General features: G+C 39.1%; 2 protein-coding genes and 2 long non-coding RNA genes across 9 annotated transcripts; 2 read left to right on the top strand and 2 right to left on the bottom strand.

The window, feature by feature from the left end:
• Positions 1-10,531: 10,531 nt before the first annotated feature.
• On the bottom strand, positions 10,532-27,383 carry KCNMB4 (potassium calcium-activated channel subfamily M regulatory beta subunit 4). The gene is made up of 3 exons (XM_068190202.1): positions 26,947-27,383; positions 18,433-18,560; positions 10,532-10,772 (listed from the first exon to the last, which is right to left on the bottom strand). The coding sequence occupies exons 1-3, from the start codon at positions 27,283-27,285 to the stop codon at positions 10,604-10,606; spliced, it is 636 nt and encodes a 211-aa protein (XP_068046303.1). The 5' UTR covers positions 27,286-27,383; the 3' UTR covers positions 10,532-10,603.
• Positions 27,384-33,465: 6,082 nt separating this feature from the next.
• On the bottom strand, positions 33,466-118,153 carry CNOT2 (CCR4-NOT transcription complex subunit 2). 6 transcript variants are annotated; one of them, XM_068190196.1, is made up of 17 exons: positions 117,749-117,878; positions 67,587-67,709; positions 56,954-57,020; positions 53,484-53,631; positions 52,699-52,881; positions 50,237-50,316; positions 50,082-50,141; positions 48,960-49,085; positions 46,377-46,501; positions 44,753-44,873; positions 44,485-44,641; positions 42,631-42,692; positions 42,485-42,534; positions 41,584-41,684; positions 40,846-40,990; positions 34,499-34,604; positions 33,466-33,745 (listed from the first exon to the last, which is right to left on the bottom strand). In XM_068190196.1, exons 2-16 carry the CDS (start codon positions 67,695-67,697, stop codon positions 34,518-34,520), a joined length of 1,623 nt encoding a protein of 540 aa, XP_068046297.1. In that variant the 5' UTR covers positions 67,698-67,709; positions 117,749-117,878; the 3' UTR covers positions 33,466-33,745; positions 34,499-34,517. The 6 variants fall into 6 exon arrangements, with proteins under 6 accessions (XP_068046297.1, XP_068046300.1, XP_068046298.1 ...); XM_068190199.1 differs by having other exon boundaries at positions 33,466-34,604; positions 117,749-118,153; XM_068190197.1 differs by lacking the exon at positions 117,749-117,878 and adding an exon at positions 117,163-117,184 and having other exon boundaries at positions 33,466-34,604.
• Positions 95,350-98,076, top strand: LOC137473999 (uncharacterized). Its single transcript, XR_010999097.1, has 3 exons — positions 95,350-96,286; positions 96,647-96,758; positions 96,997-98,076. It is a non-coding gene; the product is annotated as an uncharacterized lncRNA (long non-coding RNA).
• Positions 118,154-139,004: 20,851 nt separating the features above from the next.
• LOC137474989 (uncharacterized) lies at positions 139,005-142,051 on the top strand. The gene is made up of 3 exons (XR_010999610.1): positions 139,005-139,033; positions 139,288-139,368; positions 141,788-142,051. It is a non-coding gene; the product is annotated as an uncharacterized lncRNA (long non-coding RNA).
• Positions 142,052-144,179: the final 2,128 nt, after the last annotated feature.

Raw genomic sequence — 144,179 nt, 5'->3', positions numbered from 1 at the left:
GATGGTGAGTGATTTTTTTTCTGTTCTTGTCTAGGGAAGATCCATCCATTTCAGTGGGGAAAAACACACATATATCCATGCTGGGATAGGAAGGCAGCTAAGAAGAAGGGTAAAGCCACCAAAGACCTCCAGCAGTATTGTGGTGACATCTTTTATTTATTTCCCCTTCTCTGAAAAAAAGAGCCTGTGAAGGACCATATGGTGTGATCACAGGGGACAGTCTCTGTTGTGCTCTGAGCAGGGGGCTGAGCTGACGAGCTCACACAGTGCAGGAGCACACTCACCTCTCCCATGAGGTCCTTGCACCAAGGGGAGGCCCACTTCTTCCTCACCAGGGAAAGCCATACTGCAATTCTCTGTGTGGGATGCTGCTGTCCCCAAGGAAGTGGCTCTCTCCCACCTCTTCCTTTCCACCCCTTGTGCTGCCCACTTGTTGCCACATCTCTCTGCATGTTGCCACTCAGTGCAGCAGACTGGGTAAGTGACCTGTGTTAAAATTACCTTGTCGTCAACAAAAACAAATCGCTATTTTTAATCTCCCCAGTTTGTTCCAGGGGAGAGACTCAGAGGTTTTTATGCAGCCATGGGCTCACAGGACATGAGTTGTCAGACATCACTCTCTTCATTTCTGAGACCATTTCCTACTCCCTTAGTCCAGCTGCTCTGGCTAAACATGATCTGCCATTCACAAGTCCCTCCAGGCTGACCCCAGAAAATGAGACTCCAGCCCACCTCAGCCTCCAGACTGTCACCTATCCCCATGAGAAATAGGAAGAATGGGTTTGAAAAAGGCTAGTCTAACACTGACTTTCCCATTGGTCATAGTATGACCAGCCTCGAAGAAGGGACCAGAGAAAGTGAAGGAAAAGCTCTGGATAGCAGGAGGAGGATGGATACTGGTTCATGCCCTGTGTTATGCCAAGCACACGAAAGCCCAGCATGGTGAGACTTTGTTCCCTGCATCAACCTTCTGGGGAAGCTGAGAGCCTTGTTAGTGTGACCAGGTCCCCTTTGCTCCTGAAGTGCCACTTTACATCTTCTAGTACCCACACACTGAAAGGGAGAATTGAATGCAGAGGCTTCACAAACAAATTTCCCATTTTTCTCCATATCCTCCCCCCTCTAGTTCTTATCTTCAGTAATTAAATTATGCAGCTGAGGAAAGTGATTTGGAAAACAGATGGCATGCAAGATGCTAGAGAAAACAGTGGTGTATTTTAAACCTTACAGCAGAGACACAGACAGATTTGGGTGGTATATGGGCCCTGAAGTAATTGAACTTCAAAGGTTGCTCGTGCAATGACCTTTAAGCAGAAGGAATGAGTGGCCCTCCAGCCTTCAACTTGATAGTCACAATTAAGTATCCAAATCAAGTTTTTCCATGACCATTGTGGCTGGTCTAATCTGTCACAGTAGTGTGACCTAACCTGGTCCTTGGTAACTGACAATGGTAGGAAATATGGGATCTGTGCAAGATGGAGCCCTGAAGCAAGCTTTTCAGCCTGGCACATGTCTGAAATGTAAGGGGAAAAGACACCAAAAAGAAGAGATCATTAGTCTGTGCTAGGCTCTAAGCCCCTTCTCCCCCTGTCTCCCTTACATTTAAGACCACGGCGGGCAGGGCTGGGTGAGGACAAGCTGCCACAGCTGCTGGCAGCACAAATGCCATGTCCCCAGACATGGAGAAGGAGCGCTGGGCAGTGGGAGCATGCTGCACTGCAGCATGTCCAGCAGGACAGAACAGGAGCTCTTTTGCCAGCATAACTGAGGAAAGGTGTTCACCAATGATATTTGCCTCTGGATCTGCATTAAGAGCATCTTTACTCAACATGTAGTTGGTAAAAGACATTGCTCTAGCTTGTGTTGGATGGGGCTATGGCCTCTGTCCAGGAAAATGGCACAGTCATCAAATCCCACCCTCTGAATGGTGGAGGTCGCCTTGTAATGGAATCCCTCACAAGAGGAGCTGGGGAGCGCTGCAGCTGTTTCCACTGCTGAACATATTTCCACACAAAGCTGGAGGTAATTCTCAGAGAGATTAATAAATTGAACATAAAGAGTTTAAACCATCCAGATAAATAATGGCAGATGTTTAGGGATGGAATAACAGGCAGAAGCATGAGTTATATAGTGCCTGCAGTTCAAAGAAAATTAGTTCAAACTGCAAGGGCATTGTTCAGAGGAACAGTAAGGGATACAGCAACGGGGGGAGGGAGGAAAAGGGAGGAAAAGCTGTCTCCCTTCCCTCAGATATGTGAGTACCAACCCCTGCCAACATGGAGAACCACATCTTCATTGTCAAGCTGGCATCCAGTGGAAGTAGCAGCAAGCACTGCCACTCACAGCCTCACACCCTGGCCAGCACAGCCGATTTCCCCAGAGCACTTTAGGCACTTAACTGGGCTGCTGATGTGCAGAAACACTGAATTGCTCCACAAAACCTGCATCTTCCCACAGATATTTCCAGCAAGGGACAGGAACTGGGCTAATACCTGAAGCAGGGGTTGAGGAATCAGGATCCCTGCTGTTCATATCTGTCTCTGTTTCACTGTCCAGACTTGCATATAGAATCTAACCTCTGCATGTAGCAATTCAACTTCCTGTAAAAAATTCTGGTTTCCTGGGGTTGTGAGGAGACCCAACTCTAATTAATAACTCTACTACCAGCACTCTTCCTCATCCAAGGACAGAGCATATTTTAATATAATACATTTGCCAGAAATTTACTCTTGTGAAAGAGGAAGCAAATGCTTCACTGTCAACAAGACTGCAGCTCTTATGTAGTTTTTTCCTCAAAAACATATACATGCAAATTTTCAGAACACTTTTGAACTACATAATAGGTATTGCTAATAGCCATTCTTGACTTGGCAGCACAGTCTTCAAGGTTATTTAACAAAGCACAGAACATACATCAAAAAAAAAGTTCATTTTAATATGTCTTTGCAAAATAAATATAAAGGTAATCAATCTGGCTTTTCATTTTTAATTTTGCCATTTTGTTTTGGCTATCAATAAAAGCAACCTTGAAAATGTAACATAAGAAGAGTTAGAGAGGAGTGATGGAGGAACAGTAGAACAAGGAGGAATGCTAGCCAGTACAGAATGTCTTTGATCATTACAAAGCTAATTATTGAGAAAGACAGCTCAGTGTGCATGAATGCAGAATAATGATGAGCTTGGTAAACACTTACTGCACAATACATATGTATTTGTGTGCCTGGAGAGAGAGTGCTTAACAAGGAAGCAATAGAGGGAAATCAAAGCATGTGTGTACCATCACTCCAAAAGCAGGATGCAGGGAAGGAAGAACTTCCAATCCATCTTACTTTGAGACACAGTTAGTGCTGCAATGAGCTTCCACTGTGCATTAGTTGTTCTATTCCTACAAAATGGGCTGTAAATCTGTATAGGTACTATAAACAAAAACAAGTAATTCCCACAAAGTTTCAATATAGGTCAAAGCATAATTTAAAAACTGACTTGAAACATGGAGTATTGCCTAAGCCTAAACCATTTCTAATTTTGCTCTGCTTGGCATAGCAAGAATGCTGTGCGTGCACATGCATGTCCTGTCAGTGAGGAAGACAGGTTACTGTCGAGTAGCCTGTGTGCATGAATATATGGCTTATGCCCAAAATAAGTTGGGAGGAAAACCCCACCTAGCCCCAAACCTGTTGACATTGACACCAGTGAACATTGAGATGTTCACCCCCAGCAAGGTCCTGCTTGCTGCATCCAGCTGTGCAAACTTCCTTACCCTGGCAAGAGTTCAGGCAGGGGTCCTCTGGCCGTGCATGGGTTTGCAGCAGAATTGTGTTGCTTTTTGGAAACAAAAATCAGTGTGATGGTTCTGACGCTGCATTGGCAGAGCATGAAGCTGGCAGTAGAAGTTGCTACTCTGCTTTACCTGGACCCAGACAGGATGGGGCTATTTCCATTGGGTTCTGCCTGCTTCAGATCCTTCCTCGGGCACCAAAAATCATCCAAATTGCTGTAAACAATGCAACACTGCTCTCAACTTCCAAGAAATTTCAACACAAAAAAGATTGGGAAATACATTTCTCTAAGCAAAACAGATGAAAAAAACCAGGTTGAAACAGGTTAAAAAAATGGCACCCATATGTCCCCAAAATGTCACCTAGTGACAGCTACTGGAGAAAAGGCTACAGTTTCAGCCCCAAACATTAGCTAAATACCATCAAACCCCAGGGTTAGCTAGCAGCAGTGTGGTTTTTAGCAGATATCTGAAGGCTTTACAGTCACAGTTTTGCTTGCTGAGATGTTTCCTCCCACCAAAATATTTGGTCTGTACCTTTTATCTTTATTTATTAACTTATATTTTCCAAGAATAGACAAGACATTTTATTATTCTGCTAGCATTCTTAGTTCTTTATATTTGTTATTGAATCACTTGCCCATCAAACTGAAGCTCATAAATCTTCTGATCTGACATATTTTTTAAAATGCAAGTAATTTGCCCTTTATCTTGCCATTTAATATCATGAAAAAAAAATGTTACTGAGACACCTCATCCCACACCTGTGCTTGGAAGCTCACTCTTCATTATTGCTTTGTGTTGACAACTCTGCAGCCCATTTTCAGTCTGCGCTCTGTTGATGCCAGCCTGAAGTAAATTAACTTTATCAATAAGATCTTGAGATAATATTTTAAATGCTCCTCATGATGTATTGCTTCTCGTACATGTCTCCATTAGCAAAAAAGCAGGGAAGTTCAGAGGACACTATTTATGTTTAATAGAGTAGAATCATTTACTGTCTGTGATTCACTTATCCAGATTCATAACATATGCTCTGTATTTTTATAAGGATTTAAAATTATTCCATCAAAAGGAAGAGACACTAGCTAACTCCATAATTTCCATATATTTTTTCCTTTTGTATCAGACCCATTTTTCATGATTTTTCAGAAAAAAATAGTAAGCCTCTAGGCTTCCTGCTGTTTAGCTGTGCTGACTCTTGTATACTTGGTCCTTCCAAACTACTTTCCCCCTACCTAAGAACAGATTTTCCGAAAATTTCACAGCAATTTTTTAGTCTCCAACATTATTCTTCAGCGGAACAGTGCAGGAAAATATAGTCCAGCCCTTTGGATTCCACGGAAGATTTCATTCTTTGCCAAACCCATGCCCCTTCCAACATTTCCCATTTGCCTTAGGCGGGAGCTTTCTCCCTGATGCCCCTGGGTCATGCTCCCTCCCCGCTGCCCCGCACCCTGGAAGTGCTCCTGGTATCCAGGCCCCTAGCAAATGCCAGATATTAGAGATGCTAGATCCTAGAGATGCAGTTGGATGGACTCAGCAGTAGAGAGAGGGTGGCTGCCCTGCTCCCTCCCCTGTGGGTACCACGAGACAAACCAGCCTGCTGCAAGAGGGGAAAGGAATTGATTCTGCTGTATGGGGTCCAAATATTTGAAGTATTTTGTCCAGAAACTCTCAGTTGCTGAGCAAGCAATTATGTGAAAGAGCTTACAGATTGATTTTTTTTCCAACTGCTTTTAGTGAATGGCAATTGGCATGCAAATAAAAACAAGGATAGAATTTATGGTAGCTGAAACATTATGAAGAAGTTATATTATTAAAAGTAAGGTTTGAGTTCCATTAGCTCATTAAATTAAATTACAGAGTTTACTTTGTTTTACTTTAATGCAGTGTCAGAAGTATTACTGAATTTCTGCAAGAGTTATTTTTGATTGATTGCTGTATGTGCTGTTTGGAGACTGTGTACTGTAGGTGTGTATGCAATTTTACAGCCATGCCAACACATTTTATAATATAATTTTACATGCAAATTACAGCTATATAGTGTAATAAGTGTAATTCTCTTTTCTTTTTATAGCATCTCCAGCCATGCATCCAGTGCACACAGAGCGATTTTTTGGCTTACCAGACTTCAAACCATTAGACCACCAAAGAGCTGTGAATTAAGCAGAGTGCAAGCAATGGCAGCATTCAGGCTCGCCTATCAAACCAGAAGGGGAATTGTGCAGCCTCTCAAATACCAAACTTTGGGGCTGACTCATTCAGCGGGTCTGTGACCTGACAAGGCAGTATGATTAATTGCACACATATTCCCTCAGAGGTTTTCCTGCTCGTGCTTTCTGCAGCAAAGATTGTTAGCTTGACAGATCAACATAGCAGCCTCTTAAGATGCCAGAAAGGGAAGCGGTTGGTTTCTGATTGAAAGTTAATGGAGGAACAGCAGCTGTTCCACGCTGAGGGGGAAAAAAACCCAAACCAAACAGGCTTTGATTCTCAGAGAAAACCACACATGGGAATAAGCTGATTTTTCGATAACTCTGGCTATGGGACTTCTGTCAGGGGTTGAAAGACCATATTTGCATGATACAATAGGCGTCAGAAATTCAGCTCTGATTTCTCTCATCTGATTATTGAAATATAAGTCATGGTATGAGTGTTTTTCTTTTCTGATTAAACACTGTTTTAGGTGTCTCCTCTTCCACGTGTTTGTTCTTGGTACTTTGGCCATTTAGACTAAAGTTTGCAGAAGCCCTGATTTGACAGGCAGCTCCCATATTTGAAGTGCTGAGCAAAGATGCTTGCACAGCACTTCTCTTCTGCTCCCAGGCAATCCACACTGTCCCTCTGCTGGACCAGCCCCACTGCCAATTTTAAATAGTTTGCATTTTTCAATTAAGCCTTAGCAAACTGCATTAGACACTTCCTTAAGAATACTGAAGCTCTACCACTTTATCTATTAAAAAGTTTTAAACATTGACCAGTGATTCCCCTTCCACATTTCCCAGCTGGAATCTGACAGGTAACACATGCTTGATGGATGCTTTTGCATTGTGTGTGAAATGAGCTGAGCTGTGTGGCAGCCCTCTGTAGACATACCTGCTCCTATGGGCATGACACCACAGCCTGGCTCAGCGAGGAGCGTTCCCAAGAAGCAAACTGCAGACAGGGAAACACCAGACAGCATCAGCAGGGCTGGGTGGGCACAGCAGGCTGTGGCACAGCAGCAGATGCATGGAGAGCTCTGCACTCTCACACCTCGCAGATGTCTTTGTTCTGTTCTAGGACAAATCCCTCAAAACACACTTGGAAGTGCAAGTCTGGAAATTGAGACCTGTGCTACCTCCCCACTGCACTTCCCAACCTGCATGCTGCCGTGCCTACTGAAGAGCTGAGTTGAAAACAGTCCTTCAAATCCAGCAGTCTGTGTTGGACCCCAATCTGTGTTGGACCCCAAGCAGAGATTATGGGTAAAGATCTTCTATAATGCCCCTGGATTCTCCCATGACATCCCTCATCTGCTCTGAGTTTGAATTAAGCTGTTCATCCAACAGCTATATTTTCTAACTTTGTGAATCTTGTCTGTTACTGGCAACACAGAAACACAAAAACAGGAAAAAAGGCACCAAAAATGCTTCTATTGCTACAACTTTTAAAATGAGGGCAAGAAACTAACAGAGAGCAATACTGTATAAACAAATTGATTTAATTGTAGTACATGAAAGAGAAGGCAGGTCTTACTGAAGTGGAGCAGTAGACAGCATGCCAGAACAAAATTCCTCAAAGCAATGGCATATAAATATTGAATAAAATGCAAAAGCCAACTCTGCAGATGGCTTTGGGAAAAGAAGCCGCTCTGGCTGCAAATATGTTTCAGAGAACACTACAAAACCTGGAAATCTGCAAAGCCAAGGAAGAAATCAGTGAATAATCTGCAAGAGGGAAATTCCCAGCTTCCACAATCAAGTACAGGGATTACAAAGACATTTCTAAATTAGTGAGGGATGGGATGAGACAGAAGACAAAATATTAGGAGTTTGAGTTTTCCCCTTAGAATCACATACTGCCATGCCAGGCATATACCTACTGCCGGTCTATGGATACCAGTTTTGATATTTAACTTGGGGAGTTAATCTCTCAACAAAATATCATCTCTGTAGCCATTACTTTCTTCCAGGGGCCTTTGCAAAAGGCATTTCCAACAGATTTAAATATATGATTGCCAATCAAGTGAGCTGCATCCATTCAATTTTCTTCTTGCCTTTTGCTCAGAGAACCAGCTGTAGGATTCACTCACAAAACATTCTGAAGCAAAGAAAGAGAGGATTTTGTTAATCTGGATTTGTGAACCTCAAGCTACTGGTTTAAAATTTCATGATGAATCTGTGTCACTGTGTATTTCCTTCTCCCTTGGGAAAACAAAGGACAAATGTATGTAGAAAATCAGGCTTATTCCTCTTAACTGTAAGAAGCTAGCAAAGAGAAACAAATGAAGATAATTTGGCATCACCTTACTCAGATAACCAAACCACCCCACACCTGCAGCTTTACATGATTTGAAGAGTGGGAGTAAGTAATATATATTTAAAAATAGCAACCAAACTCCCAAATCAGACACACAATGCAGTGTTCCTGTGGGTTGCTGAGGCAAGAGAATCGTAGTGGAATGCAAACAAGACCACAGCAGTGAGACACGAGTGAAACAAAACACAGTGTGCTTTGCAGGACAGCTCTTTCAGAAGTTTGCAGGCTTTCCTCTGGAAGGCTGAGCGCCCACAACCTCTCTGCACCCAGTATATCCAGCACTATTATTTTCAGTAGGCTGAGACAGAAGGTACCAGTGTAAACTGGACAGCAGGCACCTTCAAAATGGTGCTGTTTAACACAAATAATTGGAAATTTTTCTTACGAGAGAATTGGAAATTTTTCTTGCAAGAGATATTTTTCATCTACAGGACTGGAGGTGCTTGAACATATGCAACTGATGCCAACTGGATCTTGCATACAGAGTAATGTGCCAAGAAGCATCAAGTTCCTACCCCTACAAATATATCTCCTTAACTCGCTTTGAAGGAACAGCTATCCCAGTGTGGACTGGGACCAGAGGACAGTCCAAAAGTCACATAGCAAGTAAGAAGAGAAGCAGCAAATGACCTCCAGTCACTCTGCTGCCCTTGCCCTGCATCAGCCTCATCACTGGGCACCATAGTGTCTACAAGAGGTCTTATGGAAATCAATTCTAAAACACACAATACAATTAATCTGAAAAGGACCCTGGGCAATACAAGCAGGTTTGTCATCGTGCCTTGTGCCAACTAAGCTTTCAGGCTTTCAAATGTAGCACTTTTCTCATCCTCAGGAAATATTTCTGCTATGTGTTAAAATCACAACGAACCCCAAAGTACTTACACATAATACTAAGAATATCAGAGATTAGTACAATGCACAGTATGTTTAGAATTGCAGAATTGTTAATGTAGATTAAAGTGCTTTGCCAGTAATCACTCACTTTCCTGACCTAGCCACATGGCTTTTCCGTTTTGCTGCACTCCAGCACTGCCAAGCTGCACAGCTGGTCCCGGGGGGGCCAGCCCTGTGGGGGCAATGACAAGTGCCATGAAACTGCTCTGGCCCCAGCCCCTGACTATGGCACACAAAAATGTGCTCTGGGAGGCTGCCAGAAATATGGAGCTCTCTGTGCTGAGCAAGTGGGCTAGAGCTGGTACACACACAGCAAGGAGCTGGGGCCAGCAGAGAAAGCAGACCCAGCAAGATTGCATGGCCACATTGCTGTGTGTTTTCTGGAGCATCCCCTCAGAGGTGGCCTTCGTGGAGCTGGTGTGACTGGGATAGGCAGTTCAGCAGCAAACACCCACAGCCCTACAAGGAGCTGATGTCCTTCTCTGGTGGTGTGAGTCACACCAATGGCACACAGGCTCTCCTCAGCAAGCGCTCAGGCACTCCACTACTTGGGCGAGATGCTGGTAAAACCACTCCTGTAAAATCCCTGCTCCTTACAGCCTGGAGCATTCGTGAAGAGGGTATCTGAGAGGGGACAAGAAAAACTATAGGGACTGAATACCACTGAGGCAATAAAGTTAGAGCCAGTATTTAATCATCTATTCCAATAACTGTTTCATTTTTTGAGAAGCATTTATGAGAGAGTTCTACATTTCATCACAGTGAATGGGTGACGATGAAAGATTTTGTCTAGACAGAAGGTAAAATTTGAACTTTAAAATTAAATTCTACACAGTGGGAAAAAAGCCCTAACCAGCACAATGTTACATTTGCCTTAAAGCTTAAAAAAAAAAAAAAAAAAAAGAAAAAGAAAAAGAAAAAAAAAAAAAAGAAAAAAAGAGAAAATGTCCAGAAGTTAAAACCCCCAAAACAATCAAATTTTATTATTTTGGAAATATGTTCTATCTAAAGTAAATATTCTAAATATTTAGTATTAAACATTAGCAAATATCACTTTGTGGAGATGAAAGTAACATCATCAGGGAGTTTCATAAACTGTCTCAATTTCTGGGTAGCTGCTCTTCAGCACTAACAGCACACAGCATATTTGGTGCAGTGTAGATTTTCTTTTTCTTTCTTTTTTTTTTGGTAGAATATACTTATTTAGTGCCATAGCAGAAGAAGCAATTAGCAGGCATTTCATGGGGCAATCTTCCAAGAACAGTCCTGAGACAAGGGCTACTCAACCACAGATCAGACCCTGGGAGGAGATGCAGCTGGGTGCCCCACAGACCTGCAGGTGTGTCAGGTGCCCTCCCTGAGACCCTCTTGCAGGTTTTTCTTTCCCACGAGCAGCCTTGCCACTCACAAATGCTTCTTCTTTTTTATTGCCTCTGCTCTGATAGCCAAGCTCTTGGCACAGATGGTCAGGACCACGATGAGGACTCCAACCAGGAAAGTCACCACGGGCCAGAGGAAGCAGTGCAAGAGAACAGTCTCATCATGGGTGCGCTTCAGCATCACATCATCCGGCCTGTGACAGGAGGAACAGAATATGGAAAAAATATAAATCGACATAATATCGTCAATTCATAAGTGGAAGTCATCTAACATGGTAAGAGTAAAGGTGATTTATTTGCCAAAGGGTTAGGAAATAATTAAGTGGACTATTTCATTCAATGCTTGCATTTGCCTTTTTATCACCATCACTCATGGCAGACGACGAGAGCTTTCCATTTGCAGTGTTTACAGGCTAACAACTTCATTTGGATTAAAAAAGAAAAAAAAAAAAGAAAGAAAAAAGAGTGTTGGTGCTCTACATCTTTCAGGGAATGTGATCATTGCAAACAGCCATGAAAGATACAGTATCATACTGACTGTGGATTGCAAAACCACTCTGGTAAAAACATATTACCAGGCAGCATTTAAACATATCTACCTCAAATGTTATCAAGCCCTGTGAAATATATTTAAACAGTAATTAAAGCTTTGCTTTGAGCACTGATGTGTCCATGGGGCTACATGGAGGCTCCTGATGAAGCAAGCCCTGGCTGTGGTTTGGATGTGGGCAGGGAGCTGGTCCCTGTGCTCAGCACTGGACTGCTGGTGGCCCAGGCTAGCCCGGCTGCAGTGGCAGGCAGCAGCCTGCAAGAAATCTGTCCCCATGAAGACTACAGCCTGCCCTGGGGTGGCCAAGGCTCCCAAGTCAGCTCCTTCCCAGCAGTGTCTGTTTCAGCAATACGCTGTGATTTGGGGCTGCAGACAGCAGTGCCTCAGCAGACTTGAGTAGACTCCTACAGGGACAATTTGGCGAGACTCCCATGAAGGTCTGAAGCTCCTTGCCTCCAGCAGCAACATCTAATACACAGTCATGGTGGGGTCTGTGACAGGTTTGTGCATTTCCAAAGGGAAACAGAGAGAGGAGGAGAACTGAGGTGGAAGCATCTTGAGACATTTGGAAATTTAGCTGTGCCACGTGTCTGAAAGATCTCCTGTCTATCTGCCTCATCCACGTCCGGGATGTTGTTAGGGAAATGTGATGGCAGGTTTTCCTCAGCTCTGGTTCTTTCTGCTCTCCCTTGCAATTTAATAGCTATTAAATCAGTCTTGTAGCATTTGCACTTTGCTCTTGCTTTCCCATCTACAGCCAAAGACATGCAGTCTGCTGGGAAACTATCTGCAAAGGAGAGAAAGAGAACTTTCTCCAACTAGAAAAATATCTATAGTCTTGACTCCTGTTGGTCCTCGCTTGCATCGCACACTCCCATTGCATGTCGCTTCACCAATGCCACCTGACACTTCCTGGAGCAACAAACCTCACAGCCTAAAATCCTGGAGAAGCAGGCTTATCCAGTGACATCCTGGGAATCAAGGTCTCCTAACATGGTGGCACATGGGAGCAGAGACCTGTTCAATGACTGTGCTGTCTCTCCCATGGCAGCTTTGTCCTGATCAGAAAGGAGCCCTAAGAAAGAATTCTCTGTCAGGGGAAAAAGAAGGAACTCTTTTTCCTTCACTGAGAAATTGAATGGCTTGCAAGTCTTCAGGGTTTTATCCATCCTTAAGGAGTTACTGGAGCCAGACTGCCAATTAAATCTGATGCCAGATTTAATTACACCTGCATTTGCATTTGGGGGTCTCTCACCCAAAATTGCTGTGGGGAGCATTCTCTGCACTGTGCCAGCCTGAAAGTCCCCAAGGCCAGCACCATACATCTCTTTGTTTCTGTAGTACGGATCAGAATAAAACTCTGATTATGAGCAGCTCAGCTATATAAAATTTGAAATTCAGCAGCATACAAAGATATCAAAAGAATCCCAGGTGTATTCAGTAGTGGAATGTATGAATTCTGTACAACCAAAAACCTCTAGCTACATAAGCAGGCACATGTGGAGACTATAAATTGAATAAAGCAGTATTAACTTCATGGGTGCAAACTCACCAATCTGTGCACCTGAGGAGAGAAATCCTTTCACAAGAGGTATAAGCCTGCTCCCTCACAGTTACTGTATCATCACCTGTGAATTACAGAGTGCTACTTGACTAGGAGGCCATAAGTAGGCAACACTCAATCTTCACAGCTCTGAAGTTATTAGTGACATTGAATTTTAAGTATTTTTTTAAGCAAATGTTAGTTCAAAAATAAGGGACAAGGAAAAACCTAGAAAATTGGATCCAATTAGAGTAAAGAAAGTGTGATTAGGGAAAGTAAGATATCCTTTAGACTGAATCTTAAATGTTTTGAAAAACATAGATACCAAAGGTAGCAGCAATGGATGTCAAACAGTCATTATAGATGTGACTGTGACTTAGTAATTTGAAAGAGCTTCCCTTTTGGAAAAGAGTCAAAGACAAAGCCTTTAAGTAAGTTTTGAGCTGAGGTTTGGGTTCAGATGGGCATTACTGCTACTTTTAAGTACAGTAAGAGTCCCTGTGCACTGGAGTGGCCTCACCATGATTCCTGTGTGCAGTTTTGGGTGCCACAATGTAAGAAAGATGTTAAGCTGTTGGAGAGCATCCAAAGGAGGGACATGAGGATGGTGAAGGGCCTTGAGGGGAAGCCATATGAGTAGTGGCTGAGGTCACCTTGTTCAGTGTGGAGAAGATTGAGGGGAGACCTCATTTCAGTCACTTCCTCACAAGGGGAAGAGCAGGGGCAGACACTGATCTCTTCTCTGTGGTGCCCAGTGACAGAACCCAAGGGAATGGCGTGAAGTTTTGTCAGGGGAGGTTCAGGTTGGATATTAGAAAAATGTTCTTCATCCACAGGGTGGTTGGGCCCTGGAACAGGCTTCCCAGAGTAGTGATCACAGCACCAAACTTGTCTGAGTTCAAGAAGCATTTGGAAAGTGTTCTCAGGCACATGGTGTGACTCTTGGGAACAGTGCTGTGCAGGGTCCTTATCTGGATTCCATGATATTGGTGAGTGCCTTTCAGTTCAGAGTGTTCTGTGATTCTGTAGCACTTGAAACACAGTAATGTAACTGCTTTAGGTTTGCTTGGCAAAGCTAGCAATTTTGACTTTTCATGCTATGTTTTTAAAGGTGACCCGCCTGCTCCCATGGTCTGAAGGCTTGTTGTTTTACTTGGAAACAGGAACGGAAAGGTGTTCTGTCCCCAAGGGAAGACTTCTTATGGTAAAGACCTGTCTTTGCTGGAAAGCCTAAGAGCATCACTCCCCTGGTGCTGAAGCAGTAATGTTGAACTCAAAGGAAGTACATCCTAGAAATGCCTAGAAACACGTTTTTTTCCCTATGAAAATCAGCCAATATAATTAAATTTGTTGCTTTGCTCCTGTAAGTACAGTGTCTTTAATAAACACATCTTTGCTCTGTGACTTTATATAGTACTTCAGTGCAAAGATGCTGGCAGAGGGGTTGGGCATCTTTACCCTAAGCTTGATTATTGGCAGTCTCTTCTTTCTACCAATGCTGCCATTCAGGTTTCCAGTAAATGTAAAGCCTCTTGAGGCGATGCACCCAAAATCTTAACACCAGTTATCCATGCGCAAAACAGCGGCAGAGGCAAGAAAGAGACCTAGTGGGGCAAAAGGGGGAAACTCTGCAGTGATTGCAAGCCATGCTCAGGCATTCAGAGCTGGTTTTTGCTGCGAACAGTGATGGCCTCTGTGCAGCACCACCACTGTCCAGCAGCAGTCCCAGGATGAAACAACAAACAAACTGAAAAAAAAATCCCTGAAGAAGCCTTTGCCTTAACCCTGAAAACACAGCTTTCTCTTTCACTGAACAGACAAGGAGGAAGGAATTTTGTTTTCATTGATAAAAGGTGAGACCAGGACTTATTTTTAGCAGGACTTTGAGCTCAGGGCTAGACATTTGTGGAGCTTTGAGCTCCAGGGCTAACTGGATTAGTTGCATTATACAACACATCCCTGTTAGGTTCTGCCAGGTAGTTCAGAGACCAGATAAAACAGGCTCCATCAGAGCCTTCCGAGCAATTACTGAACATTGTGGGGAGAATTGCAGTGCGGGGATTACCAAAATGTCATGTAGGACCAAAAGGTTACAGGCACATAAACATTTCCATCATCACTTACAAACCAAACTGTGGACCTAACATCGCACAACAATAGCTGGCAGAGGTGGAGGCGCAGGATAGGGAAACCTTACAAATGCTTTTGTATTCAAACAATCCAGATTTAAAGATGTTTGCAATACACTGGCTTTTCCCCACAGATATTCACATCCCTTCACTCTGACAAGCAGTCTTTTTTTCCCTTATTGTTGCAAGATGCAGAGATCCTCAGCTGGATGGCTGCTTGCAGAGGCAGCACAGTGTCTTACTGACAGCCAAGTGCTTTCCACCTCGGGCCCAAGCACTGCTCCACAGGTGGATGGAATTAATTTAGAAAACTGTGAAGTAACAGAGCAAACCAAGATTTATGTTCCAACATTTTATGGATGTGCAGTCTTACTACCTGAGCACCCTTGACTTACACACATAATTATTCTGAGATAAGTGGGAACCCTGCAGGGCACCCCAACAACGTACAGGTTGTCACTAATCACTTGATGGGGTTTTCTCTTCAAATCTCTGATGAATTTGTGTACAGCACCCTGCAGCAAACACAGAGGAGGTTAAAGCATGGCTGGCTCATCTGCTGTGCCACAGCAAAGGAAACACAGGGTGTTCTTGTGTATGGGACAAACCCAGAGTTAACAAGCAATAATGCCATATAAATCAGCCACTACAAAGAAATGACTTGACACAAGTTGCTCTGCCTGTCTCTGCATGGCATGAGACAATGAGGTCTCAACTCATGGCAATCTCAGTTTCTCTTTTTTGTTCTTGTCATGGATGTCAATGACACCTGGAATATGAAGAAATGAAGTGACAGGATCTTCCCATCCTGCCTGTTCCCACAGGCCTCCCACTTTAGGGCATGCATTTGTGGCCTTTGTTTGCATGAGGTCATGATTGCAGACTGCTGGGATGCTGGGTGTGAGATCCAGAACACCAAAGCCCTAGAGCTCAGTACCTTCTCAAACTTTTGGCAATAGCCTGAGAACTTCATCTGAATTTTTCCTGTATTTTAGAGTCTGAAACACTGAAGATTGGTTTCTGCTGTGCTGGGCTTCCTTCAGGCTGGGATATCATCATGCCAACAGACAGACACCTTCACCAGAGATCCAGAAAAGCAACTTCCCCATGCAGCTTGAACCCCTGGTCCCAAAGCTTGTCAGAGAAGAGTGTGACACTAAAGTCCAGTGCCTACGGTGGCAAAGCAAAACCTTGCTCTTCAGTAAAGCCTGAGCCTTAAGATAAGCTGTACTTTGGTTCCCTAAGAGAAATGTCAGGCAGCTAATTCTGCTAGGCAGTTTGATTTACAGTAACTAAGAATGGTTGAAATTGCCAAGTCTGCTTCTCATCCCTTTTGTATAACTTTGAACTGTAAGAATCCCTTTTTTAATCTTTTCAAAATAACCTATTGAACCCACCAAACTGAAAGGAAGTTGTTCCTAACAGTACACTCTGCATGCAGCAACAGTTTTGACAATGAAGATTGAGTAAATTTGATGAAGAGGAGATGATGTTCATTCATTGCCTGTATATTTATCTAGAATTTTATTCTGCTGTTTCAAAAGAGAGAGTATTAATATTACAAATATTACATTCTCTAAGGAGCTATTTACTATACATTTTATACAGACTAACAGAGAACAGTTAGCTTAAACACACAGTGAAAAAATACTGTCAGAAAACATGCACACTTCTATTTTGAAGGGAACAGATTTCTCCCTCAGTTTGTTATGGTTTCTTTTTACTGCTTTGCAGGCTGCTTAGTCATCATTGCTCTAAATGTATACCCAAGCAAGCACATTCCCAGTCAGCAGAACTTATCTCCCAAAGCTCATTGCTATCTCCAGAAGAAAATAGATGGTGTACACATTTCAGCTTAGGCTATCTTCTAGTATCCCTGGCAGCGAGCCTCTCTTAACCTGTGTATGAATTGTTGTATGATCAGCAAAAGGCAGTGTTTCAAGGCAGCCACTGTGCTGGCAAGAACCTTTAGCAGTGTAGGATTCAGCATCTTTAGGGAAAAAAGCCCTTCCTAAGTGCTGCACAATTTCTCAGTGCCAGCTTACATAAATGTCAGATGCTAGGCAGCATGCAGCCTATGCAGAAAAGCTTTGTCTTTGCTCCACCAAAATGTAATGTGAGAATCAGCTCCCATAGCTCTGGACACCTACCACCCTACACTCCTCTACAGGAGAGAAATAAACACCTCTGGGCATCTCACCTGTATCAGGCATTTACTCTGGGGTAAGATAAAAGGCCCATTTCTCTCCACCGGCTAAAAAAGTTACCTTTCACATCATCTTTTCCACACCAGTTTTAGATGTATCCTAGCCATGACTTCTCCTGCAGACAATCCCATGGTTCTGACTCTCCTGCTCACTTGGGCAGTGGGTGCTGCAAGTCCCAGTTCTCAGGAGTACAAGGAACAGGCAACACCTGCCTGCCCAGGAAAACCAGAATCATAACTTGGCTCCTGGTTACCAGATCCAAGCTTTGGCTCCATGTGGACCAGAGGACTCCCAAGAAGGTCCCTGACAGGTCTGATGCCATCACTCAGAGCACCCTTTTAATCTCTGCATGCTGTAAGCAATGTTTCTTTACTCTCTAAAGGAAAAAAAAATTGCTACAAAGTTTTGGTGGTGTCCCTCTGCAAAGAGTTAACCAGGGACAACAAACTCATCCTGGGCATGCTGGCTGGGTCTGCAGTCTCTTCAGGGAGAAAACTATTACAGGCAGCCTAAGACAAACCTGAAGGCCCCAAGGCACTCAGCAGGATGCCCACAGGAGAGTCAGGCATTTCTCCACCTGCCATCCATTCTCCTCCTGATTGTCTTCCTGAGCTTAAGTATCTCGTGCCAACGCTCCCAACACTGAGCCCTGAATTGCACCTGCAAGTCATGAGCTATTCCCTCATCTATTTAACTTTCAAGTGTGTGTGGGATAGGCCTAACCTCCTCCTGCAGCCACATTACCTTTTATTTCCTGGCATATCACCGTCAGAAAGAGACAGGAAAAAGGACTCCCTCCCCTTTCTGTTTACTGAAGGAAGGAAACCACACGTCACTCTCATATGCATGAAGTCACATCAACACTGGCAGTAAAAGTAAGAACTGAAACAGAAGGGGAGATGCTTTAGGTTACAACTTTCTACTCTGCAAGCATGTATGAAACCTGGCAGTTCTGTTGCTGTTTATTACACACATCTGATCCATTAATCCTCTATGAACACAATTACTGAGTTAGTTTGTCCTATTTACTGTTCTCCCCTTTTCTTCCATGAGCACAGTAGAGTTTCTTTTCTATGGAGGAAAGGAATGTTAATATCCACACCAGAAATCTGCCATCTGAGTGGTAAAAGCCAAGATACTTTTTGCTAAAGAAATTCCATATTTTAAGGAAAACTTTTCTCAGAGTCTTATATTTTTACTTCAAGTGGTAAAAATACTCCTTTCCTTTCCATATAGCTTTTCATCAATAGAGTTGCCTTGCAAAGTTCTGCACTGAGGACTGTGTGATAAACCACATTGCCCTGGAGGGGGTCTCTGTGTGTATATACATATGCATGCATTTATGTTCATTTTCAAACAGAACCAATGGACAGCTGTTAAGCAGATGCATAAGCACTCCTGCCTAGCCAAATGGAGATTACTCACCTCAAGTGCTGGTTAAAATAGCACGTAAATGGTTGAGAACCCACTTTCTCTTTCCAGTATTTCTGCTTGTACGTGACATTCTCAGAGTTCTCCTGATCGTCTCTTGCACAGGGAGGGATGTATGAGCACTGCCAAGACACATTGCAAAACAGAGTTACTGCTGCGCTCAAGAACACAGGGCATCACTTCTCTGTGTTTTCCTCATGATACCAGCGTGACCGAAATGGACTGAGAATAATAAACAATAGCTCCAAAGAAACAGAAAAGAAATATTAGCTGAACTTCACTTCAGTTGCTAATCATTCTGTGTGGGTACTGGAAAATATAGCAGCATTCAGAAAGAATTTAAGGATTTGGCACGATGAATGTGAAAATGACCATTTCATTTTGATAGATTCCTAGCCAGCTGCATGGATTGGATTTTAATAACTTCCTATTTTCAGTGAGGCACGTAATCACAAGTTTTGTTAAGTATCATGCTAATAAATAATCCAAAGAGTCCAGCAAGCTTTCCCAGGTGATGGGATATCTGGCTGATATCCACTGATATAAGAAGGTATTCTTCCACTGTCACAACACAAGGAAAGAAGACAAAGTTTCACAGCACTGCTTCGGTAGAAAGTTTCAGCATCTGCTTCTGCTGTACAGAAGTCAAGGAGAGTTGAGCATGCAGCGGAGCTACCTGCAGATCTCACCTTCAGACATCTGCTTCAAAGCCTAGAGATCAAGGGAAATTCTTCCCCCAGCTTGGTGCCCTTGGGACTGGGCTTTCAGGGGCTCCCCTTTGGGTCTCTCTCTCTCTCTCTCTCACACACACACACACACACACACACAGATTGTTTCCAAGTCTTTGACACACCACCCTTAAGTCCTAGCCACAGGGAGTTAAACAACAAACAGTGCACTGAATCAAGTGTCAGCACTATCAGAGTTCAGTGTCCAAGCACAATCCCTCTCATTTTTACCAGGCATCCATACAGGAGATCATGACAGGAACTGTTGAACCACACTGAGTAACACAGCTTAGCTGATCCTCCCGTAACACAGAGGCTTTTCACCCTGCAGGACATACAGACACCAAGTGCACTCACTGAATTTTCATTCCTTTAAAATTGGGAGCTGCAAATAGAAAAAAGTGTGACTGGGAAGGTAGCTAAAAAGCCGCCTACTTAGGAAGGATGAAGGAGCAGGAGGTGAAGGATGTGGGAAGCCCCTAAAGGGGGCTCACATATGATCACAACATTAATTTCTCCACAGTGTCCTGAAGGCAGTAACAGCAAGGAGAGCGATACTCTATCTGACATGAGAATAAAGATCACCATGACTCACTGTGCCTAGAAAGTGCTTCCTCTCCTTCTGCTGAGGTGTCACAGGGGCTTACCTTGTCCCCAGCTGCACACTATACCTAAGATGTACAGACCTACAAGACCATGTTCACCATACAACAGCTTGAAGATTTGCCATTCCAAGGGCAAGGGAGAAATCTCAGGATTTTATTCCCCTGATCATGTAAAATCTGACCACTTCTGTCAGCACCTGCAATTGCTGCCAGTGTTTTGCATGCTTCAGAATGAAAGTATCTGCAAGATCTTCCTTGCTGCTTCCAAACTGATACCTACCTTTTTCACATGCAAGGATCTTCATTTTCACATGGACTTCTGGCTGGTGTTGCCATGGCACAGAGCTCCCTTTAGCTCCCTGTTCACAGGACCCTACACAAGGATTGTCCCACTGCTGATGATGGAGAACAGAAATGAGTGGCAACACCACTCTACTTCGGAAACCAGAATGCAGGATTTATCACATACTGTTGTTGCCATCTTAGATAATATTCCTTGGTCAGCAGAATTTTTGGTTTGGTTGTCCACTTTGGAAGCATCAAACACCCCCTGTTTTCCTCCACACTCACAGTGCATAAACACATTTGTGCAGCAGCTGGGCAGAGTCAGCAAATTTGGCATGAAGACACCTGAGAGCACTGCTGGCTCTGCTCTGACCCCCTGATAGCACCAATGTGCTGCACCTTCCCAGCTGGTCCCCTCCTGCCTGCTTGGCCTGGGGTCCAGCCCTTCCAACATCCTCCACTCTGATGTTTTCCTTTATGGAACATTTCCTGCTTTGGAAATGGCACCATATCCCACGAGCTGTGCACTCACTGCCTACATCTGACTGTAATCACCACACTGCTCTTCCCAAGCCCCCAGCCTGCAGGTAGCCCCCAGCTTTTAGGGGCTCTAGAAAGAGCTCCCAAACCAGCCACTATTTAGCCAACACTCAAAATTAATAACTAGACAGGCCAGCTAAGTACCAATAGACATTATTTTGCCTAAACACACCCAGCTATCTCAAAATTCCTATTCCTGTGTTCCTGGCTCCAGTATACATATTTCCTCTATCCTCTGAAATGTTTCCTCTTCCTGGCTGACCCTGCTGCTGTCCTCTGCTATGAAAGTGCAACTGCCCTACCAGTCCTGGTTAAACTTTCTCTGGATCCTTCAGAGACCTTCCACCCCCACAAAATAGTACTTGAATCCTTCACAAAGTTCATAAGCTGGTGAATTGTCGATTAGCCCCATCCTGAGTTTCAGGCTTAGAAACAACCAGAGAGGTCTCTTTTCCCAAGAGATGTCCATCTGAACAGACAAATATCAAGCTTTAGCAGTCTCCCAGGACATTTCATCACAGAGTGCTTCACATTTTTTCCCATCAGTCCCCATGCTGTTAGCTCAATATGAAGATATTAAAAATTGAGTTTTTCAGGACAGGGATTTTTCTTGGTTTGGAAGATGTAAAGGGGCCCACAGACAGTTTCTCTGGGCAGCACTTCTGTATTTTCCTGTGCCAAAGCAAGAGTACATGGGACTATTGCCAGTATCTATAGGAGGGACCTCTGAAAGCTGGGCACAACAGCAAATGCTTTCCATAACTCAAACTTCACACCATTCTCTGCACACATTTTCCCAGCTGACAGAAAGCATGCTGGATACATTTCTACCTCTTTATCTTCATGTGGAAAACACAAAGAAGACACCTGGGGTCTTGCCATAAATTGATGTGGCCTCACTGCTTCTGCCTGTTGAGGATGAACAGTCTTGGAGAGAGGAATGGTCCCTGTCCCAATATGAATCCCAAGGGCCACCCTGAAACATCAACTCCATGTGACAAAGGCCTTGAGCCACAGAAAACACCCAAGATGCCACCCCAGTGTGAGCATTATCAGCTGCTGCACAAACACCGGAGCTTGTTTGCCAGCCCAGGATGCCAGCACAGTCCCCACCAACCCAAGGTGCTTTTTGTCCCTTTCTGACCCACGTAGGGGGTGGATCTCTCTTTACTCAGCCTCCCAAGAACACTTCTAGGGCAGTCTGCTTGATCAGCTCTATCACCCTCCTAAACAGATTCAGCAGGCAGATAAAAGGGAATCATATCCTCACAAACTTTGCTGCTGTGAGCTGATGGATGCATGTGAAATAACTTCCACTTTGGCAATAGGCAGTTCCTGAAACATTAAATCTGTAGTCCTCCCTTACAAGACATGGCATAAAATACTGGCATCAAAACATAAACAAATGCCAACTGAAAGCAAACTAGGACACCAGTAAAAATGTGAGTTAATGTAATAATCTTTACACCAAGGTTTTATAGGATTTGTATCTGTGTTTGCTGCTGGATGCTCCCACTTTAGTGTCCCTGCAGATGCCTGGGAAGATTCCTGGTGCTTCTGAACACTTCATGAGGGCAGATATTCTTCCATATCACAGAGAAAGAACAGATGCATGAGCTCTTGACAGTGGTTTAAGTTCCAGGTTGAATTTCATGCTTTTCAAAGATCAATGTTTGCCTAATTCAGTCACATTTTTAATAAAAAGACAAACTTGATAGACTACAAGTCCAAGAAATTTTCAAATGTGAAGAGACATCCCAGCCCAAAGTAGAAGCAATTTAGCCCAACAGAAGACAAACCAAAGTAATTCAGGAGCAAGATTTCAAACTCGCTTTCCAAGTGACATGTGGAAGACCATCATTCTGGCTCCTGGTGAGCTATGGGACAGAGCATGTACCATTTGTTTGGTGGGGCAAGCCCTACAACACCTGCTGGAGTAGAGATCCACCTGCAGCCCATGGTGGACCCCAAACCACAGCAAAGGGATGCCCAAAGGAAGTTGTCATTTTGAGGGAAGCCCAAATGGGAGCAGGGTCCTGGCAGAACCTGTGATCCTGTGGAGAGAGGAGCCCATGCTGGAGCAGGTTTTCTGGCAGGACTTGTGACCCTGTGGGGAATCCATGCTGGAGCACTTCATAAAGAAATACTGCCTGTGGGACCCACACTGGAGAAGGTAATGGAGGACTGTCTCCTGTGGGAGAGACCTCACACTAGAGCAGGGAAAGAGTGTGAAGAGGAAGGAGTGCAAATGTGTGATGAACTGACCACAGCCCACATTACCTGTGCCTCTGTGCTGGTGGGAAGGAGGAGGTGAAGAAAATTAGGAGTGAAGCTCAGGAAAAAAAGATGAGTAGGGGAAAGGCATTTTTAGATTTTATTTTATTTATGCAGTACCCTTCTCTGATTTAATTGGCAATAAAACAGATTAATTTCCCCGAGTCAAGTCCATTTTTGCCACGATGATAAAGGGTAAGTGGTGCCTCCCTGTCCTTATCTCAACCCACAAGCCTTTCATTATATTTTCTCTCTCCTGTCCACCTGAAGAGTGATACACAGCTTGGGTGGGGACCTGAAATCCAACCAGGGTCAACCCACTGCACCAAGCAATAGATGAGCTTCTCCTAACTTTGTGTGTGTGTCTCCATACACTACTGGGTTACCTTCTTCTTCTTCTTCTTGTCTTACCAGTCACTCCCCTAAAAGTTTCTTTGGCAGAGCAGGGGGCAACTTCTTCCAACCTTACACTTAACTGCAGATATAGAAAGGGAAATGTCTAAAAAACCAGAAAGCAGATGTTTTTAGCAGCTGACATACTCCCTTGCCATTTTCCCAGGCAGAGCTGTGGCCTGGCCCCTGCATACTCGATGGCCAGAGAGTAATAGTGACAAATTGACTTTGGAATTAATCTTGCTTAAGCCTTATCTCAGAGATTATTATTGCTATCAAGGCAGCTGAAGAAAGGCTACAGTCACTCAGTCACTCCAATAAATTTCTTCCTCTGAGACAGCAATCAAAAAAAAAAAAAAAAAAAAAAAAAAAAAAGAAATCCACAGATCACTCAGACTGAACACAAATGTAATCGTGTTTCGTGCTTTATATATACATGCCTGGATTATCTCTGACCCAGCTATATAATCTTTTAAGAGCTAAAATGAATCCTGGGCTGTACAACGATGTGATTATCTTAGAAAGCAAGAGAAGAAAAAGAAATTATTTTTCCAGCATCTAGAAAAATATTTTTCCTCACTGGAACAGACATTCATATCTGTGATACGTTTATGTGTCAGCCTGCTCTACTACAGAAAGTAGAAGATTTTTAATCAAATACACTTGGGATTTTTGGGTGGAGTGAAGCTGCCAACTGATTTATTATTGTTGTGTGTTGTAAGAAGCCTGAACTATGCTTTTCTACACTATTGATTTACAGGGAAAAATTGCTACCCTACAAAGAGAAGCACCTAAGCAGAAAGTAAAGTTTTAAAAATGTTCAAAACAAAATTGGTCTTCTTTTTCCCTTCTAGGTAGTTGGAACTGATTAACATGTTGTATGTATGTCTATGTGCATGAACACAAGCAAGCATAGTGCAAAAATGTGATGGGAACAGGAGGGGTTAAACAGCTCTCTGTTTGTTCATAAATATAGACGGGATCCCGAGCATTAAATCCAGCAGATTCTTACTCTGTGCTCTATCTAATGTACCTCAGCATAAAATCCTGAAAGCTTTCAAAGACAGCGAGACTTTAAATCAAAAATTAAAGGAGAGTATAACTGTTTGTCTCTACAGACATTGAACTAGGGAAAAAAGGGAAAACCAAATAAGCAGATTCAGACTTCAGTCCCTTACAAAGGTATGTTTTCCTGATGAGACCTGACTTTTCTTCTTATTTTGTATTTGTTTTACATAAGCTTCTTAAAGTAGGGAAAATAATTAGAGCACATTTTTTCTACACAGTTTTCCACTGCGATAAATTCAATTACTACCAAAGACTACAGTTACATCAAAAAATGCATCCTTTCTGCTTGGTCACATCTGGTAAATCAGATTTAATCCTCAGCAATCAATATTCCAGGGTAAACAGCCCACACCTAGAGACACAAGGTGGAAGATAAAGAAAACAGATTGTATTTGTAAAAGCAGGAAAGTACCACACACTGTTTCTGTTCAGCCCTGTTTTCTTATTAAGAGTTAACATGAAATTAATTGTTAAATAAAAATAGTTTTCTGAGTGACATTTACAGGCATTACTTCTGAAGCTCAGAGAGCCTCCCTGCAATTCAATTCAGCCCCCGGGCAGGTGCAATCCTTCTCTTCCCAACACACTTCCAGAAAGGCAGTAGAAAATAAGATCAAGAAGTAAAAACAAAACAAAACATTTGGACTACTCAGAAAGGTATTGCGGTCACGGTCCAATTTGAAAGCTGCTGCTGAACCTGAGGATGCTGCCAGAGCTGCTGAGCTCAGGCATTCTGGTGGCAATCAGCGCTCACCTCCCATCTCCCACTTTCCATCTCCCAGCTCCCATCCTTGCTGGAGGTGGCCACAACAGAGCCATAGGGCCGTGCTCAGGGAGAGCTACGCTGCACCCTCTGCAGAGCCACGTCATCTTTACCCCACATCAAAAGGGTGACTTTTCTCCTGCATTTTACCAACTCCCCCCTGCCCACCTGAAAATGGAGAGATGTTTAGAGAAGTCCTGCAGCTCAGACAGCTAGGGCACTCCCAGCACACCTCTGCCACCACAGACCTCTGCACAGGGAGCGTGGCAGCAGCACTCACAGGAAAAGATTTGCAAAGCTCCCTCACAGGCCAACATTTCATCTGCTTACGATCAGGCTCCATCCAGCCCTGCAGCTTCAACCACTCATCACTTCTGAGCAGTGCCAAGAATTTAATCTAAATCCTGTCAGATTTACCATCCTGCTACTTACTCTGCTGATTTTTACCCCGACCACACTTCCAAGCTGCCAAGGGGGGAAAAGCAACCCTCAAACCCTGAGTGTGAAACTCAATCTGCCTTCCAAGGGACGGAGCACACCAGTGCAAGTATGACTGAGGAGATGTGAGGCTGCACATCCCAGCTGGACACCAAAGCATGCTTCCCAGCCCTGCAAACAGACCCCTGCATCATGCTGAGCGTGGCCCTTAGCACTATGTTGCATCCACATCACTGTCAAAGAGCTGAAATGTCCTTGCCACTACACTCCTAATTTCAAGTTCTTTCAGAAGTAGGAAGATTCTGACATATTTTTTTTTCCTTCTTCAAACTACTTAATAAGATCTCCTCCACTCAGGTGCGTGCTGTCAAAGCCATCTTTACCCAGCATAAAAAGAAAAAGGAGAAGGCAGAATAACTGCCTTTAAAGAAAGAGAAAGCACAAGTCAAGCATTGCCTTCAGACTTCCCCAGTTTGCTGGAAGATGCAACTTTCACAAATTCTTCATTTGGCTCTTTTGCATATGGGTGATGGAGGAGTTTAAGAATCAAACCAGCACGGGGAAACTTTTGTTTTGGTGCAGCCCCTTCCCCAGCTCCCCACCAGCAGCTGCTCCACTAACATTTCTCCGTGCGCTTTGGGGAGCGGCACTGCGAAGTCCCCCACCCTCCTGGACGCGCAAGGCAGCGGCACCGGGCGCTGCCCGAGCAGACAGAGCTGCCCGCCGGCAGCAGGAGTTTCTCCCGGGGCTCCGGCGGGGAGGGCCGGGAACGGCAGAGGAGCCTCCGCTGCTGTCCCTGCGCTGCCGCCCGGGGGCTGCGCTCCGGACGCGGGCGGGACGGACGGAGTGGGGCTGGCCGCGAAGTGTGAGAGTGTGTGAGAGAGAGTGCGTGCGTGTGTGTGTATGCACCGTACTAAGTATAGTATATAGCACAGTGTAATCCACTAGAGAGTATGTTATACATTATATACAGTATGGTATACTATGCTGTATAGAATCACAAAATATCCCGAATTGGACGGCACCCACTGGGATCATCAAGACCATCTCCTGGCCCTGCACAGGACAGCCCCAAGAGTCACACCGTGTGTTTGAGAGCGAATGCTTCTTGAACTCTGTCAGGTTTGGTGCTGTGACTACTTCCCTGGGGAGCCTTTTCCTAGTATCGAGACTAAACCTCCCCTGAGATTATATGTATATAAACACTGTAGAGATATACTACTTTTTGCTGAGCAACAAGCAGAGCGGCATTCCGGACGGACGCTCCCCCACTTCACTTACCACCCCCCACCTCCAAATAGAGAAATCCCCGCACCGAACAGAGGGCGGGCGCCAGGAGCGGTGAAAGGGCACCGACGGCCGCGACGGGACCACCGATGGCATTTCGGGAGAGGAGGGCGTTCGCGGGTCTCACCTTGGGGTTGGTGCGCAGCTGCCGCTCGTCCTCGTGGAGCAGGGCGGGTGCGGAGGAGCGGGAGGTGCGGACCAGCACCTGGAGGCAGGGGTAGCGGGCGGTGCCGCGGCAGGCGGCCCCGCAGGAGAAGGTGCAGGCGAAGCGCTCCCCCAGCTGCCGCACCGCCAGCACCGTGCAGTTGGCGGAGCCGCCGCCGCCCCGCTCCTGCAGCGCCGGGCGAAGCCAGCAACAACCCAAACCCAAGAGGGAAAGCAAGCCGGCGGCGATGAGGAGGAAACCCAGCCGCATGCTCTTGTCCTCCGCCTCCGTGTACTCGTAAGCCGCCCGGCTCCTCGCCATCGCCCGGCTGCCGCTGGCATCCGCCGCCGGGCATCAGCCACTGCCATCGGCTAAAGCTACCGCCGCTCCCCGCCTCCCTCCCCGCCTCCTCCGAGGCTGACTGCTGTGCGTGTAACCAGCACGAAACACCCCCCCCCCCCAAAAAAAAAAAAAAACAAAAAACAACAAAACAAAAAAAAACCCAAGCAAATTTAATCCCGTCTGACCTAATTCAGGGCCCTCCGGGGGTGGAAAGGGACAGCTTGCAACCCGATTATTTGACTCTGGAGATTTGCTGTGCGGAGGGCTAGTCCGGATTAATATTGGGTACCGTCATGCAGTGTACAATATCTAGAAGAGGGTGGGTAGGTGGGGTCCTCTGGGTGCATTGTGGCCCCACTCTAAAGCAACATCTCACCACTGGCTTGGTTAAGTCCTGGAGATTTTGTGTAAAGTCCCATTTAGTACCCCCAAGGCATCAAAGTCTGCAAGGTCTCTATGAGTAGAAGAGAAATCTGATATAAAGTTAAAGAAATTAAACATCTACAAGTGACAAAGCAGCTTCTATTTTTACCTTATTAATTAAGAAGGGACATAATGGGAATTGGCCATATGTTAACATTTTTGGGGTGCAGGGCAAATTGTTCTGGCCAGCCCCAAAAACAGCATCTGCACAGCAGGGACAGAGATAACAGACAAGCAAGATGATAGCTATCACACACAGGAATTGCCTTGAACAGGAAGGTATTCACCTTTGAAGGTTCACCCTAAGAAGTGCTCTCTTTCAAGGAGGTTTGTAAGAAAAGCTACCGATTCAAGAAAATATATTTATTTGGCAAATAAATTTGGTTATTAGCCAGCATTTCCCACTGTGGCAACACAACAAGTTCTTCGGTGCCAAAGTACCATATGCAATACTTATAGTTCTATTCTGTGGTCTTTATCACAGGCAATTAGTATAACAAAATGTGAGCCTCAGAGCTGATAGCTGAACTTGATGACACAGTAGACAAGAAGGTACAGAAATACAGAAAAATTTCGGGAAATAGCACTTTCCTTTTTCAATCTCTTTCCCACCACAGAGTGCAACGTCAAACTTTTATAAATGAAGCTGATCCGTAGGTTCTCCAAATGGACTATTAAGCAAGGTTTGGCAGGAAGGCTATTAAGAGTCTATGCTGTGCCATGAATATAGATGGATGTAAATATTGTCCTTGCTTGCACAAGTGCACTACCACACTCCCCTCAAGCCAGCTGCTTTGCAGTAGCCTGCCCTGATTATCAAGGGGTTTCTGAAAAAGTATACCAGCTCTGAGCTGGAATTATGGGTTTTTAACTTAAAACTCCTATAGGTGTTTATACTAGAAACTCAACTCCTCTTGCCTAGTCCTTGGCTCTGTTCATTCATTCCCATCATCGAGTTTTGCTGCCAGAACTTGTGGTGACAGCAGTCTCTAATGGTAGAGGCTTGTTGCATAGAGTTTTCATAATATAAAAAATAAAATTATAATCAGGTTGATTGGTCACTTACCACCTCAAAGGGAAGCTACAGCTCGGCTTTCTCAGTGTAAATGAGCTGCAGCTTCTTTCTGTCTTACCTCCTGAACAGCTGGCCTTCCATATTCCTTCAATTCCCGGCAATCCCTTCTACATAAAGCGCTGTCAGATGGAAATTAAGGCAACAGCTCCCTGGGTGACACAGCAACCTTGAGTTAGTCCTCCTGTGTGCATCCAAGCTCTACATTCTCCACAGCTGGGGAGATGCTGAAGCTGTATTTTAGCTGGGAATGGCCTAAGCATTTACCAGGTGATCTCACAGATTCTGAACTTCTGCACAAATGACTCAATCAAGACTTAAAGTCTATTTGGATCAATTTGAAGTGAAAAATCATCATCCATGCCTGATCATTATAGCAGAGTAAAGGGGGCCTGTTGTAAAGATTTTAGCTCTGTTGTCACCTACTGAGGGCAGGAATGGGGATGGTGGCTCCAGGACCATGGGCTGCACCAGGAGCCACCAGGGCTGAGAAAGCTGGCATATGAAGTCCAGCGCCTGTATGAAAATCTCAACAGCAGAAGAACAGATTGCTGCCTGCTCTTTGGGCCCTTCCTTGCCCCACAACCAAGGGACAGCCTTACCTGTGGCCAATTGCAGCTGAACCACCTGGTATGGCCAGTGCTGAGAACACCTCTGCCTTGGTCAGGCACCTGGATGCCGGGCAGCCACAGTGCAGCTCTGCCACCACACCCACCCAGGCTGCTCATTGGGCCTGGGCTCACACCTCCCTGTTCCCTTGCACGAGTCTAGTGCTGGTCCGTGGGATGCTGACTGCCCCTCTTCCAGGAAATGAACTGCCTTTTCCAAAAGCAAATGTCTAAATAAAACAACTGAGTGCATTTATAAAACAAATACCGTGATGCCCACCAGAAAGTAAACTGGCCTTCCAAGGGAAGAGAGGTCTCTGGAACAACTAAATCCACCCTTTACTCAAGAATAAGAGTTTAGAGAACACTGAAGGGTTTCCACAGAAGTTCATAAATGTCTGCACCAGAGCAGCTTTAGGACAACTGCCTTCCTTTAGCTCCTCATCAGGACTGCTTACAGCTGATGCAGGATGGCCCAATCATGACAACTGGCTACTTCACTGGATTGTTTGCTAAACCAGAGGGAGTTCAAAAGGTGATTTTACAGAAAATTATTTTGGTAGTTCCAGCAGGAAAAGCCTGACATATATTAACTCATTAGCACCAAGAAGACAATATGAAATGCAAATGAGAAACTGAAGCCTAGAAAAGCAATACACAAACTCGGTTTAACACTGCTAATCCAGAAGTGAGCTGAATCAGTAACAGTCAAAACTATCGTTCAATGTACTTTAACATTACTTTCAAAAATATGAAGTTTACCTCTAACAGTAAAGTGGTTTTAAGTGCTAAAGCTACTGAAACTATTAAACCTAAAATTTCAAAGAAGTTATCCAGCTGCATTTGCTCAGGTCTTTTTAATCTACTGGAGGCTTTCAGATTCATGGAAACAAGAGCATGCATGCTTATCACAGAGAAACAAAAACTTAATTCACATACTATATATGAAAATAAAAGCATCAGCTGTCAATCCAGACTAACTGCTTAGTCCAATCTGCATTATCAGAATTCAACTTCTGCTAGCATTAATTTTGGGCAGTGGCAAATTTTGAGGGACACAATGAAAAGATACTTGAAAACTAAGCACACGCTTGAATTTGGCTTGAATAGCAACTGTTATATTTAGGATCTTAAACCAAAAGCACCATCTAGCTATCCCATGCTTAGTATGGCAGCTAGGCATTTAGAGGCTTTTCTTGAGTGTGACAGCAACCAATTTTTCCTTTCTGTTGCAATGTCCAGCCATGGAAGTATTTTCAGTTGGAAGTTACCAGGAATTGGCGGGGGGGAGAGGGAAGTTTCTTTGACTAGTAACTTTAAACAGCATTCTTTAGAAGATGGACAGCCTTCTTCCATAGCCACGGCCACCTAGGAGCCACTCAGGACCAAGATGATGGCCCCACAGACCTCTGTTTCCCAGCACTGCCTAGGTCATGTCTAAGACTGTTTCTGGTCTCTTCATGATCAACAGAAACAGTCCCTCAAGACTGCAAAATCTTGCAGTTTCCATGAAAAAAAGGGAGAATGTACCCAAATAAGAATTTGTGTATTGTAGTCAGATGCAAAACAGAAACAGACAAGTACAAGAAATACTGGCTTGGGGTCAGAGAGGATTTCAGACACGCCATGCAGCCAAGTGATACAATCATACATCTTTGTAGGGTAGAAATGCTACACAGCCATGATGGAGTGGTGTGGTCAGTTGTGAACCCCAACACAGGTGCAGCTGACACTTCATTGAAGGTCACAGTCACATGAAAAATATTTTTACCCACGTGAGTATCTGCAGCCTTCCCTGGATTACTTGGGTCTTCAATTAGATAAATCAAGCCCATGAAGGTTCTCATGTGCTTATGTATTTGTAGCACCAGACCACTAAGGTGGAGGAGACTGAGTGCAGGGTAGTTTTTTGTTTGTTCATTTTTAAAGACCCAGTGGAGCACCCTTAACCCTTTCCTTCATGACGCCCTGGTACCCTTGATTTTTCCACAAGCAGGGTAGTTTGAGTAACAATTGTTGAAATACGAAGTGTCTTCTGCAATACCAGGTGTAATCAAATCAGTGAAACTTGTTAAACCCTGGAAGTTGAAGGTAACAGATCTGCAGAGAAAGTGGAACTAACTATTCAATGAAGATTTGCAACAATATGCCACAAGGACTATGAGAGCATGTTGGACAGGCCAGAAATAGGAATTCTTCTACTTCTTTCAAAGAACACTGGGTTTTCTCCTCAGAACTTACCTTGCACATTGTTGTACAAAACTAGTTATGGGGAAAATCACCCACCTCAAATTTAAAAACAGCATTCTAGTATATCCCTATTTATAGCGTTAGTGGGATGTAAAAACATATTAAATAAGCCTCAGACCTTAATTGTCAGTCTGAAAATCTGCAGGGCAATTCAGTCACCCATCTGCTACCTGAGCATGTAAATGAGGGCTGAGGTCTTCTTCCTTTCAGTAAAAAAAGCAGTATGTTCTTTTTTTCAATTTTTAAAATTAATATGGTATCAGTTAAGAAGTGGTTTCAATCTTACACCTTCTTTCCTGTTTATATCTGTTTCTCTTGCTTTAACCCACAGTGTAAAATGAAATTAAGTCACAGATTTTAAAGTCTCCATACATGCTTACTTAACTGAGGAGAGCCAGACTCTTCATCCACCTGGAAGGAGCAAAGCACCAGTTCCGTACTCATCGGTGAGAAGTTTCCCAAAATCAGGCAGTTCAGATTTTTGAAGGACTGGGCAGCTGAATACAACTGTATCATCATGTATTTTTTTGGGAGAACTTAGGTTCCCAATTTCAGCTTAATTGCTTTTAAAGTGACATAGGTATTTAGTATTTTAATGTAATTGATCCTGCTCCCTTTAGCATATGTTGTTAATTTCCATGAACATGAGAAATAAATGCATTTGATTTGAAGAAGGAAATATCACTTCAGGAATTCCTTACCAAAAAAACCCCAAAGAACCACCCCCCTGCCCCACCAAAAACCCCAAAAAACCCAGGTCATAATGAACCTCTGACAGTAAAAAATGTAACACTAATTGTGGAGGGAACAATATGCTTTTGGAAAATTATAATTCTGAAAATTTATAAATTTATATTTGGATAATCAAATATATGTTTGAATCTACTCTGGTTTGAGAAACAGAATAAGCCACCATCTTTTCCAGCTGTTATATAGATTATAACCATTCTCTTCTTCCAAGCTAGGAAAACTTTGCTTTAATAATAGAAAAAAGAATATAATCAACAGGCTTATATTTTTATGTTTACCATGTTAAAATAGGTATTAAAAAAACTTCAGAATTTAAAATTTGCCATACACCTGATACAGAACCACAGCAAGGCCACTAATGGTCCAATTTCCAAGCATAATTCAATACATGCAAACAAACTGGTTTTGCACTACATAGAAAAATGGGTCAAAATGGAAAAAAAACCCCAAATCCCAGGATTCACTAACATGTCTTGCTTTGGTAATTTCAGGTATTTTTCAATGATTTGCATCACTGGAGGCAACTCAATGAGAAGTAGCAATCATATCTAGATAAAGAAAACCATCCCAAACAGTTCAAGGTTTTCTTTCTCCACTCAGAACAGTTGCAGTTTTCAGAACCAATCTATATTCATGTTTATTTGCATCTGGAAGTTCAAGTAATAGCAATCACCAAATGAAGTGTATTTCTGTTTTAAGTGCAAAAACAGCAACATGGAACTAAGCTGTGATCAGTTCTAACCCAAGCTTCTCCCAGGTGATGAATTCTTGAAGCATCTTTCTATCATTTGACATGGTACCCACCCATCTTTCTAAAAATTATCTGCTATTATAAAGAGGGGATCTGAAACCAAGGTTAACCAAAGTTTTTAGCCGTGGAAACTTTACTGTGGAAAAGAATATGAAATTCTCATAAATTTACTTGTCAGCAGCAAAAAGACTCTTCAAGTGTCTTAACCACTGTACAGCTCGATAGTTTTAATACTTCAATTTTTTTTCCATTTTTCATTGTTGAAGAAATAATTTCACAATCTCAAATCAAAGTCAACACTGCAGTGAGGAGAGCTTTTCTACTTTATTACAAAGAGAAGAAGCCTTTATGTGGTCAGAAAATACAAGATTGATCTTTTTTTTTCTCTTCCTATGAAACGCTGCTGTTCAAACAGCCAGAGTGAATTGTCTCAGTTCACTTCTTTAAGTCCCATCACATTCACTTGGGTATGGATGTCCTTGGCTGCTGAAAATCTGGCCCTTTAGTGCACAGGGCGACAAAGTAGTCCCCTGACCAGCAGTTCCAGAATGTCCCGTTTTCATATATTGCATCCATGCACACCTCCTAAAAATGAGGTACAGCAGGGCAAACATTTTCCAAAATAGATGTCATATATATAATATATACACATTCGTACATACATACCTTTATTCATGTGATGTCCAAAAATTTAAAAAAAATGTACACATTTATTACAAAATCGTAACAAAGACTGGACAGTGTTTTGCTCATTCTGGAAAGATGAAGCTCAGTAATACACAACCCTGGAAACTAACCAGAGACTGTGGCAATATCTTTCTTCTAAACAGTCAGATATTCTTGCATTAAGCTTGGCGAAAACTGCCTTTCAAAGACAGAAGGGGAAGTAAAATGAAGGAAGCAAACCTTGCTCATCTTTCCAAATGAAATACGAGAAGGATCTTCACATAAAAATGCACAAACATTTTTATTACCAATAGTGCTACAATGAACAATGCAAATTTTGTTGTCTAATTTTTTGTCTTTTTTCTTTTTTTTTCGTTTTTACATTTTGGAAAACTAAGTGGTAAACTTTTGTCAGTGTACTCGCTTGTCTTTACAGACCCAAGCTTGTCTGCTGGCAAAAAAGAAAACAAAAACAAAAATTCAGACCCTGCTCAAACTAAAGAAAAACGATTACAAATTTAGTTGTTGGGCAGCACATAATTAGTAAGGCAGGACCTCAAATGGTGACCCTTCGCATGAGCCAATTGCCAGATCCTCAAGGAATTAAAACCAGGATGCCTGAGCCACATCAGTTCTGCAGTTATGTTGAGTATTGTGCTGAGACAGCCATACCCCAAGAAAAGGGAAGTCTTTAGAAGGCTTGCTGAGCAGGGTTGTAGTTGAAGGTTGATGGCAGATGAGGCCTTTCTTCTAATTTGTCGTATTCCAGGTGGAACTCCTACAATTAAAAAAAAAAGAAAAAAAAGAAGACAAAGACAAATAAAACAATGTATCATTTACCTGTCAACACCTGGTCTACCAGCCATACTCGAAAAGCACAAATATAGAGGAGATCAAGTACTAACTTATCCTAAGGCAAAACCACATGACTTTGCTATCTTGAATTCCGTATTTTAAGGAGAAAAAAGTATAAATTACAACAATACTAAGCCTTTACACCCACAACATGCAGGCTCTCCTATTCTTTTGAATGCTACATGACTCTCAGAACCCCTGCTATAATCTCAAACAATTTTATATATGCACATACACAAAACACAAATATACAATCACAGCATGAGCTGAATTATAAACAAAAGCTGTCTTAAAACATGTCAGGAGTACAGAGGCTTATTCTGTATGCACTAAAGTTTGGGAATATTTTCATGTCACACTACCAGGCCAAATTGTTTTGTGATGCACCAGGGGAGGTTCAGGTTAGACATGAGGGAGGTGCTCCAGAAACAAGTGGACTTAGTCTGTTTGACATGGCGGTGATCAGTCAAAGGCTGGATTTGATCTTAGAGGTCTCTTCTAATGTAAATGATTTTGTGAAAATGTCTATGTACAAAGTACTGAGACTCATTTAAGCCAATATTGAAATATTCCTCCACATTTCATACTCATATTTAAGCCCTAGACCCACCAAACCTGAAATCTTATACTCTTCAGACCCTTTTATCAGTTTAACTGTGTATCATCCCACTTAATCTTCATTCAAGAAACAGGGTAAGCAGAAGTTTCAGAACTGTTTTTTAGGGGTACTTGGTGGTAATTCAACAACAACAACTTTGGACATGCACAGTAACTTATTTTATCTAACTTGGTGGAGAACCTGAGCAGAACATCACCTGCATCCGCAAAGAAAACTTAGCCCACTATTTTCACACAAAGATGAAAACACATGAGTAATGAAGAGATTATTTTAGAACACTCTCTAAAGTGATTTAATAGTGTAATACTTCAGTACACGTAAATCTGCATTAAATTAATGCAAGAACAGAAATAAAATCTAGGAAATCCAACTCTTAAACCTCTCTTCTTTCAAGGCAAAACAAGGTCCATTTAGCACAGAAAAAACATTCAGCATGGTAAGGAAACAAAGTAGTGGAAAATGTGAAGCACTGTGCACTCCCCTGAGAATACTGTCCCTAAAACTGGAAAACCCTAGAAAAACCTGTGTGAGGTTGCAGCCATTTGCACTGAAATGTTGCACATCTGCTTCAGTTCTAGTTCCCGACTCTCTACTCCAAAGACTTTTTTGTTGTTTTTGTTTTGGTTGGTTGGTTTTTATTTATTTAGGTGGTGTGTTTGTTTGTTTGGGCTTTTTTAGGTCATACATACAAAAGCAAATCGCTTCTGGCATTCCTAATAAAAACTGCATGCCAGTTGGTATATGTTCTCTTTTTGAGCAGATACACACATGCTGAGACTGAAGAGATGCTGCACTTCTCTCCCCTTGGGTAAGAAGCAAGATCAAGGGGTACAAGTCCATACACGTACTTCGGTGTCAAAGGCTGAATTAGGCTGGGTGGATCTCAGGGGGCCTACAGGAAGGATGGAGAGGGACTTTTTGCAAGGGCATAGGACAAGGGGGAGCGGCTTTAAGCTGAAGAAGGGCAGCATATAGATTGGGTATTAGAAATAAATTCTTCACTATGAGGGTGGCGAGGCACTGGAACAGGCTACCCAGAGAAGCTGTGGCTACCCCATCCCTGGAAGTGTTTAAGACCAGGCTGGATGGGGCTTTGAGCAACCTGGTCAAGTGGAAGGTGCTCTTGTCCATGGTACAGGCTTTAACTAGATGGTCTTTAATGTTTCTTCCAACCCAAACCACTCTATGATTCCATGATCTCCAGTAATTCTGCACTCATTTTATAGTAGAAAAGATATCACTCCAGCTTTCTCTGCCTTTCATGGCTGTCAAAGTTTCCTTCTTTCAGATAACCATGGAAGGGCCTGCAGATACTATCCATCTGTGGTCAGCTTCAATCAGTTAACTGAGCTTCCACAAGCCCACAAGCTCTGAAATGCCTTCAGAATTACCCATGACAAATTGCTAATCAAACCGATAAGATACAGTAAGTACCAGAAACCAGACAGTATCAGCATCCTAAAAAAGGATTTTCCAAACTTAAGGTTGTTGTGAGCCTCTACTGGGAGTGGGAGCTGCTAACAAGGTGCCTGGAATAAATGCTCAGGGAACTGAGCAATCTTTTGTGTCGCACAAAATGAAGTCCCTCCTTCAGAAGGAGTATGTTTCCCTATCAAATTTTCTCTAGAAGTATGTGAGTTCATACTTCAAACTGTTATTGACTGCTAAAATAAACAGGCTTAAAACAGCCTTCTTGATTTGCATCCCAGTGTCAGTAAAGCTCAAATTCAATATTCAGTAGCACATAAGAACACCTGAAGTTCTGTCTGACAATACCTAAAAAAGAATTAATTGACCAGTATTTCTGGAAATGAAAAACCAATTATTTATTACATAGGGGAAAATACATTACAGGTAAACTTCATGTTTTTGTTTTTGTCACTGTGGTTTAGGATGTCAACAGCAGCAGTGGTATTATTTAACATAAACAGATATAAATAAAATGTACAAAGTTCCACTTAACCATTGATAAATCTGTTAAATTGCTTTCTTTTTCAAATGAAGGTAAGAATTAAAACTTAAATACCCTTTATTAACCAGGAATAATGAATACTGAATGTGTGTTAAAACTTACAGCATGTGTGACACTAAATAAATTGTTCTATGCAAAGAAAATAATCACCTCTCATGTCATCCTGAAAACTAGCTTTGATAGTGAAGTTACATCAGTCTGTACATGTACAAACAGTAACAGGCAAGGATACTTAAGGTAGGAGAGGATTGCTTAGGATGATCCATAACAGTTATAGAGTAAAACTAAACAAAGAACTTAGCAGAATAGGCCTGAGGACAAAATATTCTGGATTGTGTAAATCCATGAGAGCAGAGAGTAGAAATCCCACAGCTAGCTTAAAAAATCCAAATGGAACTTAAAAATAGCATCTATACTGACTTACAGATGGATGCAAAGACCCACTTTAGGGGCTGAGCTGAAATACTATGACACATCTTTACTGGAATAATAAATTTAACTTTCTAGTAAATATGAAACTATTTAAATTAAGACTGATCTTGACAGGATATGGAATAATTTCATCTAGACAGCAGCAACCCTGAGAAGCAAACAAACACTTAAAAAATTAATTTTCTCTCCCATAAAGGATTCCATGTTTTAGAACTATAGCATCAATGTAAAAAGGTTTTATAATCTTGTACTTAAATTTATTCTCCTTACTGAAAAGTAAGAAGAAAATTCAAGCAGCTTACTTCAGACAACTTAAATCAGGATTGCAGTAAATGTGCAATTGTAGAAAGCAGTTTTGGTGTCAGAGCTACTTCCCTTCCTCTCTCATGTCTCCTCAACACCAGCAAACTATAGCCAAAAACTCAGTGAAAAAAAATCAATGTCTTTAACCTCAGCATACTTTCCACATGCCCTAGGATGAAAAACCATATAGCAAACATCTGTAATCAGAATTTTTCTGCTTTTTACTTTGCATTTAAGGTGAATTTGAAGTTTATCATTCATATTTTTTTCACTTTTTACTACCATGAGTCAAATCAGAATTAATTTGATTTTATTTCCTAATGGTTTAGGAATTCTCATTAATCTGCTACTTTGCTGAATTTCCTTCTTCAGTCTATTATCTATTAAGAATATAAAAGCAGAGCCTACAGTTTAATAAAAAGGATAAATACATTATTTGATTTTTCTTGGAAGAAGTTATTCAGCCTTCTTTACTTTTGTTAAAACCAATCCAGAACACAAAATCTACTAAATCACAACTGGTTTATGTTTTTAAAAACATAAGTTTTAAGATTTAGTTGTGCTATCTAAAGCAAACTGCTGTATTTCACTGCAGCAATATTTCATACTGCAGTGTAATTTAAAATAGGGACAATAAATACATAAGCTCATAATGCAAACTACACTATGTCTGCAAAGCACAACACATTAGGGTATGTGCTACCCTATATCTGAACATCTACACTAGAACAAGAACCAAATTTATAAAGCACCTTGAAAAATAATTGAATATGCGCATGAGACAGTAATTTATGAGCAAGTATTCCTGTATGCCAGCTTCAATAAAGGACGAGGGAAACTGTTCAGCAGCAATTATTATTGTGGCCTTCTAAGGAACTGATATTCCCAGCATCCACGAATAACAACAGATATAACAAGAGATTGCAATTTATCAGAATTCTTCATTTTCCAGCTCCTTATAGGTCTTATTTCCTGAAATATTTATTAATTACTTCTGCATTTGTTAAACAAAAACTACTTTGCCATACTTTTCTTTGCATCCAAAGCAACACGGTGTTATCAAATACTGCTGTTCTTGTTAGGGTGATTATCTATCAGTCTTCCTCAGAGGACATGTCCACTACAGAAATTAATGTCTCAAACAGAGACAATACTGTTTTAAAGGTAATGCTAAGCATCAAACAGCAGCTGCGTACATTTACCACAGGTAGAAAAAGGGGACACTGAAGAGGTTACTATTATCCTTACACAATGGGCACCACTGCCTCCTAGTAGAAAGAAATGCTGTGTGTCTATACAAGCTCAAACTACAATTCCATTGATATATGCAACTACACAAGGCTCGTTGCTCGTAAATAAACGGAACACATACATTTGACTCCAGAAAAGAAACCTATCCTTTCAAAAGGTAATTACTTCCCCTCTGATGACATTAGGCAATAATAAAATAGCTTTAAACAGCATCTCGGGGAACTTAAGGAAGTATACCATGCAGCAAATGAGTAATTTAAGTAGAAGCAAAAAGTTTCCTTTTGTTTCTGTTTTCTTTTTTACGAGCTGTGCTTTTGTTTAGAAGTTTTGGAATTACCTTGCACTTAGGAAATACTATAAAAGCAGGGCTCACTACTAAAACTGTCAGTTACAGATTCTTGGGTTTTCCTGGAGCAGTAGAAAGTCAGCAGAGGCAAGGAGTCACACGTGCAATTGGACTAGAGAACCTCCCATATCCCTCAGGGCAACTGGAATGTTAATTCCTGAGGGGAGTTTGCACAAACGATGCAAAATTACTGAGTGGAGTGGGGGAGGAAATAAAAATAGCATGTATCTAGTTAATGTCTAGATGGCATATGGCTGTACAGACAGAGGAGGACACTGAACTTTATTTTCTTTAAAATGGATGTTTAAAATCATATCAAGAGACATGTAACTATTCCATGCAATGTTCCATAATCTCCAAATGAAATGCCTTTTCAGCAAACAATTCATAAGTTGGGCTGCTGGTGAAAAGATTTCTTATTCTATGAAATACCTAGGCATGTGGAACCACAAAATATAGTTACAATATGCTGGAATCACATCTATTCAGTTCAAGGCTTCAAGGTTAATCTGATTTGATCTGTTGCTTTTTAGAGAAAAGAAGAGTGTGATATAGTATCTACAGAAGGCCTGACATAGAACATTATTGACAGTATTAATGGACAGAATGGGACCAATAGGTTATGACAGTTGGGAAGGGAAAAAGCTATAGCCTTCTGATTTTTAATGCCTCTTGGTCTACAGTATAGAAAACAAGCATCATATGCCTCCTCCTTAGAAGAAGTTATTTATTATTTCAAAGAACTCTGATTTTCAAACAACAAAGCATGGAATTCCTAAGTATGGTTAAGGAGAGATTGTACCCAAAAACCAAAAAAGCATTCCCTGCACATATCCCACATCTATTTTAAATTTCTAAGTGAGGTGTGGTAGCATCCTATTTAATTTTCTAAAGCAAAGTAATAAAATGTTCACAAGCACAACCTCTAAAACTCCATATAATGCTTTCCATTCTTCAACTCTATGCTGTGGGAAGAGCTTTCAATTTTAACAAAACTCCTAAAAGAAGTCTTACATCCTTCTACCTCCCAAACAAAACTGGAAATAAGAGAGACAGCTCCTTATTTTCCACAAACAAGCCAATGTTTTAAACAACCTTTTTTCTCTCAGATATCAGAAATTAAGGTAATGAATCTAAGTAACAGGAGAATAAAAAGTCAGAGATTTTTGGGTTTTACTCTTGTTGTTGTAAAAATACATGGCTGACAGACCTAAAGTATCTACACAAGGGAAAGGAGATACCTTAGCTACTTTCCTCCAGTTAAGACAGTCAAAGAAGTAATATGTTCCCCTCTCGTACGTATTGGTTTTCATTGTTGGCTCCATGCCGGGTGCCCTGGTGATCCATACTCGTTCTTCTTTGTGGTATCTCCAATCCCGGTTAAATCTTTCATTTGTAACAGAAAGGAAAAATAATTCTTAGTGTTAAGTTATCTGAAATTGACTTAATAAACTAACTTTAAAGGTTTCAATCAGAACTGTACAATGCATTCAAATCTTAAACAAAATTTCTACAACATGGTTAAACCTGTAATTTCATACCTCTTCTGTACAGTTATTACACCTCAAACTAAAACACATGAGAAACTTCAAGTCTGGTAGGTTCTAACAGCAAACTCCTTTTATGAGTATTTACTTGGTTCTTATTTGGTTGATGACAGGCAAGTTACACATTCAATAATGACTGGCACCTGCCATTTTTTCCACAGTGTTTCATAACGCAAAAATACATGAGATGGGCTTCTGATTTCCACTATACAAATGTAAAGAAACTCTGTGCAAAATGACACTAAGGTTGGAGGAGGTATTTTTAAAAAAGCTTTACAGTTCAAGATTGACTAAGCTTCTTTCTTTCAATGTCTAACTTGTTTGGGTGTTCTGGTTTTTTTTGTTTTGTTTTTTTTTTTTTTTTAAACACCTGCCATTTCATTATTGCAACAGATTAACTCATATAAGACTGACAAAATAGTTTGAACATACAGCTCTACTGCTGCTAATAGCTGTAATACATCTCCTCCATTCATGTAATAGAGATAAAACAGGAGATCTTCTCCATATCGGCCAAGTTTTATTGTAGCCAGCTGCAAAAGATTGAAGAAAATGAGGATGAAAAATCACAATAGATAAATGTTTTAAAACACACTACCCCACTTAAATAACACAGGGATACATCCAGAACTTCCATCCTTCTATTCTAAGTGTGTTGAAAATTATATTCTAATACAACAGGAGTAATAATTATTAAAACAATCATTTTTCTTCACTTTTAGTTAACTTTTCCAAGTTAAAGGATACAATAGAAAAATACAGATGTAACAAACCAGCAAGACAGAATTTTCTCCGTTATCTGTGTATTCCCATCTTCCTTTTTTACTTCAAAAAACCCAAAACTACAACTTCTGCATGTATATGCTCCCTTCCCTATTAAGTAACAATACTAAAATTTCTTATGCTATTTTTCAATGATCCCTTCAAACAGTTGAAAGAAAATATATCTCAAAAAATCCCTTTTCATGTAGATATGGAATGCAACAGATAAATGAGAATACAATTCTGAGTTTACCTCAAGAAGAAATAACTCAATTTAATTTGAAATTTGAATTATATCACAAAAAATTTCAACTTCACATGAAGGGCAAACTCTTAAAAACATGCTGTGCTTTTTAGCTATTCTTTTGCACGCCCATTCTTTTTTCGTAGGATATAATGGGTGCTTGATGTGTCCCATCAGCCTGTTAACTCAACACTGCTTCTAGAAAGATTGAGGACATGCACAAAATGGACTTATTTTGAACATCTACCTGAAAGAAAATTTAGAAAATTACTGGTAATAAATTAACAAAAAATGCACATGCGCACACACACACACACACGTACTCACCTTATCCCTAATGTGAATGTTAGTTAAGTATTCAGATGGAACATGGAAGTCTAAAAAAGAATCGGAATTGATGCAACTATTAAGACATGTAAATGAATATAATTTGCAAATATTAATATTAAATTTAATCGTTATTTCTCTCTTACCTATGTCTTGAGGTCGACAAGGTGATGATGCCCATGGGGATGCAAATTTGGGATAAAGATTTCTGAAGAAAATAGAAAAGCATGAATTTATAAAAATTAACCTCCAAACCAACCAACCAAAAAAACCCCTCTGTAATCAATTTTGCAAACCTAACAGCTATATTACACAACCAAATCCCTAGCTGGGGTGAGAAGTAAAAAGGAAGCTTTCCTCGAGCAGTTACATTTATTATTTTTCTTTTAACTATGCAGAGCAAGGTTGCATTTAAACTGACATGGGAAACTACAGGGTCAAGATTTCCTTTTAAATATAGCTTTCCTTCAAGTTAGGTGCCAGAGGTCCCAACCTTTTTCAAGTATTCAGTGTTATTATGCAGGGTTTCAATCTAACTAGGAATAGGCATCACAAGCCTGGTGGGTTCTGATTTATTAGTCTGTGATTTAAAAGGGGAGGAAAAATTTATACTGGTAGGCTGCTTTTTAAAACTAATCAGTAAAGATTTTACTCTTCTTCAAAAGAGGAGTTAGAAGGTATAATTTAAGCCACTAGCAATATATACACTGTTTTAACTTTTTTTTTCCAAAACAACATTTATTGTGCTAAGCTTTTATGTCACATAGGTATTTTTACCAACCAAACTACCACACAGGGCATAAACATTTGCCTTTTCATATGTGACATAGTTTTAGATTTTCAGATAAAAATTCACAGAGCAAGGGAAGAACATTTAACGTAAGGAAAGATGGCAGGCCAGACACAGAGGTCTGCATGGGCTGTTTGCAAAGCTTTTCTGCAGCATGAAGTAAAACCAGCTTTATAGTATAGGAACTGTCTGCATCAAATGTTAACTCCTATCCTCCCCATCCAAGAACCTAAATACACTATATACAGTAATTAAATATAAAAATACAGTTATTTAAAACACAGCTGCTAAAAAAAGCAGAGTAATAAGGAGCCATTTTTCTTGTGCTTAATATCCACATTCATGAAGCTTTTCTGATTACATGCAGCTCTACATAAATTTATGAAAGATGGAAACTATGTGAGTTTGCTGTCTGTTGTTTTTTTTAATATAGTATGTGCAAACCTTAAAATATATATACTACTCTGTCTGTAAGGCTAACACTATATAAATCTGTGATGAAACAAAAAGGTGCGAGATTTTCAGCTGAAAGTCAGAACATCAGAAATTAATTTTTTCTCACAACTGCAGTGACCTGAAAGTCACCAGTTTTGTCAAACTGATCTGAACTCCTTCAGTAATTAGTGTAAAAAGAAAGGCACCCTGGGTTGGCTGGTTATTCATCTCCCCTGTCTAAAGCACTTCTTCTAGCATTTGTGCAGCCACTAACTACTTTTCTCCCCACTGCCTCTATAGCAAACCTAGATGACTATACTAGTTTATTTAGGTGAACTGAGTATTGGAAGTTAACTACCTTCATTTAAACTAATCTTCAGTGCAGCCTAATGCTGCAGGTGTTCTGTTGATCATTACACTATATAAATCTAATTTATTTCCAAACTGCCAAGAGTTAAGTATAAATATCCCTAAGGAAAATTATTATTAGAAAAGGAATGTATATATTATATTTATAAACAATATACTGTCAATTCCTTGAAAAAAGTCCTAAAGAAGTTAAGAGAATAAGCAAAGCCACTAGGTTTATTGAAAGCTTGCCCTGAAGCAAAATTCTCTTTGTTATGAAAGTTTTATCTTATTGTCATTACATTTTCAAATTTTATTTGGCCAACCAGAATGTGGGTTTAATAGTCAAATGAACTAAGTGAACAGACTATGATTGACAGCATAATAAAACCAAAAGTGAAGATGGGATTAAATCCCAGAAACTTACTCAGGAGAGTTGAGATTGAGACCTAGTGTTGTTAAATCACTTCCTAATGCAAGATGTACCATTCCTGGATCTGTCTCTGCTGCCCTGATGAATGTTAACAAGCCAATCATTCCAAACTGGTCCGTCACCATCCCTTGAGGAATGTTGGTAACCCGGCCTGGGAAAGAAGAACAAATTAATTTTCTCCTTTTAAGAAGAAGAGGAAGCAACAAGGTAATCTAAATGACTGTCAAAACTTTTAAAGCAGAAAAAATGGAATGACACATACCATCAGGTAACACCTGGATCCCTTTTTTCTGCTGGTTGTTGTTTTGCGTAGTTGAACTTTTATCTCCAGGAAACTTGGGCCCATCTGTGCTGGATGATGTTTTGCCTGATGTACTCAAATTCTAGTAAAGAGAATTTGCAGAGTTGGTATGATGAAAACAAACTGAAATGGAAATACTTATTGACCATATCTTTTCAGTCAAGCACTCTAAGCCAGTATATCAAGTCACTTCAATAAATGGCGTCAAGCTGAAGCCCCTGAGTTCTGTTGACAAACCTTACATACTACTTACCATTTTTCAAAGTATACCTGTCATACAGGTATTAATAGGCTAGAAGTTTGCAGTCTAAAATAATAAATTATTTTACACTCAAGCTGGAATACACAGTGTATCCCAAGTGCCTGTGACTAGAGGTTCCTTTGGATCACTACATCATTGATTTTCCCCATAGTCCTGCTCCTGAATAACACTCCATGACACAGTAACAGATAATACTCAAGCCAATTTCAGGTGCAAGCAACATACAATTTGCAGCTATCAGGAAAGGCATATAAACACCGTGTCTGATATACACACTATGCCAGACAATGTCTGGCAAGAAAACAGACTATGCTCCAGGAATCTATATACTGACAAAATATATTTGCCATATATGTAATTTCTAACTCTTTCATAATCTTTATAACAAGTCTACAGTTACACAATTAATCCCATTTACTCTCTCCTTACTGTACACAGTACTAATCCTATCAGAACATTTTCCTCATAATAAAACTGCCCACAACACTTGGGGGCCACACTTCCTCATGTCTGTCTTTTTGAACAGTTCATTTTTTAGTTCTTACATTAGTTTGTAGTCATGTCTACTACTTATTCACCAGTATTTATGGCACTGTCATTAACGTATTTTTTGCAATGAGAAATAATAAAACAATCCAAAACTAGAACATTTTGTCAAATCCTGCAGGAAAGTGTCCTCTGCCATCCAAATTTTATTCATCTTTTGCTTGCATAAAATAGCATTTTCTTATTACAAAGTTTTCAGAGTAAACAATGAAGAAAAGCCCATCATCTTATGCTCTAAGCTATATATCTAATGCACAATAATTATGCCAATACTTAAGATATAATGTACCTCAGTAGTCTACAATATAGTCATCAATGCTCTCTATTAAGAGAGCTTGTTCCTCTGATTCCACATCTCCATTAAGCATTTCACCTTAAGGAGATATTGTACCCCTTAACTTTTGAAGGACTGGACAACTTTGAAGAAAAATCTTAGAATGTGTAGGTTACTACTACTGAGGACAGGCATCAGTAGCAAAAAGATGAGCTACAATTGATAGGAAAAAAATTACAAATTGTAAACTTAAAAAATATTATCAATTCTCAAAAATAAGTTTTGACATGTCCAAGCAGGGTGACTGTTTGGACCAAAAACCTTGCTGAGAAATTCCACTTATATATTTACATTTGAAATGCCGCTTATACAAAAGCTCTCATTAATTTAGAGGGGCAAAATTGAAAATATCTTATTACAAATATAATCACTGACCATTTTAAAATATAATCATTAAAAGAAGTATGAACACTAAAATAAGAGAAGATTTAAGGTTTGCTTACAGATTTATTGTCATCATTACTCGATGTTGGATCTTTGTAGCTGGAGCCTGGTAATGCTGGAAAATCTTCATTGTGTATTGAAAAGTCCTGGGACTGCTCACTTGCTGGTTTTGTTACCATTCCAACTATCATCAAAATGAAAGCAAGAATAATATTAAATGACTGCTAAGTAAAAAATTTTTCATCTGTTGATCCTGCTTACTGTCCATTTTCATTACGCACAAGCTGCATAGCGAAGACTTAAGAAACAGGTAAAGCAAAACAAAGCATATTCATTCAAAACATCCACACATATTAGACTAAAGCCTCTTATTTAAGTGTGAGCTGAGAAACACTCCGGGTTAAATTCATAGACACATCCACTGCACCTGTTTCACACATCTAAATAATCAAATAATCTTTACAGGCATTGCTAAAGCTGTATTTAGGTAAATCCAGTGATGAAGGATGTACTGCTTTTAAAAGTATAATACTTTTTTTTCTCCGTTCCCTAAGTGCATGAAGAATTTTTTTGCATTATCTCTTCAGAAGCACATATTCTTAAAGGACAACCAGCTAACTTGCAGCAGAATATGTTAACAATTAAATACTTGCCTATGACATAAAAGTGACTCCAACTTTCAGTACATAAACTGAAAACATTTCGCCTGCAACTCTCAGTGCTCTGATCCTAACTTAAAAAAAACCAGCCCAGTCACACTGGAACATGGATTCTGACAACTGAACAGGAACTTTTTTTTAAAGCCAGTTCAAACCAAACAAGCCACCACACACGCATCCAAGGGTGACTAGACTTTGCTGAGACATAATACATTGATTTGGTTGCAAAGAACACTGCACTAGAAGAACAGAAGACAGAAAGAAGTCTAGGTTGAAGATTCTTAGTATCTGGATAGGACTAAAATGGTTCACTAGATGATAATACATGACTTTCTTCAGTGTTCTGGAATTAGAGATCAAGGTTTCTTTATTTAAGGAAAAACCAACATTGAGTTAATCCTGTTTCTGCTGTTCATCCAGAGTTCTTACAATTTCTTCCACTGGATGAATAAAATTGATAATGAATTAACTTCAATGGATATTCTTATTCCATCTAAAGGTTATTTGAAGTACAATTTTCCTGAATAATTAAGTATGAGGAAAGTAGGTCTCTGCTGTTTTGAACGTGCTCTTTTCTTGTCCACAACCGAAAGTGTTCTCCACATTTTATGCTGGAAGGTAACAGCCATGTATCTCACATTTTCATTTTTTGAGTGTTTCTACCTCCATACACATTTGCTGCACTAAGCAGATGCTCAGAGTAGCTCTTTAGAGAACTTTATTTCCTGGTTTATCATGCAGTCATGCAAACAGCTATGCTAGCAACAAAATGGGGAAATGGTGTAAGCAAAAGAACAATTACAGATATTTTTATGCTGCAGTGCTGTTTAATACTGAATTCAAGCTCCGTGCTGATTCCCACCTATCTTCTATCAATTTTTCACATACTGTCTTCTTTTCCCAGAGCTGGAACTAGATTGTCTTTAGGGTTCCTTCCAACCCAAGCCATTGTGTGTTGAACAAAATCTTACATAAGCCTCAAGTTGTATTAAGTCTCCACTCATGCTTGGCTTTGAGTGTCTTTATCTGGGGAAGTCACGTTTCTCCAGTGTTCAACAATTCAGTTAACTCTTTCCCACAGCTATCTTATGCAGAGGGCCCTGGTTATGCCAAATCCATGAGGCTACTTTCTCTTGATAATGTGGTATCTCTTTTGTCCAATTAAAGTTGGAGCTATCTCTGAAAAACACTAGTGTTTTATAGTTAGAAAACACTAGGTTATTTTTGGTTCAAAATTTGACAAGGGTCACAAAAGTAACTTATGGTTATAAAAGCAATTTTTCACAGGAGCTGATGCAACATGCGTAACAAAATCTACTAAAGCAGTAACAAAAAGAAGTTTTGTGCCTCACACTAAGCTTACCTGAATTTTTTCAAGACCCAAATAGTAAGATTTGTATCCACCTAAAGGTTTTTCCTTTTATTATTTTTTAACCTGTACAGCAAGAATTATGACACATACTTGGAATCTGAGTGATAATAATTGATGCTTACAGGTTATTTTTTGAAATCAGATGTTCATCATAAGGGTCACACTGAACAGTACAACAGCAAATACTATCAAATAAACAGCAAAAGTTTACAGTATGTTTACAGCTTATGACCTTTTACACAGTAACACCTCTACTAATAAAACACTATTCCTGCAATTTGCTACTCGGACATCAACAGCTCTTGTATATATGTCATTTGAATATAATCTATTACCTAAGAAATATCTACAGTGAGCAGCCTCAGAGCAATCATACCATACAAACCAAAATCCCCAACAATACCTATTGACAGTAAAACTAAAACAGACACATTCTAATACCTATGAAAGGGACTCTCCAATCACAAGTATCAATTAATCATTTTTAAAAATGAGTCTTAGCAGCTCACCTGTGGCATTTTTGAAAAGACTGTCTATTGTCTTATGAACAGCAACAGGTGAATTAAGCAAATTTCATTTCATTCAAAGAGCTTTCAAAAGTATGGTCTTACCATAGGGTGCCCTTCCAGCTAAAGGGTTTATTAATGGAGTTGGATTGCCACTTCCTTCCCTTCTGTTTCTGTCTGCTAGTGCTGGAAAATCTGAGAGGTCCAGTCCTGTCACATTTTCACTTCCATCTGTAATAAAAACAGGTATTTTTAACTCCCTTATGTTTTTTTTTCAAAGACTTCATTGTGAGGAAGATAAATGTAGGACATATTTTCTTTCAAGTTGATCTTTTTTCCCATTCTGTAATTATTACATGTAACTACAGCCCTTGTGTTACAAGACTACCCTAAAGAGCATCAGTATGTTTGAAATTTGCCTTCAAACGACAGATAATCAATACCATTTAGTAAAGTCTACTCCTCTTGAATTAAAGTCTGTACATGTAAAATACAGACAAACTATCAACAAAATTTCAGTTCTAGAATAGGTATGTAATTTTGTTTTAAATTTGAAGAACTATCAAGAAAAAATTTAAGAGAATAACCCATATTAGCAGCAGCATCAAAGAGCTCTATTGTCCTTAGATGAGGTAAGATAAAGCTGAAGCAGCTGAAAAGCCAATGCAGTGCAAGTTACATGGGAACACTTTTTGATTTGCAGCTGGAAATGCTACATAGGTGAGGCCAGAGCCGCAGCTCTATAAAAATGTCACAGTGTCCTAGGGAATGCCCAAACCATTCCACTCTTGTGACATCATCAGCACCTCAGGTTGCTTCATATACGCAGCCACATACAGAAATGACAGCACATATGAACCTAAATCATTTACAGACAAAGATAGTTTCCCCTCTCTAGTTCATTAAATTCAGGTGAAGAAGTAATTCCCAGAGAAAAATCACAACTTAAACAACTGACTGAAAGGATTACATGATAAACCAGCTGTTCAAATGGAGTTTGAGATTTAAAAAAAAAATGCTTTCCCACTGCTTTTACATACCTAATGTTTTCATAGAATATGAATAAATCTTCTCTAACACCCTTTTCAAGTTCAAGAGCTGTTTTACATTTCTAACTGATTATGTATAATCTATAAGCACATGATATACAGCAAATATACTACAGAACTACTTTCACTTTGTCTTCAAAAGTGTCAAAATCCACTGCTATAAAGTAGTACCAGTTACCTAGCACTGCTTTTGGAGCAGCATTTCTACGGAACATCTGAAAATTGTTAGAAAGTTGCACTGCAACAGAACAAAGCATTATTAATTTGACTTATTAAAAAAAAAAAAAAAACTCTACTGTAGTTTAAGCTCAACATTAAAGAGAGTAAACTCACCCGTTCCATTAAAAATGTTACTTGATAAGGAGTTATTCATTCCAAATGCCTGATTTCTGTTCATCCCAAATCCAGACATACTGTGAAAAAAATCCAGGAAGTCAGACAAAAGGATACAGATACTTTGTATTTCTAGTGGAAGATATTAAGGGGAGAAAAAAATTGAAATTATTTCAAGCCTAAGCAACCCATATTAGCCTAAACTTGGTTTTAAATTATTTTCTGAAACACTGAGCAGCAGCATCAGAGCATCAGGCACTGCTCAATCAGGTCAACTGGAATGACTTCAAAATAGCTTAGTTTTTTAATAGCCATTGTGTATTAAGACATCTCTCAACAAACAAGTTATGACTAACATGATCATTACTCAGTAATTTCATATACAAAAATGAAGCAGCATTAAATGCAGTAGTTATAAGTCAGGCTGCAATCCATTCATTGGCAGGTGGGAAGTTGGATCATGAAAACAACCAAGTTTGTCATGACTCATTTATAAGCTGAACAGTTATTGTGTGCAATCATGACCATGTATGCATGGTGTTACTGTGAGCAGAGTGATGGTCTCTGTCATACAAGGACACAAGCTAAAGTTTCATATAGTCAAGTAAAAAGGTTTGAAAACATCTAAGTATCATAGAGGACCACTGTGGTTGCACAGACAGCTTCACAAATAATCAGTTTCATCCCGTGGGAGCCAGAGATGTCGAGAAGCCCAAAGGTAGGCCCTCAGCTGAGTAAAATTCTGAATGTTTGCCCTGTGGGAAACCACAACATCCACTTCTCCCTGCAACAGGATAGAAGCTGATGTTTTGGAAGTTTCCATAAATAAAAATACGAGAAGGTTCCGTAGTGGAAATTTTACGTATGCAAACTTTCTACAAATCTGAAGCATTTAATTCTAATTTGAAATACCTTCAAATGCTTCATGTTCAAAAACCTAACCTAAACTATTCAGAAAATGCTTCCTGAAAGTCGCATAATTCATGCACCTGACAAGCAAATGCCATAAATTCTTTTCCCCAAGAGTAATTTCAAAATTTTGTTAAACACCTTAATTAGCCATTGGATATGTACTACTACTATACTTCCACAGGTTAATAAACTGTGGAATAAGAGACATTCATTGTTTCAGAGATATTTCCTTCTCAATTTGTAAAATTTGTAGCTTATTGAAAGTAAGAAATGCAAACAGTAAAAGATGAGCATTTTAATTCAATAGTTCCTACACTTGGGGATTTCATTATCTACCCTACAGCTGAGTAATTAATTACCCTACTTAAACAAGTACTTTGTATACATGTATCAATATCCAGTATTATTGTCCTCCACACACAGATTTTTTAAGTACATTACTATTTCATCTGGTTGTGATCTCAAATTTCAAAAATACTTTAAAATATATTATCTTTTAAAATAATCAGCTCTACTTGCCACTAGACAGGATAGAAAAGGAAAATTCTGTGTAATCAGAGGCAAGATACAAAGTATTTTCATGCTCCAAGACCACAAACAGTTATTAAGGGATCACTATTTGCTGTGCTTGAGAACAGTATATGTATGCGTATATCAACGTGAAACAACAAAACTAAACAATCTGATTAAGTACCAGATAGTTGTGACGCTCGTCTTCACTTTCCTTTATCTATTTTGTACAATACTAGATTGGGTTAAAGGTGGCACCTGACCACCATGAGCTTGTTTATGCTCCGTCTAATAGTCACTCCTCTAAAAAAGGGCCTGAAGGAAGAAAAAGGACTTAACTGGGAGCACAGAGATCAGGAGGTAATGGAACCAAGTATCAAAAGCAGGCAGCCATACTAAGCTGTGACTACACACATTAAATAATTAAAACTAAGACAGTGCTTACTACAAGTTTATCAAAATGAATGAAGCATGAACACAGCACTGTAACACAGTTAAAGCCTAATGATTTGTGATGTTAGTATCCTGCTCAGAGTTAGAAAAAGAGAAGCTACTGAGAAACTTTTGGCAACCAAATGAGCACTAAATCCTTAAACGAATGGCAAGCCACTATTTTCTGTATCATTCCAGAATTTAAAGTAGTTAAATACCAGATCCTTACTGTGTCTGAATCAGTTTACTTCCCTTGCAGAATAACTACCATGTTTTTAAATTTCGCCTTACTTCTTCCCAAAGTCCTAGATGAACAATTTTAAAACAGATGCATATGCTGAAAATTCAAGTTATGTTTCAAAAATAAACTTGGGAATACATGAGAAACATCACATTCTTTAAAGTGGATGCAGCAGAAATTCAATGGAAAGAGAACTTAGCTTAAAGGCCTCAAAGGCCTTACAAGAATATTACACGGAGATTCAAAGTGTATTGCCAGACATGAGTACATGACACAGGTTTCAAGATTTATTCTAATGGATAAAAATTACATTTCCAGAGCAGCATGCCTATGGCTGTACAGGGATGGTCCAATTAAAGAGCCTTACCTGTTCACAGTAAAAGGTTGTCGAGAGGGTTGCTGCTTTGGCATACATATTATGCTTGGAGAGCTTCTGTTAGGGCTGCCTAACCCTGAACTGCTCATGCTGTTTGTCCTGCTGGGAATTCCAATGCCCTGACCAACTTGGGAGTGGTTCATCATATTCCTAGGATTCATAGGCAATATCCCCCTGAAAAAAAAAAAAACATTCACAGAGATGAATCTGTACAACAGTATTTGGCTACTCATTTAGATTACTAACGCAGGATGGACTCCAAGCTGTTGCAACTTAATTTGTGCTTAGCGACCAAACACTGTGTTTAGATTACTCTCTATAATTAATGAAGTTCTGGATTTCTTCAGAAATACCAAATGACCCATTACATGCTAATCAAGTCCTTCATCAGGTTTAGAAAAATACTTAAGTATTATACATATGAAAAGGTGTTACAGCTCTTTCCCAAAGAGCACTTCAGACCTACTATCTTTATATTCTCATGCAGTGTATGACATCACAGCAAAATTTTAACTGTACAATCAAATAACTACCTCTTATATTCTGAAGGAGAACATGCCAGCAATTTGTCCTTTACATACAAAAATAAAATACTGTCTTACAGTAAACCCTTACTTTATGGTATTATTTCCCTAACATAGGAAGTGATCCATAGAAACATCTTTTTTTCTTTTTCAATTTATCAGACTGTAAAGTATGAGGCAAAATATGCAGAACATTTAACAAGAGCTCTGCAGAAAGACACAATGGCAGAAATATCGGCTATTGATAAATACCTGCTCGGAGATGGAGGCGTGTGAAGTGACATTGTTGGTACCCCTGTTGTTGGCGTTACGTGGCTCGGTAACTGAGTGCCTTGTGATAAGCTGCGATTTAACTGAGGGGTATTGTTGCTCATTCCCCTCATTGGAAGGCCTAGTGCACCTATTGAAAAAAGATTCAGAGGGGTGGAGATACAGAGCAATCAGGAACAAGGTCTTCTCCATCAGGTATAGATGGAAACAATTTATGCTGACAACGTACAAAAAAAAAGGTGCAAAGACTGAAGGAAAGTGCAGTGTAAAAACTAAGTCCTTGTTTGGATAGAAGAAACTCAACTATCAAATTTAGCCTCGTATCTCTTTAACTCTGGAAAGTCTCTTTAAGGAAATTTGAATTGAATTTAGAAAATTTTGTTTCCTTTGAGACATACACTGTACAAAAAGGATTGAATTTTAAGATTTTCAGTAAGGACGTGAAAATCTACAATTTATCTCAAAAGAAAGCAGCATTTTAGGAAAATCAATAACTGCACTCAAGAAATACGCTAATTACTTTTGAATAAATATGTATTTGACCAGTATTTAGAACACTGATTTCTCTTGCTAAAAATTAAGCAAATCTCTGATTAAAAAAAAAAAAGTGATGAATCTTTAATTAACAATATCACTGTTTTTAGGACAACAAAAGCAACATTTGAGGCCAATTCTCTCTTTACAGTTCAAGTTGCTTCTTTAAGGCAACAGTACTCCAGTGTCTGTGATCAAGTTTGACCTTACCAGAAAAGAAAGCAAGCAGAATTTTAACAACCCTCTATTAGCATTTAAAAACATACAAAATGGTTTTAACCATGTGATCAAAAGTATTTTCTACAATTGTCACAATTGTGTGACAGAATAAACCAAGCATTTCAGTGAGGTAAAAAAATTAAATTACTTCAACTGAGAACAGCAGAAAATAATCAGTTACTGCCCTTTTCAAAATGTCAAAAATCTTTATTAAGTTTTTCATTATTCTCACATCACTTTTCTGTGTTTAAGAAGTTTCAGAATTATGTTCAAAGACAAAAAAAAAAAGTCATTCAGTGCAACATGGCAATAATAACAAACTTATCATATAAAAAATGATGGCTGTGACAGTTCCTATTGCTTTGGCATAAGGCTGCTGGGGCAGACTGACAGAACTCAAAACCTTATCTTGCAGACCAAACAAAAGAAAATTCTGATGGATCAGCACTCTCCCATGGCAGAATACCCCAGCAGTAGAGCTGAATATGCCAATGTATAACGTGGTTAAATACTAAGAATGCAAAGAACAGACACAGCATATGCTCAAATTATTATCATGGACAAGGTCTGAAGAAATCTCCCAGTCATTCAGCTTTTACACTATAAGAACTGCAGTCTATGTCCTACCCTACAATTTGCAAATCCAGGGAGTTTGCAATAAAATTCAAGTGTGTTACACTCAGATTTATCTCTATACATTCAGATTAAGAGGCAGTGTGACTTGCTATAACAAGCATCCTAACATTTCATTAAAAGTTGATTACATCAAAGTTTTCACTGTAAATATTTTGGCAATTTGCTGCATCAGAATAATTTCAATGAGCATAAATATGTATTATAAATAATATTTCATGTTGATTAACAATTACATGGGATTTTAAAAATAAAACTGTAAAGAAAAAATACATTCACTTCCAAACTAGATACAGCACACCAAGAAACAGAATTAGGATATTCAACCTTATTTTGTGCAAGCATTTGTTTTAGCAAAGCCACTTTTAGACTGATGGTTATTTCTTCTCATTGGCTTTCTTTAAACTAGATTTTTTTACTGATGAGGGCTGTTACAGGGAAGTAGAACCATATTGCTGGCAAGGAGGGGCAGCTGAAATACTCACTATAAGAAATAAAAAAAACACAAAAGCCTTTTTTCTTACACTTTCTTTTCCCAGTTTTCTAACTGAGAGGAGATCTATATGGGCTATGTTGAAGGCAGACCAATGAAATGGCCAATTTCCTTCTTACTGGTCAAATTTAGGTTATATTAATGCAGTAATATGACATCTTGCTTAATGACTGACCAATCATTAAAAGTGCAACATCAGTTTTGTTTTTCCTAAAGAGTATTTTAATCGTAACTATGACTTCAACAAAAAAGTTTCTTGGCCCTTTTTCTCAAGATCTGGTAGAAACTGACATCTGATAATATTTACTTTCAAGGTTGTAGGCATGTATGTCTACATGTTACAGAGATTACATCCTAGGCACAGCAACTAACTGAATGAAAAAACAATTTGATAAAAAAAGATTACCTTAAAAAATAAACAACAAATAACTGTGATAAACGGAATGAATAAACTACTTCAGTATCTATATACAGTAAAGTCTGAAAGGTTCAACAGTGCCAGAATCAGCACCTAAAAGAGCCAAACACAACTCGGACTGGCTAGAAGCTGCTCATATAAATCTCAGTAGCATAATAAAATGGCAGTTTACATTACAGGGTCACTCTTGAACAACCATTGAGATAGGAAAAAAAAAACCTTGTAAAAAACCAACGCCACCAAAAAACAAACAAAAAAAGCCACCCCAAAACGCCACTGTATTTTTCAAACCAAAAGAAGTTGGGAAGGCCATGCATCTAGCAAACAAAGCTTTTAGTTTGTCTAGATAAAAAAGTCCAGACTCTCTAAAAGTATTCTGAAGACACTTTTTCTTGGAATCTGAGTTAGATGCACTTAGTAAGACAGCAGAAAACATTTAGAAGCATACAGTGACACAGGAGAGATGACATTCACAACCAGTTTTACTTGTGGAACTGTATCTCAGATATTCTGAGTCACTGCCTGAGTGCACCTCTCAGTTACCAAAAGGCTCAATTCTCAATGCTGGCTTAAGTTAGGTGGTTCTTAAGTCAGCATTACACTGTGACTGTTGCTCTATAGCTCTTCTATAGCAACGGTGTCCATATGAGTGGCAGACACATGACATTGTCAAGGAAAGAAAAAAAACAGTGATGCAGAAAGCAATAATCTTAATGGCACAACTCTTTGCCAAATGCAAGTTGCCAAGCTTGTACACAAGATGTACTGTGCTCATGTAGAGCATGAAGTACCAGTTATATTTAAGGTATAATTTCCTCCTATTCCTTACATAGTTTTCTGAAATAGGTTCATTTTGGCTCAGCCTTCTTTCTTTATGTTTTCCTTCAGAGAGTCTGTTAAATCACAGAAAATTTTTATAGTGTGATTGTATTTGGATATTTAGCAGTTATGAAGTGATGACATTTTGCACAGTAAACACTGCAAAAATGCATAGTAAGCAAAGCAAAAATGCATCTTAAAATAATTGTACATAAGGAGACATATTGTCATTTTTACATAATCACCAGAAAACAAAGCCATCTGCATGTTCCAGAGTGTGAAACTGTAATATATTTAGCATAAAATAAACATATTACTAATAAAAAGAATTCTTACTTTGTTGCCCGTATAAACTTGCCCCAAACTGAGACAGCTGACCTGATGTTGATGGTGATGCCAGCATCTAAAATGTAAGAACAAGAGGTTATTAAAGACAAAAATACTGTGCTATCTTGCTCTGGAAGTTGTCAACACCATGTTATGCCAAGAAAACCAAAACAACTGAAAACTCATTCAAAGTAATGAAAAATTTATAAACTCCCCAAAATATCTGTACAGTAACACCTGCAGCAGTATATTACGCATCAATAAAAATGTATGAGTTTACCTGTATAAGCACAGATTTCACTTGCAACAAAGAGCACAGAAGATCTAAAGCTTTCAGGTTTTCTACCCTTGCAGCCAGAAGACCCATCGTTACAGAAAAAAACCTACTCATTTACTTAAATCAGAGGTCTTTTTCCTCTGCCTCATACAACCACATCCTTTCCTGCTCAACAAGTGAGAGTTTCATACTATCATTTACAATATGATTGGATAGGCAGCAACAGGTATATACAAACAGATATGAACATCAGGTAAGATTCTAATGTTAAAATTATAATATATTGGTCTAAGAGCTGACTTCATGCTTGTACATAGATATGACCAGGACCTACAAATGTCAGAAGCAGTATTTTCTGCTCTACCATGACCACTTTAGAGAAATCATGTACTATCAAGAAAAAAGGCAACTAATCTAGGCACTTGACACCAGATTTCCAGCCACTGTTCTAAGAGGAAAAGAACAGATTGTTCTCCATGCTTCTGAAGAAATATAAAGTATTAATAACTTTGAGAAACAGGACATAGAACTTAAACACTTGGAAAAAAACCCCTTTGTAATCTTAAGGGAAGTTAAATATTGGAACATCCATCCCTGTTTTTGCTGATCATTACCAACACTAGGTTATAGCTGATTGCCCCTCTGGAGCAAGAAGAGTTTTTAGTTGACCTTGTCCCTCCATCCACAACAGAACATGCTACTTCTACTTAGTAACACATGGGCAAATAGCTGCTTGTTTAGTGAATTAGTCTGGACTTGGACTGAATTTTAGGATGGTTTCAAGGAAAGAAATGTCTGGATTCTTAGACATAAGGCAGTTTCAAGGGTTTTCAGCTTGAGAGTAAAGAATTCAAATCAAAATAACTTTACTGTGATAAATTACAAATTGCTTTGTTGATATCATCTAGGCAGATGTAAAATTCAAACAAACCTTATAAGCTGAATGTGCTAGTTGTCTATACTGGGGCCAAATCCCGATAGCAGAAATGAGAAAGAAGACAAGGTCTTCTTCCTTAGTGAAGAACTCACTGTAAACAAAAATCCACTTTAAGTAACACCCAGTGGCTTCAGCTCAGCATTCATATAACCAGGTTCACAGGCCATATCTGCATCAGCAAGTGATGCAACCAGAGGGAAATACATTTGTAAAAAAAAAAAAAAAGTTGGCTCTGGGGGCCTACCAGCTGCTGTATGCTTTCCTAAACTAAAACACTTGATGCCATAGACTAGATGTCCATTAGTGAGTGGCATATGTCTGATGCAGTGCTGCAGGCTCTCTTCCAACCAGTTTTCATTTGGGAGGATTAAAATTCACTCACACTAATATTACTCTGCAACACGAACCAAAGCATGCTGAAGTAGAGACACTTGGGAGACAAGATTTCAAAACACACTTTCCCCCCACCCCCAGCTAACAAACTGATGGTCATTAAACACGGATAATACAAGCTGACAGTAGTTTTTAAGAAAGGAAAGACAAAGTAAAATGGCGAGGTTAAAAAAATAATATTCAAGTTTGACAAGTTGCAAGGTACACCTAGAACATGTTGCAAGGTGTGAAAAATTGTAATTCTATGGGAAAAATGAGAGGCAGAAAGTCATAAGACACTTTCTGAGACAATGATAAAGGCACACAAGTTCAAAAATAAAAGCCGGCACACCAGACAATGCACTAGAAACATCAGTCAAAAAGTACTACCAGCTTTGGGACAAATAAGCAAAACAGTTAAGCCAAAAAGGAATATCCCATAAGCACAGCTGCTCAGAGAATTAAAAAACTGCTGTGGTGGCATGTGATGTAATAAGCAGGAAAAGACCTCAGCATAAAGTCTTCTATTTATAATGTTAATTTGGAGTAAAAAACCCCAATAATTAGAAAACCCCTAAGAGGCAACAGATTACTTTAAAGAGGGAAAAAAGAATCCTACCTATTGTACAATGAGTACTACTTGATTTTTTAAATTCAATTAAAAGCAGAAGCAAATAATATTTATTGAACACTGCTTATTAGAAAGAAGATTTTCTTTAGAAACATTGCAAAGTAGGTTACATCTATTGTGCCACTTACTTTTACATGAAAAGTTAATTGCAAAATGACTTGTAAAGAAACCTTTATAGAAAATCATAATAAAGGCCAAGTGTTGAATTCAGTAAGTCTGATAATTTAATGTCATAACATACTTAAAACATCAAAGATAACAAGCCTCAAGAAAAAAAAATCAATAAAAAATCCTGTGGATCTGTTCCAGGCAAATTAAATGCAGCATTTCTCAAATCTTAAGGACCAAGAGTATGCTGTATGGATATCTCACTTATTTAATCTCTACTTTATTAAACATCTTTTTCTGTCATATCTAAGCAAGATACAGTTTAAAATTGTCTTTTTTTTTTATTATTTCCATACAATTTAGATCAGCAACAAAAATTAAATTCAGCAAAACCTTAACCTCTATTACCAGAACCTTGACTTGCATTCAGAGCCTCTGAGTCACTATGATAGTCTACTCAAGCTTGGTTCAGCAAAGATAATGAAGATTCAAGATGAATGGTATTAGTAGTACTAAAACCATTTCTTCTGGCATTTTGCAATCATTATTTCATCTGACTGGGCTACTTGCTACACAATACAGAAAATAAAACAACTCTCCAAGAGCATACTTGCAACTGTGACTGGAAGTCACTTGAATTTCTTTTTGTCTACAACAGCCAAATGTCATAACCTTAATAAAAACCAGAGTAGACTAAGCCTTAAGGTGACTAAAGCCACTTCCGGTTGCTAAGATCTATTAAGCTTTACCCAGTTACATTAGAATCTTAGGGAAAACTCACTCAGAATTACAGTTGTAACAACCTAAATCAATTTGCTAGTGGTTAACAGCCACAAAACGCAGCATGGGATTTCTGTTTCTATTCCAAAGTTGTATCACTGAACTAGGTAGATTTTTTTTTTTTTCCAATTAGCTTTCCCTATGTTATTAGGAGACACAGGAGGCCTACAACTTGCCTCTCCCATGGGACATGGGGACTACTGAGCATGAGAGACCTTGTGTAACATGAAGGCTGCACTTTATTTTGCCAGAATACAGGAAAGACCAACACTCACTGCTGGCAGGCTGAAAGACTGAGTTCATGACACTCAAGACATGGACATCATTTTACTCCTGAGTCTCAAACAGTGCAATTTTGATCATGGAAGATTATGTATCTAAACTCAAACCAACTGATGATACAAGCAGATGGCCCCATTTTGCTGGACTGGTCCACACGAAGAATCAATAAGCTGCAAGGGGCTATCAGACAATTTCTTATCCCTACTGCTGAGAGATTTTACTGTAACTGCTTTCATTACTCTTGATCAGTTTACTGCAGTTTGAGAGTGTCAACAAATCTAAAAAAAAAAAAACCAAAAAAAAAAAACAACCAACCAAAAAAAAAAAAAACCAAAAAAAAACCACAAAAAACCCACAGCACCAAGAAATTGTGCATTTGCCAGAACTGTGAAGAAAACCCTGCACTTTACAACCCTCTCGGGAGAGTGCACAACATAAGCTGCAGCCTTCCTGAGAGCAGAGGGGTGGTGGGAGGAAAGCCAGCAGCAGCACTGGCCGAACAGGCTCCTGCCTCCCTGTGCACTGCAGTGTACTGCCTCCTCCAAGCAAAGCCCCAGCTCAGCGTGGGGACAGCTGCCTGCCCCCATCGCTGCCACGGCAGCAGGGTGACACCAAGAAAACACAGTAAAGCAATTCTGTGACGGCTGCTACATTATATAGTTATAGCCCAAAGCTACTTTCTTAAACATGAAGCAAGCTGTAGCTAAAATATATTGATTTAGCACTACAAAGTCAACTCCTAGAAGCAAAATGTGTTAGAATAAGCAAGTTTGTGAGAAGTATCTAGCCTGATAAATTATGGGTTTCTCACAGATGCAAACATCAGCATAATTTTGTATTTACACTACTTTATTTCTGGTATCTGCCATCTGTGCTGCACTATTTAGTAACAACATCTGACCCACAGCCTCAAAAGAAGTGGTGTTATACTGACGTAAAAATCAGTAGTAAAACAAGTCAACAAATAACAGATAAAAATACTAGACTCTGGCAGTTTTTTAGTAGCGTTATTAGTCTTCCTCTTTACACCACCTTTTAATACAGCACTCACAACAGTCCCATGTTACAAGTATTTCCAAATTTCAGTATCAAAGTCAATAAAAAACTTGTATACATATATAAATATAGGGTATTATCTGCCAGTGAAAATTACAACTGATGTAAATAATTTGTGAAATATAAACTCATGTACAATACTGTAAAATAAATGAAATTTTATTCAGTCTTTCATATTTCATAATTTCTTGTTAGTTGTGATCTTCTACCTCCAGCAGCACTTGGAGAGCACAAGGAGGTAGGACCACACTGCTGATAGCAGCAATATCTCAAGATCTTAGAGACAAGATGTTGCTTTTGAATGACAATGACATTATTACTGCGAGGTTAACATGGCTATCCAAGTAAAAACAAATTCTCCCTGTGTAGAGACATTGATAGTACAGTTTATCAATGAGCCAAATGACTACTGAAAGCTCATTGAAAGATGCTATAAAAATGCCAAAGCAATTAAGAACTAGGACAACAAAACAAATATTTTATACCAATTAAATAACCAGCTACATTTAAAAAAAAAAGCAAAAACCAAACAAAATGCCCACCACTGAGCTCATAAACCATCAATATTACAAAACAGCATGTTCAATGAACTGAGTTATTGGGTAAGAAACCATAACCTTTCCTTCTAGAAAATGTACATGATTTTATGCATGGAATTAATCTAGTTAAAGGCACCACTTCAAAAGCTAGAGCTAACATATGAAAATTATTATGCATTGTGAAGTGAAAATAAAGCTTCTAGATGAAGCAAAGATGAAGCACAGCAAAGTACAGAACACCTACCATAGGCATTCAATTATTCTATAAAAAGCCTAAGTACAAAAACAATCAGTGAAAATTATACTACAGTCATCAACAGTAGAATTAATTTCCTTCTGACATAATTCCAAATTGTAAAGGGATGTGAACTAACTTATATTCAGATATATATTTTACAGATACATACTTACATACTGTGTGAAATAGTATAAAAACACACTTTTGTCTCTAAGTAAAATTAGTTTATGATGTGTTGTTTTATTTGATAAATCCATTTATGTGCAAATTTATAGGTGACACAGTAAAGGGTGCATTTTGTATTTGAAACTTTTTGTTCTTTCAGCATACTGGATAACTTTCTTATGAAAATGCACACTATAGGCAGAATGAAGATAGGCTCTGAAAGGGAATTGCATTAAAACACAAAGTTCCTTCAATTGTTACTAATCTCATTCCCTGCAAATCCTTCCAACTATTTTGCCACTTTTACCACTATCAATGGCATTGCAATTTTCATACATTTAAAGTTTGTTTCCATTAGGGTTTTTGTTTTGGTTTTTTGTTTCTTTTGTTGGTTGTTTGGGTTGTTTGTGTACTCAGTAATACATGCAAGGAATGTTTAATCACTCTTTTGGAAGGTGAAAAGTAACTCTGTTGCATTGTAACTCACACTTCAATGAGTGAAGCCTAAGTCATGTGTTTCACAAACCAAGCAGGGCAAATCAACTCACTATTCAGTCAAATCTACAAGCATGTTTACATACAAAGTAATGCATGTGAAAATATTAATTTGCCATTTATAATTAAGACATTAATCTATTTATTTATCAAAATAAATTTTAGGGTTTTTTCTCAGTCCACAAATGGATCAAAACTATTCAGACCATTACAAGTTAGGTTAATGTACAGTATATCTCTATTTAGCCAACCAGCATTAGTGTGAATGCTACAACTGCTCCTGACACAAGGGGGTTTCATGGGAATTCTTAAATACATACAACTCCATATGAAGCATCTGAAGTAAATTATGACTAAGGCAAGAAAGATACCTTATGAAACATGATACCATAGGTTTCCTCAGAATCCTGAAATAATAGCATTAAAAAGACAGCAATTCATCTGGATCAATGAGGTTCAGCAGCCTTAAAGTCAAAGTTGTATCCAGAAAACTGACTAAACTCTTACACACTTAGTTTCCAAAACTTAGCAAGATTCTGGCAAGCTAAACCTTCAGGGTTTTCTCTCTTGTAAAAGTACCACCTCCTTCTAAGGCCAAGTATTTCAAAACACAGGAAAAGTAAAGGTTCTATAAATCAGTTTAATAGAATCACAGTAACAGGCCTTTGACCACCCTTTGTTGTATCAGCACCACTGACATCTGCCTTTGTGCAACTGTCTCATGACAAAGGAACCCCTGAATTTCATCCACCACAGACATGCTTCAGCTCAGGATGGAAGAAACCTCTGGAAAGTAGGCTCCCAGAATCAACAATCAATTTTTCTGTACTCCATATCCAAATCGGAAGACTTCCTACTGCTAGGGAGTTAGACAAACAATTGCAATGAGACAAATCTAATCTTGAAGGTAAATCTCACTTGCCACAACTAAAAACACAAATCAGAAGTATTACTACTACCTCACTGCAAGCATTTTACTATCTGTTGAGCAACTGGAAATGAAAAAGAACAGCAAAGGACTGGGCCAAGATTTGGAAAAATACTAATTGAAAAAAATCTCTAAGTTTTCTGATTGGGTAGACCTTCATTAAAATGCATGCGTGTCTACTGTCAGATTTATGACTACAAAACAACAGAAGATGCCCTTATCTTATACTCTCATGTACACATTTTCAGTGGGTTGGGCTAGATTGGTCAAACCTTGTGGAGCCCTTCTTACATTCTCATACATGAGAAATCTGCATTTTTGTTTTGTTCATTTAACAACGGTAGTTTCAAAAGTACATGAGAGCCTTGAGCTACCAATTTATACCACTGTCACTCTATCCAAATAAAAACACATGTATCCATGTCCTGAAAATTATTTTGCTGAGTGTACAGACAGCTCAATTAAGTTGGTGAAATTAGCTACAAGTAAGCTCTGCAATTGTTTTGTGGGCGCCCAGCGCATCATCTTGTCAATTTATATTAAAAGGATCCCACTTGTTGCCAGTAAAAAGTTACACTATTTTCTTAACCTATTCTTTGTTCTGAAAGTGCTGTAAAACACCTAATTTATTTGCCAAAGGATTATTGACCTGGTTATAATGTACTGACCAAGTGCAAAAATATTCACAGATAGAGCATTCATGCATATACTCTTTTCGTCTTCCCTACTTAGTTCAACAAGCATGTGATGATTCAAGTCAAAGCAACTGACTCAATAAAAAAAAAAGCATAAGATGGCTTGAGCAAGATGTAATCTCATCTAAGAAACTGTAATTGTGGGTCTAAAATAAGTTATCCAGTCAGTATCCACATGATCTTGGAAGCACTTGTGCATGTGAGTAACATGCAACTTTTCCATTTCAATTACCATATTAGCCCTGTTTACCTACAACTGCTTTCTCTAGTGAAAGAACAGGTAAATGAAAAGAAAACTTTTAGCTACACTGTGGCTGAAATAAAAGTAACATATCCAAAATTATTTGCTGCTAGTTCTTTCCCCATGTCAAAAGTCTTTGAAATTCAGGACAGGATTTGGCTTGACTTGACTGTAAAAATAAAGTGAAAAGTAAGTTTTGAAGTTTATACAAGTACACTTGCAGTAATAGCCTTTACTCTAAATTTTAGGAGGATTTCACCATTCCCTATGTTCCCCTATTCCTATACTCCGCAGCTTGGAGTATAGATACACACGAGCAACAACAACTCCTTGGAAAGCAGCAACTTTCAAGATCAGAATCAGTAAAACTTCAACAAAATGAAAACCAGTAACACCTAGCTATATCCAGTATAAGGGTAAATACTACACAAGCTTTAGCCCTTACTGAAAAACAGTATTTAGGGAGGCCATTCACAGAAGCTTCCACCAAAACCATTCTATTTCTGTTGGAAGAACTCTAGAAGATAAATGCAGCATAAATTAAGGACTCTGCATTCATATGTACATCTCATACACTGGAGAGAAAAAAAAATTACATTTCTGTAATTTTTTATAGGTCAGTTGCAAAAGCCTTCAACATTAATTTTATCTGCTTTCAGTAAAGACATAAATGAAGTTGAAAATGAAAAAAGAGGAATCACTTAAATTGTAGTAAAATTACACCTTGTTTAGATAATATACAAGTAATTTGCTTCATTCCCCAATACTACTTCTGCTTTTATTTTATTCCCATAGTAGATGTGAAGACAGAAAGATTCAAAGTGCTTCAAGATCTAGAACGCTGGAATTTTTCCCCCAGGTATTCATAAAACTGGATCTAGATTTTGAACATTAGTCTTTATTAGCTTACTTGGAAAAACTTTGAGCAATTTTATTTTAGCCTGTCAATACTGTTATCTAAAGAACAGTCAATATATTTATTTAACTTTAATATACAACATTTTTAGCTGAATTCTAGTTGAAAGACTATTTGAAAACATGGTTATTTTCAACAGGTAAAGGTTTACAAAGCCGTGAAAGAAGTTGGAAACTAAGAGAATGTAACAACACTTCCAACCCTCCTTTTATCTACTGTGAGCCAAGTGAAACAGCAAATGAAACATGTAATACACAGTATGCATTTAGCTATACCTGAGTGATCAAAGGTGTACAGTCAATATTATCACCATAAATTTATTTTTATAAACTTATTTAAAAAATCAGAGTATCATATAACAGTTTAAAATTTCATAAGCATAAACTCAGACAGTTGTAATGGTCAATAGTGAAGCTACAGGACTTGGGTAACCTTAAAATAATTTGGAAATAAAATTTTTAAAAAGCTTTTTCAAATCCACTCTTCTATTTCCTGTTGAAATGACATCATTCTTCTGCCAACTACAGCAGGCTTCCATGCCCAATTTTGGCCATTTCTCCCACAAGCCTTCAAGATTTCTCATTTGTCATTCCTGGTGTATGGATCACCCACCTTCCTTCTCTTGAAGTGCCATTCTAAGATGCACTTCTGCAATTATACCTACAGAAAAAGTAGGCAACTAAAACATTCATTCACTGTGTTAAAAATGTGCCAAGCTATCAGCTTTCACTGTGTATGCTGTGCAGCGTAGCATTTATCTCACTTTAGCTTTCTTACTACACCGTAATGATTTTACTCTCAGTGCATCAAATCTAAAAGCAAGGATTTAATGTACAAAAATCACTTTGGAGAAATTCTATCTACTGTTTTTGAGTGCTAGCTGCACCTCTTCGTGACCAGAAAAAGGATGTATATTCCACATCATAAATATTCCATTGTGCCTATGTGCATCTGTGGTACATGTATACACGTAATCAACATAAAGAGAAAAGAGCAGCCCATTTAGTTTTGTTTACACTGTACTACATTTTAATCCTTTGCTGGCTCTTATCAATTTATGAAACTCAATTGGAAAGCTGCATTTATGGTTTTTTTTTTTTTTACTTCATTTTGTCTGAAAAAGGCCTTCTACTCTCTAAATTTATTACCTTCTCTTTGAAAATCTATATTAAAATTCTGCTAAGAGTCTGTAGGAAATGCTTCTGTTGATACAGGTCAAGGTCTATCAAGACTATGTTCAAAACTGCTATTAACCATATTTCTGGACAGTCTTGGAGGCAGACTTGAAGCATTTTTACCTTTTTAAAAATTTGAATAGAATTTTTTTTAATTAGGAAGACTATGTTGCCTACACATATTAAATACAAGCCTGCCACGAGATGATATTACTGACCTGCAGGTGACATTAACTTCAAGTCACACTTTCAAGTCCTCCATGTATTTCTTCATGCTGCTCCATAGGAAAGTGAATTACTTTACTGCCTAATCTATTTATCTCTGGTAAGAAGCAACAGAGCTTCAGTAATGTCACTGCAGTTCTAACATACAATTTTTCATTACGGAGGGGAAAATTGTTTAGGAATTACTAGTTTTGTAACTGTGTGGCATTCCAAATAGGAGAAATACCTAACTTAGATTACTTCAGCAAACAAACTGCACAAAGCATTTTCAGAAACTAAAAATGGCTGAAGATGTAAAATGCAAAACCACAACAACAAACCTGTAGACACTGCACAGAAGCACAAGATATAATCAATAATTCAATTTATATTACAATTACAATGCTTCAAGATGAAAAAAACCCCAAACAATACTGGCAAGCATATGGCTGAAGTCGACATGAATACATTCACTAAAAATTGAAGCACTTGCCACTGGAAATGTACAGCTTAAAGCTAAATGAAGCCCTTCCTCACATAAATTTCATATACTTGAAACTATCTCAGTATTGAAAGGAGAAGAAATAAGCTTATTCAACTTACATCTTTTTCTGACCGATGTGGGAACATCGATGATTGGCTGTAGTACATGTTCTCATCATGGTAGTCACCATCAACCCCCTCTACAAACTTCTTCCTTGAAGCACCAAACATGCTGTTTGTCACCTAAATAAGAAGAAAATTTATTATATACCATATATTATTTGGTTTGCTACATATTTGGTATATATTTTATATATCTATGGAAGGATGGTTAAAAACCCATTTCTAAATATCTGAAAATTCCTCTTAAAAATACTTTCTGTATATTGCAAGTGTAATGGTTCTTTCAAGAGGGATTTTCATGTGACATACTCATATTACAGAAATAAGTAAGGTGGGGAAAGGGGACATGTATTCATTTTTTGGAAAGCTGTTGTTATGTTTATTTTTTGAGTTCCATGACCTTACACCCAAGCTTATTTAAAACTACAACATGTCAGAAAACAAAAGAGCAAACTTCTCCAGTTTTCCTCTCCTCAGGTAAACATTTTCTGCCTAAAAGGAAATAATTAAGAATATTTTTTAGAGTTTAGTCACCTTAAAAGAAATAGCAAAAATAAAATTAAAAAATATCTGTGAAATCTTCCATGTCTCATCATCAGAACCTGGAAAACCAGCATTCTACTTGACCCCACTCAGATACATGATTAAGTAAGAGAAGGTTGAGCTTAACCACACTCAACAATCTCATCACAGACTGGCAAAGTTACTGCAGACACCCCACAAAAACCCACTATATTTTATTTTACCCTTACTCTCAGAATTGCACATGCACACAGTGCTGCTAAGTCAGGAAATGGAAACCAGAGAAACAGCAGCCACACAGCTGGTCACAGAACTTTAATTCATTAGAAAATTTAATCCTGCAGCAAGGTCATACAGTGTCACTAAAGCATCTTCTGCATACAGTGTGTACTTCTATACCTGACTTTCATTTGTTCACCTGACTACAAAGCTCTATCCCTGCACAGTGTGAGCTAACCAAACCCTGTTTTAACCACCCAGGTTAATGTTCAAACCAGCAAAGTGGCACATGCAGGTCAGCACAGAGCAACTTGCCCAGTTTCTTGTACCATATGGGGAGACTGGAGAGAGTGCAATCAAACAGGGTGATAATCAACCCTGAGCTACTGCTCCACAATAACTTCTCAGGGATCTTTATCATCTTGAAAGGTAAGGAAGCTAAGGTGCAATTAGCTTATGAAATGCTCTGAACCTTAAGATTTACTATCTTACTACAGCATTAGATAAATTTAAAAACCATAGACTTTAAACTTTTTTTGTAAAAAAACAGTCAGTCTGCACTACCTTAGGCTCATGCTTGGAACTAAAATTTCAAAATATTTATTTTGATTGGTGCAAGAAAAATTACTTTCAGCCAGAAATCTTCTGGACAGAAATCCTCACTGACACAAAATTACTATGTATATTCCTCACAGTATGGCTTATTCAAATTTCACCTTTACTGATGAAGATTTCCAGGCAGTGTTTAAATAACATGGCTGACCCTAGACTGGTAACAATTAAACCCCATGATTTTAAACTCATAGTACTTTTGATTAACAGTAGTCAACACCTGGGATGCATTTAATACAGCTATACTCCACAGAATGATCTCAGAACATTTGGCTAAACAAGAGTCTACTGCACTACTCCTACAAGAGGATTTCAGATATTCAGACTACTGATACTCTAGAACAAATGCAAAATCTGTTACAAATACATGAAGGATGGCATGTAAAGGTACTGCGTGCCTTCCCCAGATGAAACTTGTCTTTTATGTATTTTTACAAAATACATGCAAATGTAAGGTCCCCAAGTGCTAGAATGCAATCAGCTGACTTTCACACTTATAGTGAAGCTTTCATGACACTGTAAGCATATCCCACTGTGTTAATCCCCTTACAATGCAATTATCACCTACCAGATGGGATGGAGCATTTAACAGGCTAAGGGGATTATCTTGTCCTTTGCTCTGCTTCAGTAAAGTGCAGAGAGACGAGCAGTTGCCTTTAACTGCAGTAAAGAGGATAGTGAAATACTTTGATGAACCTATCTTCAGCAATGAAGAGAAGCTGGAGTCTCACCCAACTCCTGCTCTTGAGAAGCAGAAAAGAAGCTTCTCACAAGTCCCAAGGAATTCTTTGGTATTCCTTTAACAATACCTGGGATAAGAAAAGGATTATTTTTTTGCCATATAACCTTCTCTTGTGATACATCATCAGAATAACAACTGAATTGTAGAGAAAGCAAGTCACTTACGCATACATGGTACTGTACTATTGTAATAAGAAACCCTGAGCTACAATACAGGAGCTATATAAGGGGAAAAAACTATTGTCTTTGACCTAGCAGATTTTGATCTTATTTCTGCAAAGGTTTACACATGGCTGGCTACATATGCACCGTAAAGATTTGTAAGTCAGTGGGTCAGAGCTCTGAAAATATATGTCTATAGCTGCTGCAAGAAAGTTAGTATGTCCAAATATAGTCTTTCTACTGAAAAGTTGAGAGATATTTTAAATTCTCCACTAAATTTAAACTTTCTAAAAGATTATTTTCTATACTGAAAATCATAAAATACAGTGGCCCAAAAAACTAATCACGACTATTCCCTGAACACTGATGAAGTACGATGATATTAATATGGAGTCTGACAAGAGCATGGTTATAAAGAAAGAAAATGAAAAAAACTTTTAATAATTGGATAAATATTGATTTTTTAATTGGAAATCCATATTTCTACATGACACCTAACAGAACTGTGCTGATGAACTCCAGAGAAAACAGAGCAGGCTGCAGCTGTAGGGGAAGAGGGGAAGGCTGAGGAGTCCGCAGTGCTCCTGTCTGCTACCCAGCTGCATCACTGCACCAAACTACCCTGAAGACCTTCAAAGACTTTTTGCTGACACTTCCTCACAGCAGCATTTTTGAATGTGATTTTGTGTTGTTCAATGCTGCCAAGTGAAGCAGTCACATGCAGTGTCCAAGCTGTCCAAACTCTCACTGAGGGAAGTGAGACAGGCACTCGAGGGCATTCTGGCAACCGCCAGTGCCCCTAACAGGATTCCACTCCACTAGAAAGAGCTGTCACCTGTTCTTAAGATGAACCACAGCACAGATCACAACAGAGAAATGTGGTGGTACAATTCACACCACTATCCAGCCCTGTCACAAAACTAACAGCACAATAACATGAGGCAAGCTGCTAAAAACCAGTAACAGAAAGAGCAGGAACTGGGATTAGAGACTTAAGATGCTGTAGCCAGGCTGCTTACTTTGTGCTCATTCTGAAGCTAAAACCAGCAGCCAATTTATCTACTTCCCAACAGTCACTGGTGACAGTAAACGGCTGGCAGACTTCTGAATCAGAGCACTTATCTCCATGCAGACTTTTATATTACAGCAGTTTATGCAGCGATGGTGTCATACTGTTGCCATGTTAGCAGCAGGCACCTTCCAATCCATGTTAACTTATTCCAATATTCACTAACACACTCATTAGTCGCTCATGCTACAAGCATATGCACAGATATTGGAAAAACACTGTTGTGGTACTCTTTGTAAGAAGGTGTGAGAATAACTGGGTCTGTGCCAAATGCAGGCAGATCTGCAGATGGAACTTAGTTGCATATTTCCTAGGACAAGAAGCCACTGGGAAACCTCATAGAGAGACTGCAGCTCGCTTTTCACAGACTGACAGATCGCTGCCCAATCAGCTTTGAAAGTAAAATACAGCAAAGTTCATGAAGCCCTTAAAAACAGATCTTAAACCCTTGGAAAGTAACAGTGACCTGCGGTTTTGGACCTTCAGGTACAGAGTCTAGACTGGTGAGGTGAAGAAAGGCAGAAATTGGCTCTTGTATTTCAGTTCTTCTTTCATATATATACATACACACACACCCCCATATGCCAACACAATCTCACAGAAGTGGTATGCCAATTGCATGGCAATTTTAATACACACAGAGTTCTTGTCTCTCAGGCTAATGTCATGCAGATCCTTCTCCTAATCCTCTAATTACTCTTCCTGTTCTACTGTGGGAACTCAGTTCTCTGTTGTACAAGACACACTGGCAGTGTAACCATTCATTAAAAATGTAAAAACGGTGCACTTAGGTCAATTCATTCTTTAGCATAATGTTGCAAAAGTACTTACAACTCCCACTGGTAGTCCCATGCAAAATATTATTAGAAAATATTGATGGTGACAGAGGAAAGAAAGGGAAGGAACTACATATTAGGATGGAGTTAAGAGAACTCACCAAACATGTGGCCACAAACCATGTCCACTTCTGATCAAGTGAACACGTATGCTTCTTTCAAAGCACGAGCTGCACCTGGGTCAGGGCAACCCTTGGTATCAATAGAGGCTGGGGGATGAACAGATCGAGAGCAGCCCTGCCAAGAAGGACTTGGGTTTGTTGATGAATGAGAGGCTGGACATGTGCCAGGAGTGTGCACTCACAGACCAGAACACCAACTGGACCTTGGCTCTCCAAAGCAGTTTGGCCAGCAGGGTGAGGGAGGGGATTCTGCCCCTCTGCTCTGTTCTGGTGAGACCCCCACCTGGAGAGCTGTAACCAGCTCTGGGGTTCCCAGCATGGGAAGGACATCACCCTAATGGAATGAATCCACAGAAGGGCCATCAAGATGATTACAGGGATGGAGCACACCTCTCCTATGAGGAAAGGCTGAGAGAAATGAGATTATTCAGCCGGGAAAAGAGAAGTTTTGAGGGTATTTTAATTGTGGCCTTCCAGTACCTGAAGGGAGCCTACGTAAAATACGGATCATGTAACTGACAGGACAAGAGGGAAAGGGTTTTAAACTGACATTGAGTATGTTTAGATTAATGTTACCAAGAAATTCCTTACTGTGAGGGTAATGAGGCACTGGCACAGGCTGCCCAGAGAAGTTGCAGATGCCCCATCCCCAGAGTTTTCAGGCTGGATGGGGCTGTGAGCAACCTGGTCTAAGTGGAAAGTATCTCTGCCATGGCAGGGGTCTGGAAATAGATAATCTTTAAGGCCCCTTCCAGTCTAGGCCATTCTGTGAGTCTATGTTTAAAACCCAAAATTTCAAGATAATGTTCATCAAGCAAAATGCAGTCAGAAACCTGATAAGACTCTTATATTCTTCTGTGGAACATTTCCTAACAACAGGAGAACTAGAAGCACTGTACAAATGTTATGAACTTGAAGGATCCAATGACCAGTTTGCTGTGGTCATTGACCTTTATCCTTCAGGTGAGAAAACAACCCAGAACAACAATCAATACATAATTTAAAAAAATATAAAGAGAAATATTTTTAATTGGGAGGAATGCTGTGGTATAGCATAATTCAGCACACAAAAATGTCTCACCAATAACTGAAAATACCTTATTGAAACTGAATTTGTATGAAAAATTATTAAAAATTTTGTCTTAAGCTGCAAGAAAATCTTCAAAATTTACTTATAAAGAAGTTCAATGATTGTATATCAATGTTAATTTAACATCCTGAAGCAAATTATACTATTAAAAAATGAAAACTAATTTCATTTTTTGTTTCACCATCTTACTATAGGCAGTACCTAAGAAGTGCTAACGCACACCATTAACATAGCCAAATCTAAACTAAGATGATACTATAAAATCTTGCAGGAGAATGCTTTTAATTTTCCATAGAGTACAAAAACCAACATTGAACTACAACTGATTAAACTCACCATCTTCATGAGATTAAAACTATACACAGTAATACAAGTTGGAAAAAAAAGAGAAACCATTTTAGGAATTTTAGCAGTATCTTCCCTTTCCTGCCTCTCCAGTGACTACAGTAGGCACACTACCACTGCATGGAAGAAATTAAAATTTGTAATCTCAGTTTGATGTTACAGAGCTTCTACCCAATTACATAATATTGCTTCTGATGTTGCTGCCTAGGTTTTAATAAGCAAAGGCAATAATTTACTGTATTTCTTTTCTGTCACAAATCACTGTTTTCACAGAAAATAACATACTTACACTTTGGAAGTATCTACAAAAGTGACCCTTAATGAGCCTTTTAGTGAGAAGTGTCTCTCAAAATCCTATCAAAAATCACATAAAACACCAAACGAGCCTGCAATTTAAGTCAAAATACAGAATCTGGAATTCCATCAGTTGGTTTGCTAGCATAAATTCAATTTGTAGTAAAAACTACTACAGTTTATGGTCCTATTTCTCAGTCTCAAAGATAATTCCTATTTAACTTAAGTGGAACTGATATACAGTAGAATATATATTACCAAGCTGCTAAATACAAAAAAATCTTTCAAATCCCAAACCTTTAGTGATAAGTTAAAGCTATTAAAAACAATATATGAAAAGTACACTGGTAGAAATAGATTTCCTTTTCTACATGAAAGACAAAACAAAACCAGAAGCTGAGATCCTCTGTTCTCTCATTTCATAACTGCACTCTGTCTACTTCTTCAAGGTGAATGATAACCTCTACCAGTACACTTTATGATTATGCTATGATAACAAACAACAACTTTGTAGTATCAAAAGAACATCATCATTGTAAACAGAATATTTCACTATATTTCTCTTTTTGTTAAAAAGGTTTTTTTCCTGTCCTTGATTAGCTTAATACTGGCACAGTTTTGTACCCATTGTAAGAATACAATAGTATAATAGGTATTTTGTTCGTGTTTTGTTTCTGGGTGACCTGCTCTGGGTGACCCTGCCTTGGCAGGGTGTTGGTCTAGATGATTTCCACAAGTCCCTTCCAACCCTGATGATTCTGTGATCTTTAACAACTGGCTTCATAGTCTTTTAAGTTATGTCAGTCCTCAAGTTTCAGTCTCAAACATGGAAGACTAAAAGACCACAAAATCTGTCAAAAAACTTTGAAGTTGGACAGCTTTTAGAATAAACTCCAGCTACTTGTGTCATATGATAAATTGATTATTTTCCAAATTCACACAGCACTGTAAAAAATGCCAGCAATTACAGACTTCCACAGGTCAAGTCTCTGAGTAGTTGAAGATGCAACTGATCTCCTTAAAACACTGCATAGTCTTTCCTCTCCAAAAGTAACTATGACAGACAAGATGCACAGCAACCTAAATGCAGGAACTCCACACAAAAATTTTGAGCATCAAAGAAATAAAGGACATATAGTTATGATTTTAGACTACCCCTCCACTCATATTCTCAAGAACAATCATCTGCAGGGTGAAGTTTTACAAGTATTCTATGAAGTATAATAATGCTTTCAAAAGCTACACTAAAACTGTGAATCTATGCTGCATACAAACTATATCCGAGAAATGGCAGTCCCGAACATCAAACAAGCCACAGAAATTCTCCTGAATAAGATCAACATCATAACTGTTGTTAACCATCTTTATCTCTTATGAAATAAACATTTTAAAACCCTCCTGAAATAGCACAGGAGGAGTAGGGAAAACTATCCTACATTAAAATAAGAATAAACCAACGCTGAAATTACTAAAGCTGAACTTGAAAACTGTGATTATAAGAAACTCCATTTTGTCTTGTAACATGGTTGACACCATGTCCATCCTGGGACAAAGTCTTGCAGGTTCTCCTCCTGGTACAGACACAACACTTGGAATATATTAGCAACCAACAGTAGTTTGGGATATGACTTCTCTTTAAGCTGGATGCCTTTTATGGGTCTGATCAATGAGTTATACTCATAAAGAAAATAATCTTCTGATAGACCATTCAACAAAATCCAAACACATACAAGAAAGACTTCAAATACAAGAAAGGCAGCAACAGATTTGAAGAAGTGACAAGGGCAGACTCACACTCCATCTAGAGCTGTTTGGGGAGAAATCAGGACGATGTCACATGCATTCCACCTTAGTCAATGACATGACCTGAGAAGGAAGAACGTGTCTCCTTCGTAGACATGGCAATGAAATCACAAGTCCTGACTACTGCAGACATCTGCACACCCACACATATACTGTAAAACACACAGCTGTATTTTCTTGTCAAGGCCATGGTTTAAGGAATATTGTCCATTGGGAACAATGACTATTCGTCTGATATGATTATAAAAATAAACTTTTCTTATAAAAACTGGTACTTGGTTAATGTAGGAATGGGTGAATCTTAGGAAAAATTCAGCTGCAAAGTCTGTAAATAAATAAACAAAAAACCTCAAAATTCCATTCCAGAAAGATAATGAAATGTCTTCAAATAACCTCATAATAAATGTATTACTACAGTGACACTTTTCCTGGCTCCTCAAAAATTTATTTTGTGAGTTTCTCTCAACCACTGTTTTACATGTCAGCCATAATAAAAAACGGCCATTAGAAGGTATCAGAATGGCACTTTCCTACCTTGATAACCTTTGACTCATCCCATTATGTAATTCAGAGACATACTGGTTGAAAACTACTTGCAGTTTAAACTAAAAATTGATTTTGTAATTGAAAAACATTGCAGTTTGCCATATGAGATGCATTAGTGCTTTTAAGTATTTCACTGTTAACACAACAAGTTTAGCTGTTTTTCAGAAATTTTCCTTTTATAACAAATCAGAATAAGATAACCTCTTATTTAGCAAGTTCATCTATTTGAATTTTATTTCTAGTTTCATACCTGACCTTGCCTTTTTTGTTGCTTTGTGGCACATTCTTTTAAAAAATAAATAAAAAGACACTTTACCCAATTAGAAATTCTAGATCTACTCAGATACCCTCTGGAGACTTCCTTAGTAAAGCATATACAATCATAAAGCCCAGCTTTAGAAGATCAGAAAATCCCTAATACATTAAGTTCTTCAGATATAACAAAATCCTACCAGTTCCTCCAGGCCCCAGAGAAAGAAGTTGGAATATGGCATTTTCTTAAACACTGTGATCCTCAAAGCAAATTGATAAACATGCAACTCCTGTGTACAGCAAAATTCTGTTAGAGCAAACTGTGCATATGGCCAAACTCACATGATGCATGTGCAGTCTGAAAGCTGAAAGGATAAGGTAACTGGAGAAATGAACCCATAAAGTAAAATCACACTAAGCACACGCACATTGTTCTGAATTACTTAGAAATGTGATAGATTCTATAAATTTTTCATGGAAGCAAAAAAGGAAATTGTGACCAAAGCAAATAGTTCAAAGAAGTTTACACTTCCTACTCTAAAAACTCATTTCTGTATGAAGTTAAGTCATAGAACTGGTTATAAGTAACTTCATCTGAAAATTCAAAGAGGGATGCCAAGATGAGGCAAAGCATGTAGAGGGAATAAGAAGCTTGTGTCTCAAAAAGTTTGCTGTGTCTTGTTCTGGCAACAGAAAATGGGATTTTAACAGGGACATACTATTCTGACCTCAGAGTATTGGTCCTCTCTTCAGGTAAGTACTCCCCCTCTGCTAGAATGCACCAAAACAGGGCAGCTGTTCAACACATGTTTTGCAACACATGTATGGGCATGTAGCAGAGAAAAGATTCTTAAGGGACATAAATGCACTCCTATGAAGGGAGCTAAGCAGTTAAGTGATAATCAGACAGGCCATAAGCCAAGTTTGGAATTCCAGCATCTTAACTCATTGAATCCCCAGACAGGTCAAATATGTTCAAAAATACAAAGAAATACAGTATGACTTCTGATAAAAAGCTTCTAACAGTTCTGGGAGAAGAAAAACACTTTTAAAACTTTTCATTCATCACTGGTGTTTAACAGTCATCACATATTAAAAAAAAAGACTTTTTAATAGCAATTATAACAGAAGTTAACTAAGTAAGATGAAGTAGTTTGGATTCCAGCTTCACAATTAAGAGAGCTGCAGTGCTAAAGTATTTTTTCTCTATCAACTTTACAGCTTTGCTATCAGCATGACATAGTTTGCTACCTCTGATGTTTGGTATCACTCACAGCTGCTCAAAAATATTTTCCACAAACAACAGACAACTCAGACAATGCACAAATGGACCAATACAGCTTAAACTGGAAAACAAACCAGGTCCTCGTCTACTCCAAACCAGCACTATAGACTGACTTCTGAAGCACAGGTAACTGCTCCCAGTATCAAGAAATGATACAAACGTTTCATTATAAGGAGCAGCTCAAAAACCTTTTATGGTGATGAATCCTCTAAGAAGCTATCAAAACAAAACAAAAAAAACAAAAACAAAAAAAAAACCAAAACAAAAAATCCTGGTGGAGTAACACGCAAACATTTACACTGTAATCAGAATCTGTCAAATCAGAAATTTTTACAAGGAAAACTAGTGGTGAGGAAAGTGGAAACAACACTCTCAGATTTCAGGGAGACTGTATCCCTCCAGGGGATCAAAAGTGAAAACAGCCAGCACTGAGGACACTGTCAGGGCACGAGGTGGTAGCATGGGGATGGGAGTGGATGAGGTGGAAACATGAAAGTCAGCTGGGCCTCACAGGCAAGGGAAGATGGCTGCAAGGACAGCGTTGATGTGCTTGTCAGTGAGCAAGTACCATTACCACGTGCCTGCTCTATTGCTGGGAGAGTAGTTTTTTCCCATTTCTCTTAACCTTGTTGTGGTCCTTTACATGACGCCTAAGCCAATCTGACAGTTTCATCTGCTGAGTGCCTCCAGCTATCTCTGCAGTCACTACCTTACATACTGTTCAAGTAATATTTAACACTTCCTACACACCCAAATCAGTTGAAACCAAAAATGCCCATTGATAAGCTTTCTAGATCTGTATTCCTACAAAATATTAAGTCTTATTAGATGATGTGTGTCACAATATCTATTAGGTATTCTGCATCTGTTCACTGGACACTGTTTTTTATTGATTCATTTACTGTTTAAAAACTTTTGCACTATATAACAGACATGCAGATGAAAGCTTGTAAACCAAATGGAAAAAACGAACTCTGAAGTGTTAATTCAATTTTGATTCATAATCACATGATTTAGATGTTTTCATCATGCCAAATCTCATTTATTGTATGAGAAGAATAAACAATTAAAGAACAGGCTCCTTTGACTTTTTATTTGCTTTCAGCTGATACTCTCAGCCAGGAGGCTAGATTTCTGCATCTGTGCTTCAGCTAAACAGGCAACCATTGCTCCAGCTGGGACATTTCCACAATGATTTTGAACAGGCTCCTCTTTCCAGGAATACTGCAAGGTTTTTTTGTTCTTTTGTTGTTTTTTTTGGTTTTTTTTTAGCATAGTACCAATTCCACTAACTTTTTAAGATACCTGCACTGCCTTCCTGTTTCTCCATGGACAGAGTCAAAACTTTCATGTTTGGTTAATCTAAAATACTGTATTTTAAATAAGCCCTGCTTTCCTGAGCATTTCCTGCAGTTAAGCACTGTACAGTGAGATGTGCAGCATGATTAACAGAGTAACAGAGTATTTTTTCCTTTCATTACTCTGATGGAGTTTGTTGACATTAAAATAAATCACTACTACTACAGACCCACTTCTACTCCAGCTTCTGCCAAGGTGGGGGAAGGTGTACTGTTGGTGGTTTGGGGTTCGGGGAGGGGGGAGGAGGGAGGAGGGGGGAGGGGTTGTACAGGGAGCACAAAGTAGATAAATCTTAACTGAGTAAGAGAGCCACTACTTTTTATCTTCTATCAGTACATTCACACATACAGTATTTAATGTAAGTCACTAACCATTTGTTTGAAGCACCTCAGGAAAGAGGTAATAACAGTATTTTTAATTTAAGCTGAATTTGAAGAAATACAGGCTTCCCTTTGGTTTGGGCTTTTTTTTTTTTTTTTTTTTTTTCCTCCTGGAGGTATTTTAAAATAGAAAGAGCTGAGAATACTTCTGGCCAAAAAATTTATTCTTCACACAGCACATCAAACATCTTGTCTTACCTTAAGATACAACTGGAAAATTCAAAACACTAAGTATGTTTAATATATTGAATCCTTGAAGGAAAAGAAGTATTTATGAGCTGCCACAACCTCCTGGCAACATACCTGCCTCTCAGCGACTCCTTCTCCAGTCTAATGTTATGGTCTGCAAAAGCAGAAACACTTCCCAGGAGCACAGACATGTTGAAGTTAAATACATTTATGGGTTCTTGAATTGTCCTCCTAAAACATACTTATGACTCTGTGACTCTACAGGGCAAATGAAAAAATTCAAGTCAAAATTACAAACTTTTACTCTTTGGTTATTTATTTACTGTGGTTTTTATTAAATGAAACTCTTCAGATGCTTCCTACATATTCCAGGGCCTGTTTCTTGCAACCTTCCAATTACACAGACAGGCTATGTTGTGATTACAGCTGTACCAGGTACGGACATAAAATAAAGTATGACAAAACAACTTTGAATGTTTTTACATCATATTTGAAGTACAAGGCCAAACTAGTCTTAAAAAAATTGCTGATCTTTTAAAAAGATAATGGAAAAGTACTGGAATTATTTAAGACTTTAAATTTCTGAACTCCAATTCCTCATCATTTCTCATTATTTAAGTGATACTACTCCACAGTGGAAAAGATAAATCAGAGTGAGCTCCCTACCACACTATCACAAATGCAATCAACAAGTAAAATTAAGGAAGTGGTACATGCACCTATCATGACTTTCCACTGTACTAATCTTACACACGTTTAATTTAAACATCTCCAATCACTCTGTTGTCCATTAAAGCTGTCAAAAATTGAATTAGACTAGCTATGCACCCTCTCAACTTATGCATATGGACTTTAATCAGACTTCCATATTGTAAAAATCTGGCTTTATGCTGTAAACTTTGTTCAAATATCAGAAACTGAAATAACATACCAGTTTTAAATTAAAAGTAACTCTTCTTGGAATGGACAGACTCTACGCCACATTTTAAACAGAGCTATCTCAAACTGGCAGTCTAAGCTTAGACTGCAAATGTTGCTGAGACCTGGCCCAAGCCCCAGACATGGGATGGTCTCCTCCATCTCATACCTTCCTCACAGTTTCTCAGAGAACAGTTGTATATAGAGTTCCAAAACAGCAACATCTAGTGCCTCAACAGCCTGGTAAAACAACCAATAGGGCATTGCTTCCCATTATTCCCATTACTCTGCTCTCATTCCCATTAAAAAAAGTACATTGTACATTTACTGAAATAGGGACTTTTCAATCTTCAGCTAATGTAATGTATACACTTTGCTCAGAGTTCCTACTTCTGATTTCAGAAGTTATCCTGACCAGCAGCATTACTTCACTTTCAGCTAAACTTGCAATAGCAAAACTAAGACTAAGAATTTTAGTCTTAACATATTTTACCAGTATTGCAGATGGGGAAAGCAGACAATTTAAATCACTAGACCACCATCTGATGCCAAATTCTTTGAAGTATTCTCAGAGTCAGCCAAGTCCTGAAAGAAGTTCTTGCTTCTTCAGTGATACAATCCCTTTCCTGCCCTCCCTGGCCCGCACAATTTTGAAGCAGAATCTTAGAAGTTTTGTATTAAAAAGAAACATTGTTACTGATATAAATCTTGTTCAGGAAAGATAAAAAACTAATTTCTTTACCATATTTTCAAAATCTAAATTAATACAGTAAAGTCATGAATATGTCTTTCTCTTAGCATCAGACTGGCAAGAATATGGAGGGTGATACATTTCATCATGGACCTTTATACCAGATAACTGGAGGCAGCTACATGTTGCATAAGTTTATAGTTATTCTTAATTTAAACAAAATACCACCCAGATACTGCAGCTCTGTTTAAGTGACCAAATTGTACAGTAACTAGCTCTCAAAAACTGCAAATGTCAAAAGCGTTTACAAATACTGAAGTATTCTTTGTGTTTCATCTCCTTCAATACTGTCATTTTTTTAAATTGTTTATGTATCTCTGTGATGCCGTAAGTTTTTTCTGTTAAATATATTCCTTGCAGCTTTCGTTAACCCTTCCCCCTTCTTAAAAGAGAACTTACCCAAATGCTTATTGCTATGAAGCACAATGTTCCCAGAGGCAGCACAAATGAACAGCCTATAGTGTAAGCATGGCGCACAATTTGCAACTCCCCAAACCTAGCCACACACAAAAAAGTATGTTTTCTCAGCTCTGACCAGAATTTATCTTCAAGCTAGCTCAGAAATGGCAGTATTATTAACGTATACAGGTAAGTATAAAAGAGCCAAAAATATGTATTTCATATAGTGACTAGATATATATCATACATCAAAAGCTTTTTGCTTTTAAATAGAAAAAAACCTTGACAAGACTATATCACCCACATATAAGTGAAACACAGAAAAAGAATCAGTCACAAATACATATTTTTTTTTAAATAATCTGAACTTAAACAGCTATCTAACAAAATCTAATGCACACGAACCAGTTGCTTCCAATATTGGAGATTTCTGGAAAGGAAGATCTACTATTTCTAAAGTACTGACATGAATTATTTTAAGCAACTGCAAAGAAAAGTCTAGATAATTCAATAAATTGAACACCTAACAAAAGCTTTGAAAGCAGAACAAGGAAAACCAGATATACTGTAGATAGCTGGTAGAATGCTATTCACTTAACTCCCAAAGCATTCTTTGAGAACAAGGTTATTTAGGATAATTTAAAATTAATTTAGAAGTCACAGTAAGTCACTTACAGAGAAGGTGGAATAAAAACACATAACCATGGTTCACTACAGGCTGCCACTACAAAATTTTAATGATAAGCAAGCTTTTTGGATTTTGAAGTGACAGAGAGAAACCTATACATTCAATGGACAATTCTTACATTAAGAATGGAATTTTGATACTAAGGCTTTGAATAGGAAGATTTTGTGTTTCATAATGAAAGATTTACCACAGTTTGAACCATCACCAAGCAGAATTTTCACAAGGCATAATGTTTCACAGCAGTGAAGCCTACTGTCACAGTCTTGCTCCTGGCTGGCTCCTTAAGTTTTCAGCCAGCTGTGTTCTTGGTCCAGCTGTGTGGTTGCAGCTATGGTTACACTATGCCATAGCAGGTGGGACAATGTAATAGACACAGCCCAAATTTACAGTATCTTAACAGCCAAGAAACTGTATCAGAAGATCAAGGCAAGCACCCTGTTGTCCATATTCACTTTATCAAAAGGACAAATTCTTGTATGATGGAAAACATTATTAAGCAAGTATAGTAAGTAACTGATTGTCTGTGATGGTAAAATTGAACTAGGGACCAATGAAGTTGCCATCTTAAATTTTTCCATCATGCCTGTTCCACGAGGGCTGCTCACAAGCTGCAAACACAAGTAGCAACTGAGGTACCACTGATTTACTTCTGGTAGGTTATACTGAAGTTCAACAGGATTTGCTACAATACCTTGTCCAACCATCCCTACAGCAAGTACAGACACCTCTGGGACAAGAGCAAGAGCACAGCCAAGGGGAGTAACCACATGCACCACCCCACTTCCCCTGCACAGGGTGCCCCTTGGCAACCAGCACCCGGGCATGGTTTTCTTTATTTGCTCAATTGTCTTTTTACTGGGAAAAAATGGCAATAAAACCCTAATAAATTCACAGGTACTTAAAGATCTTAACTATTGTTACCTGCACGCTTCTCACACAATGTCAAACATTAACCCCCAGTCTAAAATTTTTGTTGAAAACAACAAAATATTGACCAATGCTTGTTAATTAATGATTCAAAAACACTAAAGGAAAACAATCTGTCAGCAAGCCATGAAGAACATACAGAGAAAAGATGCATGATCTGAAGCACCTTTTTTTGTTCATAAAGATAAACTGGCTAAACTTTAGATTAAATGCTTAGATAGCTAGTTTGGGCATGCATAGCTCTAGTTAAGCAGATAAAATTAAGGAGCTGTAAATTTTCTTTTAAAAAGGACTTACAAGTTTCTACATTTCAGGTTATTTACAAAAAATTAATTCTACAAAGACTTTAACTATACTATGGCTTTGTGCACTTGGAAATTATTCTCTGCATCCTTTGTGCATTCATTTCTATGGGCTTCCTGTCAAGTCAGATTAATTGACAAAAGATTCAAATGAAAAACGTTAGGTTTTCTAGAAACTGCATCCTTGGTTAGTTCAATTTTTCCCCTTTTGTTATTGTTTTCCAGTTTGACAGCCTACTTTCTTAAAACATTGGTGAATTTTAGAGGAAAAATTATTTTAAATATCAATTATTTATAGCGATCCAACAAACAAGGAAGAAAAGCCATGACTTAGCCTAGTTAGGAGAACGACAGGAGCCCCTCTGGGAACTTTGTGACTTCCAATACTTATCTGATCTTCTACTCTGTACTGATGTTTCTGAATTTCTTCTCATCAAAAGCAAAGTATGCATGTGGTTGTCTACAGCAATTTTCCAATCCCTTTCCATAAACATTACTAAATTTTATAACTGGCCTTGCACTTTAACATAAAGTAGAACTTTACAGTTTGCTCCCTCTTCCCATATATGTTCATAGGGACAAATGTATTTTATGAATCAGGGGCTCTGAAATACAACTTTCTCATTCTTGTTCAAATCAACACAGGATTTAATATAAACAAAAACCTACATCTGAAAATGTTCTTACAGAAGCATCCCTCAGTTCTAAGTCCTGTTCTAAAATACCTACTTTTAAAGGAAGTAAAACATACAGTCTTGGATGACAGGCTTCTGTAAAATTCCTTGGTACAAAAAGTGCTGGACTGGAAATAAGACACAACATGGATACAGACATGCTCAACCAAAGAAGGTTTCCTTTACAAGGCAAACTCATTATAATGCTTTAGAAAGAACAAAGCTGAAGATTACTCTCAATAAATGAATGACTTCTCATCTGTGGATCCAGTTTTTCAAAACAGGTCTGTCAGGTACTGCTTAATGAAGTATCAGATCTAGTCCAAATTTAAATAAGCTGAATCACATCCCATGGGGCTCTCAAGCTCTGTGAGTCCTTATTCCTCCTACCCTGGTACCTGCATGTGTCTCAAGCACTACTGGCTTTAAGAAGGGATCCTACTGCCTGGTTCAGAATATATAAATTCATGAATGAGAACACTCATCTGCCTTCCTTATGACAGCAACTAAGTCAGGACAACTTCTGTCATCCTGATACCAAGGATATCTGTAACTACAACTTTTCAAACTCCTGGTTACCAGTCTGCACACACCATTGCTGCACTTTAAACACTGGCTCTCATCTGCACAAGGAACTGCAATTCCACACCACAGGCTTCTCTGGTCTCAGCTTAAGCACTACATGGGAGACTGAGGAGAAACACACTGCCACAAAGATAATTTTTAGAAACTGCTGGTGAAAGCCAGAGTCCCTAATAGTAAACTGCCTACCCACCCTTGCTCTAGGAAAGCCAAAACAATCTGGAGACTATCTTGGATGCAAAAGGAACACACTGATAAATTACCCTGAGGAACAAGAAACCAATCCATGCCAACTGAGCATAACAAAAAACACATGACAACAGAAAGGAAGAATTCTTCAAAATCACTTCTGGGACTTTCCAGAGTGTATCATTAAATTCAAACACACATTGCCAAAATGTAAAACAGAGTAATCACAAAAGCAAGCTATTCTTGAGGTTTTGACATTTCTGCTCATCTTAGCTTAATGAATCCTAAGCATGTCATGACACGTTCCTGGGAACGTGACCATGCTACTTTCAAATGCAATTTGGCAAAACCCCAAAGCTAACTCATCTGTTTTTAACTTCATGATTTATCATGTTCACTTTTATCCCCAATAATTTGTCAGCTTTTACTAACCCACAGAGTCCAGTCCACCCAAATTCCTTCCTAATTCACAAGAATGTAACAAATTTTACATTTAAAATGGCATAATACCCAATTTAGAAAAGTCACCTCCTTCCTACTCTGTGTTTAGGCCATAAATATAAAAACTGGCTATGCTGCATAGCACCACAGTTTGAGACTTGCACTAAAAAACAAAACCACTGAAATTCTACTTATTGATGTTAAAATAAAAACCAAAACAGTCCTGAAATTGAACCTTTCATCTTCAAAGATGATTTTATTCAATTAAATGCAATGCTATCCCAAAGTATTTCATACCATTATTAACAATATACATTTCTGTGAAAGCAAAACCAAGGGGGTTTTTCATAGATCTTTCTAGTCTTTCCATTTCAGCTGAAGGAACACTAGGGATTCCAAATAATGTTTATGTGTAAAGCAGACTGTTAATATGAAGGCTTTTTTTTTTTTTTTAAGGGGATAAATAAAACATGTTTCTTATTCATATTCCAAAATGTAGAACTCAACCACTCACTGTGTGGTAAAGCTGCTGCAAATTTACAATCACAGAACCCTGACTAACTTTTGTTATGATTACAGACTGCAGTAAATTATACTGAAGTGTAACAATTATTGCACTATGTTTTAATGCACTGAATGTAGTAAAACACCATTCAACAAAAACTACAGATGCTATACCACTTTATAAATGAATAATATTCAAATTTGGGAAAACTGTCACTTTTGGGAACACTGTGTTTGCAAATCTTAAAGAAAAGTATTTCTAAAATGTTTTAAAGTACATGTAGACTTTAAAAATTTTCTCTTGACCACTCAAATGCATATTCACACCATTCCATCTCACTTTTTAAATAAAAACTCAAAAAGGTGGGGAACACATTAATATATTTCAAAGCCAGTTCCTTCAACACCTCACTGTTGAATCTACTACCAAAATATTTTAAAAACCAAAATCTTACATTTTGAGAGCTAATCCCATTCCCTTAGAATAAGGTTCTCCTCAAAGAACCTTAAGCACACTGAAAATTGCAACATACCTACACACTGTACTTTTGCCCATTAATTTTTTGTGTCTGCTCAGGTAAGTAAATTTTGACCGATGACTGCTTCCTGTAAATGAAGTAGATAGTAAATTAGTAAAATATATTGTTATCTTCCAACCTTACAACTCCTATTGTTCCATAAACAGGAAAAAAATCCATTTGAAAACATTTTATACACTGAAAATAAAATGAAAGTAAACTAAAAAGGTTCTGAGTAGTTTTAAAGCAAAATCTAAATGCCATAAAAAACAATAATCACACTCAAACTAAAGCAGAAGTCATTAACTAGAGAAATTTCATTTTAAAAACAAAATTATCACTCGCTTGAAGATTTAGGAAAAAGATGGATCAGCAGTAGGTGCTGGTGTCTTTTTTTCCAGAAAGAAAATATTAAAGGCTGCAGAGATCTAGATCTATAGTATCTAGAGACCCTTTCTCCAAACACAAAGTCATAGATGCCTTGATCTTGTACAGACAAGTTATTCTAGTAATACAGATTTGCCATGTAAGAAAACCACATAAGAAAACACAGATGACCCTGAAGTTATTTTTAACTGTATGAAATTTATCTTCTGTTAACCCCAACAGAACTTGAATACTGACAACTCCTTCTATTATCTACCTTACAGGGAACTTTTCCTCCTTACAAAAAGAAATGCTTCCAAACCCAATGCTTGGGACAACAAAAGAACAAGTTCAAATTCACGAACCAATAGTTTTCAGAGATGACTGGAAAGACAAAACCAGAAGCTGAAAGTGTAGAATCCCTATTTCCAAATCCAAAGGAGAAGAAGGAAAACCAAAACCACACCCAACAGAAAACTTAGTTTACTGAGAAAATAATGGGAAAAAAAAAAACCCAAAAAAAAAAAAAAAAACCAAAAAAAAACCAAAAAACACCAAACACAAACAGAAAACAAAAGATCACCAAAAAGCAATTGGGAAAGCAGACTGTGGCCTTTTGGGGTCTAGAGAAGGAACCTGCTGTTGCACACAATCACAAAATTGTAATCTGTTTTTCACCAGAAAGCCAAAGAGCACTGTAAGAGAGATGCCCAGAAGAGGCATAATACAACCAGGTGTGGGTCCTGCAGCTGCATGGTAGAACTCCACCAAGTGTTTTGCATCATCCCTTCTCACAATACTTTCGTACAGTTCTTTACCTCAGAAAAGTGGCAACATTTCAATGTACCTTTGCTAACTAATTTGGACATACTGCCAAGTTTTTTAAGCCATTCAACAAAAACACTTCGGTGAAATAATTCCTGAAGGACTGGCACTGCAGAGGACCTATTCAAGAAAGCCACGACCAAACACAGCCTAGAAGAAAGCCTGAAGAAAGCAACCAAGTTGCCCAGGTCCACAGCAGTCAGCCCTGTGGTCCCTGAGCAATTCAAGCACAGCCCCAGGTGCAGTGCACCATGCAACACAACCCAGTTTGGCAACAGTGGGGCAATGGGAGGAAGAAAAGCAGGACTGGCTGATGTCTCCAACGTTGGCACACCACTGTACAACAGCACACTCAGCCTCATCACATCCAGCAAAGAAACAGCAGGACAGCAGGCAAGTTGCTGTCTTCCTCCTTCCATTTACAAAAGCTTCAAAGTCAACATACACCACCAAAAAGCCAGGAGAAAGTTTCATATGCCTCTAGTTCTGCAAACAAACCTGGTCTCTCAAGTTACATAACCAGATAATCCAGAGACACTCTCCCTTCACCAACAATAGCAAAGAGCAGTACTGCTGCCCAAAGCAAGTCAAGCTTGGCACTGCTGGATATAAGGATGTGTCTGACATCTGGCTCTTTGTCTGACAAAATGGAGGTGGAATCAAATACTGTGGAAAACCCACAGGTTTCTTTTTTTAAGGAAGATACTTCTATAATAACTTCATTGGCTATAAAAAGCACAAACTGTACCACCTAAGTCTTACAGGAACAATCTTTCTGCCTGGGAAGGGACTGGATCCTTCAGGAGCTTTAACGTGTAGGACATAAAACTTCACAGCTTCCTCAACTCCCTTCTGGGCAGATTCTATACTCACCTCACACTCCCTAATGCTGCTTTCTTTACTTGCCTCAAAATGTTACGATTTCAATTCTAGCATCCTTGTACTTAACAGTATTAAGTATTTCTTCTAACACTGTAATCATTAAGACTACTACATTTATTTATTACATTAAGTTCAGACTTGCTATACATGGAACGGCCTCTGTCAATGAGTCTTATAAACATACTGATGGAAGCATGCACCTTAGCTGGCATGCAAATAATAATCAAGTCGTAAGAGAAATTAGAGAGAAAGGGTTACATTCTTTTCCTGATCAGGTATGACAAACTTAATCCCAGCATAAGCAACTGGTATCGGGGTATAAACCCTAAAGTGTCATAATTCCCACACAAATCTAGATTGCTCCTTTGCCTTGCAGAAAGGGAAAGGGTTTGGGTTGCAAAGCCTCTCTAGGCAGTGTCATACAGGAAGCTGGGTTTCATTCAGCTCCTCCTTCTCCTCTCTTGACAGCATCAAACAACTACATGAAAGCAGCCTTTTGTTTAGCTCCAAGGAAGAAAGGCATCTCACACCATTAAAATGTGAACTTTACCAACCAATTAAAACAGTATAGCTGAAATTCCACAACACTCCAGTCTCATCATTCCTAAGATAGGGATTGATAAAGCATGAGTGGGACTCTACTCAAGTACCAAAATAGGTAAGACTTGAGAGCACTATAGCCAAACCAAACTGGAAATCAATACTTTTTTCAGTGAGAAAATGCCAATCTTCATTATTTTGTTACATATGTAAATAATGTTATATTAAGAAGACAACATGCTATGCTTATCCAAATATTAGTCTATTTCACCTCTACAAACACAAACTCTATTCTCATCAAAATCACCCTTATTTCACCCCATTTTCTGTGTTTTATAGGAAATGAGAATTCTTTAGCCCAAAGGCTGTGCATCAAACTGGATTCTTCTCTTCCAAATTAGACGTTAACTTGATTAAAAATTTTGCAGGAAATATGAGATTCTCCCTAGCAAAGAGATACCTCACACTCAAGAGGAGTAGTTGCTGCCATATCCTGCGTGGTAGCTTCTGGCTCCTGAGCTTTCAGTTCTCCAGAAGGTAGGAGCTATATCTACTATCTAACAGTATCATTAAATGGCTCTCAAACCCATGAGAGCCCTTATACAACCTCCCTGAGGAACCTATCCCCAGCATGTGACCAAATACTCGCCAGCTTCCTAAAAACCCTTTTATTCAAACCTTTATAACAATATTGTCAATTCCATTTTCCTCTCACTTTCCTGTTGCAAATCTTCAGTTCTTCCTCTCTGCATTTCTGGTCCAAATTGCTAGAACCATTCCTTTTTAGTCCGTGTAGCAGTACTTCTTTAAGGACAGTGTTCCATGTGAGGTCTTAACATTGTTGAAAAAAGCCACTGTATTTCACTAGTGTTTGGACAGAGGCACTCCTATGAATACATCCCAGAACAGTGTCAGTTTTCCTCTTTCCCTCAACAACATACTGCAAGTTTGAATGTCTTACTGCTCAGTGCAAGCACTACCTCCTTTCCTGCTAATTGAGCAGTACTCCTCATCATGTATTTGTACTGTTTGGCATTTCTGTACTTGCCTTTTTATGCAAAGTGCGTACATTTACTTTCTATACTATCAGCCAATAATTCAGGAAAAGTATTGTCAAGTACTAGCCTCAAGAAAATGTATACAAAACCTGAAATTTCCCTACAATTTCACAGTGAAATATTCATACTACAGTTTTCCAAACAATTTACAGAAGCTTCAGTCTATGACAGACCTCCTTAACTAAGCTATGTAGACCACACCAGTGTATGCCAAAAGCCCTTGTTGAAATATATAGGATCTCTTACTTCTCTACTCAAATATCCTGCTCCACCACTGGAGAACATGGTTGTTTCAGCACAGTTTGGTTCTGTACAAAACCTTTTAAAAGAATCTTCAAGAGTAACACCCAATCAGATCCCATCTGCAACTTAAGTTTAGGCTTTAGCTTTACAAACTGTTAAGTAACTCACCCTCCATTTTAACAAACTGAGAAAAAAACATAGCTAGGTGTTTAAAAATCTTAACGATAACATTATAAAAAAAAACCAAAGAAACAAGCAAAAAAACCAACCCCAAAAAAGACAATATACACTAAGAACGATCTTATTTTAGAAAAAGTAAGACAGAGTAAAGGTCACAGAAAATAAATAAAAATAAAAAATAGCTATTAATATTAGGTTTGATATAAAAAAAAATTAAAACATTTTCTCAAAGAACAGCTTCTCTTCCTCCCACCTCCATTTGATTTTCAGAAAAACTACGCAGTACTCACACAGATAAGTCCCACTTTGAATCTCAGACCATACAGTTTGGACAACTGTCTCAATACAAAGAAATCTCAGTTAAAAAAAAAAATACCGAAACACACATGATATGGGCCAGAAAAACTGAAAAGTGTTTCTTTAAGCATTCCAAACTTTAATACAGATTAATGCAAAGCTAAAACGAATATGCTTCTGACATTAAAAATTTAGGTCACAGAGCAAAGACAACAGAAAGTATTTCAATACTGGAAAGATTTCATTATTTAATTTTGAAATTAAATCACCATCCTCCTGTGTGTACTAATGCATAAATTAAAAAAAAAAAAAAAGAAAAAAGAAAAAAAAAAAAAAGAAAAAAAGAAAAAAAAGAAAAAAAAAGTTTCTCTAGGTAATAAGGCCTTTTTGTATGCTCCACCAAATCAACCAAATCTTCAGTACAGGTTCTTTGACAGTAACTGAAGAACTCAGAAACAGCTGCATTAAGAATCCTGCTTTCAAAAGCAACACCTAGGTTTGCCTTACCAACAGGCAAGAGAAGTGTCAGGGATCGCTCCTGGAGTGATCTCAAGCCACTGCCTACAAAAGATTTCTGAAGAGGCAGGTGAATCACATTTCAAACTTGTTAGAAGTAGTTAAGCATAAGTGAGGCAGACCTAGTCACTGTATCTACTGGAGCATACTTCACATTTCCTCTGATCTTACTGATTGGAACAAAGCCAATAATGCTAAATTTGTCACACCAGAATTCTAATGGCTCATGCTAAAGAGAATATAATCATTTTATCTGTCACACAGATATGCAACCAGCATCTAAAATTAATAACTGAACAACCACACACAATAAACTAAAACAAAGTTTACCACTTATTATATTTATCTGCAGCTCATTTACTTATTCTCTCCCATATTCTATTTCAACTGCATCTTACACTCACCTAAGACAGCTCTACATTGACATTAGTATCTCAGGATGCAGCACTTGAAGCCTGAAGTAGAACAGGCATCAATGAACTGCACTTAGAGCAATCAAAAATTATTTCTAAACTGCTCAAACATGCAGAGCTTTGGCAAGAGCACAAAATAACTATACAAAAGACAGTTAACAGAAGACAAACATTAAGCATAAAGGAGTAGTAATCCTGAATGATCTTTTGCTACAGACACTACCACTATTAACTTGAGTGGGAGACAGCTCTCAAAGCAGAACCACCATAACTTTGCAGACAAGTTCACCTCCAGGATGCAAGGGTCACACTTAGAAATCAGAGATGCACAGAAATATCCAAGTTAATCTTCTAACTATCCAAGTAAAATTAAGTAGGGAGAAAGAACTTGCAGTTTGTTCTAGCACCAGTTTCCCCTTTAACCACTTCATGAAATAAAATCACCATTGTCTTTCTCTGCATACATTAAGTCCAAATTACAACAACAGTTTCCATTCAGAAAGAGTCATCAGCTGATAATTATGAAGAAAAATAATGCAGGATTATGAATTACTAACTTTGACATATAAATGGAGAGATAATCCTAAAACATGTACGTCTGTATACTTTTCTGTCAAGTATCCTTGTAAACAAAAATGAACCTCTCTACTTGGTACCTTACAACCACATTCTTGTTCACTTGGATCACACAGACAACCTAACAATCCCAGCAGAACAAACATTCTCATTTCACCAAACTTAGGGGACAGGTATAACAATCCACAGATCAAGATATAAAGATATAAACAATACACACACACGTGTGTGTAAATATACATCTCCCAACCAACTACAGATGACAAAAGCTTTACCAACAGGCAGGATTTAAAAAAAAAAATTAAATATAAAACTCTTATAAAGTAAGCTTTCTTTTATCCCTCCTGTCCTGAAAGATCATAAGCAATGGAAGAGTATTCCAATTCATAAAACCTACGATAATATTCAGTTTCTGGCTAACCATATTCACATTCAATTGCATTTCTCAACTGCTTCATTCAAAATTCTTCATTAGCCTCTTTGACTTGACAACTCCTCATCTTTCACTTTTAATTCCTCCACATATTGGACCTCTGACAAGATAACTAAAATCAACATCTCTTATCTGTGCACAAATTCATGTCTTTCTCCGTATTTGGGAGAGCATATACACTTAAGATTTCATCTGGGGAGTGAATTTCCAATGGAAAAACTACTTATTTTTAATAAAGATGACTAAAAATTACAAAATATTCATTTAATTAGATTTCAGATTGCTAAATGGATAAAAAGGGGCAGTAAATGTCACCACAAGAACTCATAAAAATAGAGCATTGCAAAGACACTGACTTGGTCCACATTGTACAGATGTAACAGAGGTTCCTTACAAGGAGTAGTGGTAAAAATTAACACCAGTAGTCTTCTTACACAATACATTAAGAAGAAAATCTTAATGTGCTGTACAGGGAAACGTATGAAAAGCAGCTAATTGACATCACTGTAATATCGAGCCATTTCCAGTGCTGAAATAACCCAAAATGAGAATAAACATGCAGATAAAAGCAACTTCACATGGGCCAGCATAAGTAAGTGTTTACAATGTCAGTGAAATGACATAATTTTCTGTTGATACTACCTGCTTTTATGGTCTCATCTCTCTTCTGTTACTTGGAAATTACAGCTACCCAAGCCATTATGCTGTTTTACAGTGTTTTTCTTCTCAATAAGGATATTTCAAAATATCCATTGTACATGATCACTATTTTAATCCCAGATTTTAATTCAATAAATATTAGACCAATATTATCCTAAAAACCAGAACACATTACTGCTGGAAAAAGGAAAATGAAAAAAATATCTTCAGGCTTCCAACAATAGGCAGAAGCAAGTCCAAACAGGAGCATGGATAATATTTAAAGGAGGAACAAATTTTCTCACTGGTCTAAGGCAAACTTTGACTCTGCTGTGCTGAGGTGTTCAAATCACAACACACACCATTTCAGCACCATCATAAACTGAATTGATATTTCAAGAATTATTCTCCGAATGCATAACAGAGATGATGGATCTATCTGTAGATGTCTACCTCACAGGTCCAAACCTCCCACTCAGGATCCAAGTTATGAAGTGACTGAGGCTTTTGCTAAGGTACTCACAAAATCCAGAGTAGCAAATTCAATCCCTGACGTGTTAAATCATTTTGTCTTGATGAACATCATGCAACTTTACAGCATTTTCTTCAATACTGCTATACTGTAGTGATATATACCATCACTGTCACCCAAAGACAGCAACCTCTCAGTCCTTCCACTTCACTTACCAGCTACAGAGAAATGATGTAACATTTCTGTTTCTCTGGAATGGACAACTCTGAAGTGCAAGACCAGTGCATCCCATCGTAGATTCAGTAAAACTAACCCTAATTAAACTTTACAGTGGAAGGAGAAAGCTGTTTTGAAAATAACCCTAAGGACCTTACTCCTGGTAACAGGACAAATTACCCCAGTCAGCTGTATCCAACTTAATAGGACATAGACAAAATTTCTGGGCAATGGGCCTAAAGTTTAGTCTTCCATTGAGAAGAAAAGGAAAAAAAAAAAAAGGATGCTTCAAGTCAACTATACAGTTTCTTGAATCTCAGTTAAGAGAACCCTATTTTATTCCCACAGAAGAAGATTATCATCATCATACCTTAGTGCCGTAGAGAAGCCAATCAATCAGGTATTTTACTGTTAGCACATCTGCATCACTAAAAAAAATCAGATACTTCCTCTGTGACACTTGCTTCCTAATTTCCATTGCAGTGTCTTGAAATTAAGGGAGACACCAATTAATTTCCCAAATGGCCAAGAGACTGGCCAGTCACAAAGCCTGAAGGAAAAGGAAGAGGAAAAGATGAATGCTTCAGAATAAAATTATTTCACCTTTCTCTTCCTTTTTGATAGTAGAAAAACAGGCAATAAAAAATCCTTTCTCTCTGTAGTGCAATGAAATTTTATACAACAAAATTCCACAGTGACTCCAGAAAGATAAAGGTAGTGACAAACTGTAGGACATGTACAAATGGTAGGACTTGTGGCTAAGTGCATCAAAAACAGAAGAGAGTGAGTTTGTTGTGGGTTTGGATTAGTTGTCTTGGGTTGGTTGTCTGGGTTTTTTTTCACTTTAGTGAAAGGAAAACTGCAAGCAGGGTGGACAAAATGGGCAATATGAACCTGCTGGGACACCTACAGTGACAGCAACAGAGTGAATACAAATGGGTCATTAGAGCTAGAGGTGAAGCTTATAAAGCCTTCAACTGTGACTATTTTCCTTCACATCTGAAAAGAGAGTAAGGAAAAGCTGAAGCCAAGGTCTCCAAGCAGTGTAAAAGCCACCTTATTTGGGAAATAAAAAAAACCCTAAAAAATAAGAGGCAAAAAAAAAGGATACTGTCAGCTAGAAAACCTGTCAATATGAGACCATCTGTTTTCAGGTCAAACAACACAGGCAGATCCTCTACAACAAATACAAGTGCACTGGCAAAACATATTCCTGCCTATCCCTAAACTCTAACTATTAAAATTTCTCTGACTGTGTCAGGACAGCCAGACATAAAGGCAACACCAAGAATATCCCCCTAGAAGGGTAGAACTCTTGACCTTTCTTTCCTACAGCCAAGAAAACAGAAATCAGCAATGAAGCAGAGCTGTGCTTCAGCCATACCTGCAGGTAAGAACAATCTAGCTACCACACAGCATCTGTGAAGTCACAGGATGCTTCCCTTCCCTCTTCTGTTTCTAATACACAGGCTACTGCCATGCCTTCAGCTAAATCCTGGAACAAAGCCATTACCCTACTAACACCTGGGGATTGTGCTCTCTCTGATAGACAAAGATGACTGCAGGCCTGTACTGTATTATGAAGTTACTTCATTCCCAGATGATGTGGGAAAGACAGATCCACTACTATGCCCCACAAATCCGCAGCCGGGAGCACATGCCCGGACAGGTTAAATAAGCAAACATCCATCTCTTCTGCTATTGAAAAGCTTTTTCACCTTGCCACCATGTTTTGGCCCTGTCCTGCAATACACAGAGCCTGAAGAGACCATAAAGCCACTACCACAGATGCCAATGGCAAATAGATTTAAAGGCCAGAAACTCCAAGTAAAAAACTGCACAGCTCAGGGAAAAACAAAAATAGCCAAGTGTTGTTAGTAAACAGGGGAGGGCACCAAGAATACCCCAGCTAAATACCACTTACAAATAAAAGAAGTCTCTAATTCAAATAGCTGTGAGCATACAAGGATCGCTGTGTGAACACCTATGTGACTCATGCCTCAAAGGTAAAGCCATCTCCACATCTGTTGAAAATCTGCAAAAATATTTTTTGTTTGTTTAGTATAGTTAAAGGAGTACTACATTCAATTAGATGTTTGGCAAATAAGTTAACAGGTCAACTAAGTATTTGTCCAACTGTTTCATGCAGGATCTAAGCTCCAGCTTTAGAGCACATGCAGCCTTTGGCACAACGTGTGCAGAAATAGAGCCAAGACAGTCCCAACAGCAACAGCCCAGCCCCTGGAAACTGGGAGCTCAGCACACATCAACAGCACTCATCTGAGCACATCTGCAATATTAATGTTTTTTTGTTTGAAGTTGGTCAGGACACAACATTGCAGCTAAACCAATTCATACACTGAAACTGAATTTCATTTTATTTCATCTAATAGATCCTGACTTCTCCAAGTTTTCCCCCGTTTAATTCCTCAAGCATTATATATTTATGTGGAGCTATAAGCGCACGCCTGGGCTAGACTAGCCCAGTCAGGTACTGATGCAGATCCATTCCATTTTGTTTAATTTATTCAAACAACACAGCCCAGACATGGGTGTATCTTTTTTCTCCAGTTGCTCCATTTAACTCAACACCACAGTACGTTACCCCATGCATGTTTCAGGAATTTCATCCACTGACGGTTAAGTGGATATTAAGAAAACTCCAAATGCCCTTATTTTTAGATTGTCAGTAGAGCAACTTTACAGTAATGCAGCAACAATATCAGAGCAAAATAAAATTGCAATTCACGATAAACAGCTACCTATCTCCTCAGAAGGACTCAGGAATACAAAGGTAAGGAGATATGCCTTCACCATTAATATACACATACTCTGTAGAGAATCAAGAGCACATGAGTTCACTAAATACCCCTCGTGGACTTTATTAAACCATGAACAGTGGTTTATGCTCTTGTCAGCCCTGCTAGCAAACAAATGCCAAATCATTGAGGAAAGTTAATTCAAAATATCATTAGCCGTTTTGCTTTTTTGGCTTGAGAGCACTTTGCAGATCACTGGTTTCATTCTTACAGGCCCTTTGCCGTTCATTCGTGGACGTTGTGCTCTGCTCATGCACTCCTACCTGCCCAGACCAACCAGTGCACAAGAGCAACAAACAAGCACAACAGTCCTGCCCCTGGAGAGACAGCAGACAGCACAAGGTCCTCCAGAAGAACAGAGCAGCAAGACCTTTGCTGACAAGCAAAGGTTTCTGCAGCAAATTGTAAATCAGTAAGTGATATGCAGGGGGAAAAAGTGTATTTGAATAAATAAAAAGGCCTCACGGTAAAGTATTTAAAATGCATTACTGGAAAATATCAACTTAAAAACAAATTAGCAGTGCCCTTTCAATCACTCTTCTACTTTATTTTTACACAACATACTCTTAAGTGGAAATGTCATACACACAACAAGCCTCACTGAAGTCAAATCAGAAACTTATGACTTAAGCTATGTTTAGTTAGGGATTGAAGTCAATCCCTTCCCCAAAGCAAATGCTTTTACACACAGGGAATTTTACTGAGACCAACAGGGTGCAGACCATTTTAAATTAGGGTCTGAAAATAAAATTGTATCCATACCTCTTTTTGTAAGGAGGGAAAGAGGGTTGTAGAAGAGATTTTCACCTTTCCCTTTGTTTTTCCCTCCTCTTGTTTTAAACAGACAGCAAGGGAGAAAAATTCAAGGAGAATAATACAAAAAAAGCACACCATGATATATAACATATATCATAACATATCCTTAATGCAGGAATTTCAAAAAAAGTTGGGTTTCACATTAAATATCACAGCACAGTCTCTTAAAATTGAATGTTTAACTGAAAACTGTCTTTGCCCAAGTACTAACAATTTAGACTTAACTGCTTGTATCTAGACATTGGTTAACAGACAAAACAATTTAGCCTTTGCATAGCACTTGTCCTTCTCTAACTGCAAAAATCTAACTGCATTTAACATGAAAAATAAGCCTATAATTACTCCTTCCAGGGCCCATCCAGATTTTACACTCATTTAATAAGATGGAGCAAGGTAGTACTGACAATTAAGCAAACTGCACATCTCTTCCAGCTGATTAGTGTCCAGGTTATTTTGCTTTTGATTAGAAAAAACACCTTTCTATTCCTGATTAGTAAATCCAAAGTACCTAGAAAAAACATGAAGTTTATTCATTTCATCTCTCATAAACCTGCTCAGTTCTCAAGTCAGTGAACTTGGCTATTTAAATTGGCATAGCTAAACGGCAAACTTTTCTTTTGATGTATTGCAGGTGATCATGCGAGAACTCTTTGGGTCTAACTATTGCTTCAGTATTGTCTATGCTACCCCACTCTCAATTTCTTGATGGACCAGAACAGTAATTGCACTCACTAGTTCATAAGGCACTAGAAACATTCAGATGGCAGCTAAAGAAAAAAAAACAAAAAAAACTTTTTAATGTAAGCACAGACACATCTGAAAGCACAATGACCTTGTAATTAAAATTGTGTCATTACACAGGCACTCATAAATGGAGCTACACTGAGCACTCCTTTATTTTGCAATACATTAAGAACCATTCTTTTAAGGTAAGATACACTAGAACATTTAAGACTAAGTCAAATTTCATTATTACAAATGTTACTATGTATGCTAAATACTTCTCCTGCAGTATTAAACATCTAGAAATGAGCACCCAGAGATTATCTTGACTATATGTACTTAAGGTTAAAAGATACTTATCATCCAAAAGCATCTAAAAAATGCTCAGAAGTGAAGGATAGAGGTCATGATATTTACACAGATTTAAATATAAAAATATATAGTATTTTTAGGAAGCTTTCTCAGTAGTTTCATCCTCAGCTACATTCCAGTACGTCTTGCTACCTATTTGACAGCCTTTTGTCCCTTAAAAATAGCTGCTGTAACAATACAATAACAAAACAAGTACTCAAAACCCTTTCATAGCAAATCTATTAAGAAATAATGCTGGTATAATCTCTGTTCTTATACATATCTGGAGTCTGAGTATGTTTTAAGTTACAATATCAACATGCAAAACATTTTTGAAAGTTCAACACACTCTTCGAACAAAAAAAATAACAACAAATTAAAAGATTTGAAAAAAGCATAACATAACAGTTCATGATTAATTAAAAAGATGATTAAATAATAGGTCTCTTTTTGAGTTTTCTTTTAGTTAAATTGAGCATGTCTATATTCATTTTTGCTCACTTTAACAAGAGGATAAAGAGAAACTGAGACCAGAGGAAAAACCCCAATGGTCTCAGACAGTACCGTTTAAACACTGAGAGCAACAGATTGGTAATACTGTAATCCCCATAGTCCCTAAGACTGGCAATGGGAATTAACATGATAGGAGCTAATTTTTCTTCCTTTGCATATTATCGAAGAGTCTCTAAAGCTAAAATTCTGCACTGATTTTTTTTTTAGTACTGGACAGATCTTAACCAGCTGAGCGTAGGGAATTGTTAGCATATTTTGCAACTACGCAGAAGAGCAAATCCCAGGTTTATACTCTTTACTGAAAGGCACGAGTTCCTTCCTTCAATTCCTCATTATGGATAGAATGCTAAGAATGCAGCTTCTGTCTCTATTTAAAGTTTGAGAAGTGAGACAAACAGAACTTACTATAGAAACTGCTATTCTTAGCAAAATAAATTCTGTAAGTCTATTATAATGGACACTCAGCCTATAGCAGCCAAGAGCTCGACTTAGGACTTGCTGCTACAGAAGTCTGGCTCCTGGAAACAGACACACTTGAAGACAAAAAGTAATTTGATTGTTAGGAAAGTATAAGAAAACTACCTTTGGATAAGACAGGCATACAGATAACAAAACAAAACAAAAAAACCCACAAAAAACCCAAACAAACAAACAAACAAAAAAACACTGAGAGGCATGTAAGATGGCAGATTTGAAGATTTTCCTCCACAAAGCTTAATTTTGCCATAATTCATTTTGGGTACTATTTTGGGTTAGTAGCTTACTAAGCTATATCTGAACAAACTGAAGTTATTCTGAAAATGGTGTGCAAAAGAAGTATACTTGCTACAGTTGTAAAGAAAAAGGGCACCCTATATAGAAAGAATCTCACCTCAGCTTGGCCAGTTTCCAGTGGATACTCAGTGAACGATCACATTAGTCACACCATGAGCAGACCAAAAACATCTTAGTTCAACGACATGTTTAAATTAATTGCTAAGCCAAGCTCGTGCTTCATCTATGAAATTCTCCCATCTGTGACCTCCAAAACTTCATTCTGCGGGAACTCCCAAGAACAGTAATAGCTTCCTAGACCATGCTTAAGCTGGAGAAGAACACAGCAAGCTACCTGAAATATCTCTTTAGAAACTGGTTCCTCTTCTCCTGATGTAGCAGCTCTAACTCAGCTGCCTTGCTGGAAATCAGAGATAATTGTTAGAGCCTAAGGCAGTGCTTGCAAGCCTGTCTAGCAAGGAACAGTTTAAAAATTACTTTCCTCATTTATAAGAGCAGGCTCTGCCAACCAACTTCTCCATTGGTTCTTACAGCAACTTTCTAGCCAGTTTAGTGACTTGCCGGATCTCTTGGGTTTGGTTCAGTTGCTCACTTCCCTGTCATACAGGTACCTGTGCTGGCAGACCATTGTTTGCCAGGAAACATTTATGAACGCAAAGAAAAAAGGAAGCACAAAGCTTTTTGTGCTGGTAATGACCATAAATAGCTTGCTCAGACATGGCTGTATCAAAGCCATTGTTCTGCAGCTGATATTTCACTCGGAAGGCTGACACCAGAGAATATGTTTATATTGTTCTTCCATGATCTCTGTCTAGGGGAAAGCAGCATTTTGCATAAACAGTTTCTGTGTCTTGCTTCCAAAACAGAAAATGTGACACTGTTTTAAACAGCCCACATTGTCCAAAAACTTAATTTCCACATTTTTTCTAAAATCTCTCCATCTAATGCTTTTTGCTTCTGCAATGGGTTGACCTTGACTGGATACCAGGTGCCCACCAAGCTGCTCTATTGCTCTCCCTTCCCACATGCACAGGGGAGAGAAAGTAAGAGAGAAAACAACTCTAGAGTTAAGTCCGTTTACTAAACCAAAACCAGAAGTTTGCACATGCAGAAGTAAAGAGGAGAAAAAAAGGTTAATTCTCCACTTCCCATCAGCAAGCCACTTCCCAGGAAGGAGGGCTTCAGCACCTGTAGCACCTGCTGCTGAAGGCAAACTTTGTAAAATAACAAATACCACCCCCCTTCCTCCTCTTTTTCTTAGCTTTTACATGAGAGCTGACTTCATATGGTATGGAACATCCTTTGGTTATTTTGGGTCAGCTGGCCTTGTTGTGTCCCCTCCCAGGATTCTGCCCATCTCCAGCCTACTGATGTGGGGGAAATGTTGGAAATACAGCTCTGATGCTGTGCCAGAGCTGCTCAGCTGTAGCCAAAACTGTGGTGTGTTATCAACCCCTTTCTAGCCACTGATGCAAAGCACAGCACTGTGAGGACTGCTGTGGGAAAATGAATTCATCTCAGCCAAACCCACTACAACTGCCTGTGGAAAACACCTTTTGCAGGCTATGAATGGTTAACACCAGTGTTCTCAGGAAACGACAGATAAGTAAAAATAATTCTAAGAGACAGAGCTTATTCCTCTTTGCCCTTGAAATGGTGAGCTGCAAGACCAGCTGCAAGGAATCAGAGAAACCACAGAAATTAAGAACAGCTTAACAATAATAACAACTTCTACTTTATAAACCCTTAAACAGCTTTCAAGGGACACCCTCCTTAGTCTAGTCTTTAATGGTATCTTATTATCAACTTCTAGTACCTTCCAAGACACTGAAAGGCAAACAGGAGATTCTGAATCCATTCTCCTGCTCCTAATTTAGCTGCAACAGTGGAATCCCTGGATCTGGATATTTACTGTTCACAACAACCCTCTGGCAAGTTCCTTGGAGTTAACTGAGGAAAGCTAGACTTAATGCCTAAGTAAATGTCCATGTTAACCCTTTAACAGAGACCTTATTTACTTAATGGGTTAACAAAGACATTAGAGACAAGACCTTATTTAAAATGTCCATCAGGTTGTTTTAAGCATCCCAATAATCCAAAGTGTTCACTTAACAAAGGTGTACTTTGAAACAAATAGAAGACAGTACTCTGTATCTCCTATCTGGACACAAGTTAAAGATATGTTTACATGGATATTATGCTTTTAATGTGGTGTATTTCCCATAAGAAGGTTCTATAAGGAAGACGCTCATTTGAGAATTGCTTACTTAATTCTGCAAAAGAAAAATGTACCATATCCACAATCTCAGGTTATATTATCCCTCAAAACAAATCTATATGTAGAAAAGCCCAACTGTCCCATTCTGGAATATATACCTGATGGCATATCAGTTTAGAGTTTTCAACTCATGTTTGCAAATTAAGAGTATACATACACTTTTCACTAAAGAACTGGCAAAAATAGGAAAAAAAAAATCCAGAAATCTCAAGACTTCTCTGTAACAGGATGAAGACACATATACACATACACAAAAGGAATCTTCACAACTATATTTATTAACTACAATATTGAGAAACTATTGGTTTTAATACTGAAATTAAGTCCTGTGAGGCTGACACGTAACACAATGGAAAATTCACTTTTAAAAGAATTGACCCTTCAAGAATTTTCAAAACCACGTGAAACGTAAGTTAAAAGTTTTAAGTAAAGTATGAAAGAGTGTCATGATCTTTTCTAATTGGTCTAGTTAGGTAAAAACCCAAATGAAAGAAACTGTGTCAGTAGTTCACTCCTTTGAAGCACACCATGATTAACATGTGTCAGTTATATGATGTACATGGGAGTAATGTATGTCTGCAGCCCCAATGGATGCTCCCTTACGCATCTATCTCTTTCCAGATTTTTTTCCATTACATTTCTTAATTATCCAGAACTTTTAAAAAAAAATTCAAGTAACTGTTTATAAGCAAGTCCACCAGTTTATGTAAGCCCATCAGTATCAAACATTATTTTTACAGTTAGAAAGTCTAATAGACATTTTAAAGAACAAAAACATCAGAACGATAAATAAACACTTATAAAACTCAGTAATTCTTGAGTACATTACAGACTTGAAAAAAAACCACAATAAAAAAGCATTGAAAAAGTTGAAGAAATATGTAGCCTGATTTTGAACTTTGTTAGGACAAACTGGTGGCAAGTACTATAGCTCACATTTTAAGGAGTTTTTTACAAGTGAAGTCTGTTCCTTGAGTTAACTTCATACTGTCAGCATGGTGGCCCAGTAGGGACCTTTTCACAATAGATCTCAAGAGAAGTTCACAATTAGAGGACACTGAGTCATTGAGCAAAAATTACATATTGCAGACTTTTTATTCTGAATGTTCTACTCCTAATCCAATTTATACTGTTCTGATTCATTAAAAAGAAAAAAAAAAACACAAGACACTGTAACTTAAACATATTTTTTAGTCAGAACTGGTAATCATTTATATATGCATCTGAAAGGAGAAGCACAGACTGAGACTGCAAAAGCAACACCGTACATCCTTATAATTTTATACATCAAAAAATTATCACATCTCTCAACCAAAAGAATCGAAATAAATTTTCTGAAGTACAAACTCTGGCTTTGTCAGACAAAGAAGTTTGAAGAGGAAAGATTCCAGAGGTGCTGTGCCTAAAAAGCAGCCAGTAAGCAGTCCGTGAAGAGCCAGTAATCAAGCCATAATTCAATACAGGCCCTTCACCAAGAAGGACAAGCACCACAACACAGGGAGGATATAATGGCAGAAAAGAAAATATGAGTCCAGAACTGATCCCTAGCAGGACAATATGCTAACCATACTCCCATTTGAGATCTTGATAATCGCTACTCACACAGGCACAGAGGCAGTCTTCAAAAAATGCATAATCCCATAGGGATCCTACTGACTATACATTGTTGCATGGGGTCTGGTTTTGGGTTTTTGTGGGGTTTTTTTTTCAAGATTATTCAAAGATTTCCCAATAATTATTATACTGTAATTGCTACAGTGATACCAGGTTTATCAGGGTTCTTATGCTTTAGCACTGGTCTAGCAGCTCTACTGCCTATTTACATGGGGAGATTTTTACCAAAACCTTGGGTTACACACAGAAAACAAGACCTGCATAGTAAGAAAAAAATATCCCTATCTGGAAATTGAAGCATAAAAAGAGGAAGTTTTAGTTCAGCAACTCACAATGTCAGCAACTCACACATTTAAGAGCATCCTAGTGAAAATCCCCGATTATTATCTGCAGCACATCTGCACAACATAAAGCCGGGCTATAAGTGTATTGCCACAAGCACAGTCTGAAAAGGAGGACATGGGTACAGCAACATTTACGATTTCCCTGTGACCTGTTACACACATTGCCCTAACACACGTACTCTTTCAGTTACACATATTCATTCACAGAGCAAAGGCTCATTCTGCTGTATGCATGCACTTTCAAGGATACTCAAGCACTTGCACTTCGTTACCTGGACTTGCAGCGGCCTACAAGCCTACGTATTAGCCAGCTGAAGTCAGAAGACTTAACAGCAACTAAGTGGAGAAAGATATGTGGGATAAATCTGGATCTTACAGCTGACACCCTAAAACTTACAGCTGAGTCTGGGTATTAAGTCTCACTTGTAAAACACAAAGTGGAGAAAATTAGTCATATATTCCTTAAATAAACACCTTTACTATTTTCACAATAGTTTTAATGCAGGTGAACACACCAAATAAAACTAAAACCTTCACCTCACCTGAGAACATTTACTACTCTTGTAACAGTTTCACTTTTAATTGCTTCACCCTACTTCTCATGACATAATCCTCCTATACCCTTATATAGAAAGTATCTTCATTTACAACACAGTGGTAGTCATTCCTCAGCCATGAAGTTACAGCTAACTGCTTTCCAATCAATTTCTAAGAATATCAATAATCTTCCCATAGACACAATTTATCTCCTAAAGTGACATGTTCTTTCAGGAAAGAATAAAAATCAAGAGCACAAAAATACTTTTTCTAAGCATTTAACTCCCGAGCCATTTTCAAAAGAAATCTTGGGTAGATAGCCCCCTTTGAAAACTCGCTATTTTCAAGTTAGGATTGCTGAACAAAATCCTGTAATTTGAAGTTTAAGACAACATTTCTAAACTAAGGATTTTCAAGGAATTTTCTAAAGCTCTTCTTATGCTTCATGTTCAGAACAGCACAGTAAATTGCATGCACATGAAATGCACTTTAATCTGGGCGTTGTTTAAAATTGCCTTCAAATGCACTACTTCGGAAAAAGAAAAAGCTACAAAAACATACCCATTCAGTCTTACTAAATTAAGACCATCTTAAATTGTTACAGAAAGCACAGGCAGTAATATTGTATTGTATAACAGTAGTCATTAAGACCCCATATTCATTCACTTGGCCAAATTACAGAATGCATAAGTCTTTTACGACTAAACACAACCTTTAACCATCTTTTGGGCAAAACTGATCAAAATTTTTTTTTTTAGAGCAGCTAATATAGTTCAATGTTTTTCAATAGAAAAATAGCCCCCTCCAGCTGAGAGGGCTAAAAATCTAGACTGTTGGGATGCTCTTGTACTTGAATGCTGTGCAACAGTGACAAGTTCAGTATGTTTTTGTCTTAGGAAACCACTGTGCACCCCCACAATGAAGACCTGCTCAAATCTGTTTCAGCTGCAAGGCTCTGCATCGCCATGCTCACATGCTACACTGAGATCGTGCAGGCTCTCGGCTGATCTACAACACATTTCCTCTTCTTGCACAGGACTGCTGTGCGATGGTGTGGATGTAAGCTCAGCCATGATAGCTAAGGACCTGTCATCCTAGGACTGAGAAATGCTTGTCATTGTCTTAAATACCAGTTGGGTGCTATCAGGAGAATAGCTAGAACACAAGGGAGGAGGAAACCAGAATAGGAATTGCAGCTCAGAATAGGAACAGAAAAAGAAACTGCAAAGAAAAAGACAATGTGTAAGGTGCTGATGGGTAAGCAGAGAGGCCCAAAGACCCAGACACTATAGCATGCAGGGCCTCAGATTCTGGACCCACCCCTTCTGGATTTTCCCATTATTTTGTTCAACGGAACACGGACCACTGCCAAGATCTACCTCTGTCCTTTTCTAATTAATGGCACAGAAACTATAGAGAGAAAATACGTCCACCTAAGATGTTTAAATGCCGCATATGTAAACCAATTTTATGTCTGTCCATTAAGGTTTGTATTTTCATTTTTTTAATAATGCTGAGGGATCTACACACAGATTTTTACAAGTGCCTTCTGCTTGAAATATTTCACAAGTCTATGGAGAAGCATTAACTATTCACAGCTGCAAATTAAATGAAGGTATTTATGTTATGAAATACTAAGCCAGTGTCTCAGTTTCTCTATTTGTAATGCATGGCTGTCACTTCAGTGAAGCAATATAAAAATGGAACTTTTCAAAAACATATTATAAAGCACTTCCATGAAACTGCAATGAAGAAATTGGAGAGAAAACATTAACCCTGTATTTGCCTATAATTTTGGATAACATGATCTGAATAATGGGATTAAAAAATAAAAACCTCAGTGTGAGAACATCACGAAACCTCTCTAACCAATGAGACCAGAGTGCTCTGGGGAAAACACTCTTTGATCAAAAAAACTGTATAATGGTGACATGCAGATGGAACCTGAGTTAAGATGCGAAAGAAAGCCTTCATTCCAGCATTCCTTGAATTCAGACTCCTTTGAGTTTGCAACTTCAATGGCCACTGAAGCAGGGTTTTATGTACTGAGGGAGGGGTTTGTTTGCAAAAAAAACTTCACTCATTTAAACAGTGACCTATATCCCTCTCAGTTTATGAACTGAAAATGAGACAAGTCTGACATCACAAGACAAAAACTAAGCATCAGGAAGAACAATGAGGTGATCCAAAACTTCACTTTTCAATCTTAAATTGTGGGAGAAGAAATGAAACTCAGTGAAAAGAAGCAATGAAAGACTAAGAAAAGCACAAAAAAGCTCCAAACAAAAACCAACCAACAAACCATAAGAATATATAAGGCAAAAAAAGAGAGGCATTCTGGGAATACAGGAGATAAAAAAAGAGTGTCTTGCACTTACCTAAGCCCCTGTCTTCAGACAAACCTTTAGTTCTCAGCATAATGTGCCTATATTAACACTGGAAAGCCTTCATGACTTGATGGAACAGAGCTGCTCCTCTCCAAGTTTATGTACTAAGCCAACTCAAAGCTTCTCACACTAAGTGAAAAAAAACTTTAAAACTTCTAATTGCTAAGATTTTAAAGCATACTTGATATTAACCAATACATGAAGAATATGACCATATCAGCAGTGTCGCATAGATTTCTATCACTTCAAACCTCAAATTTAGATTAGATTCTCATAACAGATGTGTAATTACAAGGTATCACTAGGAGTCCCATTCTTACCCCGGGGACACATTTTCATTAGTAATCTTGCCATTTATAATTCTTTTTGCCCATTTTACTTTGCCAGTTTGGCAGTTTCCACAGAAGTCAGACTGCTGTCAGGAGCAGGACCTGGCAACGTTTCCTGGAAATGACAAGGCCTTGCTGTGGAACCCATTCTATTAGCAGCTGTCTATCTCATTTTAAGATAGTACCCTTACCACCACTGGAGTCTCACCTCTGAGAGAAAAATAGAGAGGAGAGAGAAAAAAAAAAAAAGAAAAGAAAGAATTATACTGTGGGCAGAACCATGGCAGTTGCATTCATACAGAAGAAACACACCACGAAAGGGAACTTTGTTTTGCAAACCAAGGCAAAATTTCGTACGTCTTCTGGGTTTGACACTACAAAGCATGAGGGCAACGGATTAAGCAAGACTATTTTCATTTTTTTTTATTAGTTTTGTATTAGTTTAACACTGACAACTGACCTATTTTGAATGGTCTTCATGCATAACAATTTCAGAAGCTTACCTTCTCAGCAAAATTTGTCATTCCCTGTGGTCTTACGCACTTTTTGCTTTTCCAGTAAAAACAGTAACAGACACTTTAGAGTGTCACTACAATTATTAGTGAATAAAAGTTTTCACAGAAAACATGTTCACTGCCAAAATACTCATATCTCAGAAGGTTCAAAACATACCCATACAATTTTATAGCATGCCATGTCAAGGGGAACATTAGAGGGATATAAGCTTATTCTGACCCTGTATTAATCAATAAAATAGACTATCCATTCATTCTATAAGCTGCAAGTCAAAAAGGTACATATTGAATAGGCCTCACATAAAACTTCAAAGTTTTGCTTAATTAGACAGGAAAGGGAGGTTATGCCATCTTCCACAAAACTCTGAAGCTTTTAATAAATAGCAAGTTATATGATGAGTGAGGGATAAACACAATAATTTAACAAAGATAAATTATATTAACAGGACAACAAAGTGTTTAAAGTAAAAAGTGTCTACTGGTTCTCACACCAAAATAAATGGCACATTCTTTTCATTAAACTCCTCTCACTTAACAATCCCCTATGAACTTGGTGACACCAACAGTTTCCTGACACAGCCCTACTCAAACCAGGCCAAGAAGGCTCAGTGCAGGACCTACTTCACGTTAGCAGTCTCCTCTTACCAGTGAGCAGATAACAGACAGCTGTAGTGAGCTAACTCTGGGATATACTCTTAAAAAAAAAGGACTGGGTGCAAAAATGCTGAAATACACAACCAATACATTATTCTCTCATTTGGCTCCCTGGGTACTTACTGAAAAAAAAAAGAGTAAGTAATACCAGACACAACAGAAGAACAAATTTGCTTTAACAATATGTTCTTTATATATGTTTTCTTCTCTACAAGAAGAATTTTAAATGACCAGCTAGGTCTGGGCTGACAGACCAGGATCAGAACAACACGGCATGGTCTGCACACCAGAGGCTCTTCCTCTCTCCAACACTTCCCTCCCTTGTCCACCTTCTCCTTGCCTATCAGAGGTGCATGCCTGCTCCACCAGGGCCCAGGCAAAGTCTCAGCCTTTCTATACAAAGAACAAAACCTATACACGTAAAAAACCTATACACATCTACCTGAATATGTATATGTGTTGTTTGGCCTCAGGATGGACAAAGGTAGCCCATACTTTGCCAATGGTAACCCTAACACTGAAGCTTGGGCATCTGGTGTCATAAATACCAAGCTTTACATTTTCAGTCTTTCCAGATTACCTCCATAGTTAACAAAATAAAGTCTGAGGGCTGACAGTGCTTCTCCTGCCCCAAAGTTATGGATACCTGGCCTAGATATTGCTGGAAAATCAAATAATTTGAATTGTTCAGATAAAACAATCATTAAAATCATCTACAAACATCTCATTTATTGTTAAAGATGCAACCTAATCAAGAGATTGCCTGTTTGTTTAGTTTTACAAGTATCTATTTCTTCAGATCCCTTTGAATTCATTCTTCACTGAAGTACCAGATCTCACAGGGAAAGAGAAGGACTTTGTAAAGTGAAGCATGTGGGGTGTCAGTAAACAGCATTATAGAAAATTAACTTTTAGAGGGACACTAATAGAATAAAGAATGATTGCCTCTGTTTTGTCCTCAGACTTTGAGATGAATTTTCAATCCTCTACTCTGAAATTTCAGCTGTGCCCCTAACATAAAAGCATAGCAACTACTACAAGAAGTGGTGAAAAATGAGAATCAAGTTACTCAGATAAAGCTGTAACTCCTGATAAATTTGATTTCTGTCCCTTATTTACATATGACAAGTTTGTTCTGTACAGGTGTCATCCTATCAGCAAGACATGATGCATTTTATCATCTAATTTAATATGTTATCTGCAGCCTGAATTCATAAAGCATGAGAAAAGCCACATTAAAGAGATCAAAACATTGCTACGACTACAGCAAGTGTACAAAAACTAACAGAACAGTGTAATTTGATCATAAATGTCACCCTTCTTTTCAAGATTTCAAGTTTGCCCTCAAAGCTGCATTAATATTATTATCATCTCATTTTCATGTCTGCAGCATCCAAAGGCTTGCAGAACTCTTACAGTTGCAGTGCAGAGCCAAATTAAGTGAGAGCTCTGAGAAAGTGAACATACCCATAAGCAGGAATCCACAGAGCTTCTTTAGGGAAACAAATGTCTACTGAACTATAACTACCTTTCCAGCTGTTGTTTTGCTCAGATATGCAGAGGAGTAACATACTTCACCATGCAAACAAGATATCTAATATTCTTAAAACTACTACTCATTCCTAATACAAAGCTACTCTTTGCCCATAGACACTGACTGCGAAAGTATTTCAGATGTAAATATCCACAATCAAAAATCATGTAGGATGTGTTCCACTTCATACCAGTGGGGATGAAGCCTCTAGGTGCTAACAATACAAGATGTGTTACATAAGACTATGCACTTATTTTTAGAAGCACATTACAAAATTAAGTACTGCACTGGAATCTGTTGCAGAGCCATGGACAGTTACATCAATATGCACAAAGAACAATTGCTCAGCTGGAGCAGAATATTAGATTCGATTCAGACTGAAACTCAGTCCTGACAGTCCCAAAAATACTGAACCATCTGAGACTATAAAATTTAACTTACATTCAGTAGATTAAAAAAAAACCAAAACCCCTACTAATCATGAAGACCTTTGCTATGAGCAGCATAATTAATAAAAATTAGTTTCTTAAAAGATTTGTTCTGTTTTGTAACACTTAAACCATGATAACCCTCAACTTCCTTCTTTTCCAGATCTCTCTGTGACTTTCCCCCCACTTCAGGGAAGAGTTGTGGTACAGATGCTCTGAAAGTCTGCATGTGTTTACAGGATGCTTAACCAGCTGCCATCCTAGCAAATACATACCTGTAGATTATGTCTGACTACTTCTTTTACATGAAGGTGCACTCATTTGAAATTCCTTCCTTCACCTAGACACAATTTTATTAGGTCTGTAGGACCATAATTCGAATCTTAACTGATTTCAGTTTCCATATATAAGCATATTTATATAAATTCAGTTAACTGTTTAACTTTTGAGTTAACCCAAAGTTGGATTACCTATATGAGTTATTATAAATTTTTATATTTCGTGCAGTTACAAACATAAATTAATCCATGAAGCACATTCTACTATCAAGAGTTTATTCATTTACTACCACCAACCGTTTACTCATTTGCAGCCTCTGTTACTCCTCTCCAGGCTCTTTCCTAAGCATATTAACATCAGGGCCTGTGAAGTACTTTTAGTCTACTAAGTTTTAAAATACACTGCTCAAAATGGTTTTGCTTTAATAACTGGACTCGGCAGATGCAGGTATTCTTTAGTATAGAAAAGGCCAGCAGCTGGACACTGGAATACATTGTTAAGGGGAAGTTAAAAATGTCTACTCTTAGTGAGCCACACCTGGTTACCAACCAGACCTACACTTGGCCATCCCAGTTTTCAAGACGTGCTGGACTCTTGCTATAAAACCTAATTCAGACTAGTGTAAAATTGAATCTACCCTGTGGACTGTAAAAGAACTGCCAGTTACTTTAAAAAAATCATTTAAACTAGTTACACGTCTTTCAGAGACAATAAAAGATTAGGATAACAGCTAATAGTAAGTGTTTGCAATTCCTAATTAAAATACTGGTCCCGATGAAAATACTACTTGCCATCAACCATATACTGCTTGTATTCACAGCATACACTGACCTAAGCTAAGCTCAAAAGAGCACCAAACTTCTGAAAACTAAATTTTATCCTTGCAAGAAATTTTGACAGTCCCTGTTCCATTATAGATGTCTCACAACATTTATGTTCCTGCCTAATTAAACTTCCAGGAAATTGGGGGAAACAAAACATGTATTTATTGTCCAAAACATATCATCCTGAAGTTTCCAAAAACAAAACACACACAAAAGAAAACCCAAAAAACTCCAAACAAGCAAAAAAAAAAAAAAAAACCTCCATACCACAGTACCATAGGAACCTGAATTCCTGAATTTACTTTGACTTCCACCATGAAATAAAAAGTAATACTGACTTACTCTCATGTGTAATGCTGATCTTGATCGATTTCATCTTACTGGAAATGTGCATCCACATCCAGAAAATAAGCCAACAAATTAAGATTTCAACATAAGGTACCTTTCTACTTTAAAATAGTGCTTTTGACATGTTAGGAGAAGTACACCACACAGCAAAGTATCAAGACCAGTACCAACACTGCAATAAATAATCACATATCTCATTAAAAAGTTTTTTTGAGTCAAGCAGTTTTACAGATAGACACAGTATCGCAAGGTACTTTAACATTCAGAATTTCTCATCACCTTGTCAGTCTTTCAAAAGTTGACACTGCTTACAGCTGATTTCTATTTGAAAACCTTTCAGATTTCCAATTCTCCACATCACAAGACATGGTACAAACAAACATTCAAGAGATTACATTCTTCTATACATTTTTAGCCTACTTGGTCATTACATAAAATACTTGCTTCACAGCTATTTTCCTGTTTTACAATGTTTTCAAAAAATAAATATTTATATGCAACAAGTACTTTCTCACAAACCTCATCACTACTGAATGGTAAAAGACTTCAAGCATATACCCAAACAAGTCCCCTACACAGCAGAGCAACAGAAGGAAGGTTGGCAGACATTTTTTCCATCATTATAATTCTCTGGCAACATTTCCTTTTCAAGAGTAGTTTTCACAATTCAAATAAAAAATGCCTACAAGAAATAAGTCATTCTGCCCCAAACAATGCAAGGTTTTCATAAGCTGGAAGGGGAAAAATACTATTCCATTGAAGCTCAAAGTAAAAACTCACACAGTCATATAGACAGCAAGACAAGTACACAGTTCACTGACACAAGCATTAGTTGCTCATTTTACACCACGACAGGCATTTTCCTACAACCCTTTGACAGAAAAGATAATATATGATATTACATTATCATTGTCTGTGTTACAAAGACAGCTTTAGAAAAACTTGTTTGCCAAGACATTGCATACAAATCTAAATGTTAACATTTTAAAATTAAAAATAGTTGGCTATAATGAGTCCAACTGCCTCTTTTTGGTGAATTAAAACTCCCTGCTATTGTTTCCAAATGCACACATATTTAGATTGTAATGAAAATATTGTGGACATGCCATTCTGAAACATGTAAGGACAAACCAGACAACTGCCACCTACTGAACTTGGTATAGGGCCATTTTGGGGAGGGTTAACATTGTTTTTGCTAACGATATGGATTAACTGCTACTGGTATGTGTTTCCACAAAAATCCTGAACCAGGCAAGTGAAACACAGGGAACCATTATCCTCTTATTACAGACTAGAATTTGGCTATGAATTGGTTAAATGACTTACCCAGAGCAACCCATCACTTCAGTAGGTAATGCACACAGAAAGCATGGTCCAACTCAGCCCATTGGATTACTGTCTGCTCAGCAATAGCAATGCAAAGTAAGAGTTTCCATTTTATGTACCACAAATACAAGAGCATTTTATATCATTTGATGAATAGCTTGACCACAGCAAACTATATTCAAGCATCACTGACTGATCTCAAGTGTATAAAAAAATCAGAAAGTGTGATTTTAAAAATGCTTCTGAAGTTAAATAAATGAAGAAAACCAGGAAAAAAATCCCAAGTGACATGGGGTAAAAAATAATACTTAAAAATATCCCCCCATAAATCATCCCAAATCAAAGGGGAAACAGGAAGAAACAATGGTTTACTTACTACTGAATTTCTGATTAACAACTCTTGCATTGCAATTTAACAAGAGAAGGATGTGTCTGAAAAAATGTCTTCATTGAATAAAATTTTAACCTATCAGCATAATTTGAAAGGAATCCTCCTAGGAAATGTAGAGTTGTGAAATTATACATATTAGCACTGCAAAGAGCAATCAGAGGGCAGAGTAACCAAGGGGGAAAAAATAAAGCACACTTTTCTGTAATGCTACTGATAACCAATGCTACAACAAGACAAATTAAGGGTTCTCAATAACCCCTTTGGACAAGAACCACTTACACCTTGACTTGGAGCCTATTACACAACCAGACCAGAAGATGAGCTAGTGAACAGCACCACAATAAAAATATCCTATTTTATCAGAGTATTAAAAATGAAAGATAAAATATATATTATAAGCAATATGGACATTTTATGGCTGGGTTTTTGGTTAAGTTTTTTTTTTTTTTTTTCATTTTTGCATATACAAACACAAAAATATTTTCAGTCCTACGTAAGAATCTCTTGTTGATTAGCACAGACCATGCTTGGTATAAATACACCTGCTCCAAAACCAAAATTCCACAAGGACAATTTAAAATATCCTACTGTGCAGTATTTTCATTTGACACAATTCTTCCTACACTATTATAATGCTCAATAAAAGCATAGTTGGCTGTCAAAATACACTGTCCATCCTGGAAACTCATGCACAAAGTTAACCCTCAGCATGTAAGCAGGTGCTTTTAAGGCACAGAGACTACACACAAACTTTCAAGTGTTCATATGTTCAGGTGCTCTTTTCCAGGACTTGGGTCAGGAGACCAACGAGACACACACAGACACAGCACCTATGTGCTGAAGCATATCTGAAAAGGAAAAAAAAGGGAAAAAAAAGGCCAATTCTACTCAGGAACGACAACTGAAACAAGTTATATTGAATTGTTCAGTGCAGTGCAACTGAGTCATAAATTTGAAGCAAATATATTAGCAGATTTCTGCTGTATAGCAGAATGCTCACATACTTTTTTTATTTATGTCTCAAAAGCTCAGATAAAGCAAAGTTAACCTAACTTCAACTTCTATGCTTTTGTCAGTCCTTGAAATTTACATACACACTGTATTAATAGCAATTTAAAATGAGAAAACATGTATCATGTACAGAACAATCACTTAAATCTGTCGTAAAAATATTGATTTGACTTCCTAAGGTACTGTACTTTCTTAGAAACTGGTAAAGGGCTTTCTATTTAAGCAAACATTTATAAACAAACACAATAAATGTGGCAAATACTCTGCCAAGAATTTAAGAATTTTTCTTTTTTTTCTTTTTAATAACACATTTTTAAGGTGCCTTTTATTCAAGCAAATTACAGCTTTAAGGGAAGACATAATTTTAAAAGTTAGATACAGGGGTCTACTTCCTTTAGAATAAAATTTTTTATTTGGTGCACTTTCTATACTACCTCATAGGAAAACAAGCTATTTAATATTTCTTTTTAGTGTACAGATAAAGTCAGAAACCTCAGGTGATATAAACCTCTCTTTTAATTCAAATATGGTGTATTTTAAAGTTCTATTATCTTCTTGAGTTCATAAAAAGATGGAGGTAGAAGATATTTTTGAATAAACAAAGTTATGATACAAGGCCCCTTTAAAACCATAATGAGGTTACTACTTAGCAATTACTACACAACAGACCTTGCATCAACTTGAATATTAGGGTAATTTTTAAGAAAGCTACAAGAGAGGCTAAAAAAGCAATAATGCTCCTGATTTCAAAGCTAATCTCTATCCAGACAGAAATGCATTTAGAAATATAAAAAATTAAGCAGAAATACTTTCTGAGATCTAAAGGTCCACTGCAGGCACACAGAATTTTCATATGAAGCTACTAAGGTAAAGACCAAGATTTTCAGGTGGAAACAGCCACTTATGGGACAATTTTTCAGCATCAAACTTCAGGACACACTAGGTGTCCTGTTTTTTCCACTAAATGACAATTATCTAAAACTAGATTCTGTTAAAGAGAATTCAAATCTGTTTTTTAATATAAATTTCTGGAGTCTCTTTATTTTCAGTTTTTAGCCAAGGGCTTTTCTTTCCTTTCTTGATAGAACTGACACACAAATAGATTGCAATAACAGTAACTACTTTGACAGCAACATTACGTTTCTAGAAGAGATGTGTAGACAAGGTTTATCTACTACTACACTCTTAGCTTTATCAACAGCTTGCTGAAAATGAAATGGAAATACACTTGCAAGTCAAGTCAGTCAGCTCTTGACAAGTGAGTATTCAAATCCCTTTCTAAAATCAGAAGCAGTCAACACCTTGAAGTTTAGCGTACCAACTGAATACTCAACATAAAGAAGAGTGGAACTGGGGGACAAAAAGAAGAGGAAAAAAAGGCATGGGACAGATACATCATGTTCAAGTTCACATAACTTGATCCTGTGAGCTATGTTCTATTAATGTGTCAGTATAAGAGAACTTAAAGTACATCAACACATACACAACAATTCTTCCAGATCCAAAGGAAGACACCTCTGCAATATAAACTTCTACAATTATTTTGCTCTTGCAGGTCTTCCCAAGTCTGAAACAAATCCAGGTTTCCCAAAACAAAGTTTTCCAATAACAGGTATGACAGCAGGTTTGAGCATCTTAATCTACCTTTCCCCAGCTGAAGAGTTAAGACTAGCAGCCAGTCACCAGCACCAGATGTTGCTGCTGTGCAGGCACACAGGAGTGTCTCCTTCACATACTCAAGCCACACAAACACATATACGTTTATGAAAGATACACAGAAAGTTCTTATCCTCCCCTGGGGATAAAACAGTGCAAAGTTGGAAACAACTTTTTCCCTGATAATAAAGACAGCAGAAATTAAACACGCTTGTGTTAGATTTGATTAAGCAGCAGAAGCAAATACCACCTTACACAAACATATTTTCATTTTCCCACATTACAGAGCCTCCAAAACAAAGTTACTTGTAACTTCACCGAGAAAAACCCACCCTAAACCCGAGAATACTCATTAGTTGGTACCTTGTTTTCACCAGAAGCATACATACACTAACTAGACTGCTAACACTGACACTTGCATCTTTCTCCCCGCCCTACTGTCCCCCTTTTATCCCTAACCTGTCACCCTGTGCCACCTCCTCTCCCAGCACGGGTCAGGTTCACGCCAGAGCTTGTCAACGCCGCCCAGGCGGGCAGGGGAAGGCTGGTTCCTTCCTCCGGCGCCCGCGCTCTGTCCCTTTCAAGTTTGTTTTACAAACACGTCCGAGGGAAAGCCAGAACCTGTTTACACACCGCCTTAACCACCGCCAGGAGGAGAGTGAAACAGGCGCAGGCAAAAATAAAATAAAAAATAAAATAAAATAAAAAATTTCAACCGAAAGCCAGCCAGCAGCACCCCCGTCTCACCCCCTTTCTCCGCCCGGGGCCCGCGGCGCAGGCCGCACGGCCGCTCGGCGGAGCGCGGGGCCGGCGCAGCCCCGGCCGTGGGCGGCAGGTTCCGCTGCCCCGGCGCCGGGCGACGGCCGGGCAGCCCGGCAGCCCCGCGGGGCCGGGCTCGGAGGGACGGAGGAATCCTGGGACCAGCCGGCGGGGCGGCGGCGGGAAGAAGCCGTTCGGGCGGGCCGAGTGGGCCGCAGGGCGAGCTGCCAACGGCGGCCGCAGGGATGCGGGGCCCAAACACCGCCGGGCCGCGGCCTCGCCCGTCCCCGGAGCGGCGCCCGGGGGCCCCGCCGCCCGCGGCCGCGGAGGAGGGCGGGGGGCGGCAGGCCGGGCCGGGCCTGCGGCTGCGCCCCCGGCTCGGGCGCCGCGCGTCCCCCCCGCTCCCCCTCGGAGACAAAAGCAAACGGAAACACGGTGGGGCGGCCCCAGGTCCACCGAGCCTCGCCGAGGGCCGCGCCGCCGCCCGGGCCTCCCACATCGGGCCGCGGCCGGGACGGCGGCGAGGCCCGGGTCGGCGGCGGGGCCGGGGAGGGGCGGCCGGGGCCGGACTCACCGCATGAATTTTCTTGTCCCGCGAATCCAAGATGGCTGAGTATCCAGCACGGAGGATGCTGGGGGAGCAACCTTTACCCTCTGACCCGGCCGCCGCCGTGACCCCGCCGCCGCTCGTCCCGGCCGCCAGCGCCGAGGGGCGGGGGCAGCGCCGCTGCACCGCCCGCAACGGCTGGGCCCTGCGGAGGGGCTGAGGGGGACGGGGAGGAAGGGGAGGAGGAAGGAGCAGCCAGGCTCCCTCGGCTGCGCTCCCTCCGCCTCCCGCGGGAGACGCGGCCCAGTGCTGGGGGCAGGGCCCGCAGGCCGCGGGGCTGCCGGATGCTGCCGCTCTCCGCCGGCCGCACTGAGACGCTGCTGGCCGGGGACGCGCCCGCCTCAGATCCCGTTCTCTGAGGGGAGAGGGCGGCGCGCAGGCCTGGAGCGCCGGGCCAGATCGGGGCGTGGGGGTGAGCAGGGTCAGGGCGCAGCGGGGCTCTCCGACCCTCCCTCCGGCGCTGCACCCCCGCGGCTGCCGGGGGCCTCTGGAGACCTACCCCGGGTGGACACGCTCCCGTGGGAAGCGCCCCAGCTTCCAGAGAGGGTGTCCCATCCCCCGTGGTCCTGCTCTGTCAACTCCCTTTGGGCTGCAGAGCGCAGAAGGAACGGCCTGGCCTCTCCGCAGGCTGTGCATTATCCTGTGGGGGTTTTAGGTCAGGAACGACCCGACGATGGGGTAAATTGTGTCAAAGTTCCTGTTTTCTCTGCAGTGTGATAGCAGTAGAGAGACAGGTCCAGCTATCCACTTTGTGTGTTAATAAAGTGGAAAAGCATTTACAAGATGACCTAGGTGGACTTTTAAGTTATCGACCCTCAAAACGTGTGTTATAGCAGCAGCTTGAATACAGCAGCGCTGATGCACAAAACACTCATGCAAATAATCCCCTTGAATTCAATGAGACTGTCAGTGGTATAAGAGCTAAGCCGATGCACAAGTGTTTACAGGATGATGGCCAACGTCATTTGTGAACTGGGTGCTCTGCTCCATCAAAAAAAACAATGGCACTGACACCTTAGTTTGGTTGTAAAATCATCATAAAGTTTAAAATGTCAAGCAAAGAGATGAGCAGAAATAGCAGGTTTCTTTCAGTAGTTTCACATGTGTGCTTTTTCTCAGGTTTGATTTTGAACCTCCAAATTGAATTTAGAATTACTGAAGAATTCATTACGTTACACAGCACTAATATTTTATAGAAAAAGGTACTACAGTAACATGTCTGTCAACATAAATATGTTTTGAAGATAAAAGAGCAGTCTTCCTTTTAAGCCAGGAGACCAGTTTCTTAATGCCACCAGCTTTAGTTGTGTGATGAGCATGGCTGCCATGTCATTGAAATGAATGTGTATATACACCATTCAGGAAAGCACTGCATTTTATTATTCTAATCATAAACCTTTCCATTGTGACAAATTCATGCATTTGCGAGAATCAAATCATTAGAAAGTACCAAAAGTGACATGCTGTTCATAGTATGGACTTCTGGACCACTTTTGTTGTTCAGTCTGAAAAATCAAACATTTCCTCTTACCACAAATCAAATATAAAAGCAGTACTTTTAGACTGAAAAATACAATCAATGTTATTAACCTTCAGTGTTATTAAATAAGTGTTTAGATAGTCTGATTCTTTTATAGCTGTTTATAAACATTTTGCTTCATTATATTTCATTTCACACTTCAGTGGTCTGAGTTTCTTTTTTAAAAGCTAATTTTCATTCCATTTTCCCAAAGAGAAGTCATTTAAGACAATACCCAACAAAATGATGTAATTAAACTAGGAACCTGATATTGTCATTGCATGTACATGGACTGATCTCTCTGTTCATTACAAAATCACACTTTACAAGCAAATCAATTAGCATTTATAGGACAAGAAGCTTGAATAGCTCAACAGAGCTAGTAATGGGGGAAAAAGCGTGTTATCTTGTGTTAAACTGGTTAGCTTAGTGTAAACAACCTAACCAGCACTCACAATGTGTGTAAATTGTGATTTAAATTCTGTTAATGGAAAAAATCTAACCTGTCCTTCTGCTTAACTCTGTGTTTAGTTGAGGAAGTTCGTTACTCAAGCTGTAGTAGCTGTGTATTCTACTTCCTCTTTTGTTTTCTTAAAGAAAGTGAAAGCATTTAGTGTTTTAATGTGTTAAAATAACATCCAAGGTCACCAATAAAGAAGGTGTATTGTCAAGTATGTGTTCATACATTTGCTGCTTTTAGTCTTGACTCAATACATTTTGCTACAAAGGTGAGGCCTGTTTCCCATAGCTGCATCTGCTTAATTAAAGAAGTGCCCTGAGCTCAATTAACACAAGGATTGCTGATTTGTGTGGACAGTTCTAATCCATTTTGAACCATGTATGGTACAGTTTTACCTCCTTCTTTAGGTCTTTGTCTACAAACTGATATGCATCTGTTATTTTTATTCTCATTTAATCAATGGTTGTATACCATTGACTTATTTCACAGGCTAGGCTGATACACATCCATCTTCAATCAGTGTAAGAATTCCTGTAGGAGTCAATCTGAAAACTTTTGTCTATAGCAGCACAGGTGAAGGAACTAGAAAGCATGATTACAGAAACCTGTCCTGCATGTGATCATGTGTTCAGGCCCCTGCAGTCAACAATCCATGTGGTGACATTGACACAGCCTTCTACCTAATGTTCCTGAGAGCTGGGCCCTGAATGTGCATGTTCTGAAGCACTGATGACGCTTGCCTACCAACCATTTGGACTTCACTGGCTAATGCTTCTGCTAGTACCTACAGAAGGCTAAAAACCGACAGCACTTTGCTGGAAAGTTTGGGAAGAGGTCAAGAGAGTCAGGTGTGCTTTGAATCCCCAAATGCTTTATGGATCTCAGTGTTCATTGGGAATTCTCTGCAGTTTTTATGAGGCTTAGCTCCAGAGAGTTTGTCAGTGCTCAATGACTCAAAGTATCACCAACAGATGTGAGCAATGCAGTCGCAGAAGTGGGAGAAATTGCCCAGAGTATATGTAGGGCAGGCTTAGGCTGTTCCGCTTCACCAAAACATGAAATTAAATTAATCATAGTAAGACCACCATCCTCATTTATGAGTGGAGGCAGAACATGGTGAATTAGCAACCCAATAAGCAATTTTTAAATAGAACAAAAATGTTAATTGGAATGCAGCAGGGGTCTTTCTCCCACCTACGTATTGTCATCATAGTCTTCAGGAAAAACAAATACAGTGCAATCACCTAGAGCAAGAGTAGGCAGCTTTTCAGCAGTGGTAAAACAAGGTTGTACTTTTCTTTCCCAGATTATGGATTAAGTCCCTTGGAAGAAACAGCCTGAATTGCAAAGTGCATTTGATCAGCTAAAACAGTGAAATACTGCTTCGGCAGAAGGCAGTGGTTTCTGTTTTTTGCAGCTTCTTCCAATGTATTTCTTACTGAACGATGTTCAAAAGTCCCTCCATTGCATTCTTTGGAAGGTTGTAGGTTTACAGCACTGCACTGCATTAATCTTTGCCCTAGAAGAATGTGGCAGATTTTTTTCATTAATATATATATATTTGATTTTTTTTAAATATTTCTATAACAGGAGGATAAAGGTATGTCAAAATGTACACCAAATCTAATATTAGAGATGTCACCACAGAGAGGTGTTGACAACACTTTTTTTTTCAAGAATAAAAGCACTGCGACCTCACATTTTCTTAGTGTATTTACTTGTAGTTCTTAACTATTACACTGAAATGGAGCACAAAATATTTAGATTTGTGCAGATTTGGTTAGTTAGTTTGACTTTTTGCAAGTTAGTCTCCAGTTGCAAGTAATTTAGGAAAGGTAAGGGAAGGATCAGCTGTTTCCATGGCACTGTCCTTATCTATCCTTTCACTCCTACAGGGGATTTCCAGGGATGGCTGCTGGCAAGGGAAGCCCTAGAAGTGCAGCTCAATTACTATTTTAGCGTTAAAATGCATCACAAGGTATCCACACAGATGGCTTCTCATCTGCTGGATTTGTAGTTTCCAGGAGGGAATATTGGGAGCAGAAATATCTTTATCTCAGTCTTTCATATTTTTACTATCAGGAAACCCTTTCTCAGCCTTCTGCTGTAGTGCCTTCAGTGTCTGATTTAGTGCTAATTATAACAGAGTATCAGGGGGAAAAAATACCAAATTTAAAAAGAAGCCTGCCAATTCTGGAAAGTAATATGACCCCAAAGAGGAGATAAAATGTAGCACTTTCCCAAAATAAGATGCTTCACATTGCTGTATAGCAACTAAGAACTCTGCCAGAGTGCTAGTAAATGAGAGGATAAATCAAGAATTAGAGATAGCAGTTTCAAGTGTTTGTTCAAAGAGATGTATAATGATGCAGATGGAAATATGTTTTCCTGGGGAGAGAAGCATTAGAGACACAAGCCAGCGCGAGAGTAGGTGCTGACTGACGTTCCTGAACAACATTATCCCCAAAGAGATGGGAGTTATGGCAGTGGGCAAAGAGAAACCCTTTTTATGTTAGTTTTCATGATTCTAGTCAGCTGGTGGTCATTGGAGAGCTGCCTGGTCAGAAGTGCTATTTCTCTTTTGAAACTATTGAATCATGGAATCATCTAATTGCTTAAGTTGGAAAAGACCTTTAAGATCAGAAAGTTTAATTGATAACCCAGTACTTCCAGGTTCATCAGTAACCTGTGTCCTGAAGTTCATCACTCATCTATGTCCCCAAGTGCCACCTTCTCACATTCTTTGAACACTTCCAGGGACAATACCATAATTTCCCTGGGCAGCCTGTTCCAATGCCTGATCAGACTTTCAGCAAGGAAATTTTTTGTAATATCCCATCCAAACCTCCCCTGTTGCAACTCAAGGCCATTTCTTCTTGTTCTGGTGCATGTTACTTGAGAGAAGAGACCAATCGCCATCTGGCTACAGGCAGCTGGCGAGAGGAGCGAGGTCTTTTATCCAGGTTAAACAACCCCAGCTCAATCAACTGCTGCTTATCAGACTTGTGCTCCAAACCCTCCACCAGCTCTGTTGCCCTTCTCTAGACATGCTCCAGAGCCTTAAGGTCCTTCTTGCAGTGAGGGGTCCAGTACTAAACACAGGATTCAGGGTGTGTCTTCACCAGTGCCAAGTACAGGGGACAGTCTCTGCCCTGGTCCCACTGGCCTCTCTATTGCTGATACAGGCCAGGATGCCATTGGCCTTCTTGGCCACCTGGACATACACTGGCTCATGTTCAGCCAGCTGTTGATCCAGGACCTTTTCTGATGACCAGTTTTCCAGCCACTCTGCTCCCAACCTGTAGCACTGCATGGGGTTATTGTGACCCAGGTGCAGGACCTGGTGCTTTGCCTTGTTGAATCTCATACTGCTGGCCATGGCCCATTGATCCAGCCTGTCCAGATCCCTCTGCAGAGTCTTCCTCCCTCCAGCAGATCAACACTCCCACCTAACTTAGTGTCATCTGTAAACTTACTGAAAGTGCATTCAATTCCCTCCTTCAGACCATTAAAAAAGAAATTAAACAGTACTGGGGCCTAAGGAACATCACTTGTGATCGTGTCAAAAGACTGGCAGTGTTTTATTTCAGGTGTTGGGGTCTCCTTGCCATGACTTTTCCGTGTGACTAACTGTTGTAGTTACAATGAATATGAGCCACATAGGACAGTCTCTCCATTACGCTGAACTGTCTATTGAAAAAAACCATAAACTTAAGTGTTTAAGATGGTCATTATTAAAAGTTAAGCTGGGAATAAAGAGTTACTGCAATAGTTTTTTTCAAAAGTGATGGGCAAATATATAACCAGCAGCCCGAGGAAAGCCGTCACAGTATATAAGGCAAAAGAATGATTCGTTTCCCTTATGACAGGTCTTGACTGGGGAAAGGAACAGCCTGGGGGGCTGGAAAGTGCTGAATTCTAGTTCTTGCTTTTTGACAGTTTTTCAAGATTGACAGTCAGGCCTATTTCCAAAAATTTGCTCTCTAAATATGTGTTAAATGAGCACAACAAATGAACTCTAACTACAGCAGCTGACGATAGTCTGCCATCCCACCAGAAGCCAGAAGACTCCAGTATCACTGTCCCACTGGGCAGCATGAAGAGCCCATGACCCCCGCCCTGTTCAAGCGAGTTGTGAGCATGAAGCTACAGAAGACCCCAAGGGACTGCTGCCTGGCAGCCCAAATTAGCCAACTCATTTCTTTATCAGAAGATTGGTCGTACTTGGGGAAGAGTTCCTGAGCTCCTCAGTGATGCTCTTAACTACCTGTGTCTCATGCTGGCCCCACAGCCTGCAGATAGTTTGATACGTGGACAGACCCAGGGCACTTGTCTGCAGAAGTATTTGTCTTGCTTGAAAAGGAGCACATGAAGGCTGAAACCCAGATCCTAAGTCCAGAGCTGTTGCTTACCCGCTTAGCCAGTTCAACCAGCAACATGTTGCTATGCTGATGGGAGAGGGAACTACCTGCATCAAAGCTGATCTCTGTCTGCAGCCAACACACTCAATTGTATTACATTCTATTCCGGCTTACATAAACCCAGTCCCTGGCATTTCTGAGAAACTCCAGTAGCCATTACCATCACAGGGCTGCGACTGAGCCTTTCCAGCTGAAACACCGCTGTATCACAGATTACAGTGCTCTCTAATGGAGCAACAGCAGCTACTTTTGACGTCTTACTCACCTTTGTTACATTGCCCAACAAGATATATAAATATGTGCACATCCCATCTCAGAACCCTCCAAAAGTTTCCTAGGTCTGAATTTTGCTGCAGTTGATTGGGTGCTGGTGTTGTATAAATCTGTCCCAGATACCTTGGATACCAAATCTGATTCCCTACTCTGGTCCCATTCAGGACCATAAATTCAGACTTTCATTTACCATGAAGCCAAGCTATTTGTGAAGTCTCATGATAGAGAAATTCAGCTGTAAATATTGCATGCACAACTATTTGAGCCTCTCACACTTCTTCCCAGTCCAATCCTGCTCATCATTTTCTTAGTGTAGTCTTAGTGGAAGAACTCCTCACATCTGAGAGCAAAGGAGTTGCTCTGCACATGGAGATCAAGTGACCAAGGCAGTTTGCTGCTTCCTAAGTCAGACATGTCTCAGCAGAAGTAAGCAGAATTTTAAATTCAGTGGCCTGCCATACTTCCATCACCATCAGCAGAGCTCAGGGCTCATATTGCAGCCATGCTCCTTGCCTAGCTCTGCTTCGTGCTTGGGTGGCACTGAAGAAAGTGGCAGCATCTTCAGAAATGAAGATCCAGAGATCTCTCTCTGTCTGTCTCTCCTCTCCTTCTCTTTCTCTCTCTCTCAATTTATCTCTTTCTCTCATCTTGCTGTCTTTTAGAGATCACATGCACAGTGATATAAGTATTCTTGCAGTAAGCAGCAAATCCTTCTAGTACAAGAGACTGACCTCACTCCATCTGTGGCTCCTATGCAAACCAACTGGTGTGCCTTTTGGGGACCCCTACAGATTTTGGTACAAGCCTGAAACACATGGTTCATATTGTGTAAAACTTATGGTTTTGATATCTGCATCCAGGATGTTTCCTGTTTCATTATGGATTATGATAGCAAGAAATGGAAACATCACAGCCCCATTTCTGCAGCAGTTTCTCAGGCAGGAGCTGTGGTAGGTGGTGCATGCCTGGGCACAGGGACAGGTACACATGCTTTCTTTTCTAACTAAGCAATGGAGTAACACTGGTTCCCACTGGTAACTGAAAGGATACAGTATCACATACTGGCAGGAGTCGTGTATCTCATATACACAGATATATTTTACTTTTTTAAATTTTCTTTTAATGTTAAGTCAGATGAACTTGAAAGCTAGGGATACAATTCATCTCACGACCTTTAGCTGTCTGAGAAGGAGGTGCCTGATCCAAGCTATTAATCCAGTCTTCCTGCAAGTCAGTGGGGAGAGAGGGGAATTTTTACTCCTGCTACCTCCTGAGGGTGGGTGTCCCTGCTGGGGTTTGGCATAGGTGGGATGTGTAGCACTTGATGGATGGTGCTAGCTGGGAGAAATTGTACAGCCTCAAATGAAAAGCCTACTATTACGTTTTCTGCATATTCAGGAAGTATTTAGAAAAATAAGTTTGTGCATGAATACAGAGATCTGTTGCTCAGGCCTGTGTTAGGAAAGTATGCACAAAGGTCTCTCTTTTGTACACTATATGGTAAAGATATGGTGAAATATTATGCTGGCTTAAGAAAATCAGAAATGATTGAATCTAGTAGAAAGATCCTAGATATAAAAGAATGTAATCCTGATGTGTATTCCTAAAAAAAAAAATTTGAAAGGACCCTGCCTTTTTCAGGGCTGGAAAATTCAACTTCAGGAAAACAATTTCTTAACATGAAATTGTTATTAACTTCTTAAAATGTAGGCATCAACTCTAACATCCACTGTTTTCATATTGATTAAGTTATGTCTGGTTTTTTAGTATGAAGGCATATTTATTTTAAATAATCTCTCCAGAGATCAAGGTTCTAGTGTTATGAATACATAGCTGGAAAATCTTTCCTGAGTGCTGACTGTCAAAACAGACAAGACAGAAATGGAGGAGATGATGAAAAATAACTGAAGTGGCTTTGCTAGAAGTCATGTAATAATATCCTCTATCAAGCTCCAGTGAGCAGGTAAAGCTGCTCACTGGGACTTTGGATGGACTAGATTACCTTACAGTTAGCTTGGCCTTTCCAGTTCGAGTGTTCCCTTGGGAGAAAGACAATATGACAAATCACAGTTATATTCAAACATGGACTATCATGAGCAAGAATTTTATTCTTTTTAGTATTTTTAGAATAGCGAAAGATTTTGTGAGGAATAGTGGTTGCCACATCCATGTTAGCAATCTGTACTAGCACCCAGGTAAACTACTAGCCAAAGGCTGACGAGTATGATTTTTTTTTTTTTTTTTAGTGTACAAATATGAGATAATCTGAGATATCTACAGTGGACCAGATACACTCTGGCCCTGTGCTATATTCCCCACTCAGCCTCTAGTGTTTCTTTATTGAGGACATTTATGGATATTTCACATGCTCAACCAGTAAAAGGATAGTTGGTACTCTGAGCCCTGAAACCAATTGAGGTTTGGTCAGAAAATAAATCTGACTTCATCATTCCCAATATTGTTTCTCAAAGATAGTGGCCTTTCTTCTGTTGGTTCATATTTGCTTACAAATATGAACAAAAATGTAAATGGAATAATTTTGTTGCAGCAGGTCTTGTGCCACTCAGGACCACATACTGTACATCCTTCATCTGTTGACGTAAAATCAGGAAAAGCTTTGAACTGGCTCTATATGGGTCAGCAAGCTCATTCTGGGGTGGACCAGACTGTGCAGTGATCCAGCCATGTAGAAATCCAGCATGAGCATCATGACATCACAGCCTGAGGGTAGATAGCCATATCTTGGGTTGCTTTTTTTCTCCATAGCTAGTCACATTGCAAACTGACAAAAAGCTGCTTAGCCCAGGAAGCCTAATAATCAGATCTCTGTGTTCATCTAACAGAGTTGCGTTGTTTTCAGGGAGGATGAGCTCTGGGAGAGGCCTCACATCTGTCTGCAAAACATCAATTGGACCTACGCTGAGAGCACTGCCTTGCATTGTTCTGCTGTGCAGGGAAGCACCAGAAAATTTGGCCTTTGTGCTTCTTCCCCCTTTTCTTGGGTGAAGTGCATGAGTCAGCCATCATAACTACCTTTGGGGTACTTGAGGTGGCTTTGCTCTCTCCTCTGGTGCAGATGTGGGTTTCGCTGTCCCATCAACCACTGAAGCAGTATCTGGAGCAATCACTTACAGTTGTTGAACCAACAAAGCAATAAAAGGGAGTGAATTGTGGGACACTCATTGCCAAAATTGTCTGGACCCGACCTGAAACTTAAACACCTTGCTAGGCATTAACCTCTGCTGACTTATCTTATCATGAGTGAATTCACATTCACCCAATGAGTTTTATAGACACCCTTGCAATTCTCATTGGCCTTCATAAGCAGCATTTGGGAAGACAATATTCATTATTATTGTTGGTATTATCATTGTTATAGTTGCTAATTACCTGTGGAAGATTTGTGTTTAACGGAGCCCAGGTTGCAGTGTGTTAGGTCAGAACCTGCCCTGAAAGGTTCCCTGAACAGCAGGAAGCTGCTGTGGAGCTGTCAGCTGCTGTGGAGCCAGGGTTATCATTTTTCAGCAAAGCCTGGGGCAGATCACTTGAGCCCTGCCCCCAGAAGCAGCCTGTTCTCTCTGTTTCTCCAGGTGGTTGCTCTGTTGCAAGTGTTCATCCTCAACTTTTCCATGTTGCAAATAAATTAAATGCATGATTCAATGAAATTTGCAGTAGCTATCAGCAAGTAAATATCATGAGTCTAGTGTCAAGTGACTTCTATGTCTTGGCCTCACAGTAGTTTCCGTAGAAGATGTTCCTGATACTACAGATAAAATTAAGTTGGAGGAAGGAATTAACCCTAGTCATAAAAATGTATCTTTACATTTTTTTACCATCACTGACCATTTTCATAAATTTAATCATATATAATGCATTAAAAATGTATCATTGTAACATATAATTAAAATCCCTGTGGTATAATATAGCAATAATTTGTACAAATTAATCAGGAAAAGTACAAACAATGATGTTTTTGTTTGCAATGTTATCAAATATTTTGCATTTTATCACAGTTTGGAGAAAAGAAAAGCTATTTAATTAGTTTAGAATAATTCCTCATTTGTAGTCTCCAAACTGGGCAAACGGTCTTTCACTTCTTTATAAGAGCACTGAGGCTTTACCCACCCACAGAAAGGAAAATAACTAAGAATTGTGTTTTAAGGGCTGTGTCACATGCATGTGTGTTGTGTGTGTGAATACTGTACTGTTACAGTTCTCTGGAGAGAAACAGAGAATTTGTGGATCCTACTTTCTAAACCCATCTCCTGGGATAGAAATAAAAGCTCACTAGTCATCCTTGATGCTACATATCGCATTACTTTCTTTTTGTTTTGGGTTTCTTGAGAAAAAATAGATGCTTAGTTATAGGCATATATATGCATGTGGGATGTAGCTGTGGTGAACATCGCTGGAGCAGTGATAACCACTGAATACACCCCATTAGTTTGGTTTGTGTTATCCCAGAATCCAAATCTTGTGGATACACTAATTCTGAATTAAATATGTTCGACTGAATTTCACTTTTAGTAGGATAAGAAATTTAGCATATTAATCTCTGCTTGATTTCCTTACTGCATTTTAGTGTTACTTGGGATTTAGGTCAGTAAATTTTTAGTGTTCATGATACCTTTTGTCATAACTCCTCCCCCGACTTCTGGGATTCCCTTCTAGATTACTCTATCTCATCAGGGACTCTTTCTTTTTCTTTCTTTCTTTCTTTCTTTCTTTCTTTCTTTCTTTCTTTCTTTCTTTCTTTCTTTCTTTCTTTCTTTCTTTCTTTCTTTCTTTCTTTCTTTCTTTCTTTCTTTCTTCCTTCCTTCCTTCCTTCCTTCCTTCCTTCCTTCCTTCCTTCCTTCCTTCCTTCCTTCCTTCCTTCCTTCCTTCTTTATTACCTTCTTTATTACCTTCTTTCCTTTTTTCCTCCTCTTTCTTTCTTTCTTTCTTTCTTTCTTTCTTTCTTTCTTTCTTTCTTTCACGATTTCTTCAGCTCCATTTGGCTCATCAGTGGAAAAGGGCATTCTTGCCCATAAACCTCTGTCTTTCAGACTGTTCTCAATGTCTCAAATTTTAGCAAGGACTTTGCTAGCCTGGATACTTCCTTGGACCTTTGTTTTGTGTTCCCTGCTTGGTATAGTTCTGTGTTCTACATTTGCCTCCATCCAGCACTTTCTTTAGCATCCCCCCTTCTCTTCTCAGTGTGAAGTCTTCATGACCTTTTTAGCTCCTATTTACTCTTTTGCATGACAGGATTTTTATAAGCCTTTAGCTATGATGCTGCTCTCAGAGGGAGGTGTAGTACACAGATTTCTTCAGTGCCATCAGAGCACACTAATACATCAGGGATTGTACTCATCCCCCATCATGCCAAAACAAGCTTTTGCATCTGGGAACACCGCCTTGGAGTCAACTGCTTTTTTTCCAACAAGGATCACCTCCAAGGCCAAGGACATGGTGACCATGACAATTCATCATGAAATCTCTCATTGTGGAATGCAATGATGGCCAGACCCAGCTTCAGACCCACTAGGATGTGCCTGTCATGTACTCCAGCTCTCCCCAGCCTTGGCCTTGCTTACAGTCATGCTTTGGTGTCACACATGAAGTTGCATCATAGAAGTGAAAAGGATTGCAGCTAAAAAAGTGCTTGGATTAGAAAAACATCTGGCACTGCTATTAGTAGCTATACACACCTGAGTCTGGCAATCCAGGATGTGCAATACTTAGAAAAACACAATTCTCTGCAAATTATGTACCTCTTTAGCGACTCCTCTTGGAAAAGGAGACTGGAAAAAGACAGAATAATAAAGACATAATCCACAGTAGGTGGCTCCTTTACTTCTTTCTGTCTGAAAGGACTGTGTCAGGAGTATTGGGTCTAAATAACAGCAGCCTTGCTCAATTACATAGCAGTTTTTTCCTGGAAATGCATTTTATACATCTCAGTTTCAAATTCTAGTGACCCTCCTAGTCAGATGGAAATATGGCATTCATGTTTAAAAGGTAGGTAAAAGTTTTTGCTTTCCTGAAACATCCTTCTAATTATGAACAAACGGGGTGACATTTTTCCTTGAAAGATGCATTTGTGTAGATATTTTGGTTTGAAAGAAGAAAAATGTTCAAAAACCTGATCAAAATTCAGACACTAATCATGCTAGTCATCTTGTAGTGTGAAGAATTCAAACAGGGTTTCTAATCTGATGACTCTGAAATGCAAATAATCTGACAGCCTGAAAACCCTCCAACAGACAAAACCCCTGCCCAAACCTTCCTTGCAAATAATTGTTTCCTCTTTGTTCATTTAAAAACTCAATCCAGCCATTTCTCACATGCAGCCATTAAACTCCTATATAAAATTTTTGGGATAATCTGCTTCTGGCCTGGAATGACACAAACATGCTCCTCTGTCCATGTGGCCCACCCATTACCAGCTTCAGTCTAAAATCTTTAGCCAAGCACATTGGCACCAGCAACTTGCAGGTGTGATGCTGCCGACCTCGGTGCTGCTGCTCCTGGGAGGAACCCAGCCAGATCCCTGGCATGTCTGTGCTGCTTTTCATCTGTTCATGTGGCGTCCAGCCCACTGGCAAGGGCTTGTGCCGGCCGTAGCCACTGACTAGTGCCATAATGTAGGCACAGATATCTCTGTCCCCAGCGCAGGCACCGCTGCATCCAGGCAGCTGCGCCATGGGGCTGTTTGAGCACACAGGCATCACAGGATGCCTGGCACCCCACAATAAATAGTAGCTTTTGGGGTTACAAAAGCCTTCGCTCACTCTCTTGCGTTTCTTTCCTTCACTGTTACCTAGCTAGCTGCTACTGAGCCTTGAAGGAAGCTGGGGGCAGCAGGACAGCTGTTGGGAGGGCACTGGTCCCAGCTCTGCAGGTGGCAGCCAGTGGAGCCAGGGCCACATCCCACTGGTATGCCAAGGCCTTTTGCCACCACAGGGCAACATGGCAAGCTGGTATGTTACGCTGCTTCCTTAGGAGCCTGTCAGTGTGAAATACAGAAGCATTTGCTAGCTTGATCTTTTGAAAGCAGCAGGAAGCTTTGAGATGTTATAGGTAGGAAAAGCACTATTGCTGTGAGTAAAGCTGGTTTTATAAAAGAGAAAGGGGTTATTGTAGCCTTGCAGTCCATGAAAAACCTGAAAAAGGCCATAAGGTCTTGACCACCATTTTGCATCCTGCAGCTGTTCAGACACATGTCTTCAGAAACATAAAAACACACTGGTAAATGCTTCACTGTGTCCCTCCTCTAACAGAAAACAAGTTCCTTAGCAACTAAATATCTTCTAGCAAGATACAGAAAATTCATATGTAAGAGTGTTGTACTGGAAGATGCATAAGATGTATCTGTATATTTTTTGAGACATTCAGTAAAATTGTTAAGAGCAGTCCAAGTTACCCAGACTCATCCATCTTACATTGATGGACAATCAGTGTAAGTGCCCATGTTTGTTTCCTGAGATGTTTTTGTCCTGTGTTGTCAGTACTTGGAAATAACTTGCAAAATAAAGCTTGAGAATGTTAGATTGGTTTTTGATTGGTTCAGAAACAGGATAATGGCCAGCTTTTCAGATAACTTATTTGCAATGAATAATTTAGTTTTAATCAGCTGATGTTTTAATATATTATATCTTTCACTAATCAATCTCACTTAGCATATGGAGAATCAAGATAAATTTATCCTTTTGATTAGAAAATCAAAAGCCCTTATATGCATATTGGTTGATGACATGTCTCATAAAAGCACATCACCAAACAGCTGATGTTTCAGAAATTCTATTTCATATAGTGCAATTCGTTGATTATGCAAGGTGTTTTTAATCAGGATATTAAATTCTGCAAAGATGCCTGATGCCAGCACAGCAGCACCTCTGGTCATGCTCTTTGACTCCAGCCACCTTTTAGACATCAGTGGTCATTGCTCCATGGCACCCAGGATGGGGTTTGGAGCGACAAGGCAAAGGTCACACAGCACCTTATGGCAGGCTCTAATTTTTCAGGTGCTCTTAAAGGGTTTGATGGCTTTTCAAAAAAAGAGATTTAATATCTTCAGGGGAATGTGATCCACTTCTGGTAGGAGATGCAGAAGCAAAAACATTTAATGGTATTTTACTAGTAGAAATACCAGCTTTTAGAGAAGAATCTTTCCCTTAACAGTGTACTACTGTATCTTCTTTTCCTGAGCAGCCAGACTAGAGTGGGTGGGGCAATTGTTAAAAACATTAGCACAGGAAACAAACCACCCACTTGAATTAAAAGTTAATTAAATTCAAATTGTTTTAAAAAATGAAATATTAAATTTAAAAGTAACATAAAAAAATTAAAAGGTAAAACTCAATACCTTTATCTAAATGGAAACAAAGTGAGAGATTGTTTACTATATTGGGTCCCCTGAAAGAGTATGTATTATTTAAGAGTAGCTTCTTTGAGGCACATTCTGCTTCCTGTAATGGCTCAGCCTTCTTAATTTCCAGTTTACTTTGTAAGTGAACCGATACTTCCTTGTAGTAATGCTTTTAATAGATTAAAAAAAAAAAAAAAAGAAAAAAGAGAAGGAAACGTTTTCCAATTTTTGTCCAGCAGTGGATCATAGTTAGATATCCATAGTCTAAAGTGTATGATGACTTATCATAAGTAACATTTATACTTATACTGATAATGGCCCCAGTGTACTGAATACTGCTGTCCTGGGTTTTCATTTCTCGAAAACCTAAGCAGTTATCCATCCTTTAAAAAAAAAAAAAAAAGACTACAGATGTCAAACTCCAGAGTAACAGCTGAGCAGTCTCCATGATAATTTTCCCTCATGGTGATGACATCTCTTGTTTTCACCATCTCAAGGAATCACAAGTAAGATGAGGTTACTGTCAGCTTATATGGGAGACCTAAATTGCTAGAGCTGAGGTGTTGTGAGTAGCAATGCAGGTGACTCATTTTGTGACACATTTTCCTTCTGAGTCACTGTAGAATCAATGTCCTGTCAGGATGCTGAGAGGCATCCACAGGGTCTGTCTCCATCTCCTGCAGCCAACAAAAAAGTCACTTGTTGACAGTGAGGTTCTTCAGCACTCGCTGGATGACCAAGAGAGAAAACAGGGGGGAATTGCAAAATTTTTCTCTGAGAGGATCACCCCTCTCAGAACAGACTGTCTTTATTCTCTGCAAAATGCTTAGGTCCCTGCAGGTCTCTGGTGTTGGCAGCTCACAGCAGGGTCTTGTAGTCAACACCCATTGTGCAATAACTTGGGGTTATGCAGTAGGCACCTTCCACCAGGATTAAATCCTGGCATCTGCTGAATTTTGCTCTGAATTTTTTTCAGTATTGAAGCTCTGACATTTAGTTTTATTATGTCATAGATTTTTAGACTGAGCTACTTCAGTGAAATATTTAATAATGGGAAGGGCAGTGCAATTCACTGGTCTGAACAAAAAAGAATTGTAAGTCAGACCTCTATACACAAGAAGAATCTTCCCAGGTCTAAAAAATAGAATTCCACAGTACACTTCTTTGATTATATAAACACTGAAATGGCTATTTCCTGTAGAGAACCAAAAATACTCAATGATGCACAAAAATATATATTTTAATTAATATTTAAAGCAAATTTTGTTAGGCAACAAAAAAATCAGTTTTAGTAAATACCTATCATAGTAGTGTTTTAAACATGATGCTCCAAAATCTGGTACAAGCAAATGCTTGCAGAAAGAGGTAATATTTTTGTTAAACATCTGCAAATACTAGGAGAAACTTTTGAGCACACAGTATCTCCATCAGCTCTGGCAAAAAGGGGTCAAAAACCCAGGACTAGAAATCTGTTCTTCTGATGTAATATTGTTAGACTGAGATAAGAACTGTTTGTCTGACAGTATGTTCATTTAATTCAGCTAATTTGATAAATGTGTTAAGCCTACCTACACACTTCATAGTAAGAAGTGAAATGGAAGCCATTGCACATCTCATTGTTTTCTTTTTTTTAAGGGCAATAAAATAAGATCACATGGCTTACACTGATAAACTTGCCTTTCTTGACATTCTTTAACTATGTCATGATGTCTTCATGATAAAATTCACGGTACTATATTTAAAATGAGAGTAAACACGAGCACCCTGTCTCAGAATTAAGGAGGAATTTGATGATGCTTAGACAATGTTTCGTTTTGTAGGTGGATAGGTGACAATAAGAACATGAACTGTGAGCTCTGTACTTTAAACTTACAACTTAAATAGTGAGAATAAATAGGAGTACATCAGGTAATGCAGTTTCCTTATGTGAAAGATTTTTTTGCATTTTAAAGGTATATTGCTTCACATTAGTATGTGTCTGAACTCAGCAGATTAGGGCCCATGAAGAATCTCAGAAAAAGCAGTTAGTTTCAGCTATTCAGTGGAGATATCCTGGTACAGTCAGTGAACTAGTAATCAATAAAAAAAAAGAATTGATATGATGAAATCTTATTTAAGATTTTTATTTAATCTCTTATTTTGTTTAAATTGAAACACTCCTGCAAAATATTTGTATTTTAATGACAGAATACAGTTCAGACAAAATGCTTTTGAACAGCTTTCACAGGCTATGCAAAAAAAAATTGCAGAAATCAGCAATTTCAACATGACCAACAGCTTGCCTTTTTATTCAGTAATTGAGAAACACAGATGAGCTGCACACAATATAAGCTGAAACTGTGACATAATTCCCTGTTGTATTACCTTTGAAGTATTCAGTAAATTATTATCTCTTTTTCAGTAAGATGAAAGTAAAAATTTTTCCAAAATGAGAGATCCCCTGCAGGTGTCAATTTGGACTTCATTCACTCCTTAAGTAATTGCTTTCAACTTCTTAAGACTCAGTTTCAGTAACAATTAATGCCCTGCACTTGCAAATAGGACTTGATGATGCTGACATGCATCACTGAGTAAACAGACTGATGTGTCAAACCCACAAGAAGATATTTTGCAGATGCCATTTATCCCTGGTAGTGGTCAGTGCAGTAAACACCGCGGTGAATCACACGGATGTGTGCTGCAGTGATGACCGAGTTGCAGCGCACGGCAATTATACGGGATTTGGATGTCTCCTCAGTAGCAGTTTCTGAGCCCTCTAGTGGCCCTCTCGGTATTTTACTGGCCATCAGAGATGCCGTCCGTGTGCTGAGATTGCTTCTCGCAGTGAGCTGGGCCAGGCAGCCCAAATCTGTATCCTTCTTGTTACATGGGGGAGCAAGGCACTCCTGAACATCCTTCCTGACAGCCTGGCAGTGCACACAGAGGGATGCTGCTGTGCCCCGTCGCTGTCCTCCTTGGGTTTCCAGGGCTGTCAGTAGCTAAGGGCATGTTCTTCTTTAAATTATGGTGGGCATCCATGCTGAGCAGGCATCCAGGTGGCCTCATTGTCTCTTTTCAAACTGCTTTCCCTCCCAGGAGGAAGGTGGGAGGGACACACATTGGTGAAAGCAGGAGATGAGGCTGGAGGTACAAGGGTGGCTCTTGGGCTTTCCAGCTTGGTTCTGCGTTTGAGATCACAAGGCCACTGCCTCTAGCTGCTGAATCATGTCAACTGCCTCAAACCGACTCTTTTGTCTGTCCTTAATAATTTCTGGCCAAATGATTAGCTCTTTTTCATGTTCCTTGGGCATCTTGAAACCAGATACTGCCTGAACACTTTTCCCCATGTGTGTAAAACAATTTCTGAGACTCCCCACCCAGTCATTTATAAATAATCCCGGTCCCCTGTGATTACCACATTATAATGGGAAGTATTAGTGAGATAATTTCAGGCATTCTGCCAGCTCTTAACATCACTTTGCATCCCATCACATGGATCTCTTATAGTACCTCCTTGTGAAAGTTATTACAAAATAAATCCTTGTTCTGCTAATGCCACAACAGCACATGTTAAAGCGTGGGAATGTCAAATACACACACCATGTTTATCATGCATCACTTGATAAACATGGCTAAATTTGGCTGTCCCTGGCGCAATAGCTAGGCAGGGACAATCCATTGTCCCTGGCACAAATGATAGGCACAATAGAGCTTGGTGGCAACACCTTGGTGATATCACAGCAAGCCTTTAATGAGCCCATGTTCAGGGCATCAGTGAAGGTTCAGCAAAGACGAAGCAGAGCTTAAAAGTATGAAAACAGAAAATGTCATCTGTCATGTCAGATTTAAGGGTGTATTTGCTAAGTGAAAACATGGAACATGGCTCAGTGAGCGGCAGTGTGACATCCTGGGAGGACACCAGAGGATATTCACTGCCTTCTCTGCCTGCTGCTGCCTGACCCCCCGAGGTCCAGGTGCTTGTGCTGAGCATACCATGCTGAATCCTGGGACAAAAATGTCCATCTGCATCTGGCCCAGGATATCCTCCCCAGTCCTCAAAGAGAAAAAAAACATCCACAGTTAATCACTTGCATGGCACAGACCAAGTCAAGCTCTACATTGCCTCTCTAACTCTGCAAACTAAACAGAGAAATTTTTTTCCTGCTGAGATTTGTAAAAGCAAATGCTACAAGCACTTCATGGTAATACACACAGCATTTCCAGCAAATATATCTAGCTAAGCTATTTGCCTTCCCACTATTTACACTTTATTCTGTCTTTTTCTATATTTTTAAAACAGAATTTGAAAGAAAATAGAGTGGTATTTTCCCCCTCCTCTTCAATTTAAGTCCTATTTTTTTTCTAGTAAAATTTTTTGCAATCAATATTTAAACAACCTCTTAATGTTTTTGAAGTTCTCCATGAGGTAAGTAGCAATTCTGCTATTGTAATATACTTTAGATAAAGCAGTTCATCCCACAAACAAAATAGTCACCAATGTGAATGCATTGTAACAGATATGACATGATGATCTATTTTCCTGAAAATTTGAAAGACCTTTAAAATACTATATCACATTTTTCAGCTGTGTTGTTAGTATTTTGTAAAGTGTAGAAAATTACTTGACTAAGGCACATAAAACTTAAGAAGGTTTAAAACTAGAGTATCAGTCAAGGGATTTTATTTGATCATACCTTTCTTAGCTTCAAAATTATTTTCTCCTTCAGTGGACTTTGTGGAAGCAAGGGCTTTATGGTGCATATCTGTATTTGCATTTTGAGTTTCACACGAAACACTGCAACTGTATACAGTAATATTAATATTCATTATCTGGTCTCTCCATGGTGCACTTCATGCTCATCTTAAAGTAAACTTTACTATTAAGTGACCTGATAAAATTTCTGTGCAGGAGAATAGGCTTTTTAGAGTGTCTGGAGCAGTATGTGATTGAGTGCAGCTGTTGGGATTATATCAAAATCAATTCAAGCCTAGGGAATTTTCTGCTGGATTTCATCATAGAAAATAGCAATGGAACAATGCTCCAAGTTCAGATGAATGGGGAGACTAAAAGTGTGGTATTCAACCAAATAACCTTTGCAGTTGTAAAGGCAGAAGTGACTCAGAGTTTTTGTCTGCTGAAATCTGGGCAGACAATCCGTATTTATTATAATTTGACCTGGTGAATGCATTATACAGGGAATTACTTGTCAACATTTCATACTCTGTAGATTCTTTTTGTTAAAAACAACTGATTTTAGCTTGTTCATAAAGACTGACAAAAATATTTTTTAAAGTTTTCTAAGTACATGGTTACTACTGCTTTTGGCAAAAGCACCTGTAGATGCAGTGCTGCGTCCTCTATTACCCTATATGTAACTGTTTTTACAAAAGAAATCTGATTTAATAAACTCTAGGCAGAAATGGCAGCAAACAACTCTCATAAAATATAAAGAAATCATTTTCCCTCTAAATTATACATTCAAATCACACCACAGTACATAGCGTTCTTGCATGTTTAATGAAAATAAAATTTTCAACAAGTTCCAGATACCACTGGTGAATAAAATACAAGTATTTTCACATATCCATCTAGTTGGATTCATGAAAGCTACAAGCTACATGCATAGAGCACCTGCAGCTATACTATTGTTGAATTCAAGGTGATTACAGCACAGACAGGTTTTCCAACCCCTTACATAAAATGCCCAGCATATTGTACTGGAGACGCCCCTTTGAATAAGGATACACTAGCTTAAGTGGTCTGACAGAAGCACAACATTACCAAAATGGCATTGAGGAATTTCTGGGGAATAATCTAAAGTGTCTTTTTGAGGAATCAGCCAGGCCAGCCAGAGCAGGAGCAAATATTCCTTAGCTACCTCCTTAGACGACAGCCAGAAGGTAAACCACCTCAAGGGCTTATATAGCTGTGGTGGACCTCTTGCACCCCTCCTGGGAAGTCTGGATGCTTGATTACCTCTCTGAAATTCCTGCACACCAATACAGCTCAGGGAATAAACAGGAATAATCAGAGACCTCTGTGCAGTCACAGTGCCACGACCTCATTGCAGTTGCAGGGACATGGTAGCATAGTTCACAGGATGGGAGTGCTGTCATGGATGGCTACAGACTTTTTAGGTAAGACAGGACAGCAAGACAAAATGGTGGAGTTACTCCATATGTGAGAGAGCAATTGGAATGTGTGGAGCACTGCCGAGGGGTGGATGAAGAATGAGTCAAGAGCTTATGGGTAAGAATTAAGGGGCAGGCTAACATGGGTGGCAGTGTTGGCTACAGGTCACCCAGTCTTGAGAGGAAATTGATAAGACCTTGAGTTTGCCAAGCGAATCACAGTATCTGCTTGTCTGTGACAAAGACTGATCAGTGAGGTGCCTGCGTCACCATGGTTCATTCTGTCACGAAAGTGATTCCCTCCAGATACCATTGATCTCTAAAATGCCTTAGTGTTCTGTTAAGGGCATTTTGTGCCCTGTGAATTTCCAGGCCTGATCCTAACTCCACGAAGTTGAAAAGCTTGACACGTCCAAATGTGAGCTTTGCCATCTTTATTGTTAAGGTTCACAGGTATGGCAGGGCAGAGCAGATGCTGTGGAGAGGCTAACCTGCATGAGAAAGCAAGAGGGTGTTTGTTTAATCCATATTGCTTTTTTTCTTCTACACTCATGTAAAATCTCATATTTTGCTCTCTTATTAGTATATTTGTCTAATCTTTCATGGCTACAATTTGAAATGCACTACAAAGAAGCATTGCCACAGTGGTAACAAAATGCTTATTTTGCAATGATGAAGTAATTTGTCATTCCATGGATGGAGCTATATTGTTTTCTACTAATCCCTTTTAACTCCAATACCTTCTCAGTAGTTGGATGTTTCATGTATTTAGCCTAGAACTCTCACAAAAATGGCAAAAAGAAAAACAAAAGTAACTCCCAGCTTCCTAGAGATCTCCCACAAGTTGTCTTTCCAAGATTATTGCATTAGCACAGCAGATTAGCTTGATAGACTGAATATAATGCGCTCTCATTTTAGCTAATGCTGCTTCACTGAAGGGACTAACAAACTTAATTCTATCCAGGCCAGGATTACCTGACAGAGTTACTGAGTACTTTTGCGTGCTTACAGATAGGATGAAACAGATTGACTCTTTTCTTTGCTCTCCTTGCATTACTTTGTTGGAAATTACTTCTTCCAGGACTTACACCGACGGTCTTCACTGTTGGCTTGAGGCTGTGGTGAGGTCTCATCCCCTGGAGTGGTTTGTCAGCCAGGTCCAGTAGCTGAAGGCTCATCCAAACAAACAAACGCGTTCTAACTACATCTCCAGCCAATCCCTTGCTGCCAGCACCTGCCTGCTCCGGCACAGGGTGGAGTGGCCACTGGCAAGAAGTGGGCAAGAAGTGAAGCACTTCTCTAGGACCTTGCCCACACATTGAGGCCCTTGCCCTCCTCACTCTGGGCCCATCAGTGGCTTCTGAGCACCCGGGGGGTATTTGTAGCTTGTACCTGCTTTGCTGAAAGATGGAAACCCCCTTGGGGCCAGGGCCAAACAATCTGGGTCTGTCCTCTCTCTGTCAGACCCTAAGGTCAGTGGGCAGCCTCCCAGTCCAGACATCCTGCAGTTGCTCTGGGAGGTATTGCGCTGCATGGGTAACCTCACATTTACTGTGCAGGAGACAGTCATAGGTTAGTGGAGAAACACTGAGGCTGTGACAAGATGCAAGAGCCAAATCCATCTGGGAAACAACAAATAACAAGGCAGACACAGCATGAGTCGCAGGGCTATAGTTTACCCAACCTGTAGTAAAGCAAAAACCACTGTGTGAGTAACCTTCCTTTAAAACACAAACAGACTCCATCACTTTAGTTATATGGTGGCTACCAACAGTTAAAACAAACAGCTCTTTTTTTATGTGTGTGTTTGGTTTTTGTTTGGGGTTTGTGTATGTGTGTGTGTGTCTGTGTGTGTCTGTGTGTGTGTGTATGCTCATCATTACGATGACCATGCTGTGGAGCCTCATGCATTTCAAAGGCCTTCTCTGCTAATATCGACTGGAGTAGCCGTAGCAAGGCTACTTTGAAAAAGAAATTCTAGCAGCAAAAAACTTCTGTAGGTTGCTGCTGGCTTCAAGCAATCTCCACAGTGTTAAAACGCAAGAGAGGACATGAAAGGAAATTCAGGCCACAAGAAGAGACTAATGGGAGATCAAATTGCATATCCTAAGAAAGTCCTTTATGTGAGGCTGAGGATAAGTGACAAAAGGAGTTTCATTCTCAGGGAATTTAAATTATTAATATCCTTGCAAAGAGGTCACTGTAAGGTCTTTTCTACTCTCAAAAATAGTAAAAAATATGTCAAATGCAAGAAAGTACTGGAGAGAAAAATAATAATGGCAATCTAAATAGGATGGCACAGCAATCTCACTGGGAAGGAAGAAAATTCTTCATTAATAGCTAAGTCTTACAACACCTAAACATTTTTCTCTGGTACTTTTGTCCATGGACTTTAATTTGCTTTATCAAATGTTTTTTTTCCTTCATTCCCCTATTTTGCCAAGGAGGGATCTGAAATAAATTGAACAGCTGAAAAGATTTTGAGCAGGTGATCACAGTTTCCTTTACTCACATCTCTGCAGCATGGCTTTTAAAAATTGTGGATGATCACAGACCCCATCTGATTAATTTGTTTTGGAAGAGTATGAGCAGTACTGGTGTAACTAAAATAATTCCAAATAATAGTAGAAGAGCCTTAAATAATAAGTATATGTCACAGTTCTGCTTGGCAGCCCTCCCCAGGGAATATGTGCTAGGCATTAGGTCTAATTGAGCCATTTGGGGCAGGGGGTAACCAAACCAACAAAAAAACCCTAACATATGCAATGGCAAAACTAAGAATCTAAATAAATGTTGAAGTCTGACTCTGTTGGTCTGTCTGAAAATAGTCTGTCCTACAACACTAACGCTGCTACTTTTGTATAACTGACAGCAGGAACATCAAGCAGATTTGAAGTGTGACTGTTTCTGAGACTATTCAGTGCTCTTATGCTTTGGCTGCTCTCCCTTTCTGAGCTGCCTGACAGATCTTTGGGATGTGCAACCTTTGCAAGCAAGCCTCAGGCCCTGGCTGGACCGTGCAATAAGCATGTTGGTCATGTTCCCAGAGCCAGATCAAAACCACACTGGGCAATAGTATGTATCCTGTGTTACACACTCATAATTCAACTTTGCTCAAAAAATATTAATGATTAGACTTTGCACCAACGGTGTTTATGTCTGATTATGCATGCATTGTCTCTCTTTGCTACTTTTAGTTTCTGTCAGGTCAGGTCATGCTTGTGTTCCCACAGCCAGGCTGGAAACATGAACTTTCTGTCATGTGGATGGGTTAACTTACCTCCAGCCTACAGGCATGCCTGGGCAAGACTGAAGCTGTGCTTCTCCAGGCTTCAGCATTAATTCAGTATTAATGAGTAAAGGATGCCAGGATCCCTGACTTCTGCAAGCCAGCCTAAAGGACTAAGCAGTAGGGAAAGAGTTGTGTTCAACCCTGAGACGTTGTCTCTACAAGCAGATTGATCAACACATTCACTTTTCCAAATGACATTTTGTTCTCATGGACAGTTTGAGGTACTGACAGCCAGCTTTGCCCATCAATAAGCCCTGTGTGAGGAGTGCAAAAGCACTGCCCTGGCAGTCTGCCCAAAGCCCTTATGCTGCCATTTGCCTCATGGAGGAGGTGTGGAAGTTTCCATGCAGTTCATGGTGAGCCTGCAATGGAGACATCGTGGCACAAGGACTGTGAGACCTGCCCAGAAGCAGGCTGGATGCAGTGGTAGGAAGCTGGGTGCAGGGGGGAAATCAGGGAGCAGAGCTACAGGAACAGGTGGAGGCTAAAGAAAGGTTTGGTTTCCGGCATCTTGTTGCAAACTTTAAAATGGATGAGGTAAAGCCTATCCTAGACTATCCCAGACATTGTACAGCTCGCACATGTCCAACAGTTTCTTTACATCTACTTCTTTGCATCATTGTCATAAACCAAAAACAAATACAAGCTTTGCATTTCAGAGTTTTAATCTCTGAGGTGCTCTGTTGATTTTTCCTATTGGAAGAAACTACCTCATCTCCTCTGAGTTTGTCCTCACAAGTCTCCCTTTAAAAAAGGAGAGAAAGTTCACATACAGAATTATTTTTCAAGTTTATATATAAAGGTTTATTATTATAATTGAAACTTTCCTAGCACAATTAATAAATATAATAGTTTCTATATTCTAATGCCTGTGCACCAATTTATCTTCTTGGAATGCTATGTTGTTACAGGGAGTTCCCAGGATCAAAGTCCAGCTTGTACAAAGACATTATCTGATCACCTTCACACTAGCGACTGAAATAGAAATTTAATACTTCAGGCAAAGAATGCAGCAGTTCTTGCTGTAAAACTTCTTTCATAACACTGGCCAACATATATGGCATTTTAAATGCTGGTTAACGTGCCATCATATACTAGCTGATTCCAGCTGTTGCAAGTAACCCAATACATCATGGTGAGGTGCAGCTCCAAGAAAAATGCAGATATTGCCAGATGCTGGAAGTCTATATTAGGAGAAGTATTGCTCTGCCCTTTTACATCAGCTGTGTGTATGCATCTTCCTTCTATGACAAACTTTTGTTTCTTATCCATTTATAAGTCAGTCCATTGTGAGTTCTGATTCATTTGTCCAGGAGAATGCTCTGGTCTCTCAATTTTGGTAAAGGAAGTGAGCCTTACCTTTCATGTATGTGAAGGTGAAGATGTTACATTTTGTAGGATCTATAAATGTAGCTCATATTGACAGCAGTCAATATATATCCATATAGCAGACTGTTCCATTAATATGCATGAAAATGTGTATGCACCCCAGCAAAAATATAGATGGTTTTGATTTTTTTTTCTAAATGTAACAGACCCACATATACCATTAATATGGTCAGAAGGAAATACAATACTTTTGGTTAAAAGACAAAAACATGAGTGTGGTCCAGGTCCAAAATGGTATTTTAACCAGGCAATTTCTATTTCCTTCTGCCATCTCCAGTATCTTAAACTTTTTATTCTTTTCATTCTCTAGTAACAGTAGATACACATGCCAATATTTTCAATGTAGCTGGATAGACAAGGACCATGGAAAGAAAAAATATTAGTTTTTAATCTGTACATACATATTTCCTCCAACTTTTAAAACATTTTCCCAACACTTTGGATTTTTACCTGTTTGTAAAACACCTTTGAAATTATTTGGGATGGGGATAAAAAAGTATATAACAGCAACAATATGAAATTTAAAACAAAGATAAAGATTTTCCTCACATGTTATCTAATGCTGTTAGGAGACTTCTTGAAA

Source organism: Anomalospiza imberbis, chromosome 5 (genome assembly GCF_031753505.1).
Source record: "Anomalospiza imberbis isolate Cuckoo-Finch-1a 21T00152 chromosome 5, ASM3175350v1, whole genome shotgun sequence".
NCBI classification, from domain to species: domain Eukaryota; kingdom Metazoa; phylum Chordata; class Aves; order Passeriformes; family Viduidae; genus Anomalospiza; species Anomalospiza imberbis.
Note: the sequence above shows the minus strand (reverse complement) of the source record. Positions and strands in the feature narration are given on the sequence as shown.

Coding starts and splice junctions, on each gene's coding strand:
- KCNMB4 (XM_068190202.1), bottom strand. CDS start 27,285: ATGGCGAGGAGCCGGGCGGCTTACGAGTACACGGAGGCGGAGGACAAG. Junction 18,561..26,946: donor AGCTGCGCACCAACCCCAAG/GTGAGACCCGCG, acceptor GTGTCTTGGCAG/TGCTCATACATCCCTCCCTG. Junction 10,773..18,432: donor TATTTTAACCAGCACTTGAG/GTGAGTAATCTC, acceptor CTCCTGTCACAG/GCCGGATGATGTGATGCTGA.
- CNOT2 (XM_068190199.1), bottom strand. CDS start 67,697: ATGTTTGGTGCTTCAAGGAAGAAGTTTGTAGAGGGGGTTGATGGTGAC. Junction 57,021..67,586: donor CACATCGGTCAGAAAAAGAT/GTAAGTTGAATA, acceptor CTTACATTTTAG/ATGCTGGCATCACCATCAAC. Junction 42,693..44,484: donor CTCAATCTCAACTCTCCTGA/GTAAGTTTCTGG, acceptor TATTTTCTTCAG/AAATCTTTATCCCAAATTTG.